The sequence below is a fragment of the Amphibalanus amphitrite genome, unplaced genomic scaffold, assembly GCF_019059575.1.
Source record: "Amphibalanus amphitrite isolate SeventyFive unplaced genomic scaffold, NRLGWU_Aamphi_draft 000107F_arrow, whole genome shotgun sequence".
Classification (NCBI taxonomy): Eukaryota; Metazoa; Arthropoda; class Thecostraca; order Balanomorpha; family Balanidae; genus Amphibalanus; species Amphibalanus amphitrite.
Genome location: NW_024881602.1, coordinates 263,374 through 407,552, shown reverse-complemented (window position 1 = coordinate 407,552; position 144,179 = coordinate 263,374). Strand labels below are relative to the sequence as shown.

At 48.8% G+C, this 144,179-nt stretch overlaps 5 protein-coding genes across 6 annotated transcripts; 3 read left to right on the top strand and 2 right to left on the bottom strand.

Annotated features, from left to right (window-relative positions):
- Positions 1 to 145: 145 nt before the first annotated feature.
- Positions 146 to 5,287, bottom strand: LOC122380803. The gene is made up of 2 exons (XM_043364275.1): positions 4,529 to 5,287; positions 146 to 4,381 (listed from the first exon to the last, which is right to left on the bottom strand). The coding sequence occupies exons 1-2, from the start codon at positions 5,285 to 5,287 to the stop codon at positions 146 to 148; spliced, it is 4,995 nt and encodes a 1,664-aa protein (XP_043220210.1).
- A 14,923-nt stretch (positions 5,288 to 20,210) lies between these two features.
- Positions 20,211 to 25,352, top strand: LOC122380802. Its single transcript, XM_043364274.1, has 2 exons — positions 20,211 to 20,969; positions 21,117 to 25,352. The coding sequence occupies exons 1-2, from the start codon at positions 20,211 to 20,213 to the stop codon at positions 25,350 to 25,352; spliced, it is 4,995 nt and encodes a 1,664-aa protein (XP_043220209.1).
- Positions 25,353 to 29,835: 4,483 nt separating this feature from the next.
- Positions 29,836 to 33,609, top strand: LOC122380810. The gene is made up of 3 exons (XM_043364286.1): positions 29,836 to 32,410; positions 32,859 to 33,061; positions 33,424 to 33,609. The coding sequence occupies exons 1-3, from the start codon at positions 32,360 to 32,362 to the stop codon at positions 33,527 to 33,529; spliced, it is 360 nt and encodes a 119-aa protein (XP_043220221.1). The 5' UTR covers positions 29,836 to 32,359; the 3' UTR covers positions 33,530 to 33,609.
- A 1,103-nt stretch (positions 33,610 to 34,712) lies between these two features.
- On the top strand, positions 34,713 to 64,104 carry LOC122380808 (probable cytochrome P450 12a4, mitochondrial). Of its 2 annotated transcripts, none has more exons than XM_043364285.1 (10): positions 34,713 to 34,889; positions 51,749 to 52,094; positions 52,332 to 52,429; positions 60,253 to 60,446; positions 60,641 to 60,824; positions 61,110 to 61,254; positions 61,481 to 61,650; positions 61,928 to 62,006; positions 62,180 to 62,413; positions 62,918 to 64,104. In XM_043364285.1, the coding sequence occupies exons 2-10, from the start codon at positions 51,750 to 51,752 to the stop codon at positions 63,071 to 63,073; spliced, it is 1,605 nt and encodes a 534-aa protein (XP_043220220.1). In that variant the 5' UTR covers positions 34,713 to 34,889; position 51,749; the 3' UTR covers positions 63,074 to 64,104. The 2 variants fall into 2 exon arrangements, with proteins under 2 accessions (XP_043220220.1, XP_043220219.1); XM_043364284.1 differs by having other exon boundaries at positions 34,791 to 34,889; positions 60,253 to 60,470.
- A 165-nt stretch (positions 64,105 to 64,269) lies between these two features.
- On the bottom strand, positions 64,270 to 120,486 carry LOC122380807 (inositol-trisphosphate 3-kinase B-like). Its single transcript, XM_043364283.1, has 8 exons — positions 118,736 to 120,486; positions 88,379 to 88,481; positions 80,987 to 81,108; positions 75,469 to 75,618; positions 75,035 to 75,117; positions 68,774 to 68,942; positions 66,439 to 66,510; positions 64,270 to 66,027 (listed from the first exon to the last, which is right to left on the bottom strand). The coding sequence occupies exons 1-8, from the start codon at positions 119,858 to 119,860 to the stop codon at positions 65,818 to 65,820; spliced, it is 2,034 nt and encodes a 677-aa protein (XP_043220218.1). The 5' UTR covers positions 119,861 to 120,486; the 3' UTR covers positions 64,270 to 65,817.
- Between the last annotated feature and the right edge of the window lie 23,693 nt (positions 120,487 to 144,179).

Below are 144,179 nucleotides of genomic sequence, written 5' to 3'. Positions count from 1 at the left end.
GCTTCCTCCGGCCACTCCGGGCTCAACGTCATAGCAAGGGTGAAGGACGGCACAACGCGGGGTACATCCGATCGTCGCTCGACAACCGAACTAAGATAACGCCCCATAACGCACCCGTATGACGCCCGATCCTGGCGCGCGCACCTCAAAGAACCTCTCTGTATACGACATTCCGCGTGCGATGGTTGTGCGTGGAAAGCACCTCGACTGAATCAAAGCTGCCTACGCGCGAGAGAGCCACGTAGAACTGGCCATGAGTGAAGGCCGGGGATGGCAGATAGATGCCCACGCGTCGCTTAGTCTGCCCTTGGCAGCGATTGATGGTCATGGCGAATGACAGCTTGACGGGGAACTGACAGCGGCGGAATGGTCGGCCGATGCCGGAATCGACAGCGCTCACCACCAGAGGGAGGCGCGGCAAAAACAGCGTCTCGCCGCGCGCGACTCCACTGGCGATTCGCAGCTCGAGCACGTTAGGCGCGGCGCGCAGCACCGTGCACAGCGTGCCGTTCACGACGCGTGGAGCATCGAGGTTGCGCATCAACACGACCGGGGCGCCGACCTTGACCTGAAGTCGATGCGACGGCATGCCCGACACGTCGATGGCATTGAGCACCTCGGTGGGCACCGGAGGCCCGTGATCCTCGTTGTCGTCGTCACTGATGGTGTCGACGCTAGCGTAGTTGACTGTTTCGCCGGGAAGAAGGGCCAGCGCGGCCTCGTTCGCCCTGTCAACGGTCGCATTTAGCGGCGAGAGGATGGCGCGCTCATGCAGCCACTCCTCATCACGGTGTCGCTCGGCCATGTCAGGGAAGATGCGATCGACCAGCGCGGCGAGACTGCGCGCGGGACTGACCACCAACTCGGGCACCTGCACCGTGTCCGGCTGTGCCACGACGGGCAGCCGGCCGTCGCCGACGCGCAGCAGGAAGTTGGCGAACTCACCGGCCTGATCATCGCCGTTCAGCGCCCGCATGTTGGTCGCGAGCTCCATGGTGTCGATCCGAGGCCACATGGGCGATGACTTGAGGCAGGCGTCAACAACCTCTGCGCGCCCGCCGCGCTTCACCACTGGCAGAATCTGTCTCCAGTCGCCAGAGAGCAGCGTCAGAACGCCGCCAAACAGCTCTTGCCTGTCGCGGACGTCTTGGAGAGCCCGGTCGACCGCCTCAGTGGCGCGCCGGTTCGTCATGGCCGCTTCGTCCCACACAATGAGGCGACAGCGGCGAAGGTAGTCGGCCTCGGGAGAGCGGCGATCAATGCCGCAGACGTTCTCGTTGTCAGGATGCAGCTGCAGAGGGATCTTGAACCGATGATGGGCAGTCGTGCCGCCCTCCAACAAACTGGCTGCGATGCCGGATGTGGCCACTGCAACTGCCACGCGCCCCTGACTGCGGACCTTGGCCAGCAGCAGGTTCTCCAAGAACGTCTTCCCGCAGCCGCCTGGAGCCTGCAGGAAGATGACACCCGACTCGTCGTTGTCCAGCCGTCGCATCACCTCGTCATAGACGGCGCGCTGGTCATCAGTCAGACGCGGCTCGTCGCGTTCAACGCGCTCGGCCAGAGCGACCGGGTCAAACTCGGGGCCGCCGGGCGGCTCGTCGTCGTCGCTATCGGCGGCGGCGGCGGGGTCCAGCACCGGTGGAACTGGCAGCCCGTACTCGGCCAGGGATTTGCCGTGCAGCCGGCGCAGAATGCCAGCGATCCTGCGCAGCGCCTGCTCGCGCACTTCGTCCTCGGTGAGACCGCGTCTGCCAGCTGCGCGAGCGGTGTGCTGACGGCGAGCGATGTCCTCCGACATGGCGTCCCGGAACCTCATCCACAGCGCCATGGGATCGCACGTAGCCTCTCCCTCGATCAGAATCAGAGCGAAGAGGAAGCGCAAACCACCTGGAAAACGCGTCACGGTCGCCTCCTCCATAGCGCGCGTCCAGTGCGCTCCATCCTCGAGCAGCCCCAGTGCGGAGCACGCCTCACGCATGGTGGCACACACGCGGCCATCGACCGTGCGGAGGTGCTCGTAAGAGCGCGGACCTCGGACGTTGAGGAGGAGCAGGCGAAGAAAGAAAACTTCCCCCGCGCGCGGCGTCGTGGTGAACACGCGCGACAGCGTGGCAGCGGCGAACACGCCCGGCACCTCGGGATGAGGCTGGCCTTGGAGGCGCCGTCTCCAGTGGGCCGGACGGGCATCTGCGCCCCGGCCGCGTCGTGCCTGCCACGTATAGTACCGCGGCACCTCTGTGTAGAGGAGCGTCGCCGCGAACTCGTCATGCTGGCACAAATCGAAGAAGGATGTCAGCATGGAGGGATTGGCCTGCTCGCCCGCCAGGACGGCTTCCAGATTTGCGTCGCCACGGAACACGACGCGCCTCTCATCGTCAGCCAGATGAAGCTGCAGCCGCTGGACTGGCGGATAATGGACATGGATCGGCCGCTCGGCCAGCCGCCACGATGCCTCCATGGACCCAAGGTACCGACTGTCCCTGTACTGGGCCACCTCGTCGATCACTCCGTCTGGCTGAACCGCAAACATGATCCTATCAGAGCCCTTGGTGACATACTTGATGCAATAGCGGATCGCCCCCATCGCGTGCGTGATTACCTCGACGTTGACATGGGAGTCCAGCGCGCGAAGGATGTGAGGATTGTAGGGGACGATCCAGCGGTTATCGATCTCAACACCGCGCCGGCCGGGCGTCTGCGCACGTCGACCGCCGTCTTCCGGCGCGCGCCGCCTGTACTTCGGATAGCTGCGCTCTGGCAGCTCTGTGGCCTCCAGGTACGGCCGCGGATATCCGACGCTGCATCGGCCGTCCTTCATGCAGACAGATTGCGGGTTCAGCGCACCGCACGGACCGTGCACCATCTTGGCGCAGACGATCGCGTGAAGCTCTGGATCAGTCTCCGGATCGGGCAGCTCAGCGCACACGCACGCGTCCACGTCTTCTGCGCGAGGCTTGTCGGCGGGCACGACCCACAGCAGGATGTGAGCGTGCGGCAGGCCACGCTTCTGCCACTCAATCGTGTGCAGAATGGCCCGCTGCCGACCCAGGATGCCGCCTCGCAGCTGCTTCAGCAGCGCCTGCAGCTTCAGGCCAAACACCTGACTTACAATGTCAGGGTGGTCGCACGGCCGATCGTGGTCACCCGGCCTCTCCCCCGGGTAGAGGGTGCGCAGAGTTCCCTCAATCTCTGGCCAGGCCGGGTTGCACGTCACGGTGATGAAGAAGTCGGCCGCGCCGAATTCTCGAACGTAGCAGAGCGCGTCCTGCAACTTGGCCATCATGTAGCGAGGGCTACCGGTCACGGATGCCGGCAGCACCACACGTCGACCGACGGCTCGCGCGTGCTCCTCGCCGTCAGCGAGCGCGTCACGCACACCACGGATTGTCTCAGCACGGAAGCCATTCAGGCCATCCTGGTGGGTGCGCACATAGGACAGACGGTCGGCTTCGACCTTGAGCAGGGTGTCTACCAGGTACTGTTGGTACAGTCGGCCGCCTCTTGGAATGAGATTAAAGTGGCCTGGTCGGTAGCGCATGTGGAACGCCGCGTACTGACGCATTGTGACCCCACGCTCGGTCTTCAACTGGAGTGACCACCCGTCAGTGCCACGCGGGTGCAGCAGCACATAGAGTAGCGGATCGTACTGGCGACTCAGCTCGCTGATACGGGACAGCCGTCCGCCGCGCTCGCGTACGACGATGTCGCGTCGACCCCCCATCTCATCGGGCATTAGGACTGCCACCTCGCGACCTATCGGAAGATTGAACCGACGCTCGTGCTCCGACCGCGGCCGGTGTTCGGCCGACAGAACGATCCGACAGTTCGGCACACCGCGCGCCATCATCAAAGCCGGCTGGAGCGCACGCACGTAGTTGTTGTGCTCGTGCAGCATGCCCATCAGGATGTTAAGAACGACTCTGTCCAGACCGCCACACATGTTGGCACGTCGCTCGGTGGCCTCGTCGGCGTCCAGGAAATATATCTGCATGAATTGCTCGTCGCCTTCGCGAACGGGCAGAAGAGCTCCCATGCGGTGGCAAACGTTACCCTGAACGGTGAAGGCCGCGTGGTAAGCTCCGTCGTGTCGCACAACGTTACATCCCATACTGGCCAGCTGAAAGGCCGTGTTGTAAGCGCGGATTTTCTCGCGAAATTCTCGATAGTATGGCGTGCCAGGGGTCATGAGTTCCACCAACTCGTCCGGCGGCGGGGGATGGAAGTCAAGCTGCACCTTACCCTGATGGCAACAGGCGCCTACGGGCTCGGCACGCCAGCGCAGCGCTCCGCAATGGGCACAGACAGTGTCCATTCGGCCCAGCTGCATGCCAGCCGGCGGCTCGAACTCGGCGGGGACATAATTGCGAGCCAGCAGGTGCTGGTCGCCGCGACGACGGGCGGGCGCGTCCGCCGGAGCCTGCCCATCAGCGCCGCCCACTGCCTCCGCGTCGTGCGCATCGGCCGCGGGCCGGCGCGCCGCTGCGCCGTCTGGCGCATCGACCGCTGCCGCTTCGACAGCGTCTACAGCACCGTCGGGCGGGTCGGGCGGGTGGGGCGCCGCCTCTCCTACAGCGCCGCCCACTGCCTCCCCGTTGGGCGCATCAGCCGCGGGCCGACGCGCCGCTGCGTTGTCTGGCGCATCGGCCACTGCGGCCTCGACAGCGTCTACAGCACTATCAGGCGGGTGCCGCGCCGCCTCTCCTACAGCGCCGCCCATTGCATGCGCGTCGGGCGCATCGGCCGCGGGCCGGCGCGCCGCTACGCCGTCTGGCGCATCGGTCGCTGCCACCTCGACAGCGTTCACAGCACCCTCGGGCGACGGCGGCGCGGGCGCGACGTCCGCGATATCACCCACCACCGGCGGTTGGAACGCGACCGGTGGTTCAACCGGTTGGTCCGCCACGCCCGCAGCAACAGGTGGCTCAAGACCTGCGCCGTCTCCGCCTGCCCTGACCTCAGCGCGAGCCGCAGCCATGCCCTCACGATTGCGTCGCCGACGCTCGGCGAGCTCAGCCTCCGATTCCAGCTCCTCCGCGTCGGGCGCATCGGCCGCGGGCCGGCGCGCCGCTACGCCGTCTGGCGCATCGGTCGCTGCCACCTCGACAGCGTTCACAGCACCCTCGGGCGAGGGCGGCGCGGGCGCGACGTCCGCGATATCACCCACCACCGGCGGTTGGAACGCGACCGGTGGTTCAACCGGTTGGTCCGCCACGCCCGCAGCAACAGGTGGCTCAAGACCTGCGCCGTCTCCGCCTGCCCTGACCTCAGCGCGAGCCGCAGCCATGCCCTCACGATTGCGTCGCCGACGCTCGGCGAGCTCAGCCTCCGATTCCCGCTCCTTCCTGAGTCGTTTACGTTCGCGATCCCGCTCACGTCGCGCGGCCGCGACGTCCGCGGCAAGAATGACCGGCGGCTGGGCCCCTGACGGACCGGCAACCGGCGCTGCATCGACCACTGCCTGATGGGAAGGGCCCGCGCCACCTGTCTGGCCTCTCTGTCTGGCACGGGCCAGAGCCCTACGTTCACGATCACGTTGCAGGCGAAAAAGTCGCTCAGCCTCAGTTTCCCGCTCTCGGGCGAGGCGCTGACGCTCGCGTCTTTGCGCCCGTCTCGCGGCCGCGGCGTCCACCGGCGGATCTACGGACTGACTGTTACGTTGACCGTTTTCAGCTGCATCACCATCGACCATCAGACCGTCAGCGCGCCGAGCCGCCGTCTCCGGCGCTGACCCCGGGGGGTCGGCGGCGGTCGGGCGATCCGGCGACGCAGGCGGAGGTGTTTGACCTGGCATTGCGAGCAATTCTGGAAATGGATAAGAGAACGGAGTTACGATGAGGACGGAGGACCTGCAAAGAGGAGGCAAATAGGCAGCACTGACTTCTCTTCCCCATAATCCATAGCATTGTTTATTATCAATAATCTTAAATGCAACACAATGTAAAACATCCCTGATGGGAAAAACAAATGCTCGAGAGCCTGTGATAATAGCTATCATTGGAAAAAGCATGTTAGCAATATTTCCCAGTCAGAGTTACCCGCGGCCGTTTTTTGCGAAGTTATTCAACAAAAACTGAACAGTACCTTGGCGAACTTGGCCTGACCTCAGAGGTCACCGTTTGACCTAGGACCGTAAAATCGGGTACCAATCTCTGCGTCTCGTAACGGCGCACACGCTCGTTTTTTCCGCGACGCGCTAGCTCTACCGAGGGCGAAATGGCGAGGGGGGAGTCGTACCCGCCCCCCCCCCCTAGGCCGGCGCGTATTGAAAAAGTGAACCTTCCATCAAAACTTACATTACAATACATTTTACACATACATTTTAAGCACCAAACTGCCACCTGCTGAGTGAGGTAAGGTTGGGCTATGTTAGGTAGGATTTGGTCAAGGCAGGTTTGGTTGTGCAAATTTCAATTTGGTCAAGTTTCTAAGTCAACTGATGACTGGCTGGAGATCATCAAAATGTATATCGTCTAACAGGAAAAAAACTTTTGCAGAATGAAAAAGTCAACCTTCCATCAAAACTTACATTACAATACATTCTACACAGTACACATAAATTTTAAGTACCAAACTGCCACCCGCTGAGTGTGGAAAGGTTGGGCTAAGGTTGGGCTACATTAGGTAGGATTTGGTCAAGGCAGGTTTAGTTGTGCAAATTTCAATTTGGTCCAGTTTCTAAGTCAACTGATGACTGGCTGGAGAGAATCAAAATGTCTATCGTCTAACAGGAAAAAAACTTTTGCAGAATGAAAAAGTCAACCTTCCATCAAAACTTACATTACAATACATTCTACACATAAATTTTAAGTACCAAACTGCCACCCGCTGAGTGAGCCCCCCCCCCCCCCTAGGCCGGCGCGTATTGAAAAAGTCAACCTTCCATCAAAACTTACATTACAATACATTTTACACATACATTTTTAAATACCAAACTGCCACCTGCTGAGTGAGGTAAGGTTGGGCTACGTTAGGTAGGATTTGGTCAAGGCAGGTTTGGTTGTGCTGGCTGGAGATCATCAAAATGTATATCGTCTAACAGGAAAAAACTTTTGCAGAATGAAAAAGTGAACCTTCCATCAAAAATATATTTTACACATACATTTTTAAATACCAAACTGCCACCTGCTGAGTGAGGTAAGGTTGGGCTACGTTAGGTAGGATTTGGTCAAGGCAGGTTTGGTTGTGCTGGCTGGAGATCATCAAAATGTATATCGTCTAACAGGAAAAAAACTTTTGCAGAATGAAAAAGTCAACCTTCCATCAAAACTTACATTACAATACATTCTACACAGTACACATAAATTTTAAGTACCAAACTGCCACCCGCTGAGTGAGGAAAGGTTGGGCTAAGGTTGGGCTACGTTAGGTAGGATTTGGTCAAGGCAGGTTTGGTTGTGCAAATTTCAGTTTGGTCCAGTTTCTAAGTCAACTGATGACTGGCTGGAGAGAATCAAAATGTCTATCGTCTAAGAGGAAAAAAACTTTTGCAGAATGAAAAAGTCAACCTTCCATCAAAACTTACATTACAATAGGTACACTCTACACATCAATTTTAAGTACCAAACTGCCACCCGCTGAGTGAGCCCCCCCCCCTAGCCCGGCGCGTATGGAAAAAGTCAACCTTCCATCAAAACTTACATTACAATACATTTTACACATACATTTTTAAGTACCAAACTGCCACCTGCTGAGTGAGGTAAGGATGGGCTACGTTACGTAGGATTTGGTCAAGGCAGGTTTGGTTGTGCAAATTTCAATTTGGTCCAGTTTCTAAGTCAACTGATGACTGGCTGGAGATCATCAAAATGTATATCGTCTAACAGGAAAAAACTTTTGCAGAATGAAAAAGTCAACCTTCCATCAAAACTTACATTACAATACATTCTACACAGTACACATAAATTTTAAGTACCAAACTGCCACCCGCTGAGTGACGAAAGGTTGGGGTAAGGCTGGGCTACATTAGGTAGGATTTGGTCAAGGCAGGTTTGGTTGTGCAAATAAACTGCCACCCGCTGAGTGAGGAAAGGTTGGGGTAAGGCTGGGCTACCTATGTTGGATAGGATTTGGTCAAGGCAGGTTTGGTTGTGCAAATTTCAATTTGGTCCAGTTTCTAAGTCAACTGATGACTGGCTGGGGAGAATCAAAATGTCTATCGTCTAACAGAAAAAAAAAATTTGCAGAATGAAAAAGTCGAGTTTCCATCAAAGCTTACATTACAATACATTTTACACATAAATTTTAAAGTACCAAACTGCCACCTTCTGCTTTAAATTGATGGAGGCAAAATATTATGATAGGTACATCAATTTCATGAAAAGCAGCATGCATGCGTCACGTTTGCCATGCAGCTTGCCTTTTGTAGTAAATAAGCCTTTATATACCAAAACCACCTATGAAAATCGTCCCAGTAATTAACAACATCTCTCAATATTCCTTAACGATCAAATGTAATCTGTGGCACCCTTCAAATTCAAAATAGTTATTCATCAAAATCACTATGGCGCATCCGACACCAAGCTCACCCGTGTCAAAACACAATGGATAGATTATTTTTAACAGCAGACTTTCTCATAAAGGCAGTCACAGTAGACAAAATACAGGCCAAAACTAACAACTTCTGCCTTAAACTGATGTAGGCAAAATATTATGATAGGTACATCAATTCCATGAAAAGCAGCATGCATGCGTCACGTTTGCCGCGCCGCTTGCATTCCAAAGTAAATAAGCCTTTATATACCATCTCCACCTATAAAAATCGTCCCAGTAATTAACAGCATTTCTCAATGTTCCTTAGGGATCAAATGTAATCCATAACACCCTTCAAATTCAAAATATTCATCAAAATCACTACGGCGGATCCGCCACCTAGCTCACCCGTGTCAAAACACAACGGCCGATTTAGTGTTGAAGATTAGCCGCATTGGAAGAAATTAATATTTCGCGATTGCAGGTACTCTGACCAGCCTTAATAATCCTAGTTTATTTTTTCGAAGGAAGAGTTTGACGTTCTTATATTTACATCTTCGTCTTTTGTTCAATTCCACTCCCTCTCGGTCTCCACTAACCTGCATTTCTGGCGCGTCCGGGTTCGCCCGGTGAGGAAATCCGGGCGGTCCAGTACGGGCGAGACGCCGGCGCGCGGCGGCGCGGACGGCCCGTCACAACTCACAGAAGGTACAGACGGGAGAGGATCGGAATAAAACATTCGTACCTATATCTCGGCGGCAGCGTGTATTGAGAAAAAGAGACGATTTCATGATATATTCATTGTTGCATTACGCAGCACGCTTATCACATGTACATTGCACACTGTCGCCGGGCCGGCCGGTGGAATTTTCCAGCCGTCGGCCGGCCGCCGGCTGCCGGAATCTCCGGAACGGCGGTGCGGTCGCACACAAAAGCACGTGAATCGGCCGCATTCCTGTGTCTGAGGCCAATGCTTAAGAGATATGTGGTTCCGCGGCTATCTCGCAGGCCCTAAGAGAAAAAGCTCGCTGCAAAAACTGAGCGTTTCAAAAAACCCGCAAACCGACGCAAATAGAATAGTTATATTAGTTCTTGTAGTAATCTCTTATTTCTGTGTGGGTGTGGGTGTGTGTGTGTGTGTGTGTGTGTGTGTGTGTGTAGTTAGGTTTGTAATGAGTGAGCTATGTACCTACCTTTATGTGTTTTAATATCCTCTGTTTATGCATTATGCGTGCATTGCTATTTTCGTCATACAGAGGAACTTATTGGAATTACTTGCTGCATGTATAGCCAAGAGGTGAGCCATTTGTTTTATGTCGTATTTGAAGTGACTCGTTCTAGCCTCACCAGTCACCATAGTCCTTAAACTGTGAATTGGATGGTGTTTCGGACAACAATGCAGTGCAATGCAGGTTGATTTCCGTGCAATAAAAAATTATCCTCTCCAAGTTACACAGACAAACATGCATTGTTATTTGTCAATATTGCACTTATTATTGTCTTGATAAACAAGTAGTGACAGGTCGAAGATCATTGAGAATGGGATGAAATTTTCAGAGAATGCCTAGAATTGATTAACTCAAGAATACTGAAAGCATCGTCTCGATCGGCCGCTTTCTACGCGATTATTCGCGAAAATCCGAAAGGGTTCCAGCCGACGCTCCTATAAGTGCAGTGCAGAGGTTACGTTCAGGTCACCAAATACCCTGTCCCTATAAAGTGAAGTTTCAGTAATCGTGGTGCTTGGTGCCTACGACATTCGTCCAAAAGAGGAGCATGCTCTTTTTCTATTGAACAATGCAAAAGTAAAATTTCCCAGGGCCTCCTCTAAGGAATTTCCACTGGGGGGGCCAGAGGCTCAGAAGCCAAACCTAAGGTACCCCCAAATCCGGTTTTCTCATCGGATTTAGGCCACTTATTTTTCGTCACAGCCCTGATGCCATGGTTTTTATTTTTATTTTGAAAAAGAAATAGTAGGCCACCAGACCCTATACCGGTGGATCCAGACCGGCACGGGCAGGGTGACATTTGGGGTCAATATTCCCCGCAGCGTCCGAAATCGACGAAAATTTCCGGCTTTCCGAAAATGACAAAAATGCCTTTATTAAAAAGTATTAAACGGCACAGCAGTTCGTAAGGACTCTAACCGTCCCCAGAAAGTGTGAGGGCTTAGGTATCGATTTTCCAAACGCTGGAAACAAACAGCTACCTGCCTGAAAACAGCTCACCATCCTAAAAAGCTACTTGCCTGAAAATGACTCAAGAAACAGGCCACAGGTCAATGAGAATGAGGGTTAGGGAACAGGGTAATTACATTGTCAGGAAATGTGTAGAATTGAAGCAATCACGAGAATACCTACTAAAACATTTGCCACGCTGGGTCACTTTTTATGCGAGTTATTCGCAAAAAACCTAGGGGTGGGGTCTATCATAATTCATACCCCTCAATAAGTGAGAGGGCTTATCGCTGCTAGTCCAAAACACTGAAAAAAAACTTTTATATCGTGCTATAAAGCTCAGCCGCACTCTTATTTGCTCATAGAAAAATTTCCTCTTCAAGAATAAACCCGTCTCCCGAAAAAAAACATAATACTTATCCGTGTTGAACCGTAAGCGCTTGACTGAATGAGACTATAGAGGGCGACCGTTCGGACTTCGGGCTGTTTCCTTCTCAAAATGATGCCCCGTTCGAGCTTCAGTCGGCGTTCGATTATAAAATCTGCAATGTTTGACCTCATTCCGCGGCTCATCCTAGGCGGATCTGTAAAAAAACCTGTAGATAAGAAACCAACGATATAAGGAAACTAAAATTAGTAGCGTGGTGATCGTGGAGATAGTCTGGATTGTTTGTTTGGTAGGTAAGCTTATAGTGAAATTTCCTCGTTTTTCTACGTGATTTGCTTAACTGCGTGCCCCCCCCCCCAGTGACGCGATTTCAGCTCCACTGGGGGGGCCAGCGGCATCACTGGGGGGGCCGCGCCCCCCCCCCCCAGTTAACATGTTAGAGGAGGCCCTGAAATTTCCCATGTAATAGCGTCAAATTGATCTCACTTTAGCTTATGTATGTAAAGAAATATAATATACGAATAAATAAATGTAATTAGAAAAATTAAATAGATTGAAATGAAAATACAAAAATATAGTAACTAAATTTATAGTTTAAAAATCATTAAAGTATAAAATAGAATAAACGAGACGTAAGACTAATTTATTATTTTACCCTTATAAATGGCAGAAGATTTCATACACACAAAGAAATATTGACACCGTTAGCGGTGTAATTGCACAGTACATATCTGAGCACTTGAGGAAGGTTAATTTAGTCCCTTCCCCGCTTAAATTACTCGCATTGGCTTCTAAATGAACACCAAGAAGAAGGTAATAGAACACTGTTAGGAGGGTTGGGTGTTTTACTACACCATGATATAACGTTAACGGTGTTAAATTACCCTGAAGCTCTTTTTAAAATTATGCTATTACCCTTTCGCTACCCCGTTTACGCGGTTAAAAAACACCCTAGAAGACCTTTTCAACAAATAGTACATATCTGAGCAGTTGAAGGAGGTTTTTTACACCCATGGTATATCTACGAAAACACTCTTCATCTACTAAAAATATACTTCTACGATTCTATTAATACAACGATTTTACTTTTATAAACCATATTATACAGGGTGTTTCACAATAAATGTTACTTTTGAATAGCTTAAATGAAGATCTTACTTGTTCGTGAGCGCGTAAATTTTATATGCATTTTGCTGCAAATTTGTTGCGGTTTTTAGTCCTTATATCTTTTTTACAAACCGTCAACGGTTCCATCTGTATGAACGTGCAATGCCAACACCGTCAAAACGGGTCAATTCGCCGTGTACAGATGATGAGGCGGGTGGTCATGCATTACGGCGCTTTGCGGAGTCTGACTGCAGTGCGACGGAGTTTCGGTAGCCATTTTAAAAGGAGGAAGGATATTCCGTCAAAAATGTCTTTCAAACGGGTGGTAGAAAGGTTCCAGAAGACTGGAAACACGAGACCAGCCCCGCCTCTTGGCCGGACGGCGATCCCAGAAAATCTGGTTGAAAAAGTCAGACGGAAGGGTGGCATAGTGGAGAACCCGTGAAGGGTGCTGAACTGAAATATGGTCATCAGTTACTGTTCTGCTGTCTCATGTGGTAATACTCATGAGCCATATGCAATACATGTCACTGAAACATCGTCGTTTGAAAAGCAACATTCATTGTGCAGGACCCTGAAGCTTAACAGCGAATTGACCCGTTTTGATGGCGTGGACATTGCACGTACATAAAGAATGCAGTTGCTGATTCGTCATAGTTTTTGTAAGGATAAAAAACCCGAAGGAATTTGCAACAACATGAATATAGAATTTATGGGCATACGAATAGTTGAGGTCATTTTAAAAGCTGATCAAAAGTAACGTTTATTGTGAAACACCCTGTAGGTATTACACCTTTTTGCATTTGAATTCAACCATTGGCCATAACTGTTTGAGGAGCCATTTCGACAATCGGCATTGAGCACAACTATTCCGGCGTCGTGCGTTTCATTTCAGCCATTCGACAAAACAGATCGAACACTGAAATAAGCGATCTGCAAAACAGTTTGACACTTCACCATGACTTCGGCAATGAGCGAAACTCCTCGGCATTTGGTGATATCCCTTCAGCAATGTTTAAAACAGAATAAATGGATATCTGGGCTAGTCTTTTTTTCAAATGGACTTAACACACATCGACCAATCAACACTTGAGCATGAACATTTAGGGCATTTCTAAGCAATAAGTCAGCCGTTCGTTATAAAATCTTTATAAATGGAACAGTACGTATTTGTCATTTGTCAGTTAGGCTTATATGCAATGCGGGACAGATTAAGTATATCGAGTGACAAGTGTTGCTGAGCGCTTACGAAGGCCTTAAAATTAAATTTTCATATTAAATACATATTAAATATATCATGAATATTTAATTTAAGGCCTTTCTAAACGTTCAGCAACATTAAATGCAATACGTTTATCTAACCGGCGAGCGATACCAATCAATGCAGCCGACATATTTTGATTTGGACTTTGGTTTTAATTGCCTACGACGTCATTTTGGTCAGAAAAAAAAACAATGTGTCCCCTTCGCGTTTTTTTTTTTGCTTGCAATGCGTTACCTACAACACACAGCTGAATTTAATATGTTCAATGAATTCATTGAAGTCATTTCCATCAATGCACCATACCATTACAACCTAGCACGCCTACGTTGGTCAACGGGCACTTTACAAAAACTTCAATTAATTCGCCTATTCAAAGACGAGCTCTCTATCGGCGCATCCGGAATAAACAAACGGTCCTCATGGCGGAACCTGACGGACACTATGCACATCTGTCATGACGGTCGCCTTGGCATCCCGGAACTCTCTCATGAGGGCAAGGTTTCGCCAATTTATGAGGCCTATCTCATTTCGAGCCCAGGGCAATACCGTTCACCTGACTTAGAATGAGCGCAAGGTGTTGTTTACATGTTTGGTGTGGGACTTACGCCCAAAGAAACATGGTGACTTCCCGGCCTCAGCCGAACCATACGCTGAGTGTGCAGGCTGAGGCCGGTCTCGTCCAGTGAACACTTACCGGCCGCCCGGTGTGCTTGTTCCATCATCCACTCGGTTATATGCCGAGGGAAATGGCAAGGATTGGGCCCCATGAGCTGCTCCATGCCCCCTGCAGCCGCCAGTGCACGCGATTAATTGTTTCGATCATTGCTGATCTGTTTTTCTGAATGCTGAAATATGCATAGACGGTTTTGGCCAATCATGAATTCCCGGCTGCTCAATGACGAATAGTTTCGACCATTGACGATTTGTTTTGCACAATGTTGAACCATTCGCTCAATGTCGAGTTGTAGAGGAGGATCGCCAAATAGTTTTGCACAATGGTGATTCTTTGTGACCAACCGCCCATTTGTAGCGCCATCTATATGGCGAATGTGTACAAATGTTTTGCCCAATGGTCAAAAGCTAACGCAAAAAGGTGTAAAACACGTGCATATTAAAATAATACCGTTGACTAATCTTAATATTTCAGGATACATAACATCCGTAGCTTCCTGCAAATGTCCAAACAAAGTGCCTCAACGAATGCAAGACATGTTTATTCGCATTTTTGAAACACTGGTGTCTTAAGCCAAGTATAACGAAATCGAAAATCACTATTTACGGCTAAGTTAGCACTTTTGCATCTCGCGATGCACAAGCTCAAGGTTTGATTGTTTCGCAAAATAAGACATCCGCTAATAAACACAAAACAATTTGTCACCTATTGTAGGAGTTAGAACAGAACGCAGAACAAGTGGAACAGAACATGTGTCTTCGAATGCCTTAAACAAAGGGTACACCAAAAACTTAAGCAGCAGCAACGCGTGAAACACACTAAATGACGTGGAAACATCCAACACCTGATACATAATCAAATCAAATTCTACTGTCTCAGTGATCCCCTAACTCGCTAATCCCAAAGTAATTTCCTGCGCATAATGACTCGCACTGCGGCACTGGTGTAGTCAACCTATACGAAACAGGAAATCACCATGGTGCTACTGCAAACAAAGATCTTGTTATCATGACAACGGCCTTTAAGAAGTGCAGCACAGCTTTTGAAAGTTTTCAGAAAATTCAGATTTGCTTTTTCAACAGAAAAAAAACAACTCTAACCAAGTGCGTCCGCATTATTGTCCCTTATGAGATTATTGTCCTGTATCAATCACTTCGACGCCGTCTCGTTGGAGTTCGCCACTGTTTGGCTGGCCGTGATCACAACAGCTCATAAGTCCACGAAGCTGTCCCACAGCTTTGGCTGACTCTGAAACAAGCCAGAAGACCCGCGCTCATTTAACGATCCTTCATGTAATGCCTATTTAGGTACTTTGATCAGTCATTCGATACTTGATTCGCAATTTACTTTCATATACCCTCCGGAAATAAAAACACGGTCTTGACAGGTATTAAGCCTATTCCGGGCGGGGGTATTCAGCTCATACTTGGTGACTTTTCCTAAATGTTAAATACGCAAATTTCAGCAAAAAATGCCGTTTCAGGTCAGGTCAGGTCACCAGAGCGGGTTTTTTTACCCCACCTCAAAAACGTTTGCAATCACGTCAGAGCTAGAGTTTTTCACGGATCGATTTCCTCTCTTCAGGTCATGGTTACAGTACCAGTATTTGTAATTTTTATATATAAGAATTTGCATATCTGTGACCTGAGGTCAGGCCAGAGTCGTGATCTTTACATTACAAGTCTATGTGAAAATACTGAAATGTGTCCTGCTTTGAGTAAACGAGTCAAAACCATCGGATTCTTTCAGGATTATGACAGATTATCTTATCTGTAATGACTCAGATGCCATTTACTGACAGGGATACTGGGAAGGGTCATCCAAGGTCATGTGACGTCATCAATGGTTTTTAGCTAATATAACTATTCTATTTGCGTCGGTTTGCGGGTTTTTTGAAACGCTCAGTTTTTGCAGCGAGCTTTTTCTCTTAGGGCCTGCGAGATAGCCGCGGAACCACATATCTCTTAAGCATTGGCCTCAGACACAGGAATGCGGCCGATTCACGTGCTTTTGTGTGCGACCGCACCGCCGTTCCGGAGATTCCGGCAGCCGGCGGCCGGCCGACGGCTGGAAAATTCCACCGGCCGGCCCGGCGACAGTGTGCAATGTACATGTGATAAGCGTGCTGCGTAATGCAACAATGAATATATCATGAAATCGTCTCTTTTTCTCAATACACGCTGCCGCCGAGATATAGGTACGAATGTTTTATTCCGATCCTCTCCCGTCTGTACCTTCTGTGAGTTGTGACGGGCCGTCCGCGCCGCCGCGCGCCGGCGTCTCGCCCGTACTGGACCGCCCGGATTTCCTCACCGGGCGAACCCGGACGCGCCAGAAATGCAGGTTAGTGGAGACCGAGAGGGAGTGGAATTGAACAAAAGACGAAGATGTAAATATAAGAACGTCAAACTCTTCCTTCGAAAAAATAAACTAGGATTATTAAGGCTGGTCAGAGTACCTGCAATCGCGAAATATTAATTTCTTCCAATGCGGCTAATCTTCAACACTAAATCGGCCGTTGTGTTTTGACACGGGTGAGCTAGGTGGCGGATCCGCCGTAGTGATTTTGATGAATATTTTGAATTTGAAGGGTGTTATGGATTACATTTGATCCCTAAGGAACATTGAGAAATGCTGTTAATTACTGGGACGATTTTTATAGGTGGAGATGGTATATAAAGGCTTATTTACTTTGGAATGCAAGCGGCGCGGCAAACGTGACGCATGCATGCTGCTTTTCATGGAATTGATGTACCTATCATAATATTTTGCCTACATCAGTTTAAGGCAGAAGTTGTTAGTTTTGGCCTGTATTTTGTCTACTGTGACTGCCTTTATGAGAAAGTCTGCTGTTAAAAATAATCTATCCATTGTGTTTTGACACGGGTGAGCTTGGTGTCGGATGCGCCATAGTGATTTTGATGAATAACTATTTTGAATTTGAAGGGTGCCACAGATTACATTTGATCGTTAAGGAATATTGAGAGATGTTGTTAATTACTGGGACGATTTTCATAGGTGGTTTTGGTATATAAAGGCTTATTTACTACAAAAGGCAAGCTGCATGGCAAACGTGACGCATGCATGCTGCTTTTCATGAAATTGATGTACCTATCATAATATTTTGCCTCCATCAATTTAAAGCAGAAGGTGGCAGTTTGGTACTTTAAAATTTATGTGTAAAATGTATTGTAATGTAAGCTTTGATGGAAACTCGACTTTTTCATTCTGCAAATTTTTTTTTTCTGTTAGACGATAGACATTTTGATTCTCCCCAGCCAGTCATCAGTTGACTTAGAAACTGGACCAAATTGAAATTTGCACAACCAAACCTGCCTTGACCAAATCCTATCCAACATAGGTAGCCCAGCCTTACCCCAACCTTTCCTCACTCAGCGGGTGGCAGTTTATTTGCACAACCAAACCTGCCTTGACCAAATCCTACCTAATGTAGCCCAGCCTTACCCCAACCTTTCGTCACTCAGCGGGTGGCAGTTTGGTACTTAAAATTTATGTGTACTGTGTAGAATGTATTGTAATGTAAGTTTTGATGGAAGGTTGACTTTTTCATTCTGCAAAAGTTTTTTCCTGTTAGACGATATACATTTTGATGATCTCCAGCCAGTCATCAGTTGACTTAGAAACTGGACCAAATTGAAATTTGCACAACCAAACCTGCCTTGACCAAATCCTACGTAACGTAGCCCATCCTTACCTCACTCAGCAGGTGGCAGTTTGGTACTTAAAAATGTATGTGTAAAATGTATTGTAATGTAAGTTTTGATGGAAGGTTGACTTTTTCCATACGCGCCGGGCTAGGGGGGGGGGCTCACTCAGCGGGTGGCAGTTTGGTACTTAAAATTGATGTGTAGAGTGTACCTATTGTAATGTAAGTTTTGATGGAAGGTTGACTTTTTCATTCTGCAAAAGTTTTTTTCCTCTTAGACGATAGACATTTTGATTCTCTCCAGCCAGTCATCAGTTGACTTAGAAACTGGACCAAACTGAAATTTGCACAACCAAACCTGCCTTGACCAAATCCTACCTAACGTAGCCCAACCTTAGCCCAACCTTTCCTCACTCAGCGGGTGGCAGTTTGGTACTTAAAATTTATGTGTACTGTGTAGAATGTATTGTAATGTAAGTTTTGATGGAAGGTTGACTTTTTCATTCTGCAAAAGTTTTTTTCCTGTTAGACGATATACATTTTGATGATCTCCAGCCAGCACAACCAAACCTGCCTTGACCAAATCCTACCTAACGTAGCCCAACCTTACCTCACTCAGCAGGTGGCAGTTTGGTATTTAAAAATGTATGTGTAAAATATATTTTTGATGGAAGGTTCACTTTTTCATTCTGCAAAAGTTTTTTCCTGTTAGACGATATACATTTTGATGATCTCCAGCCAGCACAACCAAACCTGCCTTGACCAAATCCTACCTAACGTAGCCCAACCTTACCTCACTCAGCAGGTGGCAGTTTGGTATTTAAAAATGTATGTGTAAAATGTATTGTAATGTAAGTTTTGATGGAAGGTTGACTTTTTCAATACGCGCCGGCCTAGGGGGGGGGGGGGGGGCTCACTCAGCGGGTGGCAGTTTGGTACTTAAAATTTATGTGTAGAATGTATTGTAATGTAAGTTTTGATGGAAGGTTGACTTTTTCATTCTGCAAAAGTTTTTTTCCTGTTAGACGATAGACATTTTGATTCTCTCCAGCCAGTCATCAGTTGACTTAGAAACTGGACCAAATTGAAATTTGCACAACTAAACCTGCCTTGACCAAATCCTACCTAATGTAGCCCAACCTTAGCCCAACCTTTCCACACTCAGCGGGTGGCAGTTTGGTACTTAAAATTTATGTGTACTGTGTAGAATGTATTGTAATGTAAGTTTTGATGGAAGGTTGACTTTTTCATTCTGCAAAAGTTTTTTTCCTGTTAGACGATATACATTTTGATGATCTCCAGCCAGTCATCAGTTGACTTAGAAACTTGACCAAATTGAAATTTGCACAACCAAACCTGCCTTGACCAAATCCTACCTAACATAGCCCAACCTTACCTCACTCAGCAGGTGGCAGTTTGGTGCTTAAAATGTATGTGTAAAATGTATTGTAATGTAAGTTTTGATGGAAGGTTCACTTTTTCAATACGCGCCGGCCTAGGGGGGGGGGGCGGGTACGACTCCCCCCTCGCCATTTCGCCCTCGGTAGAGCTAGCGCGTCGCGGAAAAAACGAGCGTGTGCGCCGTTACGAGACGCAGAGATTGGTACCCGATTTTACGGTCCTAGGTCAAACGGTGACCTCTGAGGTCAGGCCAAGTTCGCCAAGGTACTGTTCAGTTTTTGTTGAATAACTTCGCAAAAAACGGCCGCGGGTAACTCTGACTGGGAAATATTGCTAACATGCTTTTTCCAATGATAGCTATTATCACAGGCTCTCGAGCATTTGTTTTTCCCATCAGGGATGTTTTACATTGTGTTGCATTTAAGATTATTGATAATAAACAATGCTATGGATTATGGGGAAGAGAAGTCAGTGCTGCCTATTTGCCTCCTCTTTGCAGGTCCTCCGTCCTCATCGTAACTCCGTTCTCTTATCCATTTCCAGAATTGCTCGCAATGCCAGGTCAAACACCTCCGCCTGCGTCGCCGGATCGCCCGACCGCCGCCGACCCCCCGGGGTCAGCGCCGGAGACGGCGGCTCGGCGCGCTGACGGTCTGATGGTCGATGGTGATGCAGCTGAAAACGGTCAACGTAACAGTCAGTCCGTAGATCCGCCGGTGGACGCCGCGGCCGCGAGACGGGCGCAAAGACGCGAGCGTCAGCGCCTCGCCCGAGAGCGGGAAACTGAGGCTGAGCGACTTTTTCGCCTGCAACGTGATCGTGAACGTAGGGCTCTGGCCCGTGCCAGACAGAGAGGCCAGACAGGTGGCGCGGGCCCTTCCCATCAGGCAGTGGTCGATGCAGCGCCGGTTGCCGGTCCGTCAGGGGCCCAGCCGCCGGTCATTCTTGCCGCGGACGTCGCGGCCGCGCGACGTGAGCGGGATCGCGAACGTAAACGACTCAGGAAGGAGCGGGAATCGGAGGCTGAGCTCGCCGAGCGTCGGCGACGCAATCGTGAGGGCATGGCTGCGGCTCGCGCTGAGGTCAGGGCAGGCGGAGACGGCGCAGGTCTTGAGCCACCTGTTGCTGCGGGCGTGGCGGACCAACCGGTTGAACCACCGGTCGCGTTCCAACCGCCGGTGGTGGGTGATATCGCGGACGTCGCGCCCGCGCCGCCCTCGCCCGAGGGTGCTGTGAACGCTGTCGAGGTGGCAGCGACCGATGCGCCAGACGGCGTAGCGGCGCGCCGGCCCGCGGCCGATGCGCCCGACGCGGAGGAGCTGGAATCGGAGGCTGAGCTCGCCGAGCGTCGGCGACGCAATCGTGAGGGCATGGCTGCGGCTCGCGCTGAGGTCAGGGCAGGCGGAGACGGCGCAGGTCTTGAGCCACCTGTTGCTGCGGGCGTGGCGGACCAACCGGTTGAACCACCGGTCGCGTTCCAACCGCCGGTGGTGGGTGATATCGCGGACGTCGCGCCCGCGCCGCCGTCGCCCGAGGGTGCTGTGAACGCTGTCGAGGTGGCAGCGACCGATGCGCCAGACGGCGTAGCGGCGCGCCGGCCCGCGGCCGATGCGCCCGACGCGCATGCAATGGGCGGCGCTGTAGGAGAGGCGGCGCGGCACCCGCCTGATAGTGCTGTAGACGCTGTCGAGGCCGCAGTGGCCGATGCGCCAGACAACGCAGCGGCGCGTCGGCCCGCGGCTGATGCGCCCAACGGGGAGGCAGTGGGCGGCGCTGTAGGAGAGGCGGCGCCCCACCCGCCCGACCCGCCCGACGGTGCTGTAGACGCTGTCGAAGCGGCAGCGGTCGATGCGCCAGACGGCGCAGCGGCGCGCCGGCCCGCGGCCGATGCGCACGACGCGGAGGCAGTGGGCGGCGCTGATGGGCAGGCTCCGGCGGACGCGCCCGCCCGTCGTCGCGGCGACCAGCACCTGCTGGCTCGCAATTATGTCCCCGCCGAGTTCGAGCCGCCGGCTGGCATGCAGCTGGGCCGAATGGACACTGTCTGTGCCCATTGCGGAGCGCTGCGCTGGCGTGCCGAGCCCGTAGGCGCCTGTTGCCATCAGGGTAAGGTGCAGCTTGACTTCCATCCCCCGCCGCCGGACGAGTTGGTGGAACTCATGACCCCTGGCACGCCATACTATCGAGAATTTCGCGAGAAAATCCGCGCTTACAACACGGCCTTTCAGCTGGCCAGTATGGGATGTAACGTTGTGCGACACGACGGAGCTTACCACGCGGCCTTCACCGTTCAGGGTAACGTTTGCCACCGCATGGGAGCTCTTCTGCCCGTTCGCGAAGGCGACGAGCAATTCATGCAGATATATTTCCTGGACGCCGACGAGGCCACCGAGCGACGTGCCAACATGTGTGGCGGTCTGGACAGAGTCGTTCTTAACATCCTGATGGGCATGCTGCACGAGCACAACAACTACGTGCGTGCGCTCCAGCCGGCTTTGATGATGGCGCGCGGTGTGCCGAACTGTCGGATCGTTCTGTCGGCCGAACACCGGCCGCGGTCGGAGCACGAGCGTCGGTTCAATCTTCCGATAGGTCGCGAGGTGGCAGTCCTAATGCCCGATGAGATGGGGGGTCGACGCGACATCGTCGTACGCGAGCGCGGCGGACGGCTGTCCCGTATCAGCGAGCTGAGTCGCCAGTACGATCCGCTACTCTATGTGCTGCTGCACCCGCGTGGCACTGACGGGTGGTCACTCCAGTTGAAGACCGAGCGTGGGGTCACAATGCGTCAGTACGCGGCGTTCCACATGCGCTACCGACCAGGCCACTTTAATCTCATTCCAAGAGGCGGCCGACTGTACCAACAGTACCTGGTAGACACCCTGCTCAAGGTCGAAGCCGACCGTCTGTCCTATGTGCGCACCCACCAGGATGGCCTGAATGGCTTCCGTGCTGAGACAATCCGTGGTGTGCGTGACGCGCTCGCTGACGGCGAGGAGCACGCGCGAGCCGTCGGTCGACGTGTGGTGCTGCCGGCATCCGTGACCGGTAGCCCTCGCTACATGATGGCCAAGTTGCAGGACGCGCTCTGCTACGTTCGAGAATTCGGCGCGGCCGACTTCTTCATCACCGTGACGTGCAACCCGGCCTGGCCAGAGATTGAGGGAACTCTGCGCACCCTCTACCCGGGGGAGAGGCCGGGTGACCACGATCGGCCGTGCGACCACCCTGACATTGTAAGTCAGGTGTTTGGCCTGAAGCTGCAGGCGCTGCTGAAGCAGCTGCGAGGCGGCATCCTGGGTCGGCAGCGGGCCATTCTGCACACGATTGAGTGGCAGAAGCGTGGCCTGCCGCACGCTCACATCCTGCTGTGGGTCGTGCCCGCCGACAAGCCTCGCGCAGAAGACGTGGACGCGTGCGTGTGCGCTGAGCTGCCCGATCCGGAGACTGATCCAGAGCTTCACGCGATCGTCTGCGCCAAGATGGTGCACGGTCCGTGCGGTGCGCTGAACCCGCAATCTGTCTGCATGAAGGACGGCCGATGCAGCGTCGGATATCCGCGGCCGTACCTGGAGGCCACAGAGCTGCCAGAGCGCAGCTATCCGAAGTACAGGCGGCGCGCGCCGGAAGACGGCGGTCGACGTGCGCAGACGCCCGGCCGGCGCGGTGTTGAGATCGATAACCGCTGGATCGTCCCCTACAATCCTCACATCCTTCGCGCGCTGGACTCCCATGTCAACGTCGAGGTAATCACGCACGCGATGGGGGCGATCCGCTATTGCATCAAGTATGTCACCAAGGGCTCTGATAGGATCATGTTTGCGGTTCAGCCAGACGGAGTGATCGACGAGGTGGCCCAGTACAGGGACAGTCGGTACCTTGGGTCCATGGAGGCATCGTGGCGGCTGGCCGAGCGGCCGATCCATGTCCATTATCCGCCAGTCCAGCGGCTGCAGCTTCATCTGGCTGACGATGAGAGGCGCGTCGTGTTCCGTGGCGACGCAAATCTGGAAGCCGTCCTGGCGGGCGAGCAGGCCAATCCCTCCATGCTGACATCCTTCTTCGATTTGTGCCAGCATGACGAGTTCGCGGCGACGCTCCTCTACACAGAGGTGCCGCGGTACTATACGTGGCAGGCACGACGCGGCCGGGGCGCAGATGCCCGTCCGGCCCACTGGAGACGGCGCCTCCAAGGCCAGCCTCATCCCGAGGTGCCGGGCGTGTTCGCCGCTGCCACGCTGTCGCGCGTGTTCACCACGACGCCGCGCGCGGGGGAAGTTTTCTTTCTTCGCCTGCTCCTCCTCAACGTCCGAGGTCCGCGCTCTTACGAGCACCTCCGCACGGTCGATGGCCGCGTGTGTGCCACCATGCGTGAGGCGTGCTCCGCACTGGGGCTGCTCGAGGATGGAGCGCACTGGACGCGCGCTATGGAGGAGGCGACCGTGACGCGTTTTCCAGGTGGTTTGCGCTTCCTCTTCGCTCTGATTCTGATCGAGGGAGAGGCTACGTGCGATCCCATGGCGCTGTGGATGAGGTTCCGGGACGCCATGTCGGAGGACATCGCTCGCCGTCAGCACACCGCTCGCGCAGCTGGCAGACGCGGTCTCACCGAGGACGAAGTGCGCGAGCAGGCGCTGCGCAGGATCGCTGGCATTCTGCGCCGGCTGCACGGCAAATCCCTGGCCGAGTACGGGCTGCCAGTTCCACCGGTGCTGGACCCCGCCGCCGCCGCCGATAGCGACGACGACGAGCCGCCCGGCGGCCCCGAGTTTGACCCGGTCGCTCTGGCCGAGCGCGTTGAACGCGACGAGCCGCGTCTGACTGATGACCAGCGCGCCGTCTATGACGAGGTGATGCGACGGCTGGACAACGACGAGTCGGGTGTCATCTTCCTGCAGGCTCCAGGCGGCTGCGGGAAGACGTTCTTGGAGAACCTGCTGCTGGCCAAGGTCCGCAGTCAGGGGCGCGTGGCAGTTGCAGTGGCCACATCCGGCATCGCAGCCAGTTTGTTGGAGGGCGGCACGACTGCCCATCATCGGTTCAAGATCCCTCTGCAGCTGCATCCTGACAACGAGAACGTCTGCGGCATTGATCGCCGCTCTCCCGAGGCCGACTACCTTCGCCGCTGTCGCCTCATTGTGTGGGACGAAGCGGCCATGACGAACCGGCGCGCCACTGAGGCGGTCGACCGGGCTCTCCAAGACGTCCGCGACAGGCAAGAGCTGTTTGGCGGCGTTCTGACGCTGCTCTCTGGCGACTGGAGACAGATTCTGCCAGTGGTGAAGCGCGGCGGGCGCGCAGAGGTTGTTGACGCCTGCCTCAAGTCATCGCCCATGTGGCCTCGGATCGACACCATGGAGCTCGCGACCAACATGCGGGCGCTGAACGGCGATGATCAGGCCGGTGAGTTCGCCAACTTCCTGCTGCGCGTCGGCGACGGCCGGCTGCCCGTCGTGGCACAGCCGGACACGGTGCAGGTGCCCGAGTTGGTGGTCAGTCCCGCGCGCAGTCTCGCCGCGCTGGTCGATCGCATCTTCCCTGACATGGCCGAGCGACACCGTGATGAGGAGTGGCTGCATGAGCGCGCCATCCTCTCGCCGCTAAATGCGACCGTTGACAGGGCGAACGAGGCCGCGCTGGCCCTTCTTCCCGGCGAAACAGTCAACTACGCTAGCGTCGACACCATCAGTGACGACGACAACGAGGATCACGGGCCTCCGGTGCCCACCGAGGTGCTCAATGCCATCGACGTGTCGGGCATGCCGTCGCATCGACTTCAGGTCAAGGTCGGCGCCCCGGTCGTGTTGATGCGCAACCTCGATGCTCCACGCGTCGTGAACGGCACGCTGTGCACGGTGCTGCGCGCCGCGCCTAACGTGCTCGAGCTGCGAATCGCCAGTGGAGTCGCGCGCGGCGAGACGCTGTTTTTGCCGCGCCTCCCTCTGGTGGTGAGCGCTGTCGATTCCGGCATCGGCCGACCATTCCGCCGCTGTCAGTTCCCCGTCAAGCTGTCATTCGCCATGACCATCAATCGCTGCCAAGGGCAGACTAAGCGACGCGTGGGCATCTATCTGCCATCCCCGGCCTTCACTCATGGCCAGTTCTACGTGGCTCTCTCGCGCGTAGGCAGCTTTGATTCAGTCGAGGTGCTTTCCACGCACAACCATCGCACGCGGAATGTCGTATACAGAGAGGTTCTTTGAGGTGCGCGCGCCAGGATCGGGCGTCATACGGGTGCGTTATGGGGCGTTATCTTAGTTCGGTTGTCGAGCGACGATCGGATGTACCCCGCGTTGTGCCGTCCTTCACCCTTGCTATGACGTTGAGCCCGGAGTGGCCGGAGGAAGCCCTTGCTCCTTGAGTGGGAGGGCCACTCTGACTGTCCGGGTGGTCAATGTCGACGGCCAACTGTAGGCTGCGGCCAATCGTATTGGGCGTTAGGAAGCGGGTGCGTCATCGGGCGTAATCTTAAACGTTATCGGAAGTATAGTCAGGCGGCGGCGTCCAAGAGCGGTCAGATACTCCTGTGGTCAGTCGTGTGGTACGGCTGGTGGTCCGTGTGCTGGGATTTTTTAGTCTGGAAATGTTAGCGCGTCGCTGTTGGTTGTGAGACCCCCTTTCAGACGTGTGAACGTCTGTAGTCCGTGTCGTGTGATCGATCGGACACTTCACCCCTTGATAGGGGGAGTCTAAACCGCTGCGGGGCGAGTCTTACGTCTGGGAGTGCCAGTGAGTGAGTGCGTGGCTGCATCTGCATCCTGTGCTTAACCCTTTCGGTGCTGTAGGTATTTGGAGTGGTGAATGATGGCGGGTGAGTGTGTGTGTGCCGGTACGCGCTGACGTAACGGGCCCTTAACCGTTATACTAAAAGTTTGACATCGTTAACGTAAGTTCATCAGGAGGCTGACATTGACATTTCAGTGTGCTTAACTCATTTCATTGTGCTCAAATCATATTTGGCTGTCGTTTGGCTGCTGCAAATCTCCTGTGGCCCAATCATGCTCATATTTCAAAGTTACTTTAAAAACGTGTTAAGGGCGGGGTGCGCGCTCGGAGCACTTCCACGACAGTGCACCCTGGTAACAGGCTGTGTTCAGTGTGCGGAGCCGACCTTGATGTTCCCTATAAAACCCACAATCTATCCATCACCCCGGCACGGCGACCCTGAACTATGCCTGGCTAAGACTCCGAGCCTTTTGACTTCCTTATGCCGTCCCTGACTACATTTCTCGCCACCATGCAGTTAACCAGCAGGGCCGTCAGTCATCGACACCGGCTGCCGCCAGCAACCGCAGCTGACGCCAACAAACCCCGGATCCGATAAGCTCTGCCAGGCAATCGGACCAGACCAGTCCAGCTAATCCCAGCAAGTCATTCTGACTGTGTCTAATCCGGTCAGTGTGTCGCCTAATGCCGCTTTGACACTTTGCTTACTTCTGTTTCCTAATCGGCCTTCCTATTGTGTATCGCCATAGCAGCCCGCTACATGTACACTACTTCTACTTCACTGCTCTTTTTCTCCTACTGAGCATGCTGCCTACACAGGGCTGTTTTGTAGCGTAGCTTAGCACGCCAGCATTACCACTGTCAACCTTCTGAATTCATGTCAGAATGATTCGCCATGTCAACTACTGTGACCTGTCCCCTGGCCCAGTTAGGTAAATCGCTGCTGCTAGATTTCACATAAACATTCACTGCTCGAATTGGCTAATCCCGTCGTTTGGCTGCTGCAAATCTCCTGTGGCCCAATCATGCGCGCGGAGCAAGCAAGTCACCTAGTAAATCACGATATGAATCAGTATCAGTATCAGTATCAGTGTATTTAAAAGCCTTCCACATGGTGGCTATTCAGGCTTTCCGTCATACATTACCACACACACACAAAGAACACCATTGGTAGAATATAAGTGGTTAAAACGACCTGACATTAAACGAGATTTTAAAAACATGAGGGATTAAACACAAATGGTAAGCCTAAAAGCGCCGTAGAAATACACTTTAAAAACACACACTATGATGAGAAAATGTTCATAAAAAGTTCACAGCAGCTTTGAAAGTTGCCACGGACGTGGTGGTGCGAGCCGCAGGTGGGAGTCGGTTCCAGGTTGACGCGGCACGGTACGCAAATGACCTCTGTGTGGCGGTCAGTCGATGACGGGGCAAGTACAAACTGCCCTCGTAGGACCCGCGTGTGTCCCGTACTGACACATCGCTGCACCGAACGAACAGATCGCGCACTTCAGTGGACACTCTCTCATCTGTAAGGGCCTTAAACACTTTCATGGCGTCGCGGCGGGCTACCATGGTCTCAATCCTAGGCCACCCAAGTGACTGAAGTGTAGGCGTAACATGTTCATATTTCTTACGGCCGGTGATAACGCGGGCGGCAAAATTTATCACCTTCTAAATTCTTTGGAGGAGGCCTCTGTTCGCCCCACCCCATACGCACAAACAGCAAGTCAGGTGAGGAAACACATAAGCCTGAATGATGGTTTTCAGGGCGGCCTGCGTGAAATAGTGACGGAGTCTGTACAGCGAGATGAGTATGCCATAACACTTCTTAATCACCGTTGGTACGTGAGCGCTCCATGACAGACTAGGATCGACAGTGACACCGATAATTTTGACGCTATTTGCTTGTTCTATCAAAGTTTCACCGACCTGAAGATGAAAACCGGTAGCTCTGACTAAATTTTGCTTTGTTCCCACGATCATGAACGCAGTTTTCCTCTCATTCATCTTGAGAAAGTTACACATGAACCACGACTGGAGCTCACGCATGGTGAGCTCAAGTCTCGTTTTAAGGTCGGCAAGGCCCGATCCGTCAGGGCGCGCTTTGTCTATGTGCATGGTGTCGTCCGCGTAAGATATAAGGCGGCCATGGGTTAGATTTACGTAAATGTCATTCGTGAACAGGACGAACAGAATCGGTCCCAAAATAGAGCCCTGGGGCACACCGCATGTCACAGGTAGAGTCAGCTTCCCGCCTCGCACGACTTGCTTTCGATTACTCAGATAGCTCTCAAACCATTTCACATCGCTCACGCCGTACCAAGAGAGCTTGTCGAGGAGGAGGCCGTGGTCCACGCAGTCGAACGCCTTAGACAAATCGATCGTCGTCAGCGACGACACATGCCCCTCGTCGATGTCGTCGGCCAGGCGATCGACTGCGACGAGCACGGCGTCCTCCGTCGAGTGATGAGACCTATAACCGAACTGAGAGGGATGCAGAAGGTTGGTCTCGGACAGGTAGGAGGTAAGCTGTATGCTCACTACCTTCTCTAGTATCTTGGACAGAACGCTTAGGAGTGAAATGGGCCGGTTGTTGGATGGTACCGACGGGTCGCCTGCTTTAGGAATCGGGACGACACACGCCGTTTTCCAGCTATCTGGGAACACCTTGGTCGCAACAGACAGGTTAACAAGTTTCAAAAGATGTGGACCTACTACCGCAAAACACTCCCGAACGGCCCTCAGCGGCACACCATCCAGACCGACGGCCGCAGACGCGCTGAGACGCCGCACACAGCGAGACAGCTCCGGGAGCGTCACGGGACGGAGAGAAAAGCCGGCAGCACAGACGGTCGGCGGCCGGGGAGCGTTCCCAGGGTCGGCGTCCGCTGACGCCCGGAGCTCGGCCGCGATTGTCGGACCGACGGCGGCGAAGTGGAATGGTGCTAAAGACTTGTAAATGTACCAAACTGTTTGCCTGCAGTTATGACGCGTTGGTTGGTATCCAGCGACCGGCGTGATCTTCTTTGGCCAAATTTTAAAGTTGACCTATTAAGGTCAAGCAAGTGTAGCGCGTACTCAACGGGAAAGAAAGCAAGAACCTAGACCAAGATACAATGACGAGAATGAGATTTAGCGAAAACAAACAGACAGTCCCGAAACAGAGAACCAAGGGCCCTAACGCAGCGAACCGGCCGCAGACCGCGTTCGCCCGACTCCGCGCTCCCGCTCATTCTACTCGCCGCCGCGCGGCGCACCCCGTCCGCCCGACCGCCCGGTCACGTGACCAGTGGGCGGCCTCAGGCGGTAGCCGTTCACCGGTCGGCCGGCCGGTGGATCACCAGCAAGTTGAAGTACCTGTTTCAAACATTTTATTTTTGATGACCTCTGGTGACCTCAATATTGACCGGACCTAAAAAATATATATACCGTAAAGTGGGGCTATTTGAAACGGATTTTACAGTTTTTGGCCTCTCCCTTCAAAACGGTTTATATTTCCTATAGCATGTAAATTGCAAAAACGTAGTTCTCTGTAACCTCTTTCAGATAGGTCCATTTTGGTTCAGCTAGTAACCACAAATAAAGTTATTTTTCTAATTGAAGCCTGTCTCAAATAGCCCCATAGTGTGGGGCTATTTGAGACAGTTTTAGTTGCAAGGACATTGAAGAAAATGTTTCAAGCCAGGGATAATTCTTTTAATGCCATGCGATTGGAAATCAAATTTTGATACTTCTGGCAAAAAGTATTTCTTTCAATTACAGTTATATAACCCTCATAATCAAACTTTTCGTTTTTCGTTGGATATAGCATTTCGGTCTGTTAAAAAATTGCATTACTTTATGTTAGGGCTGTCATAATATGATGTGACCCTAAGCTTTAAAAATCACAGGATGATTATATAGGACTATTTTGAAGTCAACGACAGTGAAATTTTCAAATAAAGTTGTTGTGTTTATCTCTGGCGGCATAAAACATATAGGCCGAAAGTTGGTGGGGCTATTTGAGACAGTCTCGCTACTGCATGAAACACACCGCAATGCATTAAAAAGGGGAAATCAGTTTTCAAAATCGTTGAATGAATGGCATGCATGATTGATTGTTCCATTGCACATCAACCTGTGAAGAAATAACAGAAAAAGGTCAAACGGTTTTGAGTATATACCGATTTTCCTAGATAACTGCATGTTGTATCGAATGGCCGGCTACCGCACTGCATCAAGTACGTATACTGAAGGCTCACCTAGCAGTACTTATACATGATAATAACCTTCAGTGGTGCCTTCTGGTCAACCAGAGTAGACATGGCTCGATTACCAACCACGTCAGTGACTGATGAAATACATTTGATGCACATATTCACAAAGGTAGGTAATATCGTCACAAACTGGTTGGTCATATTAGGCTACAATGTGCAAATATTGCTTGCTGCTAAAAGTACGTACCATGAACCCATGGCCGATTCAGCGGTGTTTCTTAGGTCGAACGTTTGATACACTTTAGGCAGACGGCGGTAAGTCTTTTCGGATACATCATCACCTGTTTTAAGGGCCTTGGCATCACAATCATCAGCTGTATTTGGCATACGTTGAGGTTTGACGAGGTTGGTATTATCGGAATTCTGAGACATTGGGTTACACAATCGTCACTACCGTTAACAATATACAATGTTTTCATGAAAAATGTGCTTAGCCCATAACTAAAACGATAGTTACGATAGATTCGGTTGTAAAGTTTTCAAACCTTCAACCATGTTAAGCTGCAGGTAGGGGTACTTTTCGTATAACTTAAATTGTGTTTTTCTGTATTTCTCGTTTCATGCCAAATTTCTTTCAAAATTTTCAAAATTTTCAAAAACCCCTATCCATGGAATTCATCGTTAAATTCCACATCACCCTGAGCCAAAATTGATAAGAAATATCAAACGGTTTTCATTTTACAGCGATTTTACTAAACCACTACCTTACTGTCTCAAATAGCCCCACTGACTGTCTCAAATAGCCCCACTTTACGGTATCAAAGTTGTAGGTCTTTCAACAAACTAGCAAACGCCGTTTACCGTTTGTCGCTCCGATTAGTGGTTTTTGAGATCTGAAGGGGGTCGAAAAGGCCCCCGCCCGATTCCGAGCCTTCCAGAGCCCTCCCGGAGTTGGGTTATAACTTACCTTCGCGACAGGCGCACGTCACTCAGAAAAAGCTCCTGCAACCGGACGCATCGAAACAGTCTAGCCTCCTCCACGTTTCCGCCTCAGTCATCCTGTTACTGCTGTATCTGCAGTCTGCAGTCACGCCATTCCACTTCTATTCTCCACTTATCTCCATGATATGCACCGCACAATTCGATAAACACCACTGATTCTTCATGATCTGAGCACTGCCAATGCGCTCCACGCCTCAGCCGACCAGACTGAGAAAAATGGCGGCGAACGCTCACGCGCATTCGTCCTTTTGCGCATGCGCGAAAGGAAACCCCCGTAAGCTACTTAGAGAACACCTCCACGGATATTTTACACCTTTAAGAAGTAACGGGCGTCTTTTAAAAGTATTTAAAAGGTAATTGTAGGTCTCAAGGTGCAAACGTACCGCTTTGATGTCGTTTTAATACCTTCTTCGGTGTACATAAACTGATCCCATTTTTTATAGTCTAGATATACTTTTTGTACCTCAACGGTGTTTGATAAACTAATCACCTTCATTTCTACTTCGATAAAAAGAGAAGGGATGTGTTATGGAAGCGTACGACCATTCTTTTGAAAATACCACTCACTTTAAATGGTGCATTTGGCGTAATTGTAGTCTCTGTACAATATTCATGAAATACTTTGGTGTAAAATAAATCAGCTCGGTGTTAATATTTTTCTGTGTGTACCAAACGCTCATTCGGGTTAGCCAGGGAGAGCATTCGCTTTTCCTTGCGATGAAGTCACTTGAAATGATCTTTACCTAAGTAGCATTTCATTTAATTATTTTGGGTCAGAGATTATGTCAGAGTTAGTTGTTTACACTTTGTGAGATAAAGATGTATCATAATGTACACTAAAATCGACGGCAAACGTCTTAACATTTTAGGCATTCCTTTAGTGGGACGTGATGATGATCCTCACGATTTGGTTAGCCTACCAATTTCATTAGGTAAGTACCCAGTTCCTTCTGTATCAATTAAATGTGTTCTTTGAAAGTTACCGTAAAGCTATTGTCAAAATTCTTTTAACATCAAGAGTAAATGAAAACGTGTTGAGAGTCTCATTATCGGTTCCACTTGTCGACGCTTCCCCTCAGATGTTCTTTTTAAACTGCCGTCATCAGTCTGCCCATTAGCGACAATTTGCGACGATTAGCGAGAATCTGCGCCGTTTACGGCGGCTGTACAGCTGGTGGTGACGGGGTGCCGAGGTTTGGAGAGGTGCGACAGGGCCACAGCGCTCAGTGGCCGTCCGCTGCTGCACTCCGCTGGTGGTCCTACCGCAGTCAGAAGCAGCCATGGTGGGTCGTTCAGCCGCCCTCATCCTGTCGTGCCTGCTGGTGGTCCAGGTAAGAACACAGCGACAACGACAGCAGTGTGATGCTAACTGGTGGTCTGCATTAGTAGCTTTTTCATGGTGGCTTGAAAAGAAAAGACTGACGTTTACCAAAATAATTTAAAAAAAGAGTATTATCGATCGTAATGTGTCTGACGGTATACGGTCTGGTGTAGACGTAGAGTGAGTTGACAAATGCCAATCATACCAACATGTATGTATGTTTTGCCATTCACCAATATTTTTGCCAACATTTGATCGCTTGGCGCCCACCAGATTCCGTGCATTGTTATAGCATACAACGTTGTTTTACTTTACTTTTACTAAACGACAAGCGACCAGCCTCCAGCACCCATTGCCCATCCCGTACCCAGCCCATCGCGCCCCTCCCATTGACCAGCGCCACATCCCTTCTGCCTGCCCCTTGCCCTGATAATTCACCACACTCCGTCACGTTTCAGGCCAGCGTCACACCCTCCGAGTTCCGAATGGAGGACATGGACGGCCCTCTCTACTGTCTCATGGAGACAGGTGAAACCAAGGCGGTTCTGGCGTATGCGTTCGCGCGCAATCTGCCCGTCATGCCCAGCATCCACGCCGCTTCAACCTTCCTCGGCAGGGGCATGGAGAACATCGTCAACATTGGCAAGATGACGGAGCTCAAGTGAGTCGCTTGTGATGGGGGATGAATTACTCACGCTTCGGAATGCTGATGGCGTGCCATTCATGAATGTATAGGGCATACAAATAGGGCATATGCATTCTCCATGTCTTTTTGCCGTCACCATGCCTTTTTCTGATAGTAATTGTCATCGTCTCGCCGCTTTACTGAACGCTCCAGCACTGAACTGACACCGATGTTATATTTCTGTCGCTTCACTGATGTCACTGATGACACTGATGTCTGTCTTTGTCAGTTGCACTGAACTGACACTGATATCGTCTCCGTTGTCTGCATTGAACTGACACTGCTTTTGTCTCTACCAGCGGTACTGAGCTGACACTGTTATTTCTGGTCTCCGTTAGCTGCACCGGCTGCGTTATCAACCTCCCCGAGGACTGGGAGCCGGAGGACTTTGCCGACAAGCCGCTTCTCCAGCAGCCGGAGAAGCCGTTCCCGGTACCCTTCTAATCGCACAGTGGCGTTGTTGCTTTGGTGTGCAATATGATTATTTGATATTGATGGAGGTTATTGTAATAAAAAAACAAAGTGTAATGTGTGTAGCTCGCACAATTTTTGCACAGTCGCATATTTCCCCCCGCGGTTGACTGGGCTTTTTTAAATTTAGTCGGAACTTTTCGAATGAAGGGATTAACAAGGACAGAGCCCACGGTAACCCATCGAATATATTTTTTCAATCCGTGACCATTCGTAATCAACGTAAACCTGAAACATCAGGCGACGTTTAAAACACGGATAGTAGAAACAGTCATTGCATATATCTCAAAACAAGGAAGCAAGGAAAATCGCTAAACAGCAGACGCCAGTGAACTGGTTGCACACATTTCCATTATTGCAGTGCACATTTAGGTGGGGATGGGGATGGCGTTGAATCAAGAAAATGCGGCCAAAGAAAATAAGTCAGTGGCCTGTCTTCAAAATTTTCCGCATACGTCTGATCTTTTTTATATAAATAAAGTCCAAACTTTTCGAGTGGAGGCATTCACAATTGGACAGAGCCCATCCTAAGCAAAGCTTGTTGCGTTGACGCTGCCCTGTATCCTCTGATCGCGCAGTTCCGGTTCTGTGGCAGAATTTGGAGTCCAAACTTTAGCATGCGCACATAGCCGCGCACGGTCGGTCCCCTCAGTCCTCACTGACTTTGCCTGTCTACGGCCTGCTACCAGCCGCAACCATACCTATCAGGAGGCTCATAAACGTCAAGCGCCCGTCGCGCTTCGAACCCTGACTGAAACAGAACACACTCTCTCTCTCTCTCTCTCTCTCTCTCTCTCTCTCTCTCTCTCTCTCTCTCCTCTCTCTCCCTCTCTATCCTCTCTTTCCCCGCTCTCTCTCTTCTCTCTCCTCTCTCTCTCTCTATTTCTATCTCCTCTCTTTCTTTCTCTCTCTCTTCTTTCTCTCTCCTCTCTCTTCTCTCTCTCTATTTCTCTCTCTCCTCTCTCTCTCTCTCTCTCTCTCTCTCTCTCTCTCTCTCTCTCTCTCTCTCTCTCTCTCTCTCTCTCTCTCTGCACCCTCAGCTAACCACCGTGTCCATCTGTCCATACCTGTAACGTCACAAACTGCCCTCCTGACGTCACAAATTAACCCGTCCTGACTCCCGCCCCGTGTTGTCATCGTTTCTACTCGTCCAATCGACTCAGAGAAGGGTTTCGAGGGCGCCATCTCTGCCCTCTGGCGGACGGGAGCCCTCAGGAGAAGACGCGGTCCTAGCACGAACTTTGTTGTGAGCGCGGGCGCCGCAGACACGGGACGATCTCGCCGCAGGCACGGAACGATCTCGGATCAACAGCCGCGGGCGGCCACAGATCAGGTGAGCCCTTTGACTGTGAGCTTGTTCGTTAAGGTTACCGATTACGTGTGCATGCTTCCTGGTCGAAATATTCGGAATTATTGATTATTTGCATCGGCTAAAATTTTTTCCCTAAATTCTTAAAATATTATTTTGAGACGCTTCAACCAGGGCTGCGTGCGGAGTCGATAGATTTTAGTGTGACTCCGACTTCGACTGAGACTCCGGCTTAAAAAACCGACTCCGACTCCAACTCCGACTCCGACTCCGACTCCGGACATTTCTAGTGAAATCCATATCATGATATTGAAGCTCATAATGGAGATGTTTTTATCTTGCCTGAAACGATCCCTTGTGCGTTCCAAGGCTTTGCGTTGCAAATAGGGTACGAGTAAGATGCCTAATTAGCGCCCCCTTAATCTAAACCGTCATTGCTCACGCTTTATGGGTGCCACTGTATTACTGGATTGTTTTTCGGAGAGATTGTTCATTTTCGTATCACAGAATCTATTCATTTTCTGTCCCAATATCATCAAATTTATTTGTAGTGAACATTTTTGCCAACCATTGCAAAAAAAAACGCAAATAGGGAACTCGTCCCGATTAGCGACCGGGGATGGTCGCTAATAGGCCTATGGGTTTCCCCATAGTAAAAATGGCTAAAATGTCACGCTCGAAAACATTAAATAAGGCACTCAAACATAACTTATACGCAAATCACTTAACCCGCGCCCTGCTGGGGGGGGGGTGTTTGAACACCCCCCTTGTGGTTTTTCGCGAATATCTCAAAAACGGCGGCGCGGAGCGCCGCCGTTTTTGGTACACCTTATCATACATCAATTCTACACATGTTGTGAAAATTTCAGACCAAGGTCATTCAAGGTCAGGTCACCAGGTCACTTGAAGTGACCTCACCTCATAAAAAGTTTCAATGTCTGTCAAAGCTACACCAAGTGACCGATCGCTTTGAAACTTTCAGCGATTGCTAAGAGCAATAGCATGTACAAAATGTATATCTCAGAATTTTGATATCGATGACCTAAGGTCAGGTCAATTTTGCGACCTCCCCATTATAAGTCAATGGGAGAAAATTGAAATGCGCCTCTTTTTGACGAAAGACATTATAAACACTCCCAAACACTGAATTACAAGTGGTTTAGACACACTGAACATGAAAATGGTGTCCGTGACCCCTGTTTATGCCCTGAGGTCATCTTAGGTCACGAATGGTATCTAACAGTTTTTCGCAAATAACTTTTGATAGAGGCATGCTAGAGCGATGTAAACGCCTTAGATGTGTTCAGCTCGACGATACGGATCGACTGATATGCAACATGACCCTTTCCGGTCAGGTCATGACCTTGACCTGAGGTCAAATTTTCAAGTTGACCTTTCAAGGTCAAGTTATAGTTCATTCGATGCGTCTTGACGAGAGGAACACGATGCCGGTAAAAGTAAGCTCGTACAAGGCTTGGGTCAAAAGTTATTGCAGAAAAACTGTTTCCGAAAAAATCGGCTATTTTTGCAGTTTTTGTCCCCTGCAGGCAAAACCGTTGACGTTAGGTCAAATCTGAGAAAATTACTCAGAAAGGGCGTTAATAGGGCTATCGAATGCGCTTTTCCGCGGCGCTGTAGCTCTATTGGTTCCCGAGTTATGCGTTGGCTTCTTAGAAATTGTCGACATTCGACCTGGAAATCGGCGAAATTTTGCCTTCAATGACCTCTGGTGACCTGACCTTTGACCTGACCAAAAAATTGACCGAAGTGATTTCCTCATTATTTTTGACGCTCTTTCGAACGCCGCCTTCTGCGTATCGCTACGTGGCCCAGGAGCCGAGTTAGAAGGGGGGGGGTGTTCAAACACCCCCCCCCCCCCCCAGCAGGGCGTGGAAATCCAGGACCCCCAGCCGGGCGCGGGTTAATCACTGCAAGAGCATTTAGCCAACACGTTTGTCGTTTATATTTGTAGAAGCTGATCACGTAATGCACCAAAGGTGAAAATAAGGCGAAAACCCATTTTTTGGAGGTTATCCCGTACACTGAGAAAAAAAATTGACTCCATATGGGTCAAAACTCTTGAAAATGCTCCCCTGAAAACTCCTTAAAACCATTGATAACTCCCTTTCCAGCAGAGTTATTGAGTGTGTTCTAGGGTAACTTCGAGCCTTCCTCATTTTGCGAAAGAGTTTTCAAGAGTTCTTAATGGATGGCGAAATGACTCCATGTGTGACACCCCATAACACTGTGACGCAACTCTCCATTATTCCCGAAAAACTTTTCCCGAACGTTCCGACAGGAGTAAAAGGGGAGTTACGAAGGGGTTTTAGCATACGTCGCAAGGCTGCCGGTGGCCGCCATCTTTTGCGCGTAGTACACAGCACGTTGTGCGGGGCGGCGGGCGAGGTGTTAGTGAAGAGCGTGTTGACTTAGACGGACCTGACCTATACAGTGACGGATAATTGGACCTTACTTTGGATTTAAAGGTAAGCTTAGCTGTATTTCCCATCATGCTTTTATAGTGCAAAGTGTTATAATGCTGTGATGAGAACATATGGTAACCCCATGTTCTTGATGGGCTGGAATGGTCTCTGTAACGGTAATTGATTTCTTTCGTTCCTGAGTGAGATAAAGATCGGAAACAGCATGCTCTGAGTTTCTAGGTATTTGCAAATATCATACATTATTTCCCTCGAATAAATTGGAAAGTTAGGATTACACAAGCTTTACACGTCATGGATCTTATTGTTATTGCCCAAATATTTTAATATCCATACCAATGAGTCAATGACAAATATCAAATTTGAAGGGCTTTCAAAGCAGAGCCAGAAAATTAAACTATCTTGGCATAAAAGCCTTGATTTTCCTAGCCCCTATATATATATAAAATCAGTTACCTACTTACCTACCACTGCCACTGCCCATGAATGATGAAAACCACCGACAAACCAGCATGTTTAAATAAATTTTGTCTAAATTGTTGTATGTTTTTAGAAAGTGTCCATAATTGAATTTCGTTCTTTAATGTTAACACGGGTACCTATGCAGCGTATAACGTCTTTAGCTTATTTTTAGCGACCTGCTCAACTTTTTGAGCGTTCAAGTAGGTACGTTTTATAGCATTGCCCTACTGTGTCTGCAACTAAGATGGAGGCTGTTAACTTGCCCTTTAGACTTTCACTGAAACTTAACATTATCAAAATTGTAGTGCATAAAAAGTATGCTAACTTTGCAATCTCTTGCTTTCATTATTTTGACATTATGTGCCGAAATGCAGTATCAGTGCCAACACGTCAGGTCGCGTATGTCTCGTCTCGTCCATCTTGTCTCATCTGCCTACCTCTCAGTCTCCTCCCTCATTTCTTCCTTCCATCTTTCCTCGCTTCCTTCCTCACTCCCTCTTTCCCTCCCCTCTCTCTCCCTTTCTTTCTCCCTCTATCCCTCCCTTCCTTCCTTCCTTCCTTCCTTCCTTCCTTCTTTCCTTCCTTCCTTCCTTCATCCCTCCCCTCCTTCCCTCCCTTTCTCCTTCATTATTTCCCTCCTTCTCTTTTTTTCTTTCTCCTCCATTTCCTCCCACGCAATGTTAAGTGTACCTATAATTTCATGGTTATTAAATTTTTCCAGGGGATGAGCTGAAGAGCCTGCAGCGCATCCCGCAAGACACGTCGGAAGCCAACGGAGGCCAGCAAAATATCCATCCCACCATCGTGAAAGGAGAGCCGGACGAAGAAGACGCAGTATTCGTCGAAGCCCAGGAGGTGGTAGGGTAGCGGCACCACCAGACCAAGCATTCCTGCTGTGGTAGGCCGCCTTTTGGATTCTTAACATCAAAACTCGCGACCGTGAAGCATATGGAGTGAGATCCCCGGAGAGCGTGCCGCGGCGGGATGTCGAAAGCGTTTGTTAATTTTTTAAGCCTCCCACCGCCCCGGACTATGAATACACATTTCTTGAAATATATTTTTATCTGTGCTTCGGTACACGAGCTTTGGGTGGGTACGCTATTCGTCCAATATTTATTTTCGGGGGGGGGGGGGGAGGGGCTGGAGTGGAATGATGGGAAGTTTGGGTGAGTTTAATGGGGAGTAACAAGAGGTATACCATGAAGATGTAAACGGAGTTTCGGGGAATAATGGAATGGAGTAATCGGGAGTAATTATGAGGCAGTAGGAGAGTCATTGAGAGTAATGGAAGGGAGTTTCAGGGAGTATGTTGTTTGTTTTGATAGGGTATAGGAGAGTAATGAAGAGTTTTCTAAAACGGTAGGGAGAGTCACAGAGAGTTTCTCGAGAGAAGTTTTGGGGTGTAATGGAGAGTTTTGGAGGGGCTGTAATGAGGAATACCACCTGGGAGTTTTGGGGTGTCGTTTTGGTGAACTCCCCCTGGGGGTGTCATGCGGAGTCAGGATTTTTCTCAGTGTATATAGGTATTGTATTCGAGTCCTGCGCTGGATTCGGCACCCCTTCAGTCTGCCCTGACTATTGGTATCACCCGCCACACATCGCAAGCTTCAGCAACCCCTCAATTTCCCTTCTTTCTCCTCCCATTCCTTTCCCCTCTTGAGCTATTTGCGGCCATGTGGGGTGCAAATGGGAAATTTGGGCTGTGACACATTTTAAACCACCATGCAGTGCACAGCCAAGCGATTCGCTACGAGAGGGCTGCAATTAATTTGAAAATGATTGTCGAATCAGAATAAAAAAGGTGCATCATCTAACGTGCAACGCTTTTCATCAGACATGGCAAAAATACACACGGTTTGGATAAGAAAATTACCATTTTTATTTAACCCTCGCCCTGGCAGGGGGGGTCGATGCGACCCCCACAAGGTTTTTCGAAGATAGCGTAAAAACGGCGGCGCGTAGCGCCGCCAAATTTGGCAAAGCTTATGGGGCAACCTTGTTACATATGACCTGAAAATTTCAGGTCCGGGTGACCTTGGGTCATGTCACCAGGTCAGAAAAACCGGTACAAGGTCATGGTCAAATTTCAATTTTCTTTTTGCACCTGTCCAACTCACAGTTTTGGACTGATTTCCTTCAAACTTTCAGGATGTGCTAAGTTCACCGAGTTGTATAACATATAGTTCGGGTTTTTTGAGGTCACTGACCTGAGGTCAGTTAGAGGTCATTACGTCGTAATGTTAAGCCTATGGGAAAATACTAAATTCGGAAAATACTGGAGATATCCGCTTCGTTCTATCACTTTTGTGCTTTGAAACCACAGTACTTAACAGCAGGTCACTTTGTGCTTCTTTGTTTGGTGTACTTATCCATGGGTCAGGTCAAATGAGGTCAACTGAGGTCAAATGACGTTTTTGCCAATAACTTGGCACATAATGACGCTAGAGCTTAAAAAATGGTATCATTGTGTTTCTGGTGATCAGCCGGATCGAATGATATGCGATATGATGCAATTTGCTTAACTTGAACTTAATTATTAATTTAAGTTTACTTAAAATTTAAGAAAAATTTTAAGTACACTTAAGCAAGCTAAAAAGTATATCATTCGACGCGCCTTGACGTGCTGAGTTCAGTGGTGCTTTTCTTTTTGCTCTCTCTTAATTAGATCAAAAGTTATAAGCGAAAAACTTTTGACCTGTTTTTAGCGAAATTTTTACATTTATACCCCCCAAAACCCCCCTAAATATTGACCTAGAGCAACCAAATTTGCACAGGGGTGAGAACTCCAGGGGGCCCACCTACCTACCAAATTTGGTGTTTCTAGGTGCCATAGGAGCCAATCGCGAGGGGGGGTCGCATCGACCCCCCCCCTGCCAGGCCGTGTTATGAGAAATGCCCTGCCAGGGCGAGGGTTAACCCTATTAGTGGCAGGGGGGGGTTGTTTTTATCCACCCCTCAGGTTTTTCGGGAATATCTCCGAAACCGCTGAAGCTACGATGCTGAAATTTTCTGACTTTTCCTAAAACTAAATTTGGCACATTCCCTGAAAATTTCAAGTTCATAACTTTACCAGGGGCGGCTCCAGAGCACTGGGAATTGGGGGGTCCTATTCGTGAAGCGAGTCATTTGGGCGAAGATCACGATGCTGCACCAGTTTTACGAACAGTGAATGAAAGGTATCATGTGATAACATATACAAAGTTATTGTGCATCCTCTTTTGACACGTTTTTGCTATAATAGGCGGATCCAGGCGTCCAAAAAGGGGGGTTATTTTTTACCTCCCAACATAGGTGCCCTGACACCGCCTATGCATGACCAATACAATTTTAGTCGTTCTCTCATAAGAAAATTGTAACATAACAAGACCATTGCCACCCTTTTTAGAAACAGTACCAACAAAAACCTTATTTACTATACTTTTTGTGTACCCCCAATTTCAATGATCTGTATCCGCCTATGATTTTTGAAAATGCATATTTTTAGGATCCATGTGAATTCCTGGTTCATTCTCTATCGATCGGCAAAAGTTGCGTTAAGATTGGTTCAGAAACCTGGCCGTGATAAACAGTCTAAAATGTAGCTGCAATTTGCCCTTTTTTACCCCCCTCTACCCCCTATTGACATTTTTTAATTTTATTTTTTTTTTAGAAATGTAGATCTCGTTGAGCCAAATCGAATGCCGTTTGAATTGTGAAAATCGGCCCGTTAGATCTCGAGATATCAAGGGGGGGTCGTAAACAGCCCCCCCCCCCTGCCACTAATATGGGGTAGCCAGGAGCCTGCCACTAATAGGGTTAAACTCACCTAAAACGTCTCAACAAAGGCACCGACAACCGGAAAAGGATTGAGATTACTATGCAATGTATCTTTTTATAGATTAAGTCCGAACCTTTTGATAGGAAGGATTCACAGGCACAGAGCCACCGCTAAGCGAGGTTTGTTATACGGTGACCCTGCCCTCTACCCTCCGATCGCGCAATTCTGGTTCTTTGGCAGAATTTAGAGTCCAAAGTTAAACGTGCGCACATAGCCACGCGTGGCCGGTCCCCTCACTGATTTCGCCTGGCTACGGCCTGCCACCAACCGCAACCATACCTGTCAGGAGGCCCCTAAATGTCAAGCGCCCGTCGCGCTTCGAACCCGGACTGTTCGAAACCCGGAAGTTCGAACTGGGAACGCGTGCTCTCACCACACGGAGTCCAACGCTCTACCAACTGAGCTACGGGACGGGCTCAGTTCAGGTATTTCTGTATTACAGTCCTTTTGACGTTGTTTTCTCCCCGATTTCTCTTACAATTTTTTCTGTAGGGAGGTGGGTTGCAAGTATGTAGAAAAGGGTCGCTAATAAGCAACCCTACCCTGTGCATGAAAAATAACATGCAGAATTAAAAGTCAGGTTCTGAGGCATTCACCGTCTTCTGGTTCTTTCGCTGAAAACGCTCATCCAAAACAGCAAAATTGCTTTTTTCGACAAAATCTAATTTCGAGCGCAGTGTCGTCAATCAAACAGGTGCAGTGCATGACGTTGAGCCATGCACCCTTAACTCCGACTCCGGAGTCAGAGTCGGTAAGATTTTGGCGATTCCTACTCCGACTCCGACTCCGGGCAGAACTGTCGACTCCGACTGACTCCAACCCCGACTCCGACTCCGACTCTGCAGTTCTGGTTTTGATTTCTTTTAGAGATTGTTACATGTGTCACTGACATCGGTGCTCGTTATTCGCCATTTTCATGCGTGCCAGTTGTCATTTGCGCCAGGTCCAAATGCTGGGTTGTAAACATTTTAGTTTATGTTGTGAAATTTATGCATTAATTTCAGATTTCATTTCACACAACATTAACAAATCATTTAGGTGCCAAATCATTCATATCTTTATCAAATAGCAAATGAAATGAAATCAAGCATCTAGACGATTCAAACACGCTCGGTATTCACACATTTGCTTACGTAAACCGAGTTCACTCATGCATTCTATTGCACACACACACACAAAAATGATAGCAAAACTAGTAACCTGAAACACGAAAGCACGCTATTGCAGTCGTCAATGGAAGGAAATAAGTCGAAGAATCTGGTCAGCGGGGCTGTGCGGAGGTGACCTATGACGATGTGAGGGCAAGGGGTGGTTGAGACCGTAATTTGTATCGCTTACAAACACGAGTTTTTTTACAATCGATCGAGACACCAGACAGCAAGCCTATGACCGGCGGGAATGCATGAAGGTTTAACCCTCGCCGGCACAGGTCATTTTGCATCCTTCGACGGCACAAGGGGCTATTTGAGCTATTTGCGGCTATGTCGGGCGCAAATGGGAAATATGGGCTATGACACGTTTTTTACCACCATGCAGTGCACAGCCAAGCGATTCGCTACGAGAAGGCTGCATGCATGAAGGTTTTACCCTCGTCGGCACAAGTCATTTTGCATCCTTCGACGGCACAAGGGGCTATTTGAGCTATTTGCGGCCATGTCGGGCGCAAATGGGAAATATGGGCTGTGACACATTTTTAATTAACCCTCGCCGGCACAGGCCATTTTGAGTCCTTCGATGGCACAAGGTGGGTTGGTACGACCCCCCCCCCCCCCACTCGCGTTTGGCCCCTGATGGAGCTAGAGCTTCGCAAAAAAACGAGCGTGTTACCCGTCACGAAAGGAAACCAATAATAGAAAGACGGGGAAAACGGCAATCGAAAGCTCTCAACAAGGCGGATCTTAAGAGCCCAATTTTTTTTTTGCTTAAGTAGGTCAGAGGTCAGGTCAAGGTCAGGTCAATGGTACAAAATGCAAGTTTCTACAGTATCGGCCTTGCACCGTAGTTGCCGAAGAATGGACTGAGACTGATTGCCCAAAACGTGTTCTTAGACTACCAAGACAATATTCGTTGCATACAATGTCATTCAAAGGTCAAGGTCAAGGTCAGGTCAGGTCAGGTCAGGTCACCAAAAACAAATTATAGAAAAGGGCATGTGCGACACATGTTTTATGGGTCATTTTACTCATAGAATTCAATACGCACACTCAATAAGTGATATGGACCACCTCTGGATGAATTTCAGGTCGAGGTCAGGTCAAGGTCAGGTCAAGTGAGGTCAAATTTTGAAGTTGGTTGTAAAGGCCTAAAAAGGTGTCTATCTGATGCAGTTTTTCACGGCGAATCGAATGGTGCTATTTTTGTTTCCGTACGAGGTCTAGAACTTCCAAAAAAATCATTTTTCAAAAAATTTGTGTATTGTGACGTCATAAAATTTTGAATAACTCCCACATTTTTGAACCGATTCTTCTAAAAATTGGTATGTAGGTGCACATAGACCACTTCTCTGACATATTTTCCGGTTTTTTCGATACACTCAAAATTTTGGATTTTATAATTATTTTCCCAAAAGTCAGTTTTTTGAAAAAAATTTGGGCCAAAATCCAACATTTTCAAAAAACCGAGATAGCCATTTGATAGACAAAGTAGAATCACATATAAATTTTTTTGTTACGTCTTGATTCCTTTAAAAATGAAGATGTTAGCGGCGTTTGAAATTTTGCCGTTTTTTAGGCGAAAATGGCGAACATGACGTCACTAAAACGTCAATTTCTCAAAAAAATTCCGACGGATTTCGCTCAAATTTTCAGGGAACGTGTCAAATTGATGTATGATAAGGTACTGAAAGTTTGACGTCGCTGGCGTAACGCGTTTAGAAGTAATTGGTGAAAAACGGGAGGGGGCAGATTCTGCCCCCCCCCCCCCCAGCGGGGCGCGGGTTAAGGTCCTAGGTCATCGGTTGACCTTCCAGGTCAGGTCAATGACCCACAAAGTCGGGAAAATCGGGACCTGTTAGAAAGTCGTAAAGTGTGACTGCTATGGTTTTTTTCGTGGTGCTGATCACGAATATCGTGTTAGTTTTGATCACAAATGATGTCTTGAAGCATTTAGACCAGGTCAGGTCAGGTCAGGTTAGGTCAACTAGTAGGGGTCGTGACGGGTATTCGTAGTACGTGTCAACCGCCTCTGACGGTTTCGTAACATGTTACGAAGGCACCAAAACTACTTCGTAAATGTTAAATTGGTTGCTAGATTCGAATTCAGCTAAAAAAAAACTAGCCTAGAAACATGTAAAACTCGAAAAAGTGAACCGAGGTCACCAAAGGTCAATGACCTGACCTGACCTTCAGGTGACCTTGACCTCCACCCTTATGCATGGGAGCAAAAGCAAGTCACATGTTTGAACGTTTGAAACCACGAAAAGCTGGCAAACGCGCGGCTAATGCGAGCCGACATACGCCGAATCGCGATTCCGGCCAAACATGGTCTCGAGCTCGACACATTATGATATGATGTGTCATATATCATGTAAAAATATGCAACGTGAGCACAAAATACACGTTTTCGCTAAGCATAGGCGGATTCAGGCACGCTAAAATGGGGGGGGGGGGCGGCAGTGCATTGATATTACCCGCCCCCCCTTTCAGGATCTGGATCCGCCTATTCCAATATTTTCATTGTAAAATGACGTCACAATAGTCCAAAACAGCAAAGGTGGATACATAGGTGCATACATATGACGGGTGGTGCCATTGATCACCAGTACAAACCAAAGTAAGTCGCTGCTTAGCGGCAAATATCGGAACAGTCAAAGCTGAACCAAACTACCCCCGAGAAACTTGTTCTGGGGAGACGCGTCTGCGCAAGGTAGAAACTCAAAAATTGGACGCAATGTGCCCGATGAATAGCAAGGAAAAGTCACCAAATTTTGAGCCCCTATTTAAAGTGGTTTTCCGTCGAGAGCAAAAAAAAAAATATACAGGGGGGCCGATTCGGCCCTCCCCACCAATAGGACGAACAAATTAATCGCTTCAAAGATTGAAGTGATTTGAATTTGTTCGTCGACAATTCTGAAAATGTACATTCCGAAGACGACGCAAGTCGAAATATATAAATGATTTTTTTTTGGTCTAATTTCAATTCAACTTAATGATATTAAATATCATGAGCATAAGGTCATTTTTCATCACAATAATATCTGTACTCTTTGTTTACACAACATACGCTTTACACCAACACCGTGTAGCCTCTTGTGGCGTATAGTGAGGTGATCCGATATCACGACAGGTATCCAGCCGGCCCTCCCCCCATCCTCTCCCCTCCCTCGCCAGGTGGGTCGTCACCCGAGGCCCGCACGGTGACACGAGCTCGGTAGCACGCGCCCCGAGGCACGACCAGTCGGCTCCCGCGGCCATTTACTGCGGCGGTGCACTATCGACCTTTACAGAGCTGCAACCTGGCCGCTAGGTAACCCTCAGTGGTACGGGCCAGTTGCCATGGAGGCTGGCGCACCGGGCATTGAGACACTGGAAAAGAGGCTTTACCGTTGACAATTTTCAAAACAGTATGAACCATCGTAAGAAACTAAGGTAGGAGATTCTGCAAATAAACAAAAATTCAGTCTCGCTTTAGGACAGTAAGCACCTATTCGTGTATTTCCTATTTATCTCAACAAGCAAGGTAGCTACGATATGCTTTCAGCACCATAACAACACCACGGTAAACTGAGTGGAGTCGAATTTTGATGCTCACCGCCCACAACCACCGCATAGCTTCACGTTCATATTGGCTCCAGCATCCTGTATCGTCCAGATGCCCGCCGGCCTAGCCCAACCGGGGGGGGGGGGGGATCGGGTAGGCCGGAACAGTAAAAGGTCAGACTGCTACTCACGGGCGCACCTTGCCGCTAAATAAGCTCTCGGATGAGCCTCAAAATAGACTGGCCACGACAACAATGCCCCATTTGGTCGCATGTGGATATAGCTGTTATGATGACATTAAATTGGTTAAACGCTGACAACCATTAAGCTGCCTTTTAGATGATATTTGTTTGCGCTGCCTACCGTTGTTTGTTTCTCCGCCGCTGTCAGGCGCAGGAAGGCTCGTTGTCAGCCGTCAGGTGTTTCCAGAGCCTGTTGTCAGGCGGCCGTCGTGTTGCGATGCGCTGGGTGTCGGCATGGCTGGCCGCTGCGGCGTCATCACTTCTGTCGTGGGAACCGGGAGGCGCCGGCCACTGGCGTCCGGTGGCCGCTCTCAGCAGGCTGCTGACGCAGCTGGAGGGATGCTCGGAGCGCGTCCCGGTGTCACCGGCGGCTCTGCGACACGGCCTGACCTCCACAGGGGTCAGCGTGGGCTGATGCTCCCCCTGCCGAGCGGCTCATCTTTCAGAGCAAATGCTCCGGACGGCGGATGAGTGAGGAAACTGTTTTGAGCTACCTGGTATGTGATGCTGAGGACTGTGTTTGTGCAACGGTGCAGAAGAATTGTGCAGTTTCATCATTCCTCTAATGTTCTACCCCTTTTGCTGCGGTCGTCTTTTAGCAGCGCTATTAGCCACAAAACTGAGCGCCTCTGTGCGGTGAGTTTCGGTAGCATGTTGTCGACGTCAGCGGCTGGCTGGTAGCAGACGCCGATGTCAGTTGCAGTCTCTGTGCAGGCTTCTGTAGCAGCACTTGAGCCGTGTTGGTACACAAGTGTAATCCTAGAGCTGTGGCGCTCGGTGACTGGAAAGACAGGTTACAAGACCCGTGACCGTAAACATGTGAAGGGGCTTTACTGATTGAATAATGGCACGTACACTGGAAATCGTTCTTTCTGTTTCCTGCATTCTGAATCTACATGACATCAGCACACGCAAAACAGCTTCCTCTTAGTGTTCACAAATATAGGTACAACCTTTACAGGATACGAGGCTTCTAGGTATTCATACATGCTGAAACTGTACTTACAGGATATCAGTCACAATTATATGTAACTATAAATTTCTGCTGAAAAGGACTTGCTCTTGATGTTTTACGAACAAAATCAGGTAGCAATCATGCGGCTAGGTCTATTTCATATTATTGTTTGAAAGATCATTCGAAAAGTAATTACTTGTTTTGTTGGCCTAATCAATTTCGGTCACTTAGGAATATGTAATTTCAGAAGTCTGAACCGTAGGATGAAAGTGCGACATTGGACTGATTTTCCGCCACCGACTGGTGTGCCACCGCGACTGAGCCTGTCCCGTTTAGGACTGCCGTACTCTGTTGGGACAAGCCAAGCCACCAGCCAGCCATTCAAGCGGTCAGTCCGGAGTAGATGCTATGTAGGTACTGAGATTGCTGATCCTGCACGTCAAGACTATTTTTGCGTTGCACAGTTCACTGCACGGTGAAAATGGCTGCATAGCATTGCCCATAGCATTAGCATTGCCCATTGTTCAGAAAGAAGAGAGAGAGAGAGAGAGAGAGAGAGAGAGAGAGAGAGAGAGAGAGAGAGAGAGAGAGAGAGAGAGAGAGAGAGAGAGAGAGGGAGAGAGAGAGAGAGAGTGAGAGAGAGGGAGAGAGGGCGCCGCAGCTACCTCAACTCCAGCCGCTAGATGTCACTAGGCGTAGCGCCGTGAAGTATGCTGTGCCGCAATGCACCTTGAATGCCTTGAATGCTGAATGCTGATCTGACCGCGCAGTGGTTCAATCCAGCGTCAACTGGACCTATCCTGAGCCCTATTTCACGGCAAGCTGATAGCGGCTTCATTTGCTTCCGGTTTCCATGGAAACATGATTATACTGCATACGGGTGCATAATAAACGTCCCAGTAAGAACGTTGGGGGGACCATCAAAGCGTCCAAAACCGCAGCATCCAAAGTGGGGGACCATCAAAGCGTCCAAAACCGCAGCACCCAAAGTACGCAACATCCAAAACCGCAGCGTCCAAAGTACGCAACGTCCGAAATACGTCCAAAATCGGGTATATAGGGAGCATTCATAACGTCCAAAACCGAAACATCAAAACCGCAACATCCAAAACGTATCATCCAAAAACGCATCATCCAAAGTACGCAACATCCAAAGTACGCAACATCCGAACGTTCATATGAACGGAGACGGGATATGAAATGACCATGAAAAGCAATACCATAGCGTGCGGCGAAACAGATTCTAATTTTTGTAGCTGCGTCTTCCGGGGGAGGGGAAGACAAAACCTGAAATAATCCAACCATATTCAGGCATTTGCAGGAATTTCGATAGGTTAACGGAACATTTTTTTACGGAGCGAGCGAAGCGAGCGGAGTCTTACGTAGAACCAGTAAAACGCCTTTTGGGCGAAGAACGAGCGAGCGAGATAGTGAGCCCTGCACGTGCGCAAGGGCGAGAGGGTACTTCCAACGGGCTTGTGCAAAGCACCCTTCTAACCGGTCGCTAGCGGTGTGCCAAATTTGAACACAATCAGCCCAGCCGTTCCTGAGATCTGGAAGCGGCATTCTGCACGTGCGCACGTGCAAGCGGGGTCCAAACTGACTTTTACACGCCACCCTACTAACTGGTCCCCAACCGTGTACCAAATTTGAACGCAATCGGCCCAGCCGTTCTCGAGATCTGGGAGCGCGCCCTGCACGTGCGCACGTGCTGTAGCACCCCAACCTTAACACATGCAGATGAAATATCTGATGGAGACCTAACTGTGTACCGAGTTGCAATTCAATCGGCCCAACCGTTGTGCCGTTATTTAGGTTGCAATTTTGGGGGTTCTTAAATAATGTCCAACTTTACCACGCGCCACGTGCGGTGGTTGGCAAGAACGCATGGTGGCCATCACACCACATAACTTTTACGTCCAAGTGACATTCAGTAAAGAAGACCGCTTGTCAATCGGATGTCCCGTTCCTAAGATATTAGCTTTTGAAGAGCGTCCCCACGGCCGGCCGGCCGGCCGCTCATACTCAGGATTTTCCCTTAAAGGTAGTGTGCCAGCTTTCCTGGACCGTATGGAGTTAATGGCCCAGATAAGGAGAACCGGATTTTTAGAACTTATCCATACCTTCAAAACTCATGGAAACGTCTTAAATTCTTCAAATTTTGAGTACCCCAGTGCGAAGAAATTCGCCCCGACGGGTTGTCGGTCGTACCCCAACCACATTTCACACCACTATGAACAAAAAATGCACACACTGAAATCGCTATTACCGATAGGCTCATCCAATCAAGTTTTGATAAACCTGTTCATCATCATCTCCTGCAGTTTCGAACACGCCTGTCAGGTGGTGCGGTAGACCGCGCCCAAAGCCAGGGCCCCGGTAACGTGAGGTAGCCGAGTCGGGGCAGCGTGCGCTGACCCAAGCCCGGGCCGCGCGTCCTCCCGGTGTCATGTGATAGCCCGGGGCTGCCCGGGGATGCGGTAGACCGCGCCCAAGGCCGCGGCCCCGGCTTGGGTCAGCGCACGCTGCCCCGACTCGGCTACCTCACGTTACCGGGGCCCTGGCTTTGGGCGCGGCTTCTGCTCATACTTTGTGGTGCGGTGGTGGTGCGTCGAGCCGCGCGCTCTGACTTCGGCCAAGAAAAATGCGTCAGCTGATCATTGTCATTTCTGCCACTTTCATGTGGTGAGATGGGGTCATAACTTTAGAGACGGCTGTTTCATATCAATTATTTTACATAAAATAATATTTCAAACCATAAATTAATGTTCGACAGCCAAATTAAAGAAACAATACCAATACAGGCTTACAGTTTAAATTCGACATTGTGTTGTCTACGATTAGACAGCTGATAACTCATTCCCGTACGTCGTAACTCTATAATGACCTTTGCTTATTGTCACATGTGCGCCGCATTCGCGATTGTTGCCGACGCCTGTTTGCAGGTCAGCCCACTACAGTTGTTATACATATCAAAAAACCGATAAACTTTTAGGCGAAAAAAGCATTATTTTAGGCCCATTATTGATTTTTTTGCGATATTAGGTAAAAACAGAAGCTTCTTATCCTAGGGAAAATAAAACGGGAAATCATTGGAAGGTGGCACACTACCTTTAATTCAGTATGAACTCGCTCGCTCGCTGCGCTCGCTCGCTCGTAATAACGGAAATTTCTGAGTATGAGCGGCCGGCCGGCCGGCCATGGTCACGATTTTGCGACGCTTATATCTCAGCAACCACTTGACCGATTTACATGCGGTAATTTTTGTAGGGTAGCTTCATTCCTTCTACCAAGTACTGGACTATTCTTGATGCATGTGGGTGACCCCTTATGCACGTGCCACGTGCAAAACGAAGAGGTGTCACTTTTGTAATTGTTGCAATATCTCGGTAACTACTTGGCCAATTGCGCTGAAAGTTGGCATGTAGGTAGGCACCCACTAGGCATTAGGCAATGCATATCCATGTGCCAGAGTTGGGGTGCTGCTGCACGTGCGCACGTGCAGGGGTCGATTCCAGATCTCGAGAACGGCTGGACCGATGGCGCTCAAATTTGGTACATGTTTAGGGACCGGTTAGTAGGATGCCGTGCAAAAGTCAGTTGGGACCCATTTTGCACGTGCGCACGTGCAGGGTGCCGCTTCCAGATCTCGAGAACGGCTGAGCCGATTGTGCTCAAATTTGGCACATCGCTAGAGACCGATTAGTAGGGTGCCGTGCACAAGTCAGTTGGAGGTACCCCCTCGCAATTTCGCACGTGCAAGGCCCACCCTCTCGCTCGCTCCGTTAGTCGCCCCAAAAGGCGTTATACTGGTTTTATAAGCAGTTGCAAGAATACCACCTGAAAAGCTTGATATTCGAGCTAGCTCAGACTGACCCATATTGATGCCGGTGTCTGGCGGGGGCATCGAACGATCATACATTCCTGGGTTACATCCGAAGCGTAGAGTTGTGGGGATATTCGTTCGTTCCTTTTCTCTTTTTGCTTTTGGTGTAGTAATTAGCGAAGTCCGTCACACATTAAGTGAAAGACACCCTATTCTGTGCGACTTACATTTTAAATTTACCTGGACTGGAAATAAGTGATATTCCAAATATGCATAGTGGCTATCCTTTCTTTCAACGCGGTGCACGTTAGAGATGACATGCATTACACGAATTACCGAATTCCTAATTACTTCAGATTCATAACCAAACAATACATATGAACGCAACTTTTCATAGGCATATTCCGTCTTTTGACGTGTATTCCCTCGTTACCTTCGGACAGGATGAAGCTGGCCTCCATCGTACCCAAATGGTCACCTGTGCACAAGCTGAGCCGCCGACTGCGCCCTCTACCTGACCTTGACCCGGTCGAGGCCGGGCCGACGCCCCAGGCGGTGCTGCCAGCTGAGCTGACGGAGCTGGCGGCGGCGAGACCGTTCGCCTCGTTGGGGGGTCCTGCTGCCTGGCCCGTGGTCGGCTCGGCCGGAGCCTTCATCGGCGTGGATCGGACACGGCTGGACCAGCTGTTCGGGCGCCTTAGGGAACGGTTCGGGGACCTGTACCGACTAAAACAGCCACTGAGAGGCACCGAAACAGTCGTCGCGTTCAGCTCACAGGATGCAGAAAAGGTCAGAAGTGAAAAATGTTTCCTCTTTGCATATGATAACATAAATCTATGTTATCTATGCTCTTTGCTATAGCAGTGTGATGGGATATATGAAAAAATTTGCAGCTTGCATTTATCTGCACGCAACTTGTAGGTACTTCCCGTTATTCCAAAACGATGCAATTAAATTATCCCACGAATATCATCTTGTCAATTCGGTCTCAGTTCAGCATCCCTGCTACGCTGTATTCCGTTCCAGGTATTCCGCACCGAGGGTATCTGGCCGATCCGACCTGGTCTGTATCCGGTGCGGATGTATAATCAAATGCATGGTCTCAACAACGGACTCCTGCCTGGGTAAGGCTTCTTCATCATAGCATGTTTAAAATGTAAATAGACGATTTAATTGAATCAGTAATTAGCAAGCTCCTCTGGCATGTCATTATTTCACGAGTGATGATTTACGAGTAACGAAATAAAGCAGATGCATGATCATGAACTAACTGCGAATTGTAGCTGATCAGTTACGACTACTTCCGAAACGAAAAAGCTTGACATCTGACGATCAGTGTTCGCCACGGGCCGGGCCAGCCCAACGGGCCATGGGCCGGGCTGGGCTACGGGCTGGGCCGGGCCCCCAAATATCATTAGTTAACGGGCTATGGACGGGCCGGGCCTAGAGCTTTCTGGACTATGGGTTTTGCGACCGTCAATTTAAGAAAATTTGGAAACTGATGCAAACAAAACCCACTGGGAAAATACTAAAACTAAACCAAATTTAAGCAATGTGAAAGAAAACCTACTTGATTTTGAATTTTGGGAATCTTGAGAATTATCCAATATCACATCATGTCACACATAGGAGGGTTTTCATAAAAATTCCGCAACCAAAAAGATCAGAGAATCTCTAGCATCATTAGTTTGTTAATAAAAATTAAAATGTAGTTATCAGAATAACTTACTTAGCACTACAACTCCAAAAACTATGAAGCCACTCAACAATGATGGGCTACAGGGCTACATTAAGTTTAACACTTATATATGGCGATAGTGAGACAATTCCAACACAGTCTTTCTTCCTTCACCGACGGCTTTTTAACGAACAGAACCTTAAAAGGATACTCACGAAACACACTGTAAGCAACGAGGAATTCTACAGAGCATTTCGCGATGAAAGCTTCTTTAAATGTCCATAAATTTGTCAAAATAAATCACAACAAACCAGCCCCTTTTCAACAAAATTGGCGATCATGGCGCTATGTTTATGTTGATGTGGCGGCATCTAGGTAGTATACACACCAGTATATCAAATTAATACTTTTTTTAAGTAAGTATCAAGATGTAAAACAAAAAAAAAATAAAAATTAAATTTTAAATCACAAAATCTGAAAAGTCGAACGAAAAACAAAATAAAAACTTGATCATATATGTTTTATTATACAATTGGTCAAAATCGCTGCTTGCCGCAGCTGCGACAATCAAGAAGTGTTCGCTCATTTTCAATTGATGATGATGATGCGTAAAAGTGACAAAAGTACCCAATGACATTTCAAGCTTACCATGTTTTCTGCTTACGCTGCTAGCGATATCCATATCTTGAAAAGAGCCTAACATAAAATAGCAAGGAAAGCAGCAGATAGTTGTCCACAGAGATTGGACGACGCAAGGCCCTAAATACAAGGTTGCACGGACTAATTTCTACTAAACCTACCAGAATATAGATTCACGGTTGAGTATTTTAATAAATATTCAATCAAAACTTCTTTATTATTTTCTCGTTATCATTAATAAGCAATTTTATAAATTGACTTTCAATTTGCTTGCCTTTTACTGGCAAAATAACTTTCTAGTATTGGGTCAACATAGTTGTGTAGCAGTAGGAACCATATCTGGCAAAACCCCAATGCCTACATACAGCAGAAAAGCAGCCACCAGGTGTCGCCACAGTCGCCACTTGGTCGCCACACAGATGTCGCGCGCGTCGCCAATCGCCACACTACCGATTTCCATAAGGACGCATATGTACGGATATGTATAGGAAAGTCACCCTTAAGGATTACGCTTACATCCTTTGCTTATGAGGTCGGTGGTTGGAAATTGGGAGGGGCTCAGCTATTTTCGACCACGGATGTGGCTTTATCACATGATGAGGAACATGCTGATAAGCGTTTTATGTGTCATAACAGCACAAAAGTATTTTTAATCATTTTTCAAAAATAGCCGTTTTGCCGTATCTTTCAGTGCAAGGTGCCGTCGGTCATCCCCGACGTTACGTCACGCCGGGGATTGCCAGATTTTCCTACTAGACTTCGACGCCCCCTGGGACGACGGTGAAAACGCGTATTTACAAATTGCAACCGAGCTCCGCCGTAGGGCATTTTATTTCCGCCGTAGTGTATTTCACTTGGGGTATTTTCTACCATACGTCTGCCTGAGCTTGGGGTAATTACAATATGTCGGCGACGTTCAAAAATGATGCACCTTTTTCGCAGTATAGGTTATCGCATGTGCATATTTTTGCCTTTTTGGTTGCGCTTTTCCCTCGCCCGTATAGGGGGAGGCATTGAACGGACCCCATCGGTTTTTCGTGAGTAACTCGCGTAAAAACCGTCCGATCGCGACGAAACTTTCAATACTCCCGATCTTATCAATTTTACACCTACCCTGAAAATTTCATGACCCTAACCCAAATGACCTTTGACCTGTGACCTATTTCTCGAGACCATGTTTGGCCCGAATCGCGATTCGGCGTATGTTGGCTCGCATTAGCCGCGCGTTTGCAGTCTTTACGTGGTTTCAAGCGTTGAAACATGTGATATGATGCTGGTCCTATGCATTAGGGTGGGTGTCAAGGTCACCTGAAGGTCAGGTCATCTCAATGACCTTTGATGACCTCGGTTCACTTTTTCGAGTTTTACATGTTTCTAGGCTAGTTTTTGGAGCTGATTTCGAATTTAGCAACCATTTGAACATTACAGGGGGTGTAACGAAATTATCCGGACACCTTTCTTCCCGCGGTAATTAAAAAGCAAAACATTCTGGTACTTTTTCTTTTAACTGTGCATGTAGCCACCTTCCATAAAAACACAGTGGCGAATGTTCTGGAGCATTTCAGCCACTGGATTCTCCAGCACACTGGCTTTAATGCGGACCAACGCCGTCTAAACCTGTGCCTGCGGTTGGGCGGTGCTTGTGGCGGGCGTCTCTTCAGTCACCTGCTGAACAAGAGCCCACAGGTTTTCGATTGAATTGGGATCGCGACTTTTTCCCAAGTCATAAGCGTTAGCCCAGAATGATTTAAGGTTCTATCGGCATCACTTCCCGTTCTTTTAGGGACTTTTAAGTAGCGCGCCGCCCCGCATGAAGACAGCGTGGCTTGAATCAGGCATCAGTGCGCGTTCAGAAACCGAGCCCTCCTATACCGTCTGGTTGAGCGCCTCCAACCATTCATTGGCCAGTATGTGGCTCCGGTAATACTTGACGTTGATGGCGGTATTATGTGATACTATGTCCTATTGGAGCATCGCTAGCCAGCTGAACATGCTCCAGTTCTGGATATTGTCCGGATGTTTGACGGCGGCGAAGGCCAGCAAGTTCGAGCGGCTGGCCGCCCATACATGACCGATTTGACGGTTCAAAGGATAATACAGCTCGAACGGCTACCCATCCAACCAGACCACCTCACCCTTATCTTTCTTCAGTGGACGCTATCTGGCGTGAGGCGAAAGGTGGTGAACTGGTTGCTTTCCCGTCAGTTTCGTTGCCTTTTTCAGTTTGAAGGGCACTAGAACCAAGTTAAAGGGCGGGTAGCGGTAAACCATAATATGGGATCTCTTATTATCTGACTTGGTAAGAATGACTTGGTGACTAAGGACGAAAGCTACCATGTGAATTGTGAACCCGTCTGTGAATCGACTCCTACTCAGAGCAACAGTCACATGACAAGGTCAGGTCACTGCTGAGTTGAAAACCGATAGCAGAGGCACGTATTCATCCAATATTCCCACTTCTTGGCATCAGAAAGGATTAGGAAACTGTGCATACAGATATGGCGAAAAATAGATGTCCGGATAATTTCGTTACACCCTGTACTGAAGTAGTTTTGGTGCCTTCGTAACATGTTACGAAACTGTCAGAAAATAGCGAAAATAGGAAAAAAATAGCGTTCTGGCCCTCCAACTTTTGCTTATTTGTAGAACTTCGTTGCTTAGCAAACCACTATGTTGTTCGAATTGAGGAGCTTTGAAATGTCCGTGTAATTCAAAATGTTAGTTCGGTAATTAAAAGAATTGATTCAGTGTTGCACATAATCCAACCTAACAACCGAGCATTGCAGGTTTGACGGCTTTTGCCCCACCACCTTCCCTGGAAAAGCTCCACCCTTGCCTATGGGGCAAAACATAAGGGACAAAAACACAAAACAAGACAGATAAAAACCTAACCTACCACAACACCTGCAGAGGTACCTTCCTGAAAAAATGACGCACAAGGAGGTGTCCAACTTATTGGAATATTACCATGATAGCTTGTCAAAATGTGTGTCATCATGCTCTTGTTTGACAAGTGATGTATAATAACTGAGACATTCAGAAATGGTCTCCTGACTGTTGAGTGATCAGAATATTCAAATAATCAGGGTACAATGCTGTGCATCATAGTGCACACAAATCATGTTGTTTTTGTGTAGGCCCTCTGCGCATTATTGTGTACACTGCTATGTGCAGCTTAAGGAAAAAAGTGACTGGTGGTACATGACAAAGGGTTGCGCAACTGTGAAGTTCATGCCCTAGGTCTTGCTGGTGCCAAATACCTATAGCTATAGCAGGATCAGTGAGGGTTGTAGACATGCTACATACACTGTGCAATGTGCATTGAAGATATTGGCACAAAGTTCATCCATACTTACTATGCTTAACACCTAATGTAAGAAGCAACATAAATGCCCCGATGATACAGCAACAGCTCTCTGGTCAACATCACACAAATTTATTGACATACTTTGCAGGTACATATTTACATTCATAGCAAATACTTTCGATTTGATTAAAAAACTAGGTGCTAACAAGCTTGCATTTTTGTAGGTACAGCAATGACCATATATTAAATCATAAAAAACCTTCTCGTGGCATTCATCACATACCTTTTCACCGAACAAGCACCTATCTACTATGTAATGATTCTAAATTTTGTCCGTAATCCACCTATATCTCAACTGACACATTGAAATTAAAATACCTATCCTAACAAAACCTAGAACTGTAGGTACATAAGAAGAATGCAATACTACAATAACTATGAAGTTCTGAAGTTATTCTCACATGCTGGAATGTTGAAACTCTACTTTTGTCGTCCATTTCCACGTTTGATTAAGCAATCATATAGAACTGTTTTCACTTTTCAGTCATAAGCTTTTGCACAAATCTTGAATTTTACACATCATCTTGAACCATGCTCCAGTCTTTCCAACAAGGTACTATGGAACATCAAAGCAATTTTGATTTGTTACAACAGCTTCAGATCATGATAGGCTTGAAGTTTGTGGTATTACCAAGTTTGTTACACCATTTGCCAGACAAACCTCTACAAAAGGTGTATCAATTTCCAAACTAAGCAATTGATTATATCAGTATTTGCAGTTTCCACACAATGTTTCATAATATTATTCGATTTTTATATCAAGAAACTCAAATAATCCACAAATTGTTATTGAAACACTCCCACTTCAAGAGTTCACAGCAATAACAATACAAGTTCAGAAGCAAACAAAAATTGCGCCAGATTTCGTATGAAACGCGCCATCATCCTGAAGTTTCTACCACAGACGATAGTTCAACCGCAGCCGTAGTGCGAAAACCCCTGCCCACCTTACCCCACGGCGGAGCTCGGTTGCAATTTGTAAATACGCGGTGAAAACAGGGCGCCTGGGGCGATTTGATCAAGGTTCGTTAAATTTACACGTGACGTTTGGCATATAGAAGGCCCACAGAGCGGGAGAAGCTCCAAATGTCACGTGACTAATATGCCCTCCGGCGCCCTGTTTTCACCGGCGTCCCAGAGATTCGGTTGACACGTGGGCATGAATTGAAAATAGATTAAATGAGTTTTGCTGATAAATGGATGGATTTTCTCTTTTTTGGAAGACAGTGCTAAAGCTAGTGTCACCTATTTTGTATGCTTTCTCAGGCTTTTGATATTGCAGCATCAATGGATTGAATTTAACAGCAAGGTCAATCCCAGACAGATTCATCAATTCCCATAAGTCAAGCTTTTTTTCTGCTGGTAAGTGCTGGGAAGTATAGAGTAAGTTGCAAATACTTCCTTCAAGTATGCATTAGAGTCACCAATTATGCATGATAATGTTCACACACATCAGCTTGCAAGATAACTTTACTCATAGAATGTAGTTAATATAATCATGTAAACTTTTTATAGGTGTGTAATCATGACCTAATTGACTGAGGTGCTTCTGTTACTGTTAAAATTTGTGCCATAGGTACTTGAAATGATTATATTCATTGAAAAGAAGGGAGTCATGATTGCCATGTTAATATTCATGCAATTTGAATTGTTCTCAAAATTGAAATAGTGTACCTAATCAATCATGTTATTATAGCAATAGACTAAGACAATAACTAGATTGCTATTTTTGATGGGCCGGGCCGGGCTGGGCTTGGACATATTTGCCAAGAGCGGGCTACGGGCTGGGCCGGGCTCTGAACCCATGGGCCCGGGCCGGGCTGGGCTGGGGATTTTGGGGCCCGTGGCGAACACTGCTGACGATGTCTGATAGACCGGAGACTATGAAACGAAAAAAAAACTCCTGATGATAGCCGATGAGACAATTAAACAACTTCAATAAGCTATTTGATTAAGTAATTAGGGGAGAGTGGGGCAAAGCGGCCACCCTAACGCTTCTCACGATGCCAACGCTTGATTTTTAAACTTGGAAAGATTCTTTCTATACCAATGTGATCCCTATTAAGTTGCCTTTTATTTCAACTGCGTTTTATTTCCAAAGGCGTTCACATATGAAAGATATTGACAAAACTTCAAACCTATGCATATTGGCCACTTTGCCCCATACCCTGGGGCAAAGCGGCCACCGGCGTCTTCTCAAGTCCCGATATGAGAAACAAAATAGTTGCCTCGTGTACGACTGGGGTATTTGATGGTGACAAGGTTAAGCGAGGATGGATGTTTATTTTATCATCTTCCACCTGTAGGTAAACAAAGAAAGGATTTTCATGAAAATAAACATTTAATTGCATTATTTGATAACTCATGCAACTGAAAAGTGGCCAAGATGAATGCATGACGACACATTTGAATATAAATAATGTTTTTTATCCAGATGGAAGCAACTTATGGCCAATTGGGAGGTGGCCACTTTGCCCCGGCCACTTTGCCCCGCGCATACCGTCCGAGACAAAAATATTCCAGCTTAGCTATTAGTGGGGTAAAAAACATTGAAATTGGTAGAATACATGTACGATAACCATGCAATGCATGGACAAGAGCGCTTATAAAAATTCCAAACGGCTATGGAATAACATGACATTTAAAAATTGTAAACATAGTTGGTAACCTGGCAAGAAATGCTTTTCCGTGTTTCACAGAACAATGGTGATGGGCCTGAAACCCCGGTCTGGCTCATTCAAACGACCGTGAAGAGAAGTATAATTGGAAACCATAAATTGGAACTGACGCCAGCTATGAAGGGCTAAAACGATGGGTGGCCGCTTTGCCCCGGGTGGCCGCTTTGCCCCACTCTCCCCTACATCTGACAGCTAACTCGTCTGCACCAAACCAACCAGCCGGTATCAAAGTTCAAACCCATCTACCAACCCTATCTACACACTCCACCTACTCAACAGTAGAGATGTCAGTCGGATACCAACATTTTGGTATACCGATACCAAACCGATACCAACTCGGTATTTGGTATTTCAATCCTAATGTGTTTGGTATTTTGTTGGTATCATGAACCATCGCTAATGTTTAAGAGGCTAAGAAATCGGTAAAAGGTTGGTTTTTTCCTCATGTTCCCAAGTTGGTTTGGTTTCGGTATTTCTCCACGGTTTTGGTTGGTATTTGGTTTGGTATCGGTATTCCGATTTTCCGTAATTGACATCACTACTCAACAGCTCCTCGCACAATCTCGTTCCTCTCCTTCGTTCCAGGAACGGCCAGGAGTGGAGCGACCTGCGCGGCACCGTTCAGCAGGCGTTCCTTCGTGCCAACGCGCTTCAGCCGTTCATGCACCAATTGGAGACGAGCGCTGCCGACCTGGTGGCTGCGCTGAGCACAGACCGGGACGACCAGCGGCGACTGAGGCGGGACTTCATGCAGCACGCCCAGCGCACTACTGTAGATGGTGTGTGCTGGAGGTGTTATAGATGTGAGATGAATCTCAACAATTGTTCAAATATTCAATATTCAAATATTCAAATATTCGCTTTTCACGCAATGAGACATTTGACGTCTTTTCTCTTTTAGTTATATATGTTTGAGTTTCGATACAGTAAATTTGTGGCCCGGTCCCACTCACCAAACGTATCCGTTGAACAGTCATTCAGAAGGTGAGCTGCGGCTCTGCGGCGTTCCGCGACCCCGACGAGCGATCTCTGCTGCTGCACAACATCGGCAACTTCTTCAGTCTGACGGCCGACCTGGAGATGCACATCAACACCTGGCGCTACGTCGCCACGCCGCAGTGGAAGCGGCTGACGCACGCGCTCGACTACTTCAACTTGTGAGTGAGGGCATGGGTGGTGCAGGAACCGTCCACGCTCGATGCAGAAGAGTGAAGCAGAAGATGATGAAGATTAGGCATTGGGGATTGCAGTGAGCAAATGTGACTGACTAAATAAAAAAAAAATGATTTATACATAACTCTAAAATTGCATGCCACCAACGTCAATGTAAGAAGTCTCGTGCCAGATTATGGGTGATATACCTACTATATGTAGTCTAACCATCGCCCCCGTGACATATGTTTACGTTTATTACACAAAACATAAGTTTTCTCCTTTTACAGGATGGCAGACAAGTGGATCACGACGGCACTGAGTCAGGACACCGCTTCTGAGCCGAACATGCTGGCGATGCTGCTGGAGAAGGGGCTGACCCGGCCCCAGCTGAAGGCGCTGGTGGTCGACTTCTTCATCGGAGGCGTGGATACGGTTCGTGACAGGATAAACTGTGGTGCCTGGGCGTCTTTTCTTTCTTGGAAACTTGGAGCTTTTTCATTAGCAGTTTCTTTTCATTGCCATCAAACATATCTATGTATTGGAATGACCTTCATTTATTTGTCTTTCTTTTTTCACCTTCTGAATTGCTGTCTCAGTCATTGATATTCCACGCAACGCACTTTGGCCTCCCACTCACGATTCTGACTGATGTTTTCAGACCAGCATGTCCCTGACGTGTCTCATCTACCACTTGGCCACGAACCCCGAGTGTCAGGAGCGCGCCTATCAGGAGATTCTACAGTCGGCACCCCCTCCTGGAGAACTGATCGCTAAGGAGCACACCGGACGACTTAACTACATGCGCGCCTGCGTCAAAGAAAATCTCCGGTAGGTACGGTTAACTATGAACTCGCTTTTTTGTATAGCGTAGTAGGTAATTTGTTTCATGTTGATGTGGGAATGCTATTGAAATGCCCACGTCCATTTGAATCAAATCTATTTCGATTTGATTCACTATATACGGACAGAGTTGGAGTTCGTGTGACGAGTGTCGCTTACGTTGAAACAAATAGTGCTGCAAGAAATAGTACAATGCAAAAATATGAAAAGAAGGTACGCAATAACCATGAGCTAAATATTGGATGATTGGTTATCGTATTTTCAGGATGAACGCCCCCATCCTCGGCATTGCGCGGAAGCTGGGCAAGGACATCGTGCTCGGAGATCATCGCATTCCAAAAGGCGTGAGTTGCAAATGCGATGAAGGATGCAATATGATGTCAGTTTTACTGTATATGCTTGGAATTTTGATGCAGGATGTTCATTGTTCAGTACGTGCAATGTGCAACCACTACACGCACATGTAGGTGAAGGTTTTAATCTATCATTCACCCTTTCTCCCCCTTGTGGCCGACAGAAGGTAGTGTTCATGGTGAACAGCATGACGTCACGGAGCGGCAGTGAGTTCTGCGAGTCGAGTCGCTTCCTCCCGGAGCGGTGGCTGCGCTGTCCGGCGGCAGAGGGCGCCCCCGCCCCTGCCGCCACTACCAGTGCCCCATCGCCGTTCGCCAGCCTGCCGTTCTCCCACGGGCCTCGAATGTGCATCGGACGGCGGCTCTCTGAACATGAGCTTCTCGTCTTCGCCACCAGGGTACGGCTGGGTTTGGAGCATGACACCGTCGCTGACTGGATGTTTAGTCCTGCCTTCCCTGCACCCACTAGCAATCCTTGGTTCTGGCCAGTAGCGGCGGAACACCTTCAATTAAGGGGGGGGGGGGCACTGCCGACTTTTGGTCCCATTCTTTCCATGCAACGCCCATAGGGCTAATGTTAAAATGCCAAAATCAAAGGGGGGCACGGTGCCCCGGTGCCCTCCCCGTTCCGCCGCCTATGGTTCTGGCTTGGTATCTGAGCTGCAAGCTACATAGTTCATGAGTTTGTGGAACGACACCTGCATCTACGTATCTAATCAGGTCGTATTCCAGTTTCCACTTTCCATGGCTTATGCCAATTCTATCGTACAACGCAGTCGTTATTCACTAGAGCCCTTTTTAGGTATACGTGCATGCTCTTCTGCTCCCCTCACATAACAGTGTTTCCTTATCCTGCTGATTGTACTTCTTCATTTACACCTTGTATTTGCACCTGTCGTCAGATTCTGCAGCGGTTCCGCGTCGAGTACAGCGGCCGACCGCTGCGGCTCAAGATGCAGCTCAACTGTAAACCGGACGCACCCATTCAGTTCACATTTGTGGAGAGAGAAGCGGAGCAGGCCGTCAGACAGCAGGAGAGAGCAGCAGCTACCGCCTGAGGGGAGGAGGACAGAGGAGCTACCAATCAAAGGACTGACTGACGGAGAAGATACCAACCGAAGGACTGACTGACAGAGAAAATACCGCCTGAGGCCTTGATGAATGTTGAAGGAGCGGAGTACAGTTTCAGACTTTGATGGAGGGACCCAAAGGCCCCTGGCGAAGGACACACCCTATGATAATGCAGCGTAAAGGGCTACATCCATTGCTCTCTTGATCAAAGTCGAATATTGAGTTATACATGATTGTAAGCGGACTGCATCGTAGCAGAAGTTGTTTTGTGCTTCAATGAGCCGATCAGTGTGCGTCCATTTGCTTGTATGATGTGTCGCACTTCTTCGCGGAATAAACTAAGATAGCTTCTAACCACACATCGCTACTTTGGACAGATTTGTTTAGTTCAAAATACCCTGCGTCTATCAGAATATTCATCAAAAGATCAGAATAGTTTGATAGAACGTGAATGCGTTTTACTACTTTCGTTTGCCCTAGGGTTGCATGATGCATCCTCGGTGTTCATTCGAAGTGAACCTTCCAATTTTACAAGTTTGTATGCCTGAACTGTATCGTGCTTTAGACAGCAAAAGTGGTAGAACAAATGATGTGCAGGGTACTGCTGGCCCTGCCAATTCTAGTTACCAAGTTTACTATGTGGGAGCATTACATACGAGCAGAACGGTCGCTCTCACTTATTTGCTTCGTGTATTATTTTGAGTGCTACTGCTATTTGCGGTCTGCAAGTCAGTGTGCGTTTGCAGGTAGGCATATTTAGCTACGCTTCTGGTAGGTATGCCACGCTGTTTTAGCTCATTGGTTCTGCTTTGCAGGGTCGCAGTTTTACCAACTCCCCTTCGTCACACGAATGTCTGCCGTCGCGTGCTCGCTTGGGAACGACTCGCAGGCAACTTCTGCCTGATACTATTGTATGTTTAAGACGCTCCGGTCAGCTGGTCTGTTATACCCGAGCTCGAGAGCGCGCGTCCCGTTTGGACCAGTTTTTATACAGCTGAATACATTATTTTATGAATAACAGGACTGCTTCACTACGGAAAACTGTCATAAATCATGGAAAAAGAGTGGTATGCCGCTAAAAATAAAATCGCTTAAAAATCATATGAAGATCAATCCTCACAGAAATTAAGAAGGTCGCTATCGATGAGTCTTAGAGGGTCGTAAATCGCAATTAAAACGCATATTCTATTGCAAATTATAATAAGCACCATACATGACTGATACATTCCCTTCAATACAGCGGCATCGTGTATGCCTTTGTACATTGGAGGCGTCGACACGCTGTCTGCGCGAGGTAAACATAGCTCAAACAATCGCGCGCGCGTACCCGAGGTTATGCGAAAAACACAATATGTGCGCATCGGCATCCTGAACCCAACACAGCTAGGCACCAACCGGCACACGCCACCCTCCCGCAGCTCACTACACCATCACATAGCGCGCCGAGGGTCCGTCTTAGCAGCCCCGCACCCACCCCTCTGACACCGGCCACCGGGCACTCGACGGGCGACGAGATCCAAAGGCCCAGACCAAGCCGCGCCCGGCCCACGCGGCGGATAAGACACAGAGAGGCGGAGACACAGGACAGCAGCTGCCTCTGTCCAGCCCCAGGCTACGTTTAGGGCCCTGTCGGAAGTTGACAGACCGACAGATACAGAGCTGTCATCCCTGAGCCAATCAGGAGGCCACGAGGATCACTGTACACACCAACGAACATTTCGGCGGCACTCATGTGAGCCAATGGGTACGGTCAGAACGCTTGGCAGACGATTTGGGGATGCCGTGGATCTCGACATCAAAAGCTACACAGGCACGATCACAAAATCGGTTGTCAAGTAGACCAATCGAAATTAGAGCACACGCTTAACTTTTGAAGTTATCCGCTTATGGAAAATAAGATTGGCTGTTCAGGATTCGAGTGACTTTTTCAAGGTAAGCGACGTTGACCACTCAATTCACGGAAGACTTTGAAATCATTTCCACTTAGTTGCCATTTGAATAACAAACTTGGAAATGCATACAGAGGCAATTACATCGGTCTAATAAGTCTCATCGCCCTTTCTAAAGCCAGCGTATGTATAAGTTAGCATTATCAGGAGATAAAAAGTGTCTGTCATTGTGGATTGTTACCAAAATAAAACACATCACCAAAGCTGGCCTGCGCATGAGCTTGAATCAACAGATGCGAGCAGGCCAGCTCTCATTTACAACGCTTCATATCGTTGAAACCAAGCACACTTGTCTTCCTTCAAACGCAGCACCCAGATCTTGTCTTCAAAGTAATAAAAAATGTTATTTGTGCACTCAGGAAAAATAGTTACAGGCCCTTTTGTCATGTTGTTTCAAAAAGAGAAAAGAAGAATTAATCTAGGTTTCACAAAGGAAGGGCTCGTCTCAACACTGGGGGCATACCATTCAAGCCTGTTTTGACTGTGTAAATTTAACGCTTCCTTGATATTGCCAGAAAACATCTCATGAGTCCGTGGTCACGTGTTTCGACTTTATCAGAAACAAAGCCGTTTTTGTCTAATACTGCCATCGCCGGATGTTGATAGTGCTCTTAGTCTTAGCATTTGTCTTTTCCTGGTGCTGTTAACTCTCGCAACTTGTCTTCAGTGAAATGCTCCTCTCAGAAATCCACCCCATCCCATTGTCCGCCCTGGGGCTGGCCTCCGGTGGCATCTCTCTCACAAAGCGTGCCCACTGCTCGGAAGGCACCCGGTCGCCCTGCTCAGGGACTAGCCTCAGCATCCATCTCTCGAAGGATGCTCATGAGACTGGTGATGCCGGTCAGGTAGCCGTCCTCGTGGTTTCCCGGCCTCCAGGGAGCGCCGTGACTGATATTGACGCCGGGAGGCAGCGGAGTCGTCTTGGCGAAGTCGATCATCCACACGGAGGCGTGCGACGCGTCGTGCACGAACAGAAGCGATGAGCCGATAAACTGTGAGAGGAAAGAGAGATCGTCAGTGCTGCTAGTCGCAGTTGTGAGAAGGGAAGCGTGGATGTGATGCGTTACAAGAAGAGAGCAGGGTCCCTGGTGTTTTTGGTACCTACCACGGCTGTGGCCGACATGTTAATCACTAGTTGGGATAATCGGCCGCAGTGGTGCGCTTGATGATGCAACGTCATGATAAGAAACGTACCAAAAGGTGGGCAAACTCGCAACAGGTCTCAGCAAGGCCGATTTCAGCTAAACAAAATAAGGAGACATAATGCATCCCCAGAAACAGTTCCAGAAAGACAAGGAGATAAGCTTCTCAATCCGTCTTTCAGCTACACAGCAAAACAGAACAAAAAACATTTCCATGAAACATCTCGAGTTGAAAGACACGCCGCGCGGTGGATGTATTACCTCATGCGTTTTGAAGAAGTGCGACTCACTGAGCGCCGCTCGTATCCGCTCCAGTCTCTCCAGGTACTGACTCTGAAACACAAAGCGCCAGCTCACAGCTGGTGATGCGCTCATCCACACGAGACAAACCCCCAGAGCCGGCCGGTCACGAAACGCTCACCGGAACGGATTAGGCGGTCATAAACGTTCCGGGAAAAGTGATACTGCACTACCTGGTTCATAGCCCGGGCAAGCTAGTCGGAACAATTATGGCACTTTCGTTTGAATATGCGACAAACTTTTTCGTTTTCTTTTTGTTTCTATTTTACAAGCTGTCAGCAAGTAAATATCATGCATTTGATGAGACTGCAAAAAAAAACAAGCGAGCAAACTGATCGTATCGATTCTTAAACCTCGCCCGTAAACGGCGATCTGCCACCTTCGCCAATGCAGGGGGGGGGGGGGGTGGTGCGACCCCCCCCCCCCTTGGCGTTTGAAAACGGAGCGTCGTAGAGATTAGCGGAAAAGACCAACGGATTGCTCTCGCCGAGATCTCGCGATTGGTGGTATATTTTTTGGTCCTAGGTCAACATTTGACCTACTTTTGACCGGCCAAAGGTCAAATTTTCGGAAAAATAGACTGTTTTTCAACTTTCCGCGGCGATTGCGGCAAAACGGTGGGAGATATCGACTTGAAACCTTCACTATCGTGTTCCTTGATCAATTCTCTATCGTTTGGTATGTATTTCGTTTCTCTAGCTCTAAAAATGGCGCGTTGGGAGCGCCGGAAGTCGGCAAGGTCACAGTCGGCGGCAGAAATTTGAAAAATCAAAATTTAAATTTTTGAAATCTGATTGTATTTTTTGGATTTGGGAGGTCCATTTGCTCCCTATAGAAGCTAATATTGCTGCATATTCCCATTGAGGTGACAAGAATTAGCAAAATAGTGGTTCGGGCGCTTTTCAAAAATAGTACCGGACGCTGTTCCTCTTGTGACGTCATATCTCCGTGACCTGACCTGACCCGGTCAAGTTTCTTATACCATATGATAGCCAATACTTGCCCCAACATGCATGGGAAGTTTCATCACGATCCATCAACCGATGTCCGTACCACCGGCAGGAAACCTCGGGCGTTGGCACTCAGTTTGTGAAAATCCGGCCGGAGGCTGTTCCCTTTGTGACGTCATAACTCCGTGACCTGACATGACCCGGTCAATTTTTTTTTATCAAAAGATGCGCAAGGTTTGCCCCATAAGGTACCCAAAATTTGGCGGCGCTGCGCGCCGCCGTTTTTGCACTATTTCCGAAAAGCCTCAGGGGGGGGGGGTTGCACCAACCCCCCCCCTACATGGGCGAGGGTTAATGTATTTAGCACTAAGTTAACCCTCGCATGTGTAGGGGGGGTCGGATGGACCCCCCCCATGGTTTTCGCGAATAACTCGCGTAAAAAGCGGCCGATCGCGACGAAACTTTCAGTACCCTCACATTGATCAATTTTACACCTACCCTGAAAATTTTATGACCCTGACCCAAATGACCTTTGACCTGTGACCTCTTTTCCGAGACCATGTTTGGCCGGAATCGCGATTCTGCGTATGTCGGCTCGCATTAGCCGCGCGTTTGCAAGCTTTTCGTGGTTTCAAACGTTCAAACATGTGATTTGATGTTGCTTCCATGCATTAGGGTGGGTGTCAAGGTCACCTGAAGGTCAGGTCAGGTCATTGACCTTTGGTGACCTCGGGTGACCTCGGTTCACTTTTTCGAGCTGTACATGTTTCTAGGCTAGTTTTTGGAGCTGAATTCGAATTTAGCAACCATTTGAACATTTACGAAGTAGTTTTGGTGCCTTCGTAACATGTTACGAAGCTGTCAGAGGCGGTTGACACGTACTACGAATACCCGTCACGACGCCTACTGGTTGACCTGACCTGACCTGACCCGACCTGGTCTAAATGCCTAAAGACATCATCTGTGATCAAAACTAACACGATATTCGTGATCAGCACCCCGAAAAACCCCTTAGCAGCCACACTTTACGACATTCTAACAGGTCCCGATTTTCCCGACTTTGGGTCATTGACCTGACCTGGAAGGTCAACCAATGACCTAGGACCTTAAAATTGGGTATCATCGGCTTCCTCTCGTCACGGGCAACACGCTCGTTTTTTCCGCGAAGCTCTAGCTCGATCAGGGGCCAAACGGCAAGGGGGGGTCCAACCGACCCCCCCCCCCTACACATTAGAAACTGGCAAACGCCGCACACATGCGAGGGTTAATGAGACACTGAATACTTGGAAGCAAATAGCGGGAGTAAACAATACTCCCAAAATGAACATCTTACATCCCCGACTTACCACGGCGTCGGGGTATCCCTCTGTGAACATGGTGACGGCCTCCTTGACCTGCTGCCGACTCCGCGTCGTCTTGAAGTCCTTGCTGGAGAAGCCCTCGCTCTTGCGGATACCCTCGATGCGGAAGCCGAGGGTGGCAGTGGATGAGATCGTTTCCCTCCACACCATGTATCTGGGAATGCAGACACAATAGCGTCAGTTGAACACACAACTAACAAAGGAAGCGTTCTCCAAGATATATTATGCCTGATGTGGGCACGTTCCCATGGGTTCACCAAATGGGCTCACCTATGAGGTCATTAGAAATAGCGATATCTGAGGCAAATTCTGTTAGCTGATGACAAACTGAGCTTAACCCGCGCCCCGCTGGGGGGGGGGGGCAGAATCTGCCCCCCTCCCGTTGTTCGCCAATAACTTCTAAACGCGTTACGCCAGCGACGTCAATCTTTCAGTACCTTATCATACATCAATTTGACACGTTCCCTGAAAATTTGAGCGAAATCCGTCAGAATTTTTTTGAGAAATTGACGTTTTAGTGACGTCATGTTCGCCATTTTCGCCTAAAAAACGGCAAAATTTCAAACGCCGCTAACATCTTCATTTTTTAAGGAATCAAGACGTAACAAAAAGGTTATACGTGATTCTACTTTGTCTATCAAATGGCTATCTCGGTTTTTTGAAAATTTTGAATTTTGGCCCAATTTTTTTTTTCAAAAAACTGATTTTTTTTTGGAAAATAATTATAAAATCCAAAATTTTGAGTGTATAAGAAAAACCAGAATATATGTCAGAGTAGTGGTCTAGGTGCACCTACATACCAATTTTTAGAAGAATCGGTTCAAAAATGTGGGAGTTATTCAAAATTTTATGACGTCACGAGACACAAAAATTTTGAAAAATGATTTTTTTTTGAAGTTCTAGACCTCGTACGGAAACAAAAATAGCACCATTCGATTTGCCGTGAAAAACTGCATCAGATAGACACCTTTTTAGGCCTTAACAACCAACTTCAAAATTTGACCTCATTTGACCTGACCTTGACCTGACCTCGACCTGAAATTCATCCAGAGGTGGTCCATATCACTTATTGAGTGTGCCTATTGAATTCTATGAGTAAAATGACCCATAAAACATGTGTCGCACATGCCCTTTTCTATATTTTGTTTTTGGTGACCTGACCTGACCTGACCTGACCTTGACCTTGACCTTTGAATGACATTGTATGCAACGGATATTGTCTTGGTAGTCTAAGAACACGTTTTGGGCAATCAGTCTCAGTCCATTCTTCGGCAACTACGGTGCAAGGCCGATACTGTAGAAACTTGCATTTTATACCCTTGACCTGACCTTGACCTGACCTCTGACCTACTTTAGCAAAAAAAATGGGCTCTTAAGATCCGCCTTGTTGAGAGCTTTCGATTGCCGTTTTCCCCGTCTTTCTACGACCATCGGTTCGGAAGTTAGACAGGGGAGGCAGAATCTGCCCCCCCCCCCCAGCAGGGCGCGTATGGCTGAATAGTGAATAGCCCAGCGGGGCGCGGGTAAATCAGCGTCGCAATCCACAGTCAACAGCTTTAATTATGCAAGTTAAGAAATTAACACTGGACAATTGTATTACTTTTGTTAGCGAGCAAATACGTTTCTGTATGTATCTTGACGAAGACGGCCGGCGCGCGGAGCGCGGCGGTCGGCCGGCCGCGCCGCGCCGCGCGCACATGTGTAAATTGTGTCATCCGGCCCCTGTCCTGATTCTCATGCCCACGTGTTGTGCTACCACGAGGGCTGAGACGGGACGGGGGCCCGACAGTCTTCAACGGGACTCCGCCGGTGCGACACGGCCCGGTGCACGACGTGGCCGACGTGGCCCTCCGTACGACACGGCCGACGTGGCCTTACGAGAACGCGATACGATTCAGTGAACTGCGTCTGTGACCGCCGTATTTACCCTTTTTAACCGTTTGCCTGTCAATCAAGAATAGACTTTTACATATATGAACAATAACTTTATGGTCCTCCGGGTGACGAAAAAGAACGAGTACTCGAACGGGTGAACTGAACGACTCTCACGAACATTCTGGTCCTCCGGGCCGGATATCAGTGAACTAGTGTGCGAATGGATTTACAGTGACGACGCGGTAGTGTGAACTGTGAGTGCAATGTCTGACAAACGGTCACGACACGACAGTGATGCAAAATCGCATCAAGGCCGCCGGAGCTCATATCACACGAGGAGTGAGGCGAGCTTCAGTACGGCGTCCTCCGGTCTCAGTGAAGCCCGCCGCCGGGCTGCACTTAGCCAGCTCCAGGCGGAACAGGCCCAGCGCGCCGCCGCCGCCAAGGCTGAGCTGGCCCGGCGTCTGGCCGAGGCGGACGCGGAGCAGGCCCGGCGTCAGGCGGAGGCGCAGGCGGAGCAGTCCCGGCGGCAGGCGGAGCAGGCGGAGGCGCAGGCAGCGCTGCAAGCTCAGGCGGCGAAGGATGAAGCTGAATACCGTCAGCTGGAGCTGGAGCTGCTGGAGCAGGAGGAGCGGGGTTCGCAGCACCCTCGTTCTTCCGCTGCACCATCCGTCGCTGGTCTTCCGGTGGTTGCAACTGAGCCATCGGCACTGGTGGACGTGTCTCGACAGACGGACGAGTCAACCACGCGCACCCGACAGTGGCTGGCTCAATCTCAGCTGCATGTGCCGCCAGTGGATACGGCTCCTGTCGGCACCCTGCCTCCACCTGCGGTGCGGCTGCAGCACCCGTCCCGTGACGACACCAGAGCGGTCCCACATCTGCCGCGCATCACGCTGGAGAAGTTCGGCGGCTCTGCCATCGAGTGGCCGCGGTGGATAGCCCTCTTCAAAGCTCTGGTGCACGACCGCGCCGACCTCACCGACGTAGAACGGCTGACCTACCTGCAGACTCACCTGACGGGGCCGGCGAGAGAGTCTGTGCGGGGTATGCTCTGCGACGCCAGTCTATACAGCACCGCCCTGTGTGAGCTGGAGCGAGAGTTTGGTGACCCGTCCCGTGTGATACACGCCACGATGAAAAGACTACTCACAGCGCGGCCGGTGAAAGATGGCGACCTGTCAGCGCTGACAGAGCTGTCTCGTGAGCTCCACACCGCGGTGAGCGTCCTACAGTGTCTGCACTACGAGCACGACCTCGCTGCCGCCACGAACGTCACCACTGTGACTGGGAAGCTACCAGCCTCCCTCGCCTGGAGGTGGGGCGAGCACATGGTGGAAAACGGCATCACTCGTCCGACGCTCGTCGATCTCGACGAATGGCTACGCCGTCATGTGTCAGCTGGTCGGTTGGCCCTGAACGTGACCACCAAGCAGCCGCCGAAGGTCGAGGCTAACGACGCTGAGTGCCGCCCGCGACGCGTGTTTACCACCACGTCGGCGCGGCCCACGCCGGCGGCTGTAAAGCGGGGGAGGACGGCGGCCATAAAACCATCAGCGGACGGGAACAGCGCCGGCTGTGCCATGTGTCAGCAAACACACGAGCTCCAGCACTGTGACGAATTTCTCGCGCTGACTGTGATTGAGAAGGCAGAGTTCGTCGGCAGAAACGGACTGTGCTTTAACTGCCTAGGTCGTGGTCACATCAGCGCTACGTGTCCCAGTGATGCACGATGTGACGCGGAGCACTGCGGCAGGCGTCATCACACGCTGTTACACAATGGAGGACGAGTGTTTCCGCTGCGCGATTCCGATGATGGTACGCCGTCATCTGCCAAACATGTCGGCACCGCATCGGCCGAGCCTCGCAGTGATATTCTCCTGCAGGTGGTGCCCATCACCGTAAATGGGCCGGCAGGTAGCCGCACCACGAACGCGCTCCTGGATCTCGGGAGTCAGATCACACTGATCACCGACGACCTGTGTGACCGACTCGGCATCTCGGGGCCCACCGACAAATTGGTGCTGAGTACGCTGAGTGGGACCCAAACGACGACGTCACGACGCGTATCCTTCGCCGTTGAGGCTGTGGGCGGCGACGGCAGGGCACACCGTATACGAAACGCCCAAACGACGCCGACGTTAAACGTGTCAGCCAAGGCCATGGACTGCACAGTGGCAAAGGAGAAATGGCCGCACCTGGCCGACCTGGATCTTCCCAGCGCTATCCACGGCCCAGTGGAGGTGCTCCTGGGAACCGACGTCATCGAACTTATTGTGCCGCGGGAAGTGATCGAGGGACCGACGGGAACGCTGTGCGCCGTAAGGACGCTGTTGGGATGGACGGTGACCGGGCGGGCGTCGGAACGCTCGGTGCTCGATGGTGAACACGTTGTCAATCACGTTCGTGTCAGTGATAAAACGAGTGCAGTCGCTGACCTTCACACCCAGGAATCATCAGAGACGACCCAGTGGTGTCACGCAGCCGAGCCGCCGGGCCCGGCCGACATCTTCAGCAGAGGCGGCCCGGGGACGGACCTCGCCCCCGGCGGACCGTGGATACGAGGTCCAGCTGCGCGGTCCGGCCCGGCCGCCCTCTCCGACGACGAGACGAGGGTGACAGCGTGCGTCACCGAGCGAGCGGAGCCGGTCGTAAACGTCAGTGACTTCTCGTCCTGCCTCATGGACTCCGGCGGCCTGCTCAGAGTCGGTGGCCGTCGCTGGAAGCGGAAGAACACGCAGCCGCAGGATCGCTCCTGGCGACGCCGGCGGCGAGAGTGTCTCCCCGCGCACGCCGACCGCACACTGCATGTCGATCATGGACACGACCGAGGTCAGGGTTGGCGAACTAGTGCGACTGACCGACGTAAACGTACCACGTGGACATTGGTCGGTGAGATGAGCGGAGTGTGTGACCCTGGTGTGGGCGGTCTTATTCCCGCCGTTGACGTGACGACTGATACCGGCCAACACAGGCGGCCTGTCTCTCGTCTCTGCCGTCTTGAGTGCGACGGCGACGGACAGTAAATGGACTCGGAGAGATAATGTGCGCGCACGTGGGACGGCTAAAGTGAGTCGTCTACGACCGCACTGTGCCGCCGGCGAGCAGTGTGGAGATCGGAGCGTTTATTAGTGTTTCCAGCGCCCACCATTCGCGGTGCTAACGTGTGTGTGCGTGCGTGTGAGAGTGAGCCGCTCATTCGGTCCGCTGCGAATGGTCATTTGTGTTGAGTGTTCAGCCATTAGCTATCAGCTGTGAGCCGTGTGACGATTCTTGGACGCGCTAGTAGTTTACGACCTTAGAGTGTAACATAGCAGTGTGAGATTAGTTTATGATACGTACCGTGTTAGCGCTGTCGTACGTCCGCGTTTGTTCGCTTCGCCGCTTCGGTAACGTAATGTGTGTCGTGTTGTACATTGTGTGATGGGTGTTTGTTGTGTGTCGGCCATGTGACGGCAATGTCACTGCCGCCAATGCCTCTCGGCCCAGCGTGTGTAGTTTACGACATGCGTCAGTGTGTGACGGCACCCGGCTGCCGAGACCGCGCCGTCACCAGTTTTATGACTGGGTGATTGTTGGCGGGGATAATGCCTGCCTCAGTCAGACATTGTGTAGTGCGTAATGTGCATCGTATGTGAGTGTATGTATATCGCGCATGTTGAACGGATCGTTACGAGTGTGTGCATGCGTACGGGACGCTTGAACGATTGCTCGCTAGTTGTTGGATTTTCCGCGGATGATCGCGAAAAACCGGGCCGGCTATGTTAGCGAGCAAATACGTTTCTGTATGTATCTTGACGAAGACGGCCGGCGCGCGGAGCGCGGCGGTCGGCCGGCCGCGCCGCGCCGCGCGCACATGTGTAAATTGTGTCATCCGGCCCCTGTCCTGATTCTCATGCCCACGTGTTGTGCTACCACGAGGGCTGAGACGGGACGGGGGCCCGACAGTCTTCAACGGGACTCCGCCGGTGCGACACGGCCCGGTGCACGACGTGGCCGACGTGGCCCTCCGTACGACACGGCCGACGTGGCCTTACGAGAACGCGATACGATTCAGTGAACTGCGTCTGTGACCGCCGTATTTACCCTTTTTAACCGTTTGCCTGTCAATCAAGAATAGACTTTTACATATATGAACAATAACTTTATGGTCCTCCGGGTGACGAAAAAGAACGAGTACTCGAACGGGTGAACTGAACGACTCTCACGAACAACTTTCATGGATTCCACTGATAATTACCCAATCCTTAACTTTCGGGGAACACTGATCACCCTAAGCGCACAAAATGCCAAGCATTTACGATTATGTGAAAGAGCATGAAAATCGACGCGCTCTATCGAAGTCGTCACGAACAGGAAAGCACCACACACCTGGGCTTTGTGACTGCTTTCAGTCGATGTTCTTCGTCGGTGGGAGCCGACTTGTCGATCAGCATCATCTTATCGTACATGTCCTGAAAACAAAATGACGGATATGTGAGAACTGAATGGCAGCAGGTAGACACAAATCATGTGGTGAAACCACGGGCAAAAATATCAGATATGGGCATGACACTGTGCACGCTGGATACCCATAAGTGGACAATGCGCATTCGTCCTACATTTTACGTCAAATGCGCCAGTTGACGTAACTAACGGAATAAAACAATGAAACAACTATTGTCAAATGCATGGGAATGACCAAGATTATTACCTATATAACACAAAATGAGTGAAAGATAAGTCAATCACTTAGTTTCTAATCCTTAGGTCGGAGATGTAGAAAGCGAGGCCAGTCTTCGAAGAGCTAAAAGCATAAGACGTACTTTTCTGAGTTTGGGTTTCTCCTTGGCCTTGGCCAGCTCGTCCTCCTGGTAAGTGCGGACTCCGATCTTGCAGTCCATGACACAGGGCTCCTCGAACTCTCCGAGCAGGTCCTGCAGCTGCAGAAAGTCTTCACCGTCCTCCGTGACGATCTGCCGGTCACAGCGGTGTCACGGGATGTTACGATGCATCACGGAATTCGTGGGATGTCACGGTAAGTCACGGGAGGTTAAAAAATGTGAGAATATTGGTAGACGCATTGCAAGTCCTGGGACGGTCAAAGCCTGCACAATTGTCCTTTGAAATAAGTCATTCCTAAACAAAGCATGAATCAAGAAAACGCAATTTGGTTTCACTTCATTAGAACGTGGACGTATGTATATTTAAAAAACGTCTAGGGGTAGTGGAAATCGTCCAATTACCGTAATTTAATCCACCGTTGCACAAAGAACAGCAAGTGCATCAATAGAAGAATGTACGCTTCAATGATAACAGAGTGAGCCATGCTTGTCAGAATCAGAGCCAACTATTATAAACGTTCTCAGGCAGCGTGATATGCAAGCTTTGTTTCATAGAATTCCAGCGCTTACATAACCGGCATGTTTAGCGCGTGCTGTGCTGCTCCCCGCCACCTGTTCACGAATGGTAAACAAACAATATAAACATTCGCCACAAAAGGTGAAACTGGGACTCATAACTGGTCTCGGTGTTTTTGAATAAACACACTCACGTCAAACCATATGTTGCAGTTTAACTGTATTGCGCAGATGGAACGGAATATCAGAATCGAGCCCCAGTTGACGACAGCATTGCATGCCGGTCGAGGTATAGTTCTTTCTCTTTCTCGGACATAGATAACGAGTTTTCGATCACTCCTAAACGGAGCATGCATCGTCCTAAAAAGCGATTGTGTGCCTATTTCTGCCAGAAAGAAAGCCACATCAAAAGGCAAACTAGGGGAGAGTGGGGCAAAGCGGCCACCCGGGGCAAAGCGGCCACCCTTCGTTTTAGCCCTTCATAGCTGGCGTCAGTTCCAATTTATGGTTTCCAATTATACTTCTCTTCACGGTCGTTCGAATGAGCCAGACCGGGGTTTCAGCCCATCACCATTGTTCTGTGAAACACGGAAAAGCATTTCTTGCCAGGTTACCAACTATGTTTACGATTTTTAAATGTTATGTTATTCCATAACCGTTTGGATTTTTTGTAAGCGTTCTTGTCCATGCATTGCATGGTTATCGTACATGTATTGTACCAATTTTTATGTTTTTTACCCCACTAATAGCTAATCTTGAATATTTTTGTCTCGGACGGTATGCGCGGGGCAAAGTGGCCGGGGCAAAGTGGCCACCCCCCAATTGGCCATAAGTTGCTTCCATCTGGATAAAAAACATCATTTATATTCAAATGTGTCGTCATGCATTCATCATGGCCACTTTTCAGTTGCGTGAGTTACCAAATAATCAATTAATTGTTTATTTTCATGAAAATCTTTTCTTTGTTTACCTACAGGTGGAAGATGATAAAGTTAACATCCATCCTCGTATAACCTTGTCACCATCAAATACCCTAGTCGTACACGAGGCAACTATTTTGTTTCTCATATCGGGACTTGAGAAGACGCCGGTGGCCGCTTTGCCCCAGGGTGTGGGGCAAAGTGGCCAATATGCATAGATTTAAAGTTTTGTCAATATCTTTCATATGTGAACGCCTTTGGAAATAAAACGCAGTTGAAATAAAAGGCAACTTAATAGGGATCACATTGGTATAGAAAGAATCTTTCGAAGTTTAAAAATCAAGCGTTGGCATCGTGAGAAGCGTTAGGGTGGCCGCTTTGCCCCACTCTCCCCTATATGAATTTACGTCACGCGGCTTATAGGTAGGTAGGTATTGTCTGTCGCTCGCGCCAAATAAAATTCGAGCTTGTCACCAGATATAGGACGTCAACGAGCGTCATACAAGCTTTCAAGGCGGACTGAGAATAAAAATGGTCGGGCTGCAAAATGATCACGGTAACGACTATCAGGCATACCATTAATGTCAATATTTTATCTGTCGACGCTCTTTTTGGCAAACTACAGGAATTCTCTTCTTTCCAGCGGGGCTGCGACCATAACTCCTTTTAACATTTTTTTACAGAGAATCACTGCGAGAAAGACATTAGCTGCCGCTGGAAAACATGTATATGTTTAATATTTGTATCTTCTAAGAATTGCTTGCAACACTGACGAGCAGTCTTGAGCAAAATAAACAATTCAATATTTCCTACTAAATGTAAGATGTAAGATGAATAAAAAACAGTGCTTAACTTATTTCTCAAATGCATGGCACTTAGCGGCTTGGCTCTGTAGGGTTAGTCCTGAAGTGTCGTTAATTTAATTGTTTACGCATTTATATGCACCATCTGTCGTTATTGCGACACGAATTTTAGGTTGATTGATCAACGGTGCCGTTCAATTTGTACCTCTCTTATTATTCGCCTTGATGTTGAGTCTTTCTCGATAAACACCGCTTACATGCATTATACTATCACCGATATAAGAGGTATGTAGCTCCAACACTCGCTCAAATTTACATTCTTCGACCGTTTTATCCCGACAAGAATTCCTCGTCAAGCAGGCGTCCTGCCTGTCTAACAGCACACCCAGTCACAGGATTTGGCCGCCGCGAGCGACAAGCGGCTGCCGCGACCAGGCGAGCGCCCGCTCAGGGGGCCGTTCATCATTCTTTGCACAGCTTGCAATTGACACCGTGCTGCGCCAGTGATTGGCTCGGCGGGTTTGGCTCAGATTAGCGGGTACGCTGCCGATAAACAGTCGCTAATCTGACCTGTGACGCTGATGGCTCACGCTACAACGGGGAGTGGTGCACGGGCCGCCGCGCCGCCGCGTGCGGCGAGCCCTCGGGCACCGCTGCTCTCACTGATTGCAACAGATGAAGGGGGTGTGCGGCGTGCACTGTGCAGTGTATGATGGCAGGTGCGGAGAGACGAAACTTGGCCTTCTGGTGTAGGAAACAAGTGCCGATATGAGCACGCTATTGCATTGGCTACGTCTGTTTCAAATTCTGCATCATAGTGGAAATCGGGTGTAACTTTATTGCAATTAATTATCATTGATATTTTGTTCACGCTGCAGACTTGTGACAGCTCAAGAAAAAAGTGAGCTCGTTCAGCTCAACTCCGTCTTATCCGCTCCCGCTCAGCTCCCGCTCAGTTTAACGCGGCTCAGCTCAGCTCACGTTCCGCTCAAACCGGCAACGCTCCGCTCACGCTCAGCTCAGCTCAGCTCAGTTTCCGCTCAGCTCAGCTCAGCTCAGTTTCCGCTCAGCTCAGTTCAGTTTCCCGCTCAGCTCAGTTTCCGCTCAGCTCAGCTCAGCTCAGCTGAGTTTCCGCTCAGCTTAACTCAGTTCCCGTTCAGCTCAGCTCAGTTTCCGCTCAATTCAGCTCAGCTCAGTTTCCGCTCAGTTAAATTCACGCTCAGATCGTTCAGTCGTTCTTTTTAACCCTCGCCCTGGCAGGGGGGTTGATGCAGCCCTCCCTAAGGGTTTTTCGAAGATAGCGTAAAAACGGCAAATTTGGCACAGCCTATGGGGCAACCTTTTTACATATGACCTTGAAATTTCAGGTCCGGGTGACCTTGGGTCAGGTCACCAGGTCAGAAAAACCGGTACAAGGTCATGGTCAAATTTCCATTTTCTTTTTGCACCTGTCCAACTCACAGTTTTTGAATGATTTCCTTCAAACTTTCAGGATGTGCTAAGTTCATCTAGTTATATAACATATAGTTCGGGTTGTTTAAAGTCACTGACCTGAGGTCAGCTAGAGGTCATTACGTCGTAATGTTAAGCCTATGGGAAAATACTAAATTCGGAAAATACTGGAGATATCCGCTTCGTTCTATCACTTTTGTGCTTTGAAACCACAGTACTTAACAGCAGGTCACTTAGTGCTTCTTTATTTGGTGTACTTATCCATGGGTCAGGTCAAATGAGGTCAACTGAGGTCAAATGACGTTTTTGCCAATAACTTGGCACATAACGAAGCTAGAGCTTAAAAATGGCATCATTGTGTTCCTGGTGATTAGCCGAATCGAATGATATGCGATATGATGCAATTTGGTTAACTTGAACTTAATTAAGTAATTAAGGTTTACTTAAAAATTAAGAAAAACTTTAAGTACACTGAAGCAAGCAAAAAAGTATATCATTCGACGCGCCCTGACGTGCTGAGTTCACTGGTGCTTTTCTTTTTTTTTATCTTAATTAGATCAAAAGTTATAAGCGAAAAACGTTTGACCTGTTTTTAGCGACATTTTTACATTTATACCCCCAAAACCCCCCTAAATATTGACCTAGAGCAACCAAATTTGCACAGGGGCGAGAACTGCAGAGGGCCCACTTACCTACCAAATTTGATGTTTCTAGGTGCCATAGGAGTGAATCGCGAGGGGGGTCGCATCAACCCCCCACCCCTCCTGCCAGGCCGTGCTATGAAAAATGCCAGTGCCTGGGGTGGGGCAATGCCCCACCCCACTTTCAGTAGGATATGGTTGCTTAGCCCACATTCAACCAACGAAGAGGAACTTTATTTGCTAATTCCTAATTGTAAATATTTTATGCAGAGGTAAGAACCCTTATTGATAAAATTAATTTAAATAACTGCTTAAATAACAAAGTGAAGAATGCTGAATTGTAGGTACATTGCGGAGCAGAGTGTCAAGGCGAAGCATCAAAGCCTGACAGTAGGTATTCATCTTGCAGTCAGACTTGAAACTTGAGACTGGCTGTATTAGCCTGTAAATTGGCCAAGGCCCTGGTCTTCCAATTTCCATGCAATATGGATGAAAGAAATTAAGCTTGATTAGTGATTACTATTGATTTCTTTAGAGTTTTGATATTTTTAAGTGCGATCACGAAGGCAGTGTAATTGCTCACCCCATAGCTAGCTCATAGCTGAAGCATCAAAGCCTGAGTTAATTTCCAAGCATGAACTGAAAAGAATTAGAACTGGATCAGCTCAGCTCAATCAGCTCAGCTCAGCTCGCTCAGCTCAGCTCAGCTCAGCTCAATCAGCTCAGCTCAATCAGCTCAGCTCAGCTCAATCAGCTCAGCTCAGCTCAGCTCAGCTCAATCAGCTCAGCTCAGCTCAGCTCAAGCTCGTTCAGCTCAGCTCAGCTCAAGCTCATTCAGCTCAGCTCAGACAGCAGCTCAGCTCAATGCATTACTGAGCCGGCTCAGCTCACAGCTCAACAATTTGGCAAAATGTTGAGCCGGCTCATGAGCTGAGCTGATTTTTGAGCCGGCTCAACTGAGCTGATCACAAGTCTGTCACGCTGCCACCAAAGTTTCTTTATCCTATACCAATCTACTGTTTGCCACGTTTTAAAATTTATCCTATACTAAAACAATACAAATGCCAACACATTTTCCAAACGTCCAACATAGCAATTGATTAGCAAAATGCCGTCAACAGTGAGTTCTTAAAAACTTTGTTATCTCTCCAATAATCTGGATACATACCTGTCCCCTGTACTCGGGTACGTATGGCCTGAGCGGGTCCAGCATGAGCTGCTTGAGGCACTCCTGTTCTCGACCACAGAGCCGCTTCTGGATGGTGCCCTCGTCTCCAGCTCGGAAATTGCCTGGGGAACAGAGAAGAGTCATTGGGTGTTGCATTAGGGCAAGAAGTTGAGTCGGTCATTTGTTACAATGGAATGATAGCACGTGTCAAAGACAATGGTGGTTGAAGACAGGCGGTGAGAGAAATGCTCATTCGCTTGGTATTGTTACCAAAAGCTTTGTCTAGACACCAGTCTCGAGGTCTGATGACGTTTGTTTTGTTCTGTAAACATTTCAGTGGCGATTGTTTATCTCATCAGCATCTATAAATGTGCCCAGATAACACCAGAGTGACAAATGAGTTGCTTTAAGGATTGACAGACGGAAAAAAGGCTGACCAAGCACATAATGTCTCTAAAAAAGTGGCGATGGATGCCTGAGAACAACAATCTTTTTCGCCCGTTCTCATCCAAAACGAATCACTCTGCAATTTGACACTTGTACCTTTGGTGATTCGCTATTTTTTATTTATTTGAATACCTATAAAAAACAGCATGCATGGACAATAACATAGGTGGTCTGCAGTATACGAATACTGCATGGGGGAGCGGGCAATAGCAAAAAATATTGCCCGATGTGACGTCACTGTCGCCCGAGGGTGAAGACCGAAACAAGTGCTATTGCCCGAGGCGAAGCCGAGGGCAATAGCACTTGTGGAGGTTGTTACTTTGTTGTTAAGTGCCAATAGCACTTGTGGACCTCCACAAGTGCTATTGCCCTCGGCTTCGCCTCGGGCAATAGCACTTGTTTCGGTCTTCACCCTCGGGCGACAGTGACGTTACAGAGGGCAATATTTTTGCTATTGCCCGCTCCCCCATGCAGTATTCGTTTTATTACATGGCCAACTCTCGGAATCTTTACTTAGTACCTACTCATTCATCCCGTAATAAAAAATATCCAAACACAAATATCATGGTACAATTGAATGTATTAGATATACAATCATAGCCACGTCACATGTCTACGGCACACACTTAGTTGTTTTCTGTTTTCTGTTTCTGTTTTCTGTTTCACGCCGTACTTGAGAGTGTGGAGACTCTTCGATTTGTAGCGTTCGCCGTCCTTGCGTTTTACAGTAATGAAGAACTCCTTCACAGCGTTGTCCAGGACATCGTTGCTGTGCATGCAGCTTTCAACAGATATGCCTTTTACTTGCAAGAACTCAATGAAGACGTCTTCTGCTGATTTAATCACCTTTTTAGTGCCCTGAGCACTGCGCGATGAAAATAGCTCATCCAATTCATGCGGCTCCAACAAATTAAATCGGGGCATTTGAACGGACATGTTCAAATGACGGCCCAGTTCTAGATGACTTGACTAGCCAATCACGAAATCAAACTGAACAGTCTGAGAAAACGACGAAAAAATTACGACATTTGAATTTTTGTTCAAACACCACTGCGCGAGCAACTTACTATTGACCGTTGACATGGCAACCGCTTCTCACCTTCAGAAAGGTCAGTAACCTGACACTGAAAGGTCAGTAACCTGATGCCGGGCAATAGTAAAAAATATCTCATGCCAAATTAACACAGGAGCCATGTAATAATTACGTCTGCTATATCATCATGCTCATTGTCTGACATTTTCTTATATGAAGCCTGGAACGCAGTAAGCAGTTTACCATTTGTCACGAAACGACTTGCGGACTGGAGTAAAAAGGGAACATCACGCCCCTGAGCTCTCTACGCACACGTAGGCACATAAAATCACAAAGCTGGCATAGCTGTTTGGCATTTGGGTAACATCTTCCGCATTCCGCGCAAGACATGCGCATTGCGCAGTGCGCACTAAGCCGTGTATTACGATTTAAACCCGATCGGATTAGCACGATGTTTGCGTAAAGCGAGCTAAGCACCAGTACCATATGATGGGATTTAGAGTCGCACACTGTTTATCACAGTATTCTGGGTGGCAGCACTTTCATCATGGACAATCCCATCTGTTCAAGAAACTGACACCATACGAGTAGCCCACATCAAAGCGGAAACATCTTAGCGCTGTGACATAATTTGCAAACAAAAATCAAATTCACTTTGTTGTTAAGTGCAAGCCTCCGCCACGCTTCAATTGCAAAGTTCAGCCATATAGGAACGACAGTAGAGTTGAAGCCGGGACTTTGCTCTTGAAAATTGTTTATAAGAAACACAGCTCGCTCAATTTGATTTGGTAGCTAATACTTGCTACATTACTCACATCGGTGTTAGTGCTTCGCTATGCAGCATATATGAGCTTTATTCAGGGCACTTTTGAATTAGGGGTTACTGACAACAAAGGTTAAAGCACATACATAAACTGTGCTATAGTACCCATCATAGACCTCTGTATACACAAGTCTATGTACGTATTCAAAATTTGCGTTTATTATTTTTTTTTGTAAAAACTCGAAAAAGATCAATTTCTTGGAAAAAATGTTGACAAAAATAAACTCATTTTAACGTTTTAGGTGTAAACACAACACCCTCCCGGTGTCTCGACTGGGTCCGCCATTGTTCCACGGCATTCTCCGACTATCTCCCATCCGCAGGCCGACACAAAAGTCGGACTTCCCCGGCCAGCCATCGCTCGCTACTGCCGCACTGCCAACAAGCCGGGTAGCGCATGCAACACCGCTGCACGTGTTTTCCTGCAGTCGGCCGTCAGAAAAGCGTCTCGATTTTCCCCGTCTGGGCTGTGACGTGGCATCATACGCTGAGTGACGGCCCGACGAAAATATTTACCAGACCTCGTCCGGCTGGGCTCGGGGGCAGGGCGAGGGTGGGGCGGAGCGAGCGAGTCACCGGCGCGGCGGTCGATTTCGAGCCGACTTCATCGGACTGGTATTTGAGCAATCACCCGGAGTCGGCCGGGGTCAGGGCCAGCTTGGAGGTCAGCTCGATCCACCGGGGCCAGAGCACACACACAGAGGGAAACTAGACAAACTTGATTGGATCAACGATTGGGTGCTACTTATCACTTGTTCAGCTATGCTCATATGAATTAGTAGTCCCAGTTTACGGACAACAATGAGACGACGGAATTATATTTTGGTCCAATTTGTTTTCAAATATGAAGAAAATCGAAAACAACTTTGGAATGGCAAGTTGCAGAGATTTGTAAAAAAAAAACTGCAAAGGTAGGAGTGTTGTGTACGCCTCCAGGCTCCAAGAGTTGCTGATATGATGGCAACTGTGCAGCACTGCAGTGCAACCAGTTCGGTCACACGAAGAGTGGTCGGTTTCATTAGTCATTAAACTTGCCTCTTTCAGGAAAAACATAATCTAGATATCTGCTAAGATTAGAAAATACTTGCAGATCCAGCTGGGGAGTGATTAAGCGGGATCCTTATAGATGTCTATATTAAAAGACTAAAAGTTGTGTGAAATAATTAAGGAGCATATCCCTCGCCCTGGCAGGGGGGGGGGTCGATGCGCCCCCCCCCCTAAGGGTTTTCGAAGATAGCGTAAAAACGGCGGCGCGCAGCGCCGCCAAATTTGGCACAGCCTATGGGGCAACCTTTTTACATATGACCTGAAAATTTCAGGTCCGGATGACCTTGGGTCAGGTCACCAGGTCAGAAAAACCGGTACAAGGTCATGGCCAAATTTCAATTTTCTTTTTGCACCTGTCCAGCTCACAGTTTTGGACTGATTTCCTTCAAACTTTCAGGGTGTGCTAAGTTCACCGAGTTGTATAACATATAGTTCGAGTTTTTTGAGGTCACTGACCTGAGGTCAGTTAGAGGTCATTACGTCGTAATGTTAAGCCTATGGGAAAATACTAAATTCGGAAAATACTGGAGATATCCGCTTCGTTCTATCACTTTTGTGCTTTAAAACCACAGTACTTAACAGCAGGTCACCTGATGCTTCTTTGTTTGGTGTACTTATCCATGGGTCAGGTCAAATGAGGTCAACTGAGGTCAAATGACGTTTTTGCCAATAACTTGGCACATAATGACGCTAGAGCTTAACAAATGGTGTCATTGTGTTCCTGGTGATCAGCCGAATCGAATGATATGCGATATGATGCAATTTGGTTAACTTGAACTTAATTGATTAATTAAAGTTTACTTAAAAATTAAGAAAAACTTTAAGTACACTTAAGCAAGCTAAAAAGTGTATCATTCGACGAGCCTTGACGTGCTGAGTTCACTAGTGCTTTTCTTTTTGCTCTATCTTAATTAGATCAAAAGTTATAAGCGAAAACTTTTGACCTCTTTTTAGCGAAATTTTTACATTTATACCCCCCAAAACCCCCCTAAATATTGACCTAGAGCAACCAAATTTGCACAGGGGCGAGAACTCCGGGGGGCCCACCTACCTACCAAATTTGGTGTTTCTAGGTGCCATAGGAGCCAATCGCGAGGGGGGGGTCGCATCGACCCCCCCCTTCCAGGCGGTGTTATGAAAAATGCCCTGCCAGGGCGAGGGATATGAAGTAAAATAAAAACAGCAAGAAATTAAACAAGTGGTACAAAGGTGCAGGTAAAAAAATGAACGACTGTCACGACTCCCGCTGCTCCCTGAAACCATCTGACTGGGTCCGCCTCTGCCACCGATACACAATCAGCTGCAACTCCATCATACTAATCAGAGCGGCACTGCATACATAGTGTCAGCACCTGCATGATACCAGGATATCATTGCACCCCCTGCCCCGAGCACCCCTCGCCTACCCCCAACCCTCTGCGGTCTGCCACTCAGGTACAGCTTCTCCAATTTGTTCCAACATGAACCCATCATATGGCCGCAACATCCCTTCATATAGTCCTTCCCTTTCCCTGCACAAGCTCACATCTCGCCTGAAATGCTACTCGACGTTCCCGGCGCACCTTTTTCGGACGGCGCGGGGGCGAAACATGGCGCCTCTGCGACGATGGAATCATGGATTAGCAGACGCCATCTATTGCACGGTGTCACAGCTGACGTGTATCAGATGATATCGACTTCTAGTCAGACGGGGAGCCATTAACCTGGCCGGGCTGGTGGGAGGACGCCTGATTAGGGAGAGACGGATATGGAAACGAGTGGCAGTAGGAGAGAGATTGGTACACATACTTATAGAGAAGAGGATTGGAGCGACCAAGAGGACTATAGGGAGACATCTGATTATGATATACAGGGTGATTCATAGCCATGTGACCTATTTAGTTGATCTCTCTTGAGAAGGGGATTGCATATTTCCGCGTGAAATTTCACGTGCTAGTAGAAAATTTTATGAAGTTTTGTTCTATCTTGTTCTGGTCTGTGTGTATCGCTCAAGATGTCCACAGCGCAGCAAAAAGTAAAAATGTGTAATTTGTATAGGTTAACGCAGTCCGTCAAGCAAACACAAAGATGTTTCTGCACGTCTGAGGGCTTTCACCCAAGGGAAACTCCAAAGAAGATAACAATTCATAGAATCGTTAATCAATTCAAAGCAGAGGGCACGGTTCAATGATAAACACGGCACAAAAAATGGTAAGCAAACCCTGGAAAGTTGATTTCAAAGAGCGCTGAGGTCAGGTGGGCGCCACACTCGCCGGAGCTCAACGTCGTGGAATTCTTCCTCTGGGGCTATGCAAAGTCCGAGGTCTATGAGGAGAGTCCCCAGGATATTCTGGGGCTGAAGGATGCCATTGGAAGCTGCTTTGGTTCCATTTCCTTAGGAATGTGGTGCGTCCGCGCCATCGCCAACTTTAGGCTCTGGTGCTGGAGTGCATCCGTCGTCGAGGTGGTCATTTTGAGTATCTTGTCTAAAAGAAGTGTGAGAGTCAAAGGGAAAGTGTATGTGACTGATGCTATACATGGATCAAAACTTCAGATTTTGCTGTTTAATATGGTACTTGGCAATGGCATGTAACACGAATGCATGTCCTGTAGTTTTCATTTATTTTCGGTCACACGGCTATGGATCACCCTGTAGTTAATTAGCTATGGATTTGCTATTTTTTTAAGGAAAGCATTAACGGAAACATCACAAATACGATCGGACATTTTCAGCATATTTGGCGCCAACTGCGCATTTTCGACCCATATACCTAACGGTTGTCGCCACTAAAAGAGCTAAACATCGTCGTGTCACAGCAGGATGGTGTTGCGGATAAGGCACGAATAAACAGTTACTTGGGCTCAATTGACGTCAGTCAACGTTCCCCCACTACGGTGGAAAGAAGAACTATCTACGTCAGAAGTACAAGACGAGATAATTGGGTGACGTCAGATGTCATTACCAATTACCATAAGCAGTACACTCCGTCAGACTTAATGATACAGCGGAAACCGCTTGTTAAATCAATAGTATGAGGTACCACATGATTGTTATTGGAAGCTTATTATTTGAAAGGTAAAAGTGCGGAGGAAGTAGAGAAATGATATTTTGCAAAAAAGGCTATTTATGAAACATTGAAAAAATATTATAACTATCTAATGTTCTTTCCTATTCTTGCGATTACCCCCGCGTGATTATCAAGGTCACATCGAACGAGATATAGGCAGGAGCTCGCAGCCACAACTCACAGCCAGTGAGCTTGTGGTCTTATTGGTGGCAGATGACTACCGGGAGAAAGGTTAAAACCCGTGAAATGGAGGACATTGGACATCCCCACAGCCCCTATACATCGCGAATGTTATCTTTTATGTGGATATAAGCGAACAACGCGCCTAAATCTGCTCAAGCTTGGCACGATGACTCATATGTGTAGAGACGCCGGAGACATCTAACTCCTTCACAAGTCATCCTAGGGCTTGATAACTGTCATCTCGCCGGCACCGCTTCTTTGATAACACCGTGACGCTAAAGCGGGGCTGAAAAATGCTAAATGACTCAGAGGTAGATGGGATCAGACGGCCCGCCGAGGCAGCCGGCAGAACTACCTCCAATCTGCACCGGAGGTCGACCACACCCCGTCACGACACCGCCAGCTGCGTGCTCCGCTCACGGGTTTTACTGCCACTGTTCGTGAGCAGAGAGCACTGCGCAGTCCGTGATCGTAAACCTTGAGCACACACGCGCCACTGAGCGCCGGCCATCCGGAGGAATCCTGCCGTGGCCGCACGCACGGCCGTGCATGCGCCCCGGATCGTCATACATTCAATCACGGATAACCAGAGAGATGATGCAATACCATACCTATGCTTACAAGAAGGGATATCGTGCAGTAGCTAATTTTGGCTCTACGGCTCACATAAAATAGAGCTCGCAATGGAGGCTGTCTGAAATATTGGCCGATAGCATCTTTCACTAATTACACCCGTCTTGTCTGTGCAGCTATACAATACACTCATTAGCCTGGTGAATTGATCACGTCTCGATATCTTATTGACGTCATACCTTGGTGTCCAGCCAGCTGAACCCAGAGGTACTTCTGTTTCTTGTAGGTTTGTACGAACGGAGTCCACTGCACCACGCCTTTCACCTTTCGCCATTGTGACGGCTGAAATGAAACAAAGGGAATGTTAGATTCGTATCTCAAAATGATAACCGGAGTTTTCCACAGCCCTTTCGTTAATGATTGGCAAATAGTATTATGTCTAATGCCTACATTTAGCAATCTGCCAATTTTACAGTATGTGGAATGATAAATGTCTTATAATTACTTCCATGCCGTCCATTTATGAAAATGAATGGCTTAAAGGCCTATATGATAAGCATATTTGCATATGACAAGAACACGCATGTTGCGCTGAATTTTACATTATGTATTCTAAAGTAAACTCGTATATGTGCTTAATTAAGGAATTCAATTTAAATAGGTAATCCTCCTCGTCTGCAAACACATATATAGGCTTTCAGTGATGACTGCCGAATATTATCCAAGATATCCAGTTCAAACAATGACATCCTTTATAGGAAACCACACAATAATTGTCGGCACCCTTTATAGTTGGGTTAAGTCATTTGGGTTCATTTGTCAGCATCCCGTGCCACTAAAACTCCCCATTCAGCCATGAACGACTGCATTGTCACTCTATCACACAACACTCCCTCCTCTTCAACAATCGCTCACTCACCCACTCCCGTTCTCCCTATCTCTCCCCAGCTCCCTCCACATCCGCCTATACCACTGCCCCCCCCCCCCCCCCTCTCCCAGCTGAGTCAGCCCGTTCCCCAGCGCGGCGGCGCGGCGACACCATTTGAGCTGCTGCTGACGTCATGGCCCGCTGCCGTGTGTGCCGAGTACACAGGTCTCTGACGTCAGAGGATCGGTGCAGCTGGTCCAAAGGACGGCCGGCCGCCGCCACCGGCAGCGACCGGCGAGTGCCCGCGGCCCGGGAGCCGATAGCATCTGACAGTGACGGTGACGATGTGACGGTGTGGCGGTGACGTTGCTGACTGTATGACGGTGACGGTTACGGTATGACGGTTACTGCATGACGGTGACGTTGACGGTATGACGGTTACTATATGACGGTGACGATGTGACGGAGTCGGAACGACGGCGTGATGGTGGCGTTGACGGTTGAACAATCGGATACGTGGCAAAGTTCCTCACAATAACGAAGCTAATGCTATGAAAACGAAGATAATGCTTTGATTGACACCTCTTTGGGATACTCAACGTCCGCTTACATATGTTTTCATAGCCATTGGCACCAAGTGTCACAGCCATTTACTGTGGAAAAGAAGCGTGTCGCGTGGCATTGTCACTGCATGAGGCTCACAAGGTACATACCTCAAACCACCAACTTGTTTAAATTTATGGCCAGCTCTAGCGGTCACACTCGTCGTTTTGAAAGACCACAAACATGTTCGGTTCGGACTGACGATGCCATTTTCTCGTCACGAGTCTCACATGCGGTTGGAGCCGGGCGTCACTTGACCCGTCCAAATGTCACCGCGGTCGGCCGGCGGCATCCTGTGCGTCACGGTTCGACGTCACCGTGATTTACGTCAGTGGTGGAGGACGTCATATCCGTCAGCTCGTCTGTCCACGTCACAATGGGCGCGTGCAATGTCCGCAAATGAGTCTCTGTGCAGGCGTCTTCGACATAAGAGGATGAGTTCGCTCTTATTTATGGTATTTTATTTTGCTTAGAATGATAGCCATACTAGTACTAGGTGTTTGACGATGAAGTAAATCCTCATCTAATGCTATCAGCAATAATCCCCGAAGCCATTCTGTTTATCAGCCATGACCTGCATCCCGTTCACAATGGTATCAATTGAAAGGCATTATACATTTCCATCAAATCAGTGCCACTTTTCATATATGTGTATAGCGATTTGGGACGGCAAAAAGGTTGGCATCACTGAGCATCTTCGGCTGTTTGGCTCTGGCTTGCCATATTTTATAGATCTACATAGGCTAGTGTATATCTTTCGAAATGGTTAAACCATGTTTACCAGCACAATATTTACGGAGTAAATACTGCATTAGGATGCCACCTACTACACATAATGTATGCTAAGTTGATTCAACTATACCTCGGGTGTTCCTTAATGATGTGGTGTTTGGTCGATTGGTATGCCCCGCAGAATCAAATTTAGATATGGATCTGCAATCGTTCCTGTCAGGTTTGATGAATGTTTGCAGACCTGCCGAGACTGCGCCGAATTCAGTCCAGCGACCAGCAGGTAAGAACCATTTAAATGCATCACAGGTTCCCAGCTTGTGCTTAAAATATCGTGAGCGAGCATGGCATCATGCAATACCTAACTTACACTTGACTTGTTGTCAAATACAAGCTCATCAATCGTAAAAATCTGTAAATTCAAATTATTCCCTCACCCTCCCATATTGGCGTGAAGATAAAATAGTGCATGCATAGCATGACCCCGTTCATCTTTTTAGCTATGTATTCTCATCTTTTATACAGTTGTGCTCTCATTTGCAGCTACGCCAGCATTATCACCCTGAACACGGATTATATTGCACGCTGTGCTATTTATTGCAGAACGGTGAGCGCCCTCCGGCATACGACTCGCCCCCGAAACGATAACCTACAGCGGACACCACCCACTTCCAGTCCGAGAGTCGAATCCTGAATCCACAATCACCTGTTTAACCGCTAAATTGATTTATCGGGGATTGGTTCATCAAATAATAAGCCATTTCTCATTCATCATTCGCCACGCTTAGAGATAAGCGTCTAAAGTGAAGTGTTCTGGAGCGCGATCATCGGTATAATGTCTGCCGGTAGAACTATGACGCATTTAATGTCTCGAATGCGGATGCATGCGATAGAATCAGACGATTTACAATTAGGTTCCACCTTGATTAGGTTATCCAATCCCCAATTCATCCTCAATCGGCTACCGCGGTTGGGGTGAAGTGAATATTGATAGATGATTCAGCTATTTAATGCTTATTTTGTTGTCCTCCCAATACTCAAACCCCGTTTACAACGTAAAATAAAAACAGCGTTTATTCTTTATTGCAGTTTCGCAATCCTGCCTGAAACAAAATGTCTTATGCATGCCTATATGTTTTTTTTTTTTGAAAAGTTATCCTCCATTTAGCATGCTATATCCTCCGCGCTCAGTTACCGCACCCGGCCCCTGCCATCGGAATGACGACCATGCAGCAAATGAAACTCGGTCTATCGATTCCTATCATCGATAAGTCGATTCGTTTTGAGCCAGCGTCTCCATGCGCAAGTAGCCAGCCGGAATGTATGCCCGCTCATGTTCAGTTTATCGCACGTGCATCTGCACCGTGCACTGCAGTATGTATAGCCGAGAGCAGTATATTGACAGCGCTGCTCGGGGCATATAAGCAGCCCGTTGAGGTCTTACAACTACTGATTTTCTCCAGACTAGCGATGACCCCTGTATTGAGTGGATAGATCCGATGTATGCACCCCGTCGCTGGTTGGTCTCGGGTCGTTCACAAACCATTGACATAAATGTTTCGTGAAGGGATAGAAGCATGTGCGACTTTTTGATAACGATATGAACTTAGTATGCATTGTATATGTATGCTGCCGGTCAGAAAGAAAGTAGCTTCGTAAGACTGTAGTTCAGAACCGATCACAATGTTACCATCTGGAGCAGTCTGGTTTGTTATATAACTGTGGGGCCTTCCGAGATCTACGTGGTGGCATGGGATCCTGCATGACGTTTCGCGCTTGGCACGCCAGATGAGCCTGTTATGCATACAATAAGAGCGTTTGAATCTAGTGCTGAAAACATTCTAACTTTCCCAAATAATTTCAAATGCCTCGACTTCAGCCTCATCACAATTTGCACATGACCGTGAAGGCTGCTGTGCCATTCTCTCGCCTCAAGTGCATTTGTACTGGACAGGCCCGTGTGATGGCACTTGGCAGCTATCTTTACGCTTCTCTAGCCCGTGCAAGCTGAATCAGTGATGGAGACATGATCGAGCCACCAAGACCGGCCATTAACCAGACCGAGCACATGCGGAACTTTATATACTGTGGGGGGTGTAGCTACAACCCCAACTTTTAAAAGTACAACCCCAATGGCAAAACTACAACCCCAACATTGGAAAATTAAGAATCAGCCTAAAACACATGAAAATGAACAAAACATGTATCATACAGAAGCAGATAATTGAGATATATCAAGAAAGTGAAGATATCAATAAATTAGGACATCTTTTTGAATTCCAGATGCTGAAAACATGGAGAGTGATCTGTTAAGAACATATCATTCCGCTGAGACAGTGAGCATGATATGAAAGTTAATCACTTCACACTTCTTAAGCATACTAAGTGAATCATATTGAAAGTGTTCCAAAAAATCTTAACATGTCACATGAAAGTGTGAAGCAAAAAAATCATAACAATCATCATACTTTTGGGTTTTCTCACTAAATATTTCATACCTGTGGGTTGTGCTTATCAAATAGATAAGCATAGATGAAGAGTTTGACACAAAACAGTAAGCTTCAGAAATAAATTAACCTAACCTAAGCCTGCCCTTCACCCTATGTAGCATTCTATCACCACAATCATAATATTGCGTGCCACCAACGACCACAGAACGCACAATCAAAAATACATTTCTAAAGTGAAATATCACTCTGTTCGCAATTTTGTCAGTTGGCACAACACCACCAATCAGCACGAATATTTGGCTAAAATGACGACACTGAAAACCAACGTTGACGACCATGAACCAATCCTGTGCGATAATTAGTGCTGATAATCTTACTGACAGGTTCGCGAACAGAATGCAAAAAAGTCACATGTAAGCCAACATGACGCATCTGATACAAATGCAAGGTTTTGGCGGGACTGGTGTTATTTGTATTGGGCATTGGCTACGCGCCAGCAGTTCTACCTATCTGTAAGAATCTTGGTTCTACCATTGGGTTACTAGGCCCGCTAGATAGGTATATTCTATAGATGGCCTTGGGTATATATTGTTTATATGACATTGGTCGGTACCAAGGGCGGATCCAAGGGGGGCCAACTGTGGCATTGCCCCTCCCAGAAGGACCAAGTGTCATTTGGCCTCTCCCGAAAGGCCTTGATTTGTATCATCAACATTACAATTCAAATTTGGTTTATCATGGCAGTGCATGGAAGAAAATAAATCTGTTTACGTTTGTCCCTGTCTTGAAGCATGTTTGGCTTGCTCTCAAAACCTGTTTGCCCCTCTCAAAACACTGGGCGGGAGCTGCCTTTGTTATTATACCTACCTACAATAATAATTCAGAAAACATTGCAATTTTTGGGATTCAGATTGGGATCGGAGTTTACACATAAGGTTCTACTAGCCCACAAATGTATGTGTCCCTATAATCTTGTGTCATAATCTGATGGTGCAATTTCATTTTTATTTGCTATTTCTACTTCATAATGCAGCTTGATATGTAAACTGTTGCAGTTGATACTTTCGTTTTTAGCACAACCAAATGGTTGGATTAAACACGACAACAGCTGGTATGTGGCAGGGCCAGGTTTCTACAAGATCTTGTTAGGGCAGATCTTGTCAGACTCAGAAAAGGGCCAGTTTCAAGGAAATTTTGGGCAGCACTTAGTACCAAATTGCAGGCAAGGTTGAGTATATGGTATACCCAAATTGAAATATCTTGTAAGTTGTAACACAATATCTCACACTGGATGTGGACCAACAGTGATATCATTGATTGCTTGAAGATGTTTTGGGACATTTCCAAAGTTATTTTATATTCATTTATTCATTAAGTAAATGGAAGCAGTGAAGTATTCTACAGCAGCACTCATTTATATATATATATATATATATATATATATATATATATATATATATATATATATATATATATATATATATATATATATATATATATATATATATATATATATATATATATCACTAGGTCAACAAATGTCAGCCATGTATGGAAGTGTGTGCCTCACTCTCCTCCACTTCTTTAGTGGTTACTGGTTGTACTATCCTATCAGCCTACCTTTTATTTTTGGTTTTTCAAAAAAGGCCTATCATATTTCTCTAGTCTACTAGTTCCAGTGCTGATTCTTGTCCTTCTTTTATATTTATGTACCTACCTGCTCTTATTTTCAGCACTTTTCATTGTTTTCCATGCTGATGCTATACTATAACCATTGACAATGTCTGGTAAAAGACAGCTGAAGCTGTCTCAGCTTCTTTTTTCAAAGAAGCCTCGGTAAGGATTATAGTTTTCTTTGATCCTAATTCCTATGCTTATTGTTATTGGCTCCAATTGTTGTACAGCTTATTTAGGTATGTATATATTTATTCATTTGGATTTGGTAGACAATCCACAGGCTGGAATCCACTTTTGGTTGCAGTCAAATGTACTGTATGTGATAGTGTATGATGTAATGTATGCTGTTTGCCTTTTAACATTGACAAGCAAATTGTAGGCTAGTCATATCCCACAATTTCCACAGGTAAACAATTGGCATTTTAGTTTATCATCCAGTCCAATCTCTTAGTTGTTCTAAACATCTACAAAAAAGTTTATGATGGAAAAGCTTATGACTGAGTTTATGTAAAAGTAAAGTTATACTATGACTTGAGAACTGTCAACTCGCTCCCCAGTGTTGTCAGCCCAGCCATGTTCTCACGTCCGTCTCCTGTCCACAGTCCCAGTCAACCTGAGGTGGCGCCAGTCGCGAGATCCTCGGCGTCCGCTGTAGTGCCGACCCCGCGAGCCTCCGGCGACCCAGCCAGCAGCGGGTAAGTCGTGCTCTGTAGTACTGCGCTAATGAGACAGTGCCGGGAAAAACGTCAACCGTGTTCGTAATCGTAGTAGTGTCGATTTATTGGAAATAACGTCGATAAGTGAAACGGTCTACTCGTCCAGTCCAATCTCTCAGCTCGCCAGCACGTCTAAAATATCGGTTTCCAAATCATACTACGACTTAAGAACTGTCAACTCCCCCCCCCCCCCCCATTGTTTTCAGTCCAGACATGTTCTTACGTCCGTCTCCTGTCCTCAGTCCCAGTCAACCTGAGGTGGCACCAGTCGCGATATCTTCGGCGTCCGCTGTAGTGCCGACCCCGCGAGCCTCCGGCGACCCAGCCAGCAGCGGGTAAGTCGTGCTCTGCAGTACTGCGCTAATGAGACAGTGCCGGGAAAACGTCAACCGTGTTCGTAGTAGTGTCGATTTATTGGAAATAACGTCGATAAGTGCAACGGTCTACTCGTTCAGTCCAATCTCTCAGCTCGCCAGCACGTCTGAAATATCGGTTTCCAAATCATACTACGACTTGAGAACTGTCAACTCGCCCCCCCCCCCCCAGTGAATGTCGGTCCAGACATGTTCTTACGTCCGTCTCCTGTCCTCAGTCCCAGTCAACCTGAGGTGGCACCAGTCGCGATATCTTCGGCGTCCGCTGTAGTGCCGACCCCGCGAGCCTCCGGCGACCCAGCCAGCAGCGGGTAAGTCGTGCTCTGCAGTACTGCGCTAATGAGACAGTGCCGGGAAAAACGTCAACCGTGTTCGTAGTAGTGTCGATTTATTAGAAATAACGTCGATAAGTGAAACGGTCTACTCGTTCAGTCCAATCTCTCAGCTCGCCAGCACGTCTAAAATATCGGTTTCCAAATAATACTACGACTTGAGAACTGTCAACTCGCCCCCCCCCCCCCAGTGAATGTCGGTCCAGACATGTTCTTACGTCCGTCTCCTGTCCTCAGTCCCAGTCAACCTGAGGTGGCACCAGTCGCGATATCTTCGGCGTCCGCTGTAGTGCCGACCCCGCGAGCCTCCGGCGACCCAGCCAGCAGCGGGTAAGTCGTGCTCTGCAGTACTGCGCTAATGAGACAGTGCCGGGAAAAACGTCAACCGTGTTCGTAGTAGTGTCGATTTATTAGAAATAACGTCGATAAGTGAAACGGTCTACTCGTTCAGTCCAATCTCTCAGCTCGCCAGCACGTCTAAAATATCGGTTTCCAAATAATACTACGACTTGAGAACTGTCAACTCGCCCCCCCCCCCCCCCAGTGAATGTCAGTCCAGACATGTTCTTACGTCCGTCTCCTGTCCTCAGTCCCAGTCAACCTGAGGTGGCACCTGTCGCGATATCTTCAGCGTCCGCTGTAGTGCCGACCCCGCGAGCCTCCGGCGACCCAGCCAGCAGCGGGTAAGTCGTGCTCTGCAGTACTGCGCTAATGAGACAGTGCCGGGAAAAACGTCAACCGTGTTCGTAGTAGTGTCGATTTATTAGAAATAACGTCGATAAGTGAAACGGTCTACTCGTTCAGTCCAATCTCTCAGCTCGCCAGCACGTCTAAAATATCGGTTTCCAAATCATACTACGACTTGAGAACTGTCAACTCGCCCCCCCCCCCCCCCCAGTGAATGTCAGTCCAGACATGTTCTTACGTCCGTCTCCTGTCCTCAGTCCCAGTCAACCTGAGGTGGCACCAGTCGCGATATCTTCGGCGTCCGCTGTAGTGCCGACCCCGCGAGCCTCCGGCGACTCAGCCAGCAGCGGGTAAGTTGTATTTCCTCGGGCCTAGTAGAACTGCGATATTGAGACAGTGGGCGGGCGGCGAGGGGGGGGGGCAAGGCCATATAACCAGGTATGGTCATCAGGCTTTTTTTTACCGTCCCCCTACCGGGTCCGAGTGACGTCACTGGGATGGTAACTCGCCGGCCGCCGTCCGTAGCCATTATGGAGGACGGACATTCAAATACGTTTTTAGCGGATTTTAGTGCAGTTTTGATGTCCGATGCAAGGCAGAACGGTGTGATGTTTCCTCAGTGAAGCAAATCAGGACCAGCTGTTACTCGAACTCAAAGATTTGGCGGCATTATTGGGATCGGACCGAGCCAACGTGCGCCCCGCCGGTGATCCGGTCAGCACATCGGCGGCTCTCTCGTAGATGAAAATCGCCATAGTTTTGCGTGAGTCTTCGGAGTCAATGGATTTCTGGTGACTCTGACTCCAACCGCGACTTCCATAAACCAACTCCGACTCCGACTCCGACATCAACTCCGACCGACTCCAACTCCGACTCCGCAGCCCTGCCAGGTCTGAGGAGCCGATGGATTTTCGGTGACCCCGACTCCGACTCGGTTTCCAAAATCGACTCAGAGTCCGGTCATTACTGTCGACCCTGACTCTGACTCCGCAGCCCTGGTTTTGCGTCTATTTCGCCCCGTAATTAAGAGGTTGTGTGAACTGCACAAACCGAAATTGTACCGTAACACAAGCATACACATTCCAAACTTCTGACTGGGACGAACCAAATGCGTACACAATATACCGGTTTATGTCATACCATAAATCGTAGTTATAAGTTAAAAACCATATTGGACAGATTGGTAGAGGACAGATAAGGCACAAGCCTAATCTCTTGCGACTTGAGTAGGCACAGCCCTCAGCAGACTGCGTGGTAGGTATTCTTTTTTCGACAAAACCGATAATAACTCAAAGGCTATGCTATCAGCCGGTCAAAACTCACTGCAAATAGATGCGCAATGCTCCACTCCTTCGATTAGGTGTATCATTAAACAAAGTATACGCCTTGTGTGGCAACAAAATGCAAAAGTTTGTTTTGGGGGCAAATATAAACTTTTGGATTTTGTTGCCGAACTAGAAGGAAAATGAATACGGTGATGATGCCAATCTAAGGTGCGGAGTCTCGCGTGTCTTCCTGTTACGATTTGCGAATGACCGATAGCATAGTATTCGCATTATTCTCGTTTTTGTCGAAAAAAGAATACCTACCACACAGTTTGCAGAGGGCTGTACAATAAAATGCTCCGAACTGTCGGAAAGTTGTACAAGATGTCGCCTCTCCAAACACAATGTGCCGACTGACCACGCGACAGCCAGGAACCGGGCAACATTACACGTGAAGCAGAGCGGTGGCACCTCAGCACAGGCTCCCCAAGCTCGTCAAGGCGGCGAGAACGGTCCGGCAGGTCGGTAGCAGGTTCACCACGGCAGCGACAGGTCAGGCAGGTCGGCAGCAGATTCACCAGGGCGGTGGCAGGTGCGACAGGTCGGCAGCAGGTTTACCAGGGCGGCGACAGGTCCGGCAGGGCGACGACGGATCTGTTTCACCAGGGCGGCAGCGTAGACGCGGCGGTAGGCCCGCTGGGGTGGCAGCAGGTCCCAGGGCGGCCGCAGGCTCACCAGGGCGGCGACAGGTCCGGCAGGTCGTCGGCAGGTCCGTCGGGGCGGCGACAGGCTCGGCAGGTCGGCCCCAGCAGCAGACAGTCAGCAGATTCTCGGGGCAGCCCTGGTTGAGGTGGGATGTCATCAGAAACTGCACGTCTGGGTGCCGGTGTCGGATGTCGTACAGACCACGCAGCGAGGCTTTGCTGCGCAGCACGCCCTGCTGGCAGCGCAGGAGTGTCGGCAGCCCAGCAGGTGCTTTTGGGTCGCCTTCCTCAACTTCCTTTCGGAAACTGGCGCTCGCCACTCAGGGACTCGGGCGACGTCTCCAAAGCTGGGAGACAGATGCTGAAGTCGATATGATGTGATTTTATGCCCTCAGCTCGGTGCCAGTCATTGTGCTGTTATGTGCAGGTTGCCACTGCTCGCTCTCCTGCACGCCGTCAAGAGGACCACGCCCCGGACCTGCAAAACACATTACCGAATTTATTAACACAATGCAACATGAAAAACATTTCACTAGGCGATGGCAAGCAAAAATAATCAATGCCCCAAAGGTGCCTTTCTTTGATTGCCTTTTCTATGTGCTGACATGAAGCCTCAAAACATGTACCTATTTTATATTTATGTATTGATTGCAGGCCTCACTCAGAATTCAGGTGAAACAAGCAAATAACACAATTTATTTCATTAATATTTTGAATTTGAGTCTGGCATTACTGTTCCATGCACAGGTGCGTCTGCGTATAAAATCATATGAAGCAAATGCATTAGGTAAATAGTCTCAACAAATAGAAATTAGTAGTAGCACAGGTGGTATAAATAGAAACCAATATATAGACAAGGACGAGCTTGTTTAGTTAGCAAATGTCAATTACATAACTTTTACATAAACATGAATGGGATTTTCAGCAATAAGCATGTCAGAAATCCTTTTAAATTCAAAATATTCACCCAAAATTTGAAAGTTTAGATACAGATGATAAAATCTGGCAACAACTAATATTGAAAAGAAGTAACAATAAGCTTCAACTTAGCACGCAAGATGCGCCAAAAATTTGGTGAGAAATCGCTTGCGCTGAAATTTGAGAAATGAAAGCCCCCGACACATCTGACAGTGTGTGAATTTTTTCCAGTCTGGGAGGTAAGCATAGATTGATTTGTTATTTAATGCTATTTTATTTTACAAATAAGTAGTTATTTTCACAAAGTATTAATATTTATAGAAGCTAGCCACTTCCGAAACAATTTACAACTATTCCATCTCCTTCTCATTATCTTTTCAACAATACTAAGGCATTTTGTAACTAAAAATGAGTTTATCATGCTCCCTTTGAAAGCCAAAAATGACAAAAAAAATGGTTAAACCTGGTTGAACTGAAACGTGGCTGATCTGCCTATGATACTCATGCTTATACAGTTGAATTGAATACCTGAGCTGAACTGCTGAAGCTGGTCATATTCTTCATGATCTCTGAGACGACAAGTGTGTGAATGCCACTTATGTGTATGCTTTTCCGACCTTCAAACACATCAAAAGTGATATCATTATCAAATAAACAATATTCAAACTCTGTATAACAATACACGCAACGGCTGGAAAACACTGCGCCGGTGCGCCAGAATTGACAGCATCGCCTGAATCTCAGCGACCAATCAGCTTTCGACCATCCCAGTGACGTCATATTGGCAGCATTTGGTAGCAATTTTCCTCCTATGGCCCGGTAAAGGGACGGACCCCCCCTGGGGGGGGGTGCCGCCTGTGGTGATCATTAACAAAGGTATCAATCCTGGGAAGGATTACAGATGTCAAGCATTTTTGTCGATGTTGGACAATAAACAACCCTTTCCCTAAAAACATATTTTCATTTCGTCCAAATGTCATACAATTCGGGGAAAGGAGATGAGGCAAGACGCTTGGAATGGACTGATCACTGAAATCATATCATTATGGGAAATGAAAAGAACATTGAAATTGGAATATATTTACGATTATCTAAAGATACAGACTCACAATATAGCTTCTCTCCGAGACTTCTAGACTTCAAAACTTACAGACTACATCAGACGAACGTGGATAAACGTATGCATTTTAAAACTGCTCGCCGCAAGATCTATATTTTTGGCTTTCCTTTCAGGCCACGTCCTCATCCTTCCTCTTCGGCGGCGGATCAGCACAGCGGTGCTAAACGTGGTGCCCGGTTCAACTTCTCGAAGTGGCACAAAACGTTCCCCTGGCTTAAGAGTCACGCAGGGCAGCACGTAACGTGCGCTCCGTGTGCCGAGGCGTATGGCATGGGACTCCTGGCCTCCGAGCCACGTCTGGACCTGGCCTTTATCAGCCGTGGCTTCAAATCCTGGCCGAAGGTTCCTAGCAGCTTTAATCGCCACGAGGCCTCCAGCTGCCACAGGAACGCGCTGAAGGGGCTGGCCCAAGCCCGCTCGCCGAATCCAACACAGCTCCAGCTGGCTACCGGCAAGGCAAAGGCCGTGCGGGAGGCGAGGATGGCTCTGGACTACATTTTCGATGCGATGGAGTACCTCGCACATCAGGGGCTGCCTCTGCGCTGCCGGGAGGAGGCGTCCGGAAATCTGATGCAGCTCCTGCAGACGTGGGCGAAACGCTCGCCAGAACTGAAGAAGTGGCTGGAGCGAGACACGCAGCAGTTCCTGAGCTACCAGATCCAGAACGAGATATTGGAGCTGATGGCACACAGCATTCTCCGACAGCTGACGAAGTACGCTCGTGCTGCCGGGGCTTTCAGTATAATCGTGGACGAGACGCAGGACATGAGCCGCCAGGAACAAGTGTCCCTCTGCCTGCGGTACGTGGACGCTGAGCTCTCACCGCAGGAGCTCTTCCTGGGCTTCCACTCCACCGAGAGCACCACGGCTGACGCTCTTTACAAGATCATCACCGACGCCATGGTGCGAATGAACCTGCCGATGGAGATGCTGCGCGGTCAATGCTATGACGGGGCCTCCAATATGTCCGGCAGATACAACGGCGTCCAGCAGCTCATCAAGCAGCGTCAGCCAAAGGCCGTATTCATCCACTGCGCCGCCCACAGGATGAATCTCGCTACACTGGCGGCAGCGACAACGGAGCTGAAAAACGCGCTCAGCGAGGCCTCTGCAGTCATCGAGTTCGTCCGCTCATCCCCAAAACGACTGGCCATCTTTGGTCATCAGCAGGACCAAGACGCGATCGGGCTCCGCTCCTTCTCCCGCACGCGCTGGACATGCAACGAGCGGAGCCTGAAGTCTCTACTAGACAACTGGACCGCCGTGCTCGCCACGCTCACGGCGATCCTCAGCGATCCAGCGAGCGCCAGTGACGCTGCCGCCAAGGCGCAAGGTTTCAGGCGAGCCATGGAGCAGTTTGAGTTTTTCTTCATGGTGAAGCTCGGACTGCTGCTCTTCCAGCTGGTGACGCCAACCCTGACGGCCATCCAGGGGAAACAGCTGTCCGTGGGCGCCGTTCTCGAGAAGATCCGGCTGGTCCGGGAGGCTACTCTCTCCCAGCGGAAGGACGCGGCGTTCTCAGAGTTCTGGGCGACCTGCACTGCCAGCGCAGAGGAGCTCGAGCTCGACCAGCCGCGCCTTCGACGGCCAGTCCGGCAGCCGCGGAAGCTTGGTGGCGGCGGAAACGAGCACCACCCGACCACACCGCAGCAGCTGCACCGGCAGCAGTACTTCGCTGCCCTTGACAACCTGGCAGCCGGCCTCAAGGACAGGTTCTGCACGGGAGATGACAAAGTCCTCCAGAGTGTAGAGGAGGCGCTGGCCGGAGACCTCGGAGAGGCGCGCCGCGCCGCGGCGTTCTACGGCCTGGACGAGGAGCGACTGCTTCTGCATGTCAGAATGCTGGGTGACATGGGCCACCATCCCACTACAATGACTGAGGCGGCGAGCCTGATGACCACCCTGGGGGACTTGCTGCCTGAGGTAGCCAAGCTGGTCAAGCTGGGCCTGACAGCACCCGCCACTAGCTGCACCGCTGAGCGCTCATTCAGCCTACTGAAACGACTGAAGACATACCTGCGGAGCACGATGTCTCAGGCGCGGCTCAACCACGCGGCAATCTGCGCTACCTACAGCCAGGAGCTGAAGACGCTGGACCGGGCTGAGCTGGTGCGGGAATTTGTGAGCCGCAGCACCCAGCGCACGAACCTGTTCGGTGCCCAGTAAAGCTGGTTGTCTGGCCAGTCATTGGCAAAGTGCAGTGGGGGTCGCAACATTTGAGGGGATGGCGTGTCTGTCTGTGTGTGTGTCATGTCTCCGAGAGCGCCCTCCATGCACCATCGTCCTGCGGCGGCGCAGCCGCTCCCGCAGGCGGCTCCGACCCAGCCGCTCGTCCAGCCGTTCGGCAACCGGCTGCGGCTCGGCCACCCGGCGGCCCAGCCCCAGCGGCCGGCCGCGCCCGTAGCACCTCCTCCGCAGCCGGTATCCCAGCAGCAGCAGTGGCCGCAGCTGCCAGGCCAGGGACCCCAGCACCCTGTCTGCGGCGTGCCGCTGTACGCCGCGCCGTACAAGCAGCCGTTCGTGCCGTACCAGCAGTACTACGCGCCGTTCGCGCGCTTCCAGCAGCCGCTCTGGCACCCGGCGCAGCCGCTGTACCCCATGCAGCAAGGCTACCCGCCGGCACAGCCCCAGTACCCAGTGCACCAGCAGCAGCAGCCCCCCCCCCCTCCCCGCACCCGCCGGCGTCCGGCTACCCCGGCAAGTGACGGGCCTGACAGACTATGTTGCCGACTCTAGTCTCTATGTACGGGTTATGGGCGCACGCGCTGTGACTGTGCTTCATCTCATGGATGCCTTGTAGTGTATGCAGTAGTGTATGTGCTAGTATTAAGATCGTGTTGCCTGTTTTTGGTTGTACAAATGCCTAATTATGCCGTGCGGATTCGTCACGCTGTTGTTTTGCAGCTTTCGCATCCTGTTGCAGCAGACTCACCGTGTCTACAGTACTCTTACTTTCAGTGTCTCAGGGGCAGACAGACAAGCCGTTATGTTCCTAGCCATCGTGGCTGTGAAGAGTATGCGTTTTGTTTACGATTCGCCAAACAATGCATAATACATTTGCTCGTTGAAAAAAGATCATCTAGTTAATTGAAGTATTCGGTGATATGAAAAGGCTGTGGCATTTATTATTTAATTTTCTCAGGTTGAGATTATTTAGATCCAGTGTTAGGTTCCTTTGCGGCATTGTGTTCAGTATGTTGTCCTCGTTTGCAAAATATCTCATGTCTGATCAGTCACTATTCCGGTTTCTACTACCCGTTTCCGTAATAGACGTATTCCAGACGACAGTGGCATTAATATACAAAGATGGACTCGTTTTAAGTTTTTTAGCCTAAAAATAACGTATTCCTGTTTAGGTCTTCGTTGTCAATTGCCACGAGTGGCTTAAATTGTTACTCGTAGGGAAAGAGCCTTGCTCCAATACTGAGTAATGTTTCTGTCAAATGTGGAAAGAAACAAGTATTCAAAGGGACTTTTGGGCGTCTACCGCGGCGGGCAGCCGGGCCGGACGGTCCAGAGCTGCGGGCGTTCTGTGACTGGCTGCTCGAGCTGGGAGAGGGACGCGCAGAGGGCCCCAAGGATGGGTTTGTTCAGCTGCCCCCGCACCTGGTGATGGACGCCGATGTCGACGCTGTCATTGACTGGGTGTTTGATGACCTGGCAGGGCGACACGGCGACCGGGAGTGGATGGCGTCGCGGGCTGTGCTCGCGCCGCGAAACACTCGGGTCGACGAGCTGAACGCCGCAGTCACCGAGCGCTTCCCCGGAGAGGCCGTCCGCCTGCTGAGCGCCGACAGTCTGGTGGAGGAGGCCGAGCAGCTGGATATTCCACATGAGTATCTAAACACTCTGTGCGCTCCCGGCTTCCCACCTCACTGCTTGATGATAAAGCCAGGCATGCCACTCATGCTACTTCGTAATCTGTCCGCCACTGACGGACTGTGCAATGGCACACGACTTATCGCTGGTCGTATCATCAGCCCGCGACTCATGGAGGCCACTATCGCCTGCGGCAAAAACGCCGGAAGGCAAGTGCTTATTCCACGGCTTCCACTCCAGCCCCCGGATGACGCGTCTACCGTTTCCGAATCGCCACGACCATGGTGGCGATACCCGAGTACCTATAACCAGGCACATAGCCAATGGAGGGACGACAGGGTCAGCCGTCTCTCCCTGGAGATGGACCACTTTTATTTTATTTTATTTTTATTTTTGTAAATGAAAATGTGGGCTTCTCCCGAAAAATAGTGGGCCGAATCCGGGGACTTTTCGGGTTTTGGTGGGGGTATACCCTGGGCTCCGGCAAACTACAACCCCAATGAAAAACAAAGAGTTCCACCCCTGAGACCGAGCCACGGCTGACCGACTCAGAGATGCAATCTTTATCGACGGCGAGATTTCCTGCCATCCTTCGACGGCACATTTGCATCACAGAAGCGGAATCGATCAATCCGTCTCGACCAATCAGCATCAGCTTCACCGATGCCGTCACAAGACCGACAAATATGGACCGCAGCCGATTCGATACATGCATTCAATGAGAACAGAAATGTCCAACGTTGAAGGCCATGTGACAAATATCGACAGGCGACGTCGAAGCGAGCCGAGCTATTCATGCAGCAATGTTGGGTAGGAAGAACAAAAGACTAGCCTTGTTTGCCGTTGATGGACGGTTGAGAGATGACTGCCTGGTACGCAGCCTCAGACCCGAACACATGATGAACGACCCAATTTTGGACCGCTCCGAAGCCATTAGCTCCAACAATGCGGCGATTAATTATCTCCATTACGCTGGCCGCACGAGAAACATGGGGGTGGTACGGTTCTCTTCGGAACGGGTGCCTCAGATGCGAACGGAGACGCGTTTCCGTACAGCCCATTCATGCATCAACCCCGTTGAATACGTGATCTTTCTGAAAAAAACTCAGCGCACGAAACCTTATGCGTAGTTCTTGTTAGGCTGATTTACATATAGCCGAACGAACATAACGTACGCATAACTCGAAAAAGCGAGCATTACCTACATATTGAGCCCCGATGAGTGATGATACATGGTCTTGACTACAGTATACTGATAAGGGTAGCAGACTGCACAGTGCACAATGTACCTCGATAATGCTGATTCCAAAAATGTTCGAAGTCACACCTGTGTGGTTACAAGGTCTCAATGCGACTAAAGCTGACCGGAAAGTACTCAGACAAGCTCAGCAATGGCCCGGAAATAAGCACAACGTCGTTGTCACAGTCCTCAGGGAAAGTACACAGTGATCAGTGTGATTTAGTGTTGATGTCTCGCGATTCATTGTTTACTTGGCATGTTTTTCTTCACAGTGTAACATGAACACTGATAAACAAATAAATGCAAAGTTGCACAAAGATAAGGAAGCAAACACAAAAGACCAAGGGACATGCATACGTTTCTGTGGGTCTCAATCCTCATCAACGCCTTTTTCCTTATGACAAACATAACCTTTTCATTTAGATGTCATGACGATGAGACCGACTTCATGATTCTCTTCCGAGAGAAGGCGTTCATTCCACGGCGCTAATGGAAACCGCCGCCCCCATCACGTCATCCTGGGCGAGCCATTGTGGTCGGTCATGGCGACCCGCCGGGCATTAGCAGGGCGGAATGCGTGTCGGCGTGTCGGCATGTCGGCATGCCACTCTGCTGACGCGCTGAGGCATTACACCGGCGCGGCGGGTTGGCTCTCGAGCTAACGAGTTCTTACGATACAGAGTATACGCTGCGGGCGAGTCATTGAGTCCGCCCTGCTACGTCACCCTCCACTGTGTAGGCCCACGGCACGTCTGCGATCAGTCCTTGACCTGTTACACCGTGTGTACGTGATCCGTCAGCCTGTCATGGAGAGGTATGGAAGTACTGGAGAGTTGGAAGGCCCGTCACTGGCTTATCAAGAACCCATCACTGTCTTGTCGCTGTCTCGTCAATATGTCTCTCGTCGATGCCATCTCACTGTCTCGTCGGCCACTGTCTAGCCAGTTTCTGTCCTACCCCACCTTACCGTCCCGTCACTTTCTCGTCAGTCTTGCCACTCTCGCCAGTCTTCTTACTGGCCATAACTTTCTCACCATTGACCAATTATGACCCATCTGACCTCTGCCACCCCTTTAGCCTCTTCCCCATAGTGCTTCCAGCGACATTGAGACCCGGCTACACTTTAGTTAACACACCAACAGCCTTTACAACGCTCCGGATAGGTTCTCCCATCGTTCAGGTGTGTCGTCCGCTGGTTTTTGCGCCAGTTTTTCAGTGCAGCTGAGTGTTCGGGCCAGTTAAACCCCGGCATCACTGCGAGGACAATGGTAGCTGCTGTCCGGCGCGGTGTACCCAACGTGGGCCTGGGTGTTCTTATACCATGCGACCTGGGGCAGCATGCTCCCAGAGAGCAGAGAGAGCAGTTCGGTTTTAATTGTGAATGGGAGCCTCAATAGAATAAGCTTGCAAAAGTTGAACATTCGCTGAAAACAAAGCGTGGAAAGCTGACTACCTGGCGTGGGGGGAGGGGGTGTGACAGATAAGCGCTTGCGGCGAAATTCGATGCACTGGAGTAGATAAAAATATGTGCTCGTGAGCATCTTTATTTTCCATCAGTTTTATTCGCTACATCTAGCAGCATACCGACTGGTTGCATATCACTTTATAAAAAGCTACAATTATGTCCAAACAGGACTTCAAAGAGTGGATGATTCTTTGCTTTGAGTACCTTGCAATTGTTGATATAACCTTCGCGAGAGGTGCCTCAATCATGAACTACGCGTCTGTTCTCCAGGATGTTTACTTTGGCACGCGACCAGGGCCGATGTAGAGGATGATGATGAGGGAGGCTGGCAGTCGTGCTGGACGTTACCCGTCAGTTTAGTGACGTTCGGTATGTCGGAGCTCCGCAGAGGCCGACCGATGCAAACTTCCTGGATTCCAATCGTAGGCGCGAGAGTGTTTTCATTTTGCAAGACTGCGCATAAAGTAATGAATAGGTTCCCAAGTTCTTGTGAAATTATTTGAGGAAACATAGCGTGGTGCAAGATGAGGCGATTTTTTCCGATACTCCGGTGTCGGGCGCACGAGATCGGATCACCTGGAGCAACGCTCTGCCCTCGATTAATCATACGTCAGCATAATAAGCCCCCTGCAAACATAGCCGACAAATTAGATACAGCTGCAGCCGGCTACATGGCCTAAATGCCTATAAATTCCGCGATAAAACGCCCCGGCAGGGTCGGATGACCTCACGGGCCAGTCGTTCGCCTCAGACCTGCGGACGGCGCGAGGGCTGCTGGGCCCATCTGGAGGAGGACTGCAGCCGCCGCATGGCTTCATATGTATCCGTTTGAGCATCCGTGATGACTTGGTTAATGGTAAACATGGGACCAGGGATAACTGTGAGACAGCTGTGCTGTCAACACTCGACGAAAAGTGATGCCCTGCAAAGCGCCCAAGAGACTCGTGTCAGACGATGAACCTAATGTGAACTCAATGTGTATACATACGATGGCACGTGGAACGTATCGAAATACAATTGTATCAATGAGCCACTTGCTCGTTCGGTGTCTTTGACGTGCCCACACCCTACACCTTTCAAACTGTATTTCTGCAAGGCAAACAAGCATGGCACGGCCTGTACGTCGGCGTCTTGATGTCACACAAAGCTTACAGAGAAGCTCTTGGTATTATTCGGTCAAAAGAAGCCGTATGGTCAAACCCCACTGCGAGACAGGTCAGATATTGCCGACATTATTTCGCGGGCGATATCTGCTTGTGTTTACAGCATATGAAAGCAAATATGGCCCAGCCGCCCACTCATACTCGCGGAATGTCAGAGGAAGGAAACGACAAACGCGATGAGTAAACCAAACGAGGGAGGTTGCGGGTATTTACCCGAAGCTCGCCATAATGACATAGCGTAATGACTTCCGCAAACTTGCAGAATGAGCAGCTACCTGCTAATTGCTTAAATGTGTTCGTTAATGAAACCCCGTACGAACCGTGACGAATTAACACAATCAGACACAATTTGTGAGGCGTTTCATGGCTCGCTGGCCAAGTATGCCTGAGCCTTCGGACTAAACATGTACTGTACTGTACTTTCAATGCACTGTCTAAAGTTATGAGTAATTCAAGGAGGGACAGTGTATACGTTGGGATAAAATGTTGTATAAACATGCCATTGCCAATCTGATATCACCATATGAGCTCAGGGAACGCAAAGCATGTTAAACATTTAAAGACCAAGCATTCACCTAAAATGCACGTCCGCCTGCCCTGCAAATTATACCAGCCTGGGTGCATTATGCTCTAAAGACAAATCACGTCCACTTGTTCACAAGTTTAAAGTCACTGTTCCAAATAGTCCTTACTTTGTTATTGATCGGCTTTATTGATGCTGATTTGAAGCAGCCAAACTTTTCACCCGCAGCTCTATAGGTTCACTGACATTGGAAGAGTTTTCCCTGCCAAGTCCGGTGTCGGACGGCGGATTCTGGCAGGGGCCCAGGCGTGGCTCTTCGCATTAAGCATGGGCTCACATGAGTTCATAACATCCTGGCGGCCTACACCCGACTGTTCAGGGCATAAGCACAGGTGCGATGAAAATGGAATGGTATAGGCATTAAAGCAGGTATTTAATATGGATCACAGGTTATATAGAGCCTTTAACGGCGGTTTACTGAAGTCATGAATATGAAGATGTGAGAAGTCCGAGGTAACTGTTTCCTCGATGAATATTTGAACCGGTCTGGAAACTTATGTATATGCTCAATGGGTAAATAAATCAGCTGCTTTAGGAAATTTCCTTCATAATTGAGTTGCATCATATTTCAATGCTGCAGAGTCATCGGCCTTCTGTCTGAGCATAACAGCTTTTGAAGCTTAATTGTCATGAACCGTGTAAACGAACTAAATTTTGATACTGAGGTAATATCCTGAAATAAACAAAGCCCAATGTTATATGTTATTACGAGCGAGCGAGCGCAGCGAGCGAAGCGAAGTCTTTTCAATATAACGGAAAAATCTCAGTATGAGCGGCCCGGCCCGGCCCGGCCCGGCCCGGCCCGGCCTGTAACGCTTTTGAGAGGCTTATATCTCAGCAACCGCTGGACCGAATGGCCTGCGGTCTTTTTTGCTGGGTAGCCCCATCCCTTCTACCCCGTAATTGACTACTTTTGATACATCTCAGTGACCGCCGTGGCACGTGCCACGTGAAAAGTCAAGGGTGTTCAAGCAGTTTTGCAAAAGTAATGATTTTGAGAGGCCCATATCTCAGCAGTGGCTTGAGCGATTGTCTTGCGGTCATTTTTATAGGGTAGCTGCATCCCTTCTACCAAAGGTCGGATACTCTTCATCTATGTGAGTGACCCCCACTGCACGTGCAAAATACAACAATAAGAGGTGCCAACTTTGTTCCCATTTCAGTAACTCGGTAATTACTGGGGCGATTTCGCTGAAACTTGGCATACAGGTAGGCACCCACCAGGCAATGCATTCCCATGTGTTGCGGTTAGGGTGCTACTGCACGTGCGCACGTGCAGGGGGCGTTTCCAGATCTCGAGAACGGCTGGGCCGATTGCGCTCAAATTTGGTACACGGCTGGGGACCGGTTAGTAGCGTGCTGTGCAAAAGTCATTTTGGACCCCGTTTGCACGTGCGCACGTGCAGAATGCCGCTTCCAGATCTCAGGAACGGCTGGGCCGATTGCGTTCAAATTTGGTACACCGCTAGCGACCGGTTAGAAGGGTGCTTTGCACAAGCCCGTTGGAAGTACCCTCTCGCCCTTCTGCACGTGCAGGGCTCACTATCTCGCTCGCTCGTTCTTCGCCCAAAAGGCGTTTTACTGGTCTGTATATTGTAAATATCTATGATCTGTAAATATCTATGAAACCTTTACTTCAGTTTAAGTGAATGCTCTAAGCGCAGTCAAAATAAACCTCTTCAAATATACCTCAAATTCAAAAAGCTGCCATTCAGTGTGCGTTTTCACATAAGTTTATATGTTTTCCATTGTTGTGAATTGTGATCATGGATCCACATTTCACAACAACGTAAATGTATTATAGGACATGAGCTGTACGCTCAAAATTGAAAACTTATGCACCATAAGTAGCTACATCACATCATCATCATTATAGCCCACTTTGCTAGAAAACAAGTTCACTTATAATCACCGTAAAATCATAAATGGTCCCGAGGTATCGATTCATCAGGCTCCGCCGTTGCGCAACTATTGTGAAAGTGTCATTAATCTGGGATAACAAGGCCTGTTCGCTGGCCACCTAACCGACCGTGGTGTGCCCTTTACCACTCACGGAGCACCGCCCACCACCCTGCCACGCCCCTCTCTCTCTCTCTCTCTCTCTCTCTCTCTCTCTCTCTCTCTCTCTCTCTCTCTCTCTCTCTCTCTCTCTCTCTCCACACGAACCAGGTTATCACATGGACTTTGAGCGCGCATGTCTAACTCCATATGTGGTGACGGTGGACGGTAGAATGTGGACAGTGGACGGTGGACGGTGGACGGTGGACGGTGGACGGTGGACGGTGGACGGTAATCAGTGGATGACGTGGACGGTGGACGGTGCAGACGGTGAACATTGGACGGCATGGACGATGGACCGCATGGACGGTAGAATTTGGACGGTGGACGGTAGAATTTGGACGGTGGACGGTAGAATTTGGACGGTGGACCGTGGACGGTGGATTTAACCGTGGGCGGTAGAGCGCAGAAGGTGAACGGTGGGCTGTGGCACTATGGACGGTCCACAGTGGATGGTAGACCTCGAACGGTGAGCGGTGGGCTATGGTCCGTGACCTGTGGAATGTGTGCACCCCTTCCTGCTGTCTGAGCTCCATTAGCAGCGGGCTGGGTAGTTCAATCACGGCATGTGGCGATAATGGACCTCCCATGGGCTCCGTCAAACCACAGACGGGCGAGGCGAGCCGAGAATGGCTAACTGACGCTGAACTAAAAAGGGCTAGCTGATGGGCAGATAAATGGCGAACTGATGTGCAAGCTGCTGAGGAATGCTTAGTGACGGTGAGCTGAGGCCGAGGGAACCGGAAGCGAGCCCTATGGTCAAGGTGACGTCAAACTATATTATTAAAGGTTGGTGAAGCAGAGTTCGAGCTCAGCTTATGGTAGGAACAAGGTTAAAATTTAGATGGTCAAACGGAGAGGGAATTGTGCTTAACTGGCGATATTGTTTCATATCCATCATTCATCAGTCTGTGAAGAATGCACACAGGACAAACATGTTTGAGAGATCGTTTCTCTAAATCACATCTGCAATACATCTCCCCAGGGTATAAAAAGAGCCGAAGCCCTGCAACTCAAAACAGTCCAGCCTTGATTAATGGGTCCATTGACTTTGGTATGTGACTCTGACGTCATACCTCGCCGATAAACATGTTATCGCATTGCAACTTGTCATCGCGTGCAATGAAACAACGGTCGGTTTTTCTAGTCAGTATTTCATGCCGATGCCACCATACGCTTTTTGTCGAGTCAATTTCAAGGTGCATGCAGTACCTAAGCAGCCAATGGTTGCTATGCAGTGACGATATGATTGCTGATCAGATAACGGTCAAAGACAACAAAATCAAAACGGTCACCGTATTACACAGACAAATTTTACGATGTTCCTACGTTCAACACGAGGGAACTTCTTATCCAGTTTGACTAAATAAGCATTTCATCGTAATAATTTGTGTTGATTATTACGATAAATGCTGTTGATTTAATGTTGAAGATATTTTGCGAATTACGTCTCACAACCTGGAACTTTACACAGGTATTGAAATGACGTTCTTTCGGTTAGACTATATGCCAAGTTTATTTTTAATGACTGACCAGCTTTTGCCCTTCCACTGGCTTGTCGCTATTATGTAAGCGCACTTCGCATTCAATGCATCATAGTTCTTTCCGTTTCAACGCCATTTCAATTCTGGCGGTGAGTCGTCGCATTTACCCTGTCTGTTCGCTGAATGACTGGCTGCTTTTTCTGTTCCGTTTTGAGGGTAACAACATTCGTCAGCCAATTTGCCAGTCAGTCAGTTTGTTACCCAGTTTTTCCGAGGGACTGTGACAGCTTAATTATTTTCATGTTTTAAGAGACGATGCTATTTTACCTGCCCTCCAGATTCTTACTGATATCGCTGTTAATTTTATTATAATTTCGAACTATATGCCTTTTTAAGACCAGCATCTCGCAGCATCTCCCTCACCTTTCATAATACCACAAGAACGTTTTTCCTAGAATGGCAAGGCCCCCTAGTTGAAGTTTAACGTTTATTACTTTGACTTGGTTAAAAAGATCACATGTCACGACACATTTCCCAGGGTCCCCGTCCAGGCAATAAAAGCAGAAGCAAAATTAACTCATCCAATTCCAAACCCACTTGGTCTCCCCTCAACGACCAGACACCCCGTCGTTACCTTTCTGTGTTCGGGACTGTCGTGCTGGTGCTCCACCTCCCACTCCGAGCTCAGGTCATCACTGGACGCGTCTCCATAGTCCATTGACGAATGAGGAGACCGCAGACTTCCTCTGAACACGTCATACCCGACAACGTGCGCCGCGTCCACAGTCTCCTGGCTCGCCATCACAGTGCCGCCGCGGCGCAGGTCACCACAAAGGTCACAGGTCACCCGCCGGGTCACGGAGCACCGGCCTGATCGGAGCGAGCGGCGGCAGCTGGCGGCGTGACCTCTGTGACCTTAGGAATCACAGACGAACCGAGCGAGACGGCTCGGGCTGGTCAGTCAGCTGACTGGCACAGACTGGCGGAGCGGCCGTCTTGGATGACAGATTGCCCCACTTCACCACAAATGTCCGTTGCTGGGCTGCGGGAAGGGGATGAGTAGCTTCCCGGGGTCAAAGGTCGGCTCTCCCACGATGTCTGCACAGTGGACACACTCAGCAACGTGGCACGAGCCAACAGAGGTCACGACCACGCGGAACACGCCCCGTGGGCTAAAGGAGAGCGCTCCACCGTGGCGAAAACTGACGAACTCCGCCCACGATTGACCAACCGACGGCGCCGACCCCTGAGCGACCGACGACGCGCAGACCGGCGCGCGCAACGCACTACGACTGTACGGCCTCTGACACACCCGAGTAAACAGTGGCGGTACGGCCTCTGACAGTGACCGGCTCCGCCGCGCGCGGCCGGCCGATAGTTGTTGGGAGAAATTCGGCGCTGGCTCGCGGTGTTTGTGCGAGTGAACGCCACGAGGGGGGGGGGGAGGAGGATCAGAGGTGCCGCTTGCTGCGGGTGACCGCTCGATTTGCTGCTTCGGAGCCGACAAGAGACAGTGGGGGTATCAGGTTTTATCACAGCGGAAGTGAACTTCTTATCACAGGGATTGGATGACCTGACTCAGCGGAATGGCACGACTGACGAATCGACTCCCGATTCCAATCAGATTGGCTCCACCTTCACTCAATATACCCTGGGTTCCACCTACATATGCATAGGCTCAACAAGTCAGCTGTCATGAAGAAGATGTTATTGCTCCGTTTATTGTTGTTATCATGAAAATGTCAGCTGTCGTTTTGCAGTGGCCACGTTCATAGCCCCATTTTTGCTTGTAGCAGTATATGCTATCGGAAAAAATCGATTTACAGCTAGCTTGCGTCACATATCTGGACAACGCTCGACATGGCACCGCGAGTGGTTTTGATGTAAAACTGCCATATTCCCAGCTACACCAGCCGTGGGTATAACTCGGACGGCTGGCCTGTCAGGCTGTCGGTGGGGAAGGGTCGCCAACGGTGGCTGCTAAAGGAGACGGTGTCCCAAAACCGGTTTAGCATGGTGACAAGCTCTAGCCAGCAAACCTGCCACCGGTGGCCGCAATCAACATTCAACACTCTGTGGGGAAACTGGTCCAGTAGAGTTCACTTGACCTGACGCGACGCATTGGCCGACGGACGGACAGACAGACGGACAGACGGACAGACGGACAGACGGACAGACGGACAGACGGACAGACGGACAGACGGACAGACGGACAGACGGAAGGACGGGTAGACGGACAGACAGACGGACGGACAGACGGACAGACGGACGGACTGAAAGATGGACGGTTTGTTGCCGAGCTGATAGAAGCCGATCATCAACCCGACAACATATAGATCCTCCAATAACTGAGTTGTATCTGGCAGTGAGCTGTGTTTCGCCAACACATTCAATATGAAATAATGCGGGCTGAGAGACAGACAAACTTGAACCGTGCCTCAACTTCGCACTTTTGAATTGCTTAAGAGTGCTCGTGTTTCTCGAGGTTTAGGATTGAGCACATATTCCCTGCGTATTTCCTGATGCCGACAATGACTGGCAGTGGTAATTACGAGCGAGCGAGCGCAGCGAGCGAAGCGAAGTCTTTTCAATATAACGGAAAAATCTCAGTATGAGCGGCCCGGCCCGGCCCGGCCTGTAACGCTTTTGAGAGGCTTATATCTCAGCAACCGCTGGACCGAATGGCCTGCGGTCTTTTTTGCTGGGTAGCCCCATCCCTTCTACCCCTTAATTGACTACTTTTGATGCATCTCAGTGACCGCCGTGGCACGTGCCACGTGAAAAGTCAAGGGTGTTCAAGCAGTTTTGCAAAAGTAATTATTTTGAGAGGCCCATATCTCAGCAGCGGCTTGAGCGATTGTCTTGCGGTCATTTTTATAGGGTAGCTGCATCCCTTCTACCAAAGGTCGGATACTCTTCATCTATGTGAGTGACCCCCACTGCACGTGCAAAATACAACAATAAGAGGTGCCAAATTTGTTCCCATTTGAGTAACTCGGTAATTACTGGGGCGATTTCGCTGAAACTTGGCATACAGGTAGGCACCCACCAGGCAATGCATTCCCATGTGTTGCGGTTAGGGTGCTACTGCACGTGCGCACGTGCAGGGGGCGTTTCCAGATCTCGAGAACGGCTGGGCCGATTGCGCTCAAATTTGGTACACGGTTGGGGACCGGTTAGTAGGGTGCCGTGCAAAAGTCATTTTGGACCCCGTTTGCACGTGCGCACGTGCAGAATGCCGCTTCCAGATCTCAGGAACGGCTGGGCCGATTGCGTTCAAATTTGGTACACCGCTAGCGACCGGTTAGAAGGGTGCTTTGCACAAGCCCGTTGGAAGTACCCTCTCGCCCTTCTGCACGTGCAGGGCTCACTATCTCGCTCGCTCGTTCTTCGCCCAAAAGGCGTTTTACTGGTAGGTATACAGTATACTTGTCCGTTCATAACATGCTGAATGTGGCAGCTGGTGCACGCAGATTGACACAGGTGGAGGATAAAAAAGTAAAGAAGTGTAAAGGTAAGGGCCCACAGTACATGGTGGGCCCGAGCTTGGCATCTCCCTTACCTGCTGCATCGAAAAATGTGAGCGAGTCTGTTAAAGTCCAAATGGTTTGTTGACTTCAATTGTTCATTTTGCCAATTAATTGTTTTCTCTGAATCTCTTGGTCACATGGAGTACCCATTTATCATCTCTCCTTTCTCATTTTCTCAACAGTTTCAAACTTCTTACATTCTGCTGTCTGCATTTTCTCCCTTTTTTCCGTTTCCTATTCCATTTATGAAATTCTATCATCTCAATCCCATTCTCGCTTCTCCACTTTGTCCATTTCTCTTTTCCTTCTCGTTCCCTTTCCCCTTCTCTTTTACGGCTAACACTACGTCTGCTGGAGGTTCATCATTGCACGAAAAACTTGACTTATTCGCTTCATAAATAGCTCTGAATTTCTACGGTAATGGTTATCCGCGTGAAGTTATCACTCCAGTATATCACAATAATGCCTTTCTGTCCCTCAAGGGCTGCGTTTTACAAGTTCATACGGTTCATCCGATACGACAAAAATAAAAAGGAATTAAGGCATGACGTAGTACCATATCAACAATATTATAGTGCAATAGCCAATACGGGCATATTTATATGCTCGTAAAATTCACTAAAAGGCAAAGACAAGTACTAAATCATATTTCCCCGTATACGATCGTGATAAATGTGCGGGCTCTTTGAACACGCGCGCTGGGCTCATTCATTTCACTGAGGCTGTTGCCTCAGGCTTTGAGCATCTGTAAAATGAGGATGTTCTGGACCATAGCAGGCAGCAGGGAACAGGTGCAAAATAAATGCAATCACATGTACATACATACTTACAACAGCTCAAAATGCAAATTTTTGTCCATCACAAGTCCTATTCGATAGTTAAGCACACTTGATTACTCTTATATAATAGCAGAATTGCTTACACATGCAGATATAAATTTCATGATAAATAAAATTGTTGGAATTCTGGGGAAATAAATGTTTCAAGGCGCAATGGAAAAATGCGAGTAAGTTGTTTCTCACACGTATGAGAGCCCGTTTCGGCAATACCTTTCCATGCACACGTCTCAATTGGCCCGAATGAATGCGCTATGCCTCATCGATGATGGCTGATACGGACCTCTCAGCCAGTAATTGGGCGACAACAGCACCCCTCCGTGGGGTTATCGGGCCCACGACCGGAGCATACCGGCGCGCGAGGCCGTTCGCCAGAGCTTTACGACCACGGTATTTCTCCTCCCCGAACGAGCGGGGCGGTGCTGGCTCGCATGCGCTCAGGTAGTTGCCAGCGACGGGAGAAGACTACGGCCGTCGCGAAGGAGGAAATTCATTGTTCTGCAGGCCAATGTCGGGGACTGGCGCGCTTCGTGTCGGGCGCTGGAGGCGTGGGGTGTGTTGGGTGTCGTTCGGGCGTCTCCGGCTCGTTACTGAGGGTGTGTTCGGCGTGTCGGCGAGAGGATCCCTGGTGGGTTGGCGCTGTTCAGAGAGTCTGTGATGAGGACCGTCTGGCGGTAATAGGAAGCGAGCCGTAAACGATGGTGAGATCGCCACCAGCAGACGAGGCGCTTCATCTTCGTCATGTGGGACGTGACACGAGGAAATCGTGGTGATTTATTTGTCACAGACCGCCGACCACCTGGGTCCTCGGCCTGAAACCGCCTTCATCCCATTCTGACCACCAGAGCGACCGCAGCCATACCAGAAACGATCCGGTGTGGCGGGAAAGACAAACACTGGAGAGGAAAATAACCAGAGATGTTCATGGATGAAGTAACAGAGAAGTCCATTATTCAAGAGCATTGTAGTGTAACATTTATGGTATGTCAACATTTGGGAACATAAAGGCATGTTTTGTAGGTCACTATTTCCCGACAGGTTTAAAGCTCTGCCGTTCTGTCATGAGCCGTTGTATCCATCTAATGTCGTGCTCTGTGCCCCAGTGACGTACGTAAATACAACACATCCCGTTATCCCGCCATCCGGTCCCATTTCATTACGCAGGTGGTCGCCGCAGGTGCGAATGCCGCCGCATTCCCCAAACCCCGGAATCCCCAGGGCAGGGTGGGCCTCAGTGGCACCTCCCACACACCCCTAACAGACCCGACTGGCCATGAATCTGACCCTAATCCGGACGGATTGACTGCTGAATGGACTGCTAAGCCGGCCGTACTGCGTCGGAAAATTGACTGCTGCACAGAGACGTGCTGCTACTTGCGGTCAGGTGTCGCATTCAACCTTTCCTCGAAGAGGAAAACGGTGCCGTCACAACGACACAACCACTCAGCTACTGAGAGATAAGACAACTTTGAATCGTGGGATTTAAGTCTTGTGAATGCAGTCTAGTTGAAAAAGAAGTAAGGATGAAACAGTTACAAGTAAGACAGTTGACAGCTAAACTTTGAGGAAAATATTATGTTATAGTTTTATATTGCTCATAGGTATCCTTGTTATTTGCTGATTTGACGTCTGCGCCTTTGAAATGAGTTATTATTGAATTGAAAGGTTATTTGCCACATATCAAGCTTGACAGTGCGTCACTGTCTTTCCTATTCGCCAGTTGTTTGACCATTTTGAAAGCGCATTATTGTCAAATGAATCACTCGCAGTTCCAACATGGCTTGTTTTTACTGCATACAAATTATATAACGCAATTAAAAGTTGGAAGCACGCTCGTTTCAAGGGAGTCCTCCCAAGTCCGAGCACCCACGAGTTACATTCCTACATTAACTGTCGCTGCACCCTTCGTTGTAGCTTCTCCTAGCTTCTGCAGCGTGTAGCGTTGCATGCGAATTATTCCCTGATGTGGGCTTACCTTTGAGTGGTGCGAGGTGACCTCTTCGACGGTGCACGTGGAGCGAATCTCGTCCTCGTCTTCCTGACTGATGGTACTCACACTGCTGCATGAGCAATCCGACACCTTTCGGGTCGGGTCAGCCGCCGGAGGCTCGGGCGCCACCGTCAGAGTCTGACCTCGGCTGACCTGATCCAGGTCGGACCGCTGATTGGCTGCCGTCGAAAGACCTAGCCGCTGATTGGTCAGATCGGACGCGTCTTGCCTCTGATTGGCTGACGGCGCCGGCGCCTCGGGCGCATCCAGGTCAAGGTCGAGCGAGCGCTGTCGACCGAGGCGCCATGGGCGATGCCAGGAGGGGGGCTCGAGCGAGCGGCGCCACGGCTCGAGGGAGGCTGTCCACGCCGGGTGGAGGGTTTGCTGGCTCCACTCTAGGTCCAGCGAGCGCTGCCAGGGCGACAGCGCCCCGCCGCAGTCCATCTCCAGCGAGCCCTGACGCTCGAACGTGCGTCGCTCGCGACGACCCAGGTCCGGCGAGCGGGCGCGCTCGAGCCGCCCGTCGCCACACTGCACCAGGCCCTCGGCCTCGAGATCGAGCAGGGAGCCACGCTGGCTGAGGCCGCGGCCGCACGAGCTGACCGTGCTGCAGCTACATGAGGAACAGTTGGAGAGTCTCCGGCCGGGGAACGGACCACCGAGGGCGCTCCACTCCTCAGGACCGCCACCGTCATCGGTACTGTTCGTGTGGCTGTAGTCACTGACCACCACGGACGGCGTGCGGTCCAGCAGGCACGCCACCAGCGGCGCCTCCATGGCCACGGACTCGTCACGTCTCGCCGAGAACGCCGCACGTCGCTGCTGCGCCGAGCGCGTCACTGTCACGGCGGAGGACTCGTCCGCGCTGCCGCCGCCGCCACACCGCATCAGACTGAGCCGCGACTGGCGGACCGGCCGGCGGCCGCTCAGGTCCTCTGAGGAGCGCCAGCGGGACCCGTTCGGCACCAGACTGTGCAGGCGCAGCCGCGCCGCCGCCGCCGCAGCCGTCGAGCTGGCCGAGTCGCAGCACGTGCCGTGTCGGCCGGCGGTCGGAGGTGGCCAGCCGGCGCCCAGACAGCAGCCCAGCTGGCCGCGAGGCCGACCGGTCATGGTGCGTGGCCGGCGGCCGAGTTTTGGGCCGCCGCGCGCCGGGCCGCGCCGGCTGACGGGGCGCAGGCGTGGTCGGCGAGTGACGTGCCCTGCTGGGCGGCTCGGACGGGCCGTCAAAGGTCGGTGGGTGCACGCAGTCACTGGCGAGGCCGGTCAGCTCCGGGTGCTGCTGTCAGCCGATAAGTCGGCGCCGGATATGACCGTCAGCTGGCTCGGCGAACGCTGGCCTCGTCAGCCGTGGGGCCGGCCGGCCTGCTTCCGCTCCATTTTCCGTCAATCACAGCCCTCGCTATAGAACGCGCTGCGGGCCCGTCCGCCCACTCACTCGCTTGCCCCACACCCAGAAGTACACACAAACACACGTCAGCGCTCGACTCACCGACAACACTTGTCAGCACTGCGAGTCACTCGCTCAGCGCACAGCTGATCCGCAGCTCACGCCCGCTCGCAGCTCGGAATCGCCTCGCGTCGCGTCACGAGCGCCGGTCCGCCGCCGCCGCCGCGTCCGTGCCTGCTGGCCGCACGATAGCACTGGAGGCCGGTCGGACGGCGCGCCGCCACGGCCCGACAGAGGCGGTACTCGCAGGTCGCCGCCGCAGCCGCCGCAGCCGCCGCCCCGCCGCGGCGCTCGGCCGCCCTACAGCCGTCCGCCGCCCGCCGCCGCCCGGAGCCCGGCGCTCGGCTTCCGCCACAGCGCTGCGTTGCGAAAGGTGGCGCCCACAAACGTCGCACTTTCACCGATCACTGGTCACTGGTTTGGACACCGGTCACTGAGATGGGCCGGCGCCCAGTGAACACCTCCGTCACCTACCAGTATACGCCACACTGCCACAGGCACAGCTGGGCGCTTGCTGTCAGGCTGAGGAAGGGATCGCGCTATTCGCCCGGGTCCAACCAACTCCGGCTGTAACGAGCGGCCGGTTTGCCCGGCGAGCAGCCAAGCCATAAACACCAGACCGCAAATTGGCCACTAGCCGGCCGTCCAACCGGTTGGGATGTCCCTCCTCTCCTAATCACTGCTGACGTGCGGGCATCCCGCGTTCGTACCTGCATGATTCGATGATATGCATTATGCTGATCTGTTATCGGAAATATTCCGAGGGGGAGCAGTCAGTAGAAGGTGATAGAAAGTGGTGGCTATATAAGTCCTGATATGCAAGACCTCAACCGGCACCCACAGTCCGCACGATCTCTTACCACATACTATACAGCATAAAATATGTCGCGGCCTCATATTTCGCACATATAGTAATCTTTAGAAGCAACGGAGCTGTAAAGGTGTGGGGTAAAAGCGAAATGTTTAGGATGAGAGAGAGAGAGAGAGAGAGAGAGAGAGAGAGAGAGAGAGAGAGAGAGAGAGAGTAGATGAGCTATAAGAAATAGTAGGGGAGGGGTTCAACAGCTGCCAAAAGATACACCTGTCACGCCCAGTAATGCCGCCACATGCCCCGAATACCTGACGAGGGACACGAGGGCGGCCAGACTGGGGGGGTGGGAATGGAGGTGTGTCGATACTCGATAGGATGAGGGCGGGTCATTGAAGGTATACCTAGATTGTATGTAAAACATTGAGCAGATGTCTATGAATTGGTGTGGGATGAACCAGTCGTCTGTATGTTTTGATCCTTTTCGTGAGGGAAGGGACAAAACTGCTCAGCTCTGGCAGAAAGATCGGCTACTGACTGGCATTAAGTTCACTTTTTCCCGCTGAAGCGTTCGGTGTCCGGCAGCTTACAGACTATCTACGCTACCGATCGTCAGCCCTCGCCCATCATATTTCTGCTACGGTGTGAGACCTGCGGTCAGCGCTGTGGACGATGTCCTTTGACGCGCCGCTCCAGGGGCGATTATCTGGCCTCCAAGGATTAGCCAACAAGGACGTTGGCCAGCCCAATGTCCAGGCAGCACAAAGAAATGTGTGACGTTCGTCTAGTCGCTTGGAACGATTTAACTGTGATGTCCTTGTGATTGCCGTATTTGTATTTTTGGTCTTGGCGCTGTTTCCCAAGATTTATACCACTGATCAAGCCCACTAACGTTATGGGTCCGTTGTCTTAGCCCATGTGGATTTAAGCGTTTTTTCGTCACATGCGACCTTTCATGTGACGCTTATGACGCGTTTAGAGGACATGAGGTAAATGCATCGATGCATTTTCAGTTGATGCGTTAGTACACTGTTAAAAGGAATCACGTAGGTTTCTCGTATGGCCCAGAATTTGAAGTTCCCGCAGTGAGCCTTAGTTGCAAAAATTCGTTGTTTTAACCCAAACATTTATATTTGGCCCCCAGTGGCCAGTGGCCACATCCAGTTCCCCACTGCCTCGGTTGCCATTATGTTTGTGAGCCTCTGCAGCTGTTGTCTGCACAGTTTGAGGACCTCCGTCCGTGATGACGTCAATCAGCGGCCGTGACGACAAATAGGGGGAGGGGGACGGGGGGACGTGTTGATGCACTGCGCATCTAACTGTGAAACCGGGCCGACCGGGGGGGGGGGGGGGGGAGGGGGACGGGGGGATGGCGGCAGTCGCCCGCACGCAGTCTTCGGAGAATACAACACAGTGGATGATAATAAACACAGCAGTGCAGTTAGGTGCCGGACGGAGTTTAGTTGAGAACTATAGCTGAGTATAAAAACGACGTTGCGGGTTGCGCATTCTCTTGACGGGCATTTCTGTGTGCCGACGAATAGATGCAACTTGAAACGCATACATTTGTACACGGCTGACCGAGGCGAAAACATGCGAAATAATGACACACCGCGAAATAAAAGCGTCTCGCTAGTACACAGTCAACTCAGCATTGCATGCGTGGTAGACTTGCACTGCAACTATAAATACTCGTATTCTGGGAATCTGAGTAGCTTAGTGACGCTGCACCTTCGGTCACATCTGTGCACGTGGATTATTCAGTTATTCGAAGAAGAGAAATCGCAGGAAGCCAATCAGTAAGAGACGACCCAGGACATAATCACCTAAGGTTTTTTTTTACAAAAGAGAGACTGACGCTCCGGTACGGTAATTGGGGAGTTGTACCGTTCAATGGTAATTGGATAATGAAATTTTGTAATGTAGGTATAAGTATTGCTGCGCTGGCAGCGTACTTGAGTATATAGCGTTATATGCTACAACTGGGCTTACTCTGCAGGATTCACTTCTTAATTCTGGCCACCTGTATTATGATCGGGCATCTTATCCGATTTTTACATCAGTGTTCGCCACGGGCCGGGCCAGCCCAACGGGCCATGGGCCGGGCTGGGCTACGGGCTGGGCCGGGCCCCCAAATATCATTAGTTAACGGGCTATGGACGGGCCGGGCCAAGAGCTTTGTGGACTATGGGTTTTGCGACTGTCAATTTAAGAAAATTTGGAAACTGATGCAAACAAAACCCACTGGGAAAATACTAAAACTAAACCAAATTTAAGCAATGTGAAAGAAAACCTACTTGATATTGAATTTTGGGAATCTTGAGAATTATCCAATATCACATCATGTCACACATAGGAGGGTTTCATAAAAATTCCGCAACCAAAAAGATCAGAGAATCTCTAGCATCATTAGTTTGTTAATAAAAGTTAAAATGTAGTTATCAGAATAACTTACTTAGCACTACAACTCCAAAAACTAAGAAGCCACTCAACAATGATGGGCTACAGGGCTACATTAAGTTAAACACTTATATATGGCGATAGTGAGACAATTCCAACACAGTCTTTTTTCCTTCACCGACGGCTTTTTAACGAACACAACCTTAAAAGGATACTCACGAAACACACTGTAAGTAACGAAGAATTCTACAGAGTATTTCGCGATGAAAGCTTCTTTAAATGTCCATAAATTTGTCCAAATAAATCACAACAAACCAGCATCTTCTCAACAACATTTGCGATCATGGCGCTTTGTTTATGTGGCGGCATCTAGGAAGTATACACAACAGTATATCAAATAAATACGTTTTTTAAGTAAGTATCAAGGTGAAAAACAAAATTAAACAAATAAAAAATAAAACCTAAATCAGGAAGTCTGAAAACTCGAACGAAAAACAAAATAAAAACTTGATCATATATGTTTTATTATAAAATTGGTCAGAATCGCTACCTGCCGTAGCTGCGACAATCAAGAAGTGTTCGCTCATTTTCAATTGATGATGATGATGCGTAAAAGTCGCAAAAGAACCCAATGACATTTCAAGCTAACAATGTTTTCTGCTTACGCTGCTAGCGATATCCATATCTTGAAAAGAGCCTAACATAAAATGCAAGGAAAGCAGCAGATAGTTGTCCACAGAGATTCGGTTGACACGTGGGCATGAATTGAAAATAGATTAAATCAGTTTTGCTGATAAATGGATGGATTTTCTCTTTTTTGGAAGACAGTGCTAAAGCTAGTGTCACCTATTTTGTATGCTTTCTCAGGCTTTTGATATTGCAGCATCAATGGAGTGAATTTAACAGCAAGGTCAATCCCAGACAAATTCATCAATTCCCATAATTCAAGCTTTTTTCTGCTGGTAAGTGCTGGGAAGTATAGAGTAAGTTGCAAATACTTCCTTCAAGTAGGTATGCATTAGAGTCACCAATTATGCATGATAATGTTCACACACATCAGCTTGCAAGATAACTTTACTCATAGAATGCAGTTAATATAATCATGTAAACTTTTTTATAGGTAAACTTTTTATAGGTAAATCATGGACCTAATTGACTGAGGTGCTTGCTGTTACTGTTAAAATTTGTGCCATAGGTACTTGAAATGATTATATTCATTGAAAAGAAGGGAGTCATGATTGCCATGTTAATATTCATGCAATTTGAATTGTTCTCAAAATAGTGTACATAATCAATCATGCTTATTATAGCAATAGACTAAGACAATAACTAGATTGCTTTTTTTGACGGGCCGGGCCGGGCTGGGCTTGGACATATTTGCCAAGAGCGGGCTACGGGCTGGGCCGGGCTCTGAACCCATGGGCCCGGGCCGGGCTGGGCTGGGGATTTTGGGGCCCGTGGCGAACACTGTTTTACATATCGCTAATTTCATTAGGCCTATGTGATCTGTATCTCTGCGGAATGCGGACTTTCAAAACTTGTTGTGTGAGCAGCGTGGGTCCGAACGAATTGTATGCATTCTCCCTGTCACATTGCGCATCACCACACACGTGACTGTTTGACCGGACGTGACACGAGTCACGGTGCATGGTCCTTGGTCAGTATTTTCCAGCTCAAATTCCCATGCACGTGCCGGGCCACCCACGTAGCCACACCGAAAACGCTCAATGGCCAGTGTTTGGTACTCAACTCGCGGGGGCAATGTAAGTGCTGGCTGAGCGGGAAGAATGCGCATATTTGGGTACATACCATCAAGTACATATGAGCAGTAACAGTGACGTACCTACAGTCATGCCATTTACGCAAATTCAACTTGCCTTACATTCATCTTAATTAGTAAAATAGGCATATTCAATAGTTACAGGATGCCTTAAATTTCATTTGCAACTTTGGCGCAAGCATGCAATTAGGTACAAATAACGGGATATAATTTCGCGGCTTCGGCCTGCAGGTCAAACCTGTTCTGCAATCCAAGACCGGTCGAACCTGGGGTTCCGGGTTACACAATCAAACTTGTACGGAAATTTACTTGATACAAAAAATAAGCCGTTCTGGTATGCAGGCATGTATGCATACAGGCAAACTATGCCACATGCATGAATTAACCCTATTAGTGGCAGGGGGGGTTGTTTTCATCCACCCCTCAGGTTTTCCGGGAATATCTCCGAAACCGCTGAAGCTATGATGCTGAAATTTTCTGACTTTTCCTACAACTAAATAGGGCACATTCCCTGAAAATTTCAAGTTCATAACTTTACCAGGGGCGGCTCCAAAGCACTGGGAATTGGGGGGTCCTATTCGTGAAGCGAGTCATTTGGGCGAAGATCACGATGCTGATGTATTATAACTGTATGCACCAGTTTTACGAACAGTGAATGAAAGGTATCATGTGATAACATATACAAAGTCATAGACTACTACATATCTGGACTGGACACGAAATTTCGCCGATTACCATAAGGGTACTGCAGGCGGTGGATGACGGATGTTAATTGCATTTATCACGTGCTGCAATAATGAGTATTTTACTTATAGAATCTCAAACATTCCAAATTTCAACATATTGTTTTCGTTGAGCTTTGTCGGAATTGTAGTTTATACGTCTTAATACCAAGTTGGTTTAATGTGGATCATTGTAATATTATTTTTTTTTTTGGTGATTTCCCCTTTCTGTACAATCGTTCCACAACACAATGAATTCATAAATTGTGGTTGTATACAGTATGGAAGCTGTTCAACAATGCCAAGATATTGTGCAGTTGCTAACTGTCGTTCAGGACACAAGCCGAAGCTGATACGACCCACTTCCACTGCAATCGACATCGCTTCCAGAATCTGCTGTGTTTGGAGGACTCTCGTCAAAGAGCAGAGCAGCAGGCAGCGTCTGTTCGGCAGCAACCTGCCGCGAGCAGTCTTCGTGAATGTGGTGAGTGAAGTCATCACATCGGCCGAGAACGTGACTGTCTCAGACATCAGCTGTGAAGGAGGCCACTGTCTTGCAACTGTAGTATCGCGTATGGCAGGCTCCCTATTCAATTTGTTCGCCAGCAACATGGTCAGCGACGCCAACAGCCGTCTACACGGAAAATGGAAGCGTTCCACAGACCCCGGCGCCAGTACCAGTAAGGAGAGATGCTCTAGGGAATTAGACCAGAAGCGCCGCAAGTTAAGTGGGAGTAAGAAGACTTAGGACCAGCTCGGCTCCACTGCATCTGCAGGCGCTGACTGACAGCGTTATCTAGTGGCCGATATTTAAGTTACCTTTGTGCACCGGCACAGTATGCCTTCAGGCGCTGACTCACAGTGCCATCTAGTGGCCAGTATGTACGTTACATTTGTGCGCCGGCACAGTATGGCTCAGCGCGACCCGGGTCAAACGTATATACGCCCGCCGCCAGTTCTCCGTGTTTTGTCCTGTTAGTTTCTGGAGCTGGAAGGGTGACATCGCAGGAGCGTCACAGTTCTAATAGTGTATCATTGTGATCAATTTCTGTGATAATTGTGGCTTGCATTCATTGTATTACGATTCATTGTGATGTGCGAATTATCATAAACAAGCAACCACTATCTGCGAGTTTCCTTGTCAACGAAGATGGCAGAAGCGACAAAATGATGACTAATAGCAGACCATCACGTAGCACGCGCAGCACTCTCTCCACTGACCTCTAAGCTGCCAAATGAGCATCAGTAAGCAGGGCGAAGTTCACGCGGTTATAACCATGGGATGGGATCAAATATGCGACCTGTTCATGATAATATATCCATTATGAAAGGCAATCAAATTTAACACATAAAACTCCATTGGTACCCTTATGGTAATCGGCGAAATTTCGTGTCCAGTCCAGATATGTAGTAGTCTATGACAAAGTTATTGTGCATCCTCTTTTGACACGTTTTTGCTATAATAGGCGGATCCAGGCGTCCAAAAAGGGGGGTTATGTTTTACCTCCCAATATAGGTGCCCTGACACCGCCTATGCATGACCAATACAATTGTAGTCGTTCTCTCATAAGAAAATTGTAACATAACAAGACCATTACCACCCTTTTTAGAAACAGTACCAACAAAAACCTTATTTACTATACTTTTTGTGTACCCCCAATCTCAATGATCTGTATCCGCCTATGATTTTTGAAAATGCATATTTTTAGGATCCATGTGAATTCCTGGTTCATTCTCTATCGATCGGCAAAAGTTGCGTTAAGATTGGTTCAGAAACCTGGCCGTGATAAACAGTCTAAAATGTATCTGCAATTTGCCCGTTTTTACCCCCCTCTACCCCCCTATTGACATTTTTTAATTTTTATTTTTAGAAATGTAGATCACGCTGAGCGAAATCGAATGCCGTTTGAATTTTGAAAATCGGCCCGTTAGATCTCGAGATATCAGGGGGGGGGGGTCGTAAACAGCCCCCCCCCTGCCACTAATAGGGGTAGCCAGGAGCCTGCCACTATTAGGGTTAACGCAACACACAATTGCATTGCTGTTATAGTTCGTTTATTTTCAAAAGGACGCTGGCTCAAAGTTCAATATCGAAGCTCTCACGTGAGTTTTGGCAACTTCAGTGTCTGGCCAAGAATTTCTGACCGAGAAAATAATCGATTTCAAATTGTGCACGATAAGTAGCTGGAAATTGTTTATTAAAAATGAACATACTTTGATGACGTCACTGGTGGCAGCAGGCACCCAAATGTCCGTGCATTGGGACAAGTGTCAACGAATTTGGGTGAAACTTAGTTTTTCACTGATGCCGAGCTTATAATCGAGTAAGCGGTTCCGTCCATGATAGTTATAAGTTACATTGCAATACATGTTCGACAGCATGACGTCACCACTGTTCTCATATCTGGTTCCAAAACGCACATATGGAAATTATCGGGAAGAAATCACATGTTAAAATTAGTCGACCTTCGATTTTCTCAGGTTCAGTTTTTGCTCGGTTTGCTCGCTAAAACACGTGCTTGTTCTAAAAACATACTTGGAGCCAGCGTCCTTTTGAAAAAAAACGAACTATAAGTACTTGCATGCTGACAAAATATGTTTAACCTTTTGCCTCATTTTTATGATGAGGCTGCTTTTCATCGGGATCTTTACAGCTTTTCAGTGAGGATAACACAAGGGCCAGTGACCCGAACTCAGGCATCGAAGAGCAGCCTGAAATGTCTCGTTTTCATGCATACAGGGTCACAAATGCAGCGATGTCAGCATTAAGTCCTTCCATTGTGATGCCCACAAAAGTTATGTGCTTATGTAATGCAACGTCTTTCTGACACGTGAGTATACGTCTGATATTTGATATTCGATGCTAAACTATTTGATACTTGATACTCCCTTAGTAACTGTTCAATCGAAGCGAGCTCTCACTCAATAAAGTGAACTTGACTTCATTCGCTTCAATAGCTGTCTAAAAATATGGAAAAACGTGTTTTACAGCGATTGCTACAGCTACAGGCTTGGCGCTCGCACCACCACTTTCCGTCAGGTGTTCCTTTGTTGGTAAGTATACCGGCTCCCTGGCCGGCTCCCACCTGTGACCGATTTATCCAGAAACATGAGGCGACACACCCAGCCCCACGCCGCTCCCTGCTGCCCCACCCTCCTGGGACCGTGACGGAAACAGAACAGTAGACGGGTGAGCGGCAAGATGAAGCGGATTATTCGCCACTTCTGTTTAACAAAAAAGAAAAGAAAAACAGTCGCAAAAACCAAGAAACCACAAAACCACAGCTGATTTTAACCATTCATCATTATAATACTTGACATCACCCTTATAGTATTTCATTTCAATCATTCAAAAGACAACACAAAAACACCAATATAATGGAAATATTAGTGATCAATACCTTGCAAACTCTGATCAAAATCCGCCTGACGTCCATCTGCTCGCTCCTTTCCGTCCGTATCCGCCTCGTTGCGTGGCGGCGCCCCGAGCGGACACAAACAGACCGTGCCGTACACAGACCAGACCTCGCTGCTCCCGGGACCCGGATACCCGACTGGGTAATCGGGGCGCTGCCCTGTCTGTCGGAAAAATAAACCCGCACCGCACCGCAGCCGGCGGCCGCTCAGACGCACCCGAGCGGACGAGCCGATACACAAACAGACATCCCTCCCTCGTCTCCGGGAGGGAGGGTGGTGTGGAGGGCATAAAGTCAGCGCTGAAATATGATGCGTTGATGTGTTATGCAACATTGAAGTGTTTTTTGATTTATTTAACACTATTTATTTCAAACAATGTAAATAATATACAGGAACGATTGCTAAATACACATAAGAGTTATGATAGATATACGATGCATCACACATTTTTTATGTCTCGTGTAGCTATAATGAGACTTACAAATTATTTGCTTGAGACCGCCCAAACTTCCAATGGTTTGTTGGTCTCCAACCAATCGAACTATTTGAATTTTCATGTCGCAGCTGACACGAGGTAGACATTCCTCGATTAATCTCTAATAAATGATATGTGTATTGTGTAACTCGTTAGGTCAGAGGCCCAATGCCCATCAACCACGTTTGACATTCTGTTTGAGCTATGAGTAAAATACAGCAACTATGTAAAGCCGGTACAGACAGGCCGCCCTGCTCCGGAGGGCGGGCGCCACCTTCGTATAGCGTCAGGCCCATAAGCCATCTGTGAGCGGTCAGGCGGCCATTATGGGCCGTGATACTTCGGGTGCGGTGAGTTATGTGTCGGCGCTACGGCTCTTTAGGGCGGTCCGGTGGGTAATTTGTCGGCCAGATGCTCTATAAAGATACACCGGCGTAGGCCGCTGATATAGCGCCCTGTGTAGGACGTCAAAGAGGCACGATTGGCCCCCCTCCCCCCGCCCACCGGCGGTCACCGCGAGAGGGAGGGGGGTGGGGGGGGGGGCGCACACAATGGAGGGATGATGATGTTTTCCGCAACTAAGGTGATGCGTCGGACCAAATGTGGTTACATGACATGACATAATTAGAAATGAAGACAGACATGCGTAGGTACTGTGTGCCTAACGAGGTGAATTTATGACGTGTATTTGTGAAAATGACGCAGGCCATTATGTTCTATAGCATGGACGATTTACTTACAAATTACGTCAGCCATCACGCATCTCTTTTGCAGACTTAGTGTAACATTGCCTACAACTACTATTTTCTAAATTATCCTTCCGTAACCCGCGCCCCACTGCAGGGTCTGCGTATAACGCGCCCTACTGGAGGGGGGGGGGGGGCTATTCATAGCCCCCCTCCTAACTCAGAAACTACTGGGTCGGTCAGCAAAATTGAAACGGCGTCTGATAGCCCCGGAAAAACTGTCGAACGCAACATAATTTCATTGACCTAAAGGTCACCGATGACGTCGCAGGTGAGGTCAAAGTAAACATTATTAGCATTTTGGCTTCAGTTCACATTTTCGGCTCTGGCCGCCGTCGTATAAGTCAGATCAGGCTCATTTTTTGTTTCCACACTCGTGAACAGATGCTTTAGATACCCTGAGGGTACCAAACTTGTAGTTTGATTTTAAGGTCAGGGTCAGATCTTCACAGGTCACGGAAATATTATATCGTGCGTCGGTCACGTTATACATGTTTTATGGTCCAATTAGGCCATAGGTTTCGAATTCATGATGTCGTTTGTGTCATTCGAGGTCATTTTGAGTTGAATGTAGCTTAGGTCAGGTCACTTTCAGGTCAAAAAAGTTCAAATTTTAAAGTGAAAATTTTTTCAACATAAAAGGTGTCTATGGGATGCAGCTTTGAGCTCAGAAACACAATGATGCTATTTTGGATTGGTGTACAATGTCAAATGCGTACCGAAAAATTGATTTGAAAAATTTATAATTGTGATTTGTTTTGCAATGATGCGTATAACTTGGCCATTTTTGAAGAAATTTAGCTTAACCCTCGCCGGCACAGGGGGGGGGGGGGGTTGATGCAACCCCTCCTAAGATTTTTCGCGAATAACTCGCGTAAAAAGCGGCCGATTGCGACGAAACTTTCAGTACCCTCGCATTGATCAATTTTACACCTACTCTGAAAATTTCATGACCCTGACCCAAATGACCTTTGACCTGTGACCTCTTTTCCGAGACCATGTTTGGCCGGAATCGCGATTCGGCGTATGTCGGCTCGCATTAGCCGCGCGTTTGCAAGCTTTTCGTGGTTTCAAACGTTCAAACATGTGATTTGATGTTGCTCCCATACATTAGGGTGGGTGTCAAGGTCACCTGAAGGTCAGGTCAGGTCATTGACCTTTGGTGACCTCGGGTGACCTCGGTTCACTTTTTCGAGTTTTACATGTTTCTAGGCTAGTTTTTGGAGCTGAATTCGAATTTAGCAACCATTTGAACATTTACGAAGTAGTTTTGGTGCCTTCGTAACATGTTACGAAGCTGTCAGAGGCGGTTGACACGTATTACGAATACCCGTCACAACCCCTACCGGTTGACCTGACCTGACCGGACCCAACCTGGTCTAAATGCTTAAAGACATCATCTCTGATCAAAACTAACACGATATTCGTGATCAGTACCCCGGAAAACCACATAGCGGCCACATTTTACAACTTTCTAACAGGTCCCGATTTTCCCGGTTTTCGGGTCATTGACCTGACCTGGAAGGTCACCCGATGACCTAGGACCTTAAAATTGGGTATCATCGGCTTCCTATCGTGACGGGCAACACGCTCGTTTTTTCCGCGAAGCTCTAGCTCGATCAGGGGCCAAACGCGAGGGGGGGGGGTCTTACCAACCCCCCCCCCTTGTGCCGTCGAAGGACGCAAAATGGCCTGTGCCGGCGAGGGTTAAATGTGCTAGAGTAAGTCATAAGCATGTGTTCTATCACATATCTTCCGGTTTTTTCGAAAAGTCCATTTTTTAAAGAATATAACAATATAAATTTGAATTTTATTATATATAATTTTCAAAATTTCAAGCTTTTGAAAATCCGAGATAGTAGTTTGATAGCGCAGTCTATTCTGAGTCCTGTCATGCAAAGAAATTGAACCTAGCTTAAAAACTGAGCTCTGTGGAGCGATTGCCGTGGTTCAATGTTTTGCGTCGAAATCGGCCGAACATGACGTCACTCTAACGTCATTTCCGGCCGACCTATGGTAGGTACGAAGTTCATATTTTGACACAAGATGTCAAATTGATGCAGCCGAAGATACTGAAAGTTTGGCGTCGATATCTGAAGCGGTTTGGAAGTTATTGCAGAAAAACGGGAGGGGGAAGGTTATGAATAGCCCCCCCCCCAGTGGGGCGCGAGATAATATAGCTTTTGCTAAGTTTCCCTATGCTTATGTAGTTATGTTATAGTTTCTCTAACCCGCGACCTGGTGGGGGGGGGGGCTATTTTTTGCCCCACCTCCAGACTTTTTGATATATCTCCAGAGCCGCTGCGCCGATCGTCACCAAACTTTCAGTACCCTCCCGGACATCAATTTTACACATGATGACGAAAAATTTGTCCAAAGGCTATGATAGGTTGGCCGGAAATGACGTCAGAGTGACGTCATGTTCTGCCGTTTTCGACCCAAAAAAGGGTTTCGCGGGAAGAGCTGTCAGGCCTATAGCTTTGCAAATACAGAAAAACGATAAAATATAAAAGCTGTAGAATTGACAGGGCTACAAAACTGCTATCTCGGATTTTTGAAATTTTTGGATTTTGACCCCCAAAAATCAAAAAATATTTTTTTTGGATATAATAATTAAAAAATCAAAAAAGCTTTTTTGATTTTCGCAAAAACCGGAATATATGTGATAGTCCTTACCGCCTTCCATCCACATACAAAATTTGAGATCGATACCTCTTTTTTTGGCGAAGTTATAGCGAAAAAACTGTTCAAAATTGATGACGTCAAATTTTCAAACTCAATTTTTAGCAATTCTAGACCCCGTAGCGCAAAATAAAGACCACCATTAGACTCCCCGTGACGAGCTGCATCGAATCAATACCCATTTTATGCAAAAATATCAACTTTAAAATTTGACCTTTTTTGGCCTGACCTTGACTTGACCTTGACCTGTACTTCACCAGAAAGTGACCTAAGCCGTACCTGATAGTCTTATAACCAACACCATTGAGTTGGAAATGAAAAATTGGCCATAAAACATGCATCACACAACCTTAGTAAAGTTGGGCTCATGTGACCTGACCTGTGACCCTTGGTGACCTGACCTGTGACCTGACCTGGTATTGTCAGTGACCTCTAATAGCAACATATCTACTAGGCAACTGACGCCCTATCGCTGATTCTCGACAAAATGCGTTTTCCTCAGTGTTATAGCGCATTCCCTAGAAGACCCGTGAACGGTGAAACATTTCATCTTTGACCTGACCTGTGACGTCATCGGTGACCCCGAGGTCAATGGAATTTGGTTTCTTTCGACAAATTTGACAGGCCTTTCGAACGCCGTTTGAATTTTGCGGATCCGTCAAGTAGTTTCGGAGATACGAGGGGGGACAAAAAATAGCCCCCCCCTCCCCACCAGGTCGCGTTATAAACAGACCCCACCAGGGCGCGGGCTAATATAGCTTTATAGCTAGAATTTCACTCCTGAAAAGATACTAAGAGCAGTCGGCAATATGTTCGGAATGCAATAGAAATGTCAGAAGTGAAACTGGTTGTTTAGCTCGACCCCCACCGGACACGAATTGGTAGCCGAGGTCTGTGACGTCAGCTGGGCGTGAAGTTTTCCCTTCACCATAGGCTTTACACACAAACCGGCCAAAGTTCATACCTGGATAGCCCAGCCTGAAGGGCAACAAATGATTAAATTTTGCCCTTATTAGATTCAGTGCTTCATTTTATAACTGAAAACGTCCGCTATTAGGCCTCTATGAAGGTACAAAGTACTGGAAATCGGAGTTAAAGAAGATGCTGTCCGAGCACAATTTGGTAGCATCACGTGACTACTTTTCAACAGATTATATATAATTTAAGGATATATTTACACGATTTCTGCCTAAAACATCATAAAAAATACACTTCTAACATTGTTTACTTTTGTTTAAGTCATAACATTGCAAAACGCAAAGTTGATCATTTCAGTCACGTGACCAAAGGTATAGCAGGGGGTTGGGACAAACACTTGAACGATTTCAAGTTTTGTAATTAAATTACATAAGTTTCATGATGAAATTGAAAGATTTTATTTTTTGCTTATAAAATACAAATTTTCGGATGTAGAATATTTTCCTTATAGGCGAAATTCTCCAAATAAGAAATGTCAGTGACGTCACCAGGGCTTTACTCAAAACATCCGACCTACCTGTTTCTTATAGGTATCTTGGTTTAGCTTCAGATAAAGGACAGTTTCTATTTTCGTCCATGGACCATGATGGTAAAATTACAATTCACCGATGTCTCCGCATCCGAGTATCAGAGTCTTCGAATGTCCCGTCTGGTAACAGTATGAATACCAAATACCAATGTAGTAGGGCTAAATTCTCCACACGTACTTACCTACAACACACTCCAAACCACGCTTGACGAGTCGCCACCAAAATATGCAGACATTGCAGGTCCAGCGGCAGCCTGTAATACGGCGGCTGTCCGTCAACATACTACTGTTAGCTCATTATTCCTAGTGCGCTCGGGCAGCTGCACAGGCTTCAGGCGCCGTAACACATGAAGCAGAAAGCCTACCTGTAATGCATTACATGCCAACGACGAGACCCGCTTCCTAAGATTTTCTGGCACTGAGGACGTCAAAAGGCCGCCTGCATTGTTTTTTTTTTTTTGGGGGGGGGGGTGTTCTGTTCAATAATCATGAAGTCATATGTCAGCGACCTGACCAGACCTTAAAATTCGGTCGACGTTCGGTGTCAAAATACTGGGTCTGAAGCAAAGGCGAGGAACGCCATCGTTCAGCTTTCTTTCGTAAATGTGTCCTGAGCAGTCGATGATAACTAATACCGCGAAAGGGATTACAGTCCCTTTGACCAGTAACGATTAAGAGAGACCCTCAAAGCAAACCTGTTAACCCTAAAGTTATAGGTAAGTAGGTAGGTACACGTTTAGGTACGACATCCATTCGCTTGTCATCTCTTCGTCTTTCCTGGTTCTATGGCTCCAACGTTTGAGTTAGACATAATCGCATCATTTGGATGATGGTAACCGTTCAACTCGTAACATGGAATTTCAGGTATTGAATAGAAAGAATTTGTGGGTGCTCGCTCAGAAAATTGTCAAAGGGTCGGAAGGACAGCACTCAAGCATCTCGCTTGCATTTTGTATACAGTGGCGTCCTCTGTCTCGACCTTTTGCTACTGCCGCGTCCTCTATACCGTAACATTGAGCATCTCTTCTCTGATCGTTCTGTCTTACGGCGTCATCTATAGGCTGGGCAAGGAAACAGACTTGCCAGAGCCCGAGATTAGCTGTCGCTTAGCGACACCTTGAGTCAGGGTTCTCAACTATAGCTTTCATTCTCAGCGCTAGAGGTAAGTGAAACTCCAGCCGTGAATGTTGATAACGCGAATATTGGGTCGACACTGTGACTGGCGGATAGAGGAGGGCGGTCTTGACTCTTGAATCCTGCGGGGGGGGGGGGGGAACCCCCAAGAAAGTTTCTAAAAATTTCAATAACTCATCGTATTTCGCCTCCTTACGCACGTTGGAGGCCTGTGCAGTTTAACCCGCGCGGGGCTGGGGTCTCCAGCCGAACGCGCGGGGCTGGGGGGGTAAATTTTACCCCCCCCTCTGTTATCTCCCGAACTAATGGTCCGATTTGGAAAATTCGAACGCCAATCGAAAGATCTCATCACGAACAACTAAAAACATGTACTTAATTTAAAGTTTGAGGTCAAGGTCAAGGTCAGGTCAAGGGTACAAATTGCAAGTTTCTACAGTATCGGCCTTGCACCGTAGTTGCCGAAGAATGGAGTCATGGACTGAGACTGATTGCCCAAAACGTGTTCTTAGGCTACCAAGACAATATTCGTTGCATACAATATCATTCAGAGGTTAAGGTCAAGGTCAGGTCAGGTCAGGTCAGGTCACCAAAAACAAAATATAGAAAAGGGCATGTGCGACACATGTTTTATGGGTCCTTTTGCTCATATAATTCAATAGGCACACTCAATAAGTGATACGGACCACCTCTGGATGAATTTCAGGTCAAGGTCAGGTCAAGGTCAGGTCAAGTGAGGTCAACTTTTGAAGTTGGCTGTTAAGGCCTAAAAAGGTGTCTATCTGATGCAGTTTTTCACGGCGAATCGAATGGTGCTATTTTAGTTTCCGTACGAGGTCTAGAACTTCCAAAAAATCATTTTTTTCAAAATTTTTGTGTGTCGTGACGTCATAAAATTTTGAATAACTCCCACATTTTTGAACCGATTCTTCTAAAAATTTGTATGTAGGTGCACATAGACCACTTCTCTGACATATATTCCGGTTTTTTCGATACACTCAAAATTTTGGATTTTATAATTATTTTCCCAAAAAATTCAGTTTTTTTCAAAAAAATGGGCCAAAATCCAAAATTTTCAAACAACCGAGATCGCCATTTGATAGACAAAGTAGAATTACGTATAACCTTTTTTGCTACGTCTTGATTCCTTTAAAAATGAAGATGTTAGCGGCGTTTGAAATTTTGCCGTTTTTGAGGCGAAAATGGCGAACATGACGTCACTAAAACGTCAATTTCTCAAATATTTTCCGACGGATTTCGCTCAAATTTTCAGGGAACGTGTCTAATTGATGTAAGAAAAGGTATTGAAAGTTTGGCGGCGCTGCGCGCCGCCTTTTTTGAAAAATTGCAAAAATCCGCGAGGGGGGGCTAAAATTTACCCCCCAGCCCCTTGCGGGTTAAAACAGGCTTCGTTCTGATTAAAGTTGTTTGGTTTTCGTCGTTTTATAGTTAATTCTTGAAAAAACGCAAATTGTCGTCGATTTTGGGCGCTGCGATGGGGAGGGGAATTTGCCTTGAATACTTTCTGTATCCACCAGTTTTAGATGATATTGCATTCTGGATTCAGAATCAAGACACAGTTATGTCCTACGGCATAGGTACCTACCCAAGTGGCATAATGAAATGCAAGGAAAAAAATATTTTGGGCACATTAATAAGGTAATCGAGCATTCAAGCAACGAGCCATATGCACTGGTGGATCCAGAAAGGCAGACTTGGACGCTGCGGAGGGCATACCCCCCAACATAAGTTTTTCCGATTCCAAAAACTTATCGGACTTCGATTCCCTAGCACTTCTGTACAGTTTTAGGCTAACTTTTCCCTGTAAAAGTTGGTTCGCTTTGGTTTTATCCTAAAAGAACCATAAATTGTCGTTAATTTCGGGGGGTCATTGGCCAGAAATGTCTCCCCCCTTGAATCCGCCATTGGTCCTTTGTGAGCCTAAATAAGGAGAGAATTGATAGCTACCCACCGTATTTGGATTTGAACTTGTATGTAATAGGTATACCTATGGATGGGGCATCCGGCATACATCATTGAACCTAGAGAAACTCAGTGCCTATATGTATCAGGGGCTCAGTACTCAGTACTCAGTAGAGTAACAGCAGTTTTGTTTCCTCACTCTGTAACCTGACAAGCAGAATTCAGAGGCCACACGACAGACGGTATACATGTTACAGGCCGTATGAAAACTCAGTCCATTTGCAAACGGCCTGGCCCGATTCAGGCCGTTTGCAAACGGCCTGGACAGCCCAGTCAGTATGCAAACGGACTGAAAAGTCAGGCCGTTTGAATACGGGCTGAAATTCCAGGCTGTATGCAAACCGCCTGAAATTTCAGGCCGTTTGCAAACCGTCTAGGCCGTATGACAACTTTCCAGACACCAGGCCGTTTGCAAACGGTCTAGGCATTTTGAAAACAATCTGGTCTGCATAAAGTTACAGCTGGACAATGTTGAGTTTGTTGAAGCACGACCGTTTCATGACATTACATGGCACCATGAAATCCTGAGGTGCATTCGGCATCCGGAAAAATATTGTCACTCGGATATTCTCCGTCGGAAAATTATTGTTGAACGCCTATCTTCAGCATGTCTCGTTATCGCGATACCGTTCGTGATCCCCGATGATTCTCGCTAGTTCCGGAAAATGCTCCCTGATTTTCCCGATGACGAATGAAGGCCTGGTCAGGAAGAGATTAGCAGAACTGAGACCCGGCCCGTAGGGGAAGTTGGGGGAACGCCGAATACTTTTTTTCTGACGCCCGTAGCACGCAAGGTAGACAACACAAGCTATTCTTGTTGGCGTCATTCGAGAGGCCAGTCTTTTGCCTTTCAAACATACCAGGCGCATTTGATGAATTCGCATACCGTTAAGCGCACAAACTAGAAATATCAAAGAAGTGACTTTTTCGGCGTTGCCCCGGACTGCGGGAAAGCCGAAAATGGGAGAAATGATCTACGGGGAATGCCGAAATTGATGTTTTGCCATTTTATCTCAAACTTTATCCAGAATTCATCAAAGCTGACATGGGTTTGTGATATAATAAGAAAAGGCCAGGTAAATCATTCCTTAGAGGTAACAGGCCGTTGTGTTGGTTGAAAGTGTAATTTGTGTGACTAAAAATACGCGTTGCTATTCTACAGCAGTAAAGTCCACATAGAGTGCTTTAACGTGCGTAATTGCACGTTTTCGGCATTACCCCAACTAGCCATACTTTTATTTGCAGGCCCATAACTTTTCAACGTGCTGTATAAATTTCAAATAGGCAGCACACTTATGCAAAGACATGCTGAAGATTACTTGACCGAATTGGCCAGACAAACGGTAGCATAATGAGTAAGAAATGCAGCTTCAAAGGCGCATGTAGTACAAGGGAAACGTACCTTGAAAACGCTCTTGGCGCCCTCACAGCCGAAGTATTCCGAATGACGACTGGTAACAAACATGCGATAATTGTAGTCAATTAAGCTTCAGAACATCACTGACATGTGGCATCCATGTCGTACGGTTTTCGAAATATCTTGAATTTCGGCTTTGCCCCAACTCCGGCATTGCCCCAACTTCCCCTATAGCGTCCGGTCGACCCGGGCTTCCCCCGGACTTCAAAGTTTCGCCTTCCACCGCAATGGTCAAGTATTGCCGGCGTACGCCACCGGCCAGCCGCCGGCGGTCGACCGGGCGCGGTGAGGACTCTAATGTGAACCAGTGGCGCGGGAACTTCTTCCAGACTGGGGGGGGGGGGGGGCTGAACCATAATAGAGATCAACCTAGGGTACCCTCGGTTTTAATCTGCCAAATGAGTTGCCGAGCCAGTGAAAGAGGTGGATTTTCTCACTTACATGCTTTCTTCCTTTATGACCCACAAGCCCCAATTTGGGGAGGACAAGCTGCCCTAACGGTTCCTGACCTCATGAAAAGTTGTGGGGCACCGCCCCCACGGCCCCAGAGCTGTGGGAGCAAGCTTTCCCCACTGCCCCCTCCCCCGGTTCCCGCGCCTATGTATGAATCTATGAAATTATGTTGGTAGATTTCCGATTTCGATTCCTCCAGCTGGGGGGGGGGGGGGGGCTCAAATACATTACGAGCCCCCCCCCAGCCGAAAAGTTGGAGGGGCTCAGCCCCCGCTAGCCCCCCCCCCCCCCCGGGTTCGCGCGCCACTGATGTGAACTCTGATATCCATTGCGCGCTCCGGCGTTTTATGCCGCAAAATAATCGGTGAGTCTTGCAGTGATACGTTCCACCAGACCTCACCAGTAGTGGCTTCACCAGGCTCCATCAACTGGATGGCCGTACACAGGCGGACCGTGAACTTGTATAATTAGTAATATTGTCGAAAAACGGACGGGCCGAGCATCAGCACAGTAAAAAAAATGTTTGACGTATGTAGACGAGTCATTCGGCATGGAATGCGCAAGCATTCAAATGGATGCAGCCTGATCATCGACCAACCTGGATCCATTAAGTTCAATCTTCAGAGGCTGTTGTACTTCGCCAGACCGTTTGAAAACTGACTAGGCCGTTTTCAAACTGTCTAGGCCGTTTCAAACTGCCTAGGCCGTTTTCATACGGCCTGATATTTCAGGCGGTTTGCAAACGGCCGGCTTTTTCAGGCCGTTTTCAAACGGCCTGACTGGGCCAGGCCGTTTGCAAACGGACTGGGTTTTCATACGGTCTGTAACATACATACAACTGACAGGGAGGGGCTTAACCCTCGCCCGCACATGCCATTTTCCCATCCTAGAACGCACATGGGGGGGGGGGTTGCCACCCCCCGCGCCATTTCGTTCCTGTTGGAGACAGAGCTTAGCGGTAAAGACCAAAAAGATTTTTTGGGAAGAGACGAATCCAATGATACCCAGTTTTACCTTCTCAGGTCATTCATTGACCTTCCAGGTCAGGTCAAACTAAAAAATGTTGCTGTTTTGGGTCACCGTTGAATATCAAGTGCGCTGCTTATCATATACCGATGACGATGCTGTTTTCTGGTGCCAAGCCAGCTAGAACCTCTTTGTCACACTACCCGACCAGGTTTTTGCTGCTGAGGTCATTTCAGGTCAAGTTAGGTCAAGGTCAATTATATGTGTTTGTATGTCTGTGTGTGTCTGTGTGTATACTGATGTGTGCACCGATTGGTTATGTGTCCATATTACATGAAATCATGATCTGAGAAGCTTTTACCAAAAATGCAGTCAAAAAAACTTCACAAAAAGTAAATTCCGCTTGCCTAAAACGCAATTATCTTAGATCACCTAGGTTGACCTTGACCTTGACCTTGACATCTGTACATCGTCGAACAACATGTTCCATGATAGGTGGGAGGTAAGACTGGCAAAAAAGGCCGAAATCAAGGTGTCAAAAGCTAACAAGGCCCATAGCCAACGCAAGATGTTGAGAATTGGCCATTTGGGTCATGACATGACCTGAAAAACAAGGTCATATCTCCGAAACCAAAAAACACAGAAACTTGAAATTTTCAGTGGACGTCAAAAAAGGATAGAGGAGCAGCTATACGAAAAATCAGCCTTCTAGCTCTAAAAATGTTGAGTGCAGAGCAGAAAGACTACCTGGGGGGTGGCAACCCCCCCCATGTGCGGGCGAGGGTTAAGTGCCACAATAAGATAAACTACATATATCTATTTTGTTTTCCATTTTCCAAATATGAAACCACGCTTCAGCTATGAAACAATGCGCATTGTATGAAACGAATGCCGCCTTCAATGACAAGCAGAGGCAACACTTCATCACAAATTTGACAAAAATTAACACTTCACCTGAAGATCTGCCTATACCTACTCTAACTGAATTTACATTAAATACAGGTACTTATACAAACAGATAGATGCCTTTTATGTGGGTATGAGCTACAGAAAATTTACAATGCCGACTGAAGAGTGCAGGTGAACATCGGACTTTTATCAGGTGGCAGGTGTGAGGCAAGTAACTATGGAGATCACACTGTGATTAAATGTATTATATAACCTCAGAAGTATCTGTCCCAAAAAAATGAGCTCAAATCTCACACGGACCTGCGGTATGGGTTGCTTATCATTACCGGTAGGGTAAGTACAATCAAAATCCCTGGGCCGCTTTATAAAAGCAACTCTCAGCTATCGAATCGGCCTGCAGGTGCAAGTGCTCTTCGAAAACAGGGCGTCGACACGCACGCACACACCTGCAAACACACATGCACGCACACGCCCAAAACCTACACTGAGAAAACAGTGTCCCCATTTTCGGTCTCAGAGACCAGTTTTCGGGCTAATGTACCATATTCAAAACAGACAGCACATTTCGAGAATACTTTCTGAGCAACGCCACATGGGATCATACGATCCCTTAAATCGGTATCATTGATCGCAGAAACAGAGCTCAGTCAGTACCCATTATCGGTGTCAAGCTTTAAAACTAGTCTCACTATGAAACCAGTTTTCAGCCCGATCCCCATTTTCGGGCTCACCTGAATCCAGTTTGAGGGCTCAACCCGATCCCTTTAATCGGTATATCATTGATCGCAGAAACAGAGCTCATTCAGTACCCATTATCGGTGTCAAGCTTTAAAACTAGTCTCACTATGAAACCAGTTTTCAGCCCGATCCCCATTTTCGAGCTCACCTGAATCCAGTTTGAGGGCTCAAATTGTGTGGTGAAGCCAATATTAGGGCTCACCTCATCGCTTTTCGTCCGATGCAGCCCCTCCTTCCCCCTCCCCGTGCCCAGCAGCTGCGAATAAGACGAAGCCGCGGACAAACTTTTTTTTTGCTCGGCCAGCCTAGCGCCAGTCTCGAGCGGTGGGACAGTTAACCCGGCAATTTTGGCCGGGATGCAAAAGTTACGTTAAACCGGTTTATGTTAACCCGGGAGCAAATAACAACGTGGGAGCCTATCTTAGGTGAAGCAAAGCTAACGAATTACTTACTTGTTGCCGAGGTGCCCAAAGAAGGTACTGGAACCGAAAACACAACATTGGTTCATGTATTTATTAACATTCATACACACAGTCATACTTGTGCAAGGTGTCAGTGTTCGGTTGTGGGGTGTAATAGCCAGGGAAAAAGTTATATGAACTGGAAAAACCCGGCGCCTACTACTTCGCAACATGGTTGTGTATTCAACATGAACTGCAAGGAGTGCAGACGACATTGCCTGTGCTAACTTAACGTCTCACGGGCAGCGCCGCGCTCTGACACCTTGGTCCCAGGGTGCAGGGTCCCAGAAGCGGCGGCGTTTCTGACCGCAAATCGCCGGAGAGCCGGTCGACGCCGTTGAGGGGACTGAGCAGGCCGCTGCCAGCTCCACCTTCACGTCCGCGCCGCGCAGCTCGGTGTGCGGCGGCGGCTCATCGCGCGGGCCGCACCCGTCCGTCCGCTGCACGAGCCGCTTTTCGATCCGACAGCGCAACACCGGCACGCCATTGTGCTGGCTGAGCGGCGGCAGCGGCACGCAGGCAACAAAACAGTAGACATCGATGGGCCTGGATCGGCGTTGCCAGCAACGCCGGCAGCGGCGCGGCGGGAGGCGCCAGTGCCGCCGTCGGGGACGTGTGCCCTTCGCTGCGCTCATTCGAGTTGGCCGGCCGGCCGCGCGGCGTAGTCCTTTTGACACGGTGCGAGAAGAGCCGGATGAAGGTGGACTTTTTATTGGCGTTGCTGGTGCTCACGCCGCCGGCGTCCAGTTTGGGCGGCAAGTCCGAGTACCAGGAGTCGGACAAGTCCCGCGCGAACGCCGCCAGCCGGTCGTCGTCACTGCTGGCGGCGGCCCGCCGCCGGCGCTGCCTCAGAATCGGACGAGTCGGTGGTACTGAGCACCTCGCGGGACGGGTAGCTGGGAGTGGGCCGGCCGCGGCCCCTGCCAGGCCGCGCCACCTTCACCGGCGCAGCCGCCTTCAAACTGCCCTTGCTGGGCGGCGGGTTGGTCGGCGGAGGCGGCAGCGGTGCCTCGACGTCAGTCCGAGTCGCTGTCACTGGGCGGCCGCCGCGGAGACGGCTTCTGTTTGACCCGCAGCCGGCCTGGGCCGGCTCGGCGCCCTCGGCCGGCGGCGCGCGCCGTTTCGAGCGTTTACCTTTTCACTGTTACTCTCGCCTGGTCCTCAGCGTCGAGCGGCTCGGCGCTGTTCGGTTTCATGTGGCCCATGCTGCTGGGAAACTCGGGTGGGGACAGCTTTCTGACTGGAGTGCCGTCGAAGATGGAGGAGACGGGGGTGCTCGCAGAGTCCTTGCCCAATGCCCATGATAGAGCCGAGGCTCCACTGGACGCCCAGCTTAATCGGGCTATCGCCGCCCTCCTTCTATGGTGGATTATTCGGCCCCCTACAG

Excerpts from the sequence above, each read along its gene's own strand:
- LOC122380803 (XM_043364275.1), bottom strand. The coding sequence starts at position 5,287 with ATGGCTGCGGCTCGCGCTGAGGTCAGGGCAGGCGGAGACGGCGCAGGT. Across the intron at positions 4,382-4,528 it reads CCGACCCGCCCGACGGTGCT|CACCTGCTGGCTCGCAATTA; the intron begins GTAGACGCTGTC and ends CGCGGCGACCAG.
- LOC122380802 (XM_043364274.1), top strand. The coding sequence starts at position 20,211 with ATGGCTGCGGCTCGCGCTGAGGTCAGGGCAGGCGGAGACGGCGCAGGT. Across the intron at positions 20,970-21,116 it reads CCGACCCGCCCGACGGTGCT|CACCTGCTGGCTCGCAATTA; the intron begins GTAGACGCTGTC and ends CGCGGCGACCAG.
- LOC122380810 (XM_043364286.1), top strand. The coding sequence starts at position 32,360 with ATGGTGGGTCGTTCAGCCGCCCTCATCCTGTCGTGCCTGCTGGTGGTC. Across the intron at positions 32,411-32,858 it reads CGTGCCTGCTGGTGGTCCAG|GCCAGCGTCACACCCTCCGA; the intron begins GTAAGAACACAG and ends GTCACGTTTCAG. Across the intron at positions 33,062-33,423 it reads GGCAAGATGACGGAGCTCAA|CTGCACCGGCTGCGTTATCA; the intron begins GTGAGTCGCTTG and ends GGTCTCCGTTAG.
- LOC122380808 (XM_043364284.1), top strand. The coding sequence starts at position 51,750 with ATGAAGCTGGCCTCCATCGTACCCAAATGGTCACCTGTGCACAAGCTG. Across the intron at positions 60,471-60,640 it reads GTGCTGGAGGTGTTATAGAT|TCATTCAGAAGGTGAGCTGC; the intron begins GTGAGATGAATC and ends TCCGTTGAACAG. Across the intron at positions 61,651-61,927 it reads TGCGTCAAAGAAAATCTCCG|GATGAACGCCCCCATCCTCG; the intron begins GTAGGTACGGTT and ends TCGTATTTTCAG.
- LOC122380807 (XM_043364283.1), bottom strand. The coding sequence starts at position 119,860 with ATGACCGGTCGGCCTCGCGGCCAGCTGGGCTGCTGTCTGGGCGCCGGC. Across the intron at positions 75,619-80,986 it reads TACCCGAGTACAGGGGACAG|ATCGTCACGGAGGACGGTGA; the intron begins GTATGTATCCAG and ends TGTGACCGGCAG. Across the intron at positions 68,943-75,034 it reads AAAGCAGTCACAAAGCCCAG|ATACATGGTGTGGAGGGAAA; the intron begins GTGTGTGGTGCT and ends CTGCATTCCCAG.